The sequence below is a fragment of the Centroberyx affinis genome, unplaced genomic scaffold, assembly GCF_046629955.1.
Source record: "Centroberyx affinis isolate AG114_WGS23_722 - 3 ecotype Tasmania unplaced genomic scaffold, CSIRO-AGI_Caff_v1 ptg001338l_1, whole genome shotgun sequence".
NCBI lineage: Eukaryota > Metazoa > Chordata > Actinopteri > Beryciformes > Berycidae > Centroberyx > Centroberyx affinis.
The window spans coordinates 117,667-261,845 of NW_027279835.1; the positions used below are offsets into that span (position 1 = coordinate 117,667).

The following is a 144,179-nucleotide window of genomic DNA, read 5'->3' on the forward strand; positions in this document are numbered from 1 at the left end:
CACACCAAACCAGCGATATATAACCACAGGGAAACGGCCAACCTCTTTTTTTTATTTTTTTTTTATGAGGTGTTCCCCATTAACTGGGGCTTCCCTTCAGTAAACGAGTGCCGGGAGCAGTGTGGAAATACCATTCGGCTCTCCGCGTGGAGCCCCGAGGACCCCACAGCGATACTGGGATTCCATCAGCATCACACGCAGGGAGGAAGACACACACACACACACACACACACACGGGAGGTGCATGGACACAAACAATGGAAGAAACCCATACAGAGGCGGCCGATATGGGTTTTTGAAGGCTGATATTTTTGCTGCCCATAGCTGATATTTTGCCCTGATATTCTTTAAATTTGACTATTTTCATGCCTAAGAAATCCCAAACATTACAAGGATTCAGCATTTCCTTCTGGACTGTATTGTTGTCAGGGGTGGAAACGCCTCTGAAACAGCATTTAGACCAGTGGTTCTCAACGTGGGGTCCGGGGGCAACCAGGGGTCCTTGAGGTGGTTCCAGGGAGTCCCCAGCAAATGATGATGAATTGTTAAACTTCACTGTTATTTCATTTACAAGAAGTGAACGCAATTAGAGATTGTAGAAGAATGACTGTTTTGATCATAGTTTCACTGTTTTCTCTCTACCTACAATACAGATAGTCATGGAATTCTGGACAAAATCATTTCTAACAATAAAAAATATTCTCAGATTTGGGTCCGAGAGACAAAATCTCGTCAAATGGGGGTCTGTGGCTCTAATGTGGACTAGATTAGGGGTCCTTGATATAAAAAAGGTTGAGAATCACTGATTTAGACCATCATGGGACACTAAATCTCTCCACTGTACAAAAGGATCTAACTGCAAAAATAGATTTAAGTGGGATTTAGCTCTGAAAGCAGGATGAAGCGGGTTTCACTGCAGGTTTTACAGACTGATGAGTAAAATGGAATGATTTCTCTGACATAAAAATAATAAAAACATACTGACTAGCTGTGATCAGAAAGGAACCTCCATCAAATCAGAGGTGGACCACACTGACTGGACCATATCTGATATTTAAAAAAAGGCCAATATCGGCCCCATATATCGCCAAACTGGTATATCGGTGTAACCCCTAGTGCACACACACATTAATGAGTCAATTACCCCGTCATAGTGTGTTGTTTTTATTTGTGAAACAGTAAGCCGAGCGCTCAGCAGGGAGCTTACTGGGATATTCCTCTTCCTGGTGTGGGTGGACCACCAGAGCATCGGCTCCAGCCAGATCTGGACCAACTGACTTCATTAACGCTCTATTTTTAGGACCTACACCTCGCAGATGTATTTACGAATCGCAGCGGAAAAGGAAAAGCGCTTTAGAGACGAGGGCTTTCGGGCCCCCGGCCATTTATCCAAGAGGGTATATGGGGAGGGGGGGGGGGGGGGGGGGAGATGCAGTCAATTGGGCCAAACACGGAGAATGCTATTGGCTTCTCAGGACACCTCATTACCTCCGGCTCCATCAGATCGTAAGTGAAGAGGTGTAATGGGCAGGAATGAACCTGACTCTCGTCTCTAAATCAGAGAGGTAAAAAAAAACTCTCAGCTGCGAAGCCTCATTAGGCCAGAGACACAGTGCCATAAAAACCCAGAGAGAGAGAGAGAGAGAGAGAGAGAGAGAGAGAGAGTGTATGTATGTGTGTGTTTGTGTGAATGCATATGCGTTTTTTTTTTTTTTTTTAGAAAGTCTCGTTAACGCCACGGGACGCTCCGACGCAATGCGGGGCCCCCCCTTGTGCCAGGCCGACGGCCCCCGAAAGGAGGAGGGCTTTCTTCAGAGTTTCCGACGACGTCATGCTCCCCGGGCGAGGAAACTGGTCGGTGCCCCCCCCACCCCCCCCACCCCCTCATCTCACCCCCACCCCCCCGCCTGCCTGCGAGAGATATGTTTGTGGTTACTTTAATGGAGGAGTCCATAAAAATGTTGTTGTTTCGCAGCTACCGGTGAGAATTATGGCCGGGGTTCCCTGGAAATTACAATGCCTGCCCCCCCACCCCCCCCCACCTCCCCTCGCCCCGCCACCCCCCCCCCCCTCCACCCTCCACCCTCCACCACCGCCGAAGTTGGCAGCGCTGAGGAGAAAACACTCTCGCTCCCTGGAAGAGGTTCCACCTGTGTGTGTTAAACATCACAAATTTCACCAGCCTCAATGTTTCCCCTACATTAATAGAGCAGCAAGAGGTGCCTAACCCCCCCCCCACACACACACACACACACACACACACACACACCCACACACACCCTCCCATAGCTGGAAACTCTTGTACACAAGTCTGACAGCTATTGAAGAATCAACATCTGGCCTTATTGCTTACTCTCAGGCAAAAGATTCATTCAAATGTATCCATAACCGCTGGAAAGATGCCATTAGTCTTGAGTCATGAGGCTTGTTCTTGAGCAAAGGCTACATTAACTATTGTAAGGTTGTTATGGGCAATAATATTGGAGAGAAATTGAATAATATAATGATTATGCTAGCTATTCCTGAAATAATTACAGGGGTGTTCAAGTTCTTTATTGTCACATGCACAGAGAAAACAAGTTGCCCTGAACCATGGATGTTTGCTGTCCTCTCTGATGCCAAAAAGAAAAAAAAAGAGAATAAATATATAATGCATGTTCACTAGTATAGCATGAATGTAACATGTGCCACCATTTAGCACTAAAACTTCTAAACCTGCTTATAAATATCGACTACATTTCTGGGGACAAAGTGGAGCAATGACTGGCAAGATATTAGTATTGGCTTCCAAATGAATTAATGTTGAACTTGCTCACCATTATAATGCTAAGATTAAAATTTGGATTCATTTAGGTTAAAGATAAGTTGAGACCAACACCAAATGTATTATTCACCTCTGGAAAGATGCCAGCGGTTTTGAATCACTTGTCTTGTTCATAAGCAAATGCTGCAAGATCTATTATAAGGTTGTTATGGGCAACAGTGTTGATGACAAATGGAAAGATGGGATGATTATGTCCATCATCCCTGAACTATATGACATGTGAGAGTGTGAAAGATCTGGATTATACACATCTACATCTCCTCCTTTGTGACTGGTATAGATCTCATAAGGGAAATCAATAAGGGATAATGGCTTTTACCTGGATTCACCTCATCAGTGGAAGAAAGTAACACAAATATTAGACACAGATATGTTAGAAATCACACATCCTCTTTGTATGACAATGTGAAACCTTTGTCTAAGTGAGTCCAAATGTGAGTCTTTATCATTATAATGGAGAGCAAAATCAAGCAAAAATGTATTGGGTATTGATTTGGAAGCCATATCCAAAAAGAAAGCGTTCAGGACCAATGTTTCCTCTAAGTTGGTGGTTCTCAACGTGGGGTCCGGGGACCACCAGGGGTCCTTGAGTGGGTTCCAGGGGGTCCCCAGCAAAATGACGAGTTGTTAAACTTCAGCATTATTTCATTTCCAAGAAGTTGACACAATTAGAGAATGTAGAAGAATGACTGTTATCTCTCTACCTACAATACAGATAGTCATGGAATTCTGGACAAAATCATATCTAACAATAAAAAATATTCTCAGATTTTGGGTCTCATCAAATGGGGGTCCGTGGCCCTAATGTGGACCAAATTAGGGGTCCTTGATGTGAAAAAGGTTGAGAATCACTGCTCTAAGCTGATAGTTCGGTGACCTAAATCTTACTTCTCTCATAAGTAACTGCTCCACTTTGTCCTCAGACTCTTCTTCTATTTATATAAGCAGGTTTGGAAGTTTTGGATGCATGGGACTTTGCCATAGCGTGAACTGACACCCACCCACTCCAACTGGGAAGACCTGAGCACAAGTGATTGCCTCCCAGCATCCTGACCCTAATAGTGTACGCCTAGATCCTATAGCTCCTCCCTTGGATATACACAAGCTTAGGTTGAACTTCCATCAGATTGCTCAACCGCTCATTGCAATCCTCTTGGTTTTTCCGCCCCACACAGCCGCCGCCGCCGCCGCTTCTTCGAGTCCCTTTATCCACGGAGGAGGAGGAGAGGAGGATGCTGGCCAAACGCCGCGCCGTGTTGACGAGCCTGTCCCTGTGGACTATTTTCCTCTGCGGCGCCGACGTCCGCGCCAAGAAGCACCAGAACCACAGCGACGACGACGACGAGTCCTGGTCCGGGGAGAGCGTCTCCAGGGCGAGATGCGCGTCGCGGTGCCTCGGTTTGCACAGCGTCGCGGCGCTCTCCACACCGCTGCAGGTAAGCGCGGGGCGGGAGGGGGCGGGGGAGGGGATGGGGGACCCGAACGAGCGGCACCGGAGCGCGTCGGCATCCACATGGGGTTTCAAACTGTATAATAAAAGTTAACAGTAATGAAGTTCTTTAGTGATATGATGGGTGTCTGTGGGGTTTGGCAAGGTGCGCGCACTTGCCATGTCTTTGCCTAACTGAGTTTTTATTAAAGATGAAGCAGAAATGAGTGGGAACTTATTTGAAAGCCATATAAAAAAATTAATAAAATAAAAGATAAACTGATAGTTTGGTGACCAAATTATAATATTGGAAGCACTTTCTGACTACCATTTCTATAGTAGAATTAGACCGATATACTGTATAGGTTTGCCAATAGCCTATTGCAGTTATTCTCAACCTTTTTGATATCAAGGACCCTAATTTAGTCCACATTAGAGCCACGGACCCCCATTTGATGAGATTTTGTCTCTCGGATTCAAATCTGAGAATATTTTTATTGTTCGGTATGATTTTGTCCAGAATTCCATGACTATCTGTATTGTAGGTAGAGAGATAACAGAGAAACTATGATCAAAATAGTAATTCCTTCACATTCTCTAATTGTGTTAACTTCTTGTAAATTAAATAATGGTGAAGTTGAATAATTTGTTAATTTGCTGGGGACCCCCTGGAACCCTCTCAAGGACCACTGGTGGTCCCCGGACCCCATGCTGAGAACCACTGGCCTATTGGATATTGGCCAGTGTTTTCTACCTGATATAATTGAGGTTTCTCCCTGACCACAGCCTCATAAAAACAGTCTGTGAAACCTCACATGACATGTTATTTTCTTTGAGCGTTATATTTATCCATTTAATTGTTGCATTATGTTTTTTGTCAATTAACTGATCATTTAAAGGCAGTAATGTATCCCAGAGTTTCCCTACTATTGAATCATTTCAGTGGTCTGTGTTTCAGTGGAGAGTTTTATTGTCCCATGATGGTCTAAATGCTGTTTCAGAAGCTTTTTAAGATATTGAATATTGGTTATTGATATCGATAGTGCACTATAGATCTACAATGCACTCATAAGGAATTACAATGCACTCATAATTCCTTATGCTTATGGGAACACATAATACTGACACTATATCAGCACCCATGAAACATTATAGATGTAACTTGGATGGATTAAGTACAAGCATGAATGTTTATGACTATCAGAGGTTGTCCCATTGAGATTAATAGGCTGTCTGGCAACCTTTAGAGTGTCCTTACAATGCACTATAGACATGGCAGACATAGAAAGTGTTTCCATGATAATATCTTGTCAGTCATCAGTCATTCCTCCACTTTGTCCCCCAGAAATTTAGCCTATATTTATATAAGCAGGTTTGGATGTTTTTGTGGCAAATGATATTAGATGCAGGAACTTTGCTATATCTTAGAGTTTAGTGAATTGATATCAATTGCAACTTAGTTACTGAAAATATGTTGAAAAGTGGAAAGTATGTAGAGTGTGTATGCTCTACTTTACAAAATGTTTTTTTTATTGCAATAGGAAAAATCTGATGGCCTGTAGTGTCAACATAGTATATACTACTACTACTACTAACTGCTACTACCATCACTACTACTACCACTATTACTACTACTGCTACTACTACTACTACTACTACTAGTACTACTACTACCGCTACTACTACTACTACTACTAGTACTACTACTACCACTTACTACTACTACTACTACTGCTACTACTACTACTACTAGTACTACTACTACTACTACTAGTACTATTACTACTACTACTGTACTGCTACTGCTACTACTATTACTACTACTACTACTAGTACTACTACTACTACTACTACTACTTGTACCACTACTACTGCTACTACTGCTGCTACTACTACTACTACTACTACTAGTACTACTACCACTACTACTACTACTATTAGCCTACTACTACTGCTACTACTACTGTACTGCTACTGCTACTACTACTAGTACTACTACTACTACTGCTTGTACCACTACTACTGCTACTACTACTACTAGTACTATTAGCCTACTACTACTACTACTACTACTACTACTACTTGTGCCACTACTACTGCTACTACTACTAGTACTACTACTAAGAATGATAATAATAACAATAATAATAAGAAGAAGAAGAAGAAGAAGAGCTTACCTAATCAATTAACTGATCCCTCACGCACTTAATCAATCAATCAATCAATCAATCAATCAATCAATCAATCAATCAATAAATCACCCAGTCCATCAGTCACTCAGTGGATAGTCCTGGTTACTTTCTTTAAGTTATCAAATATGACAGTAAGCTTGTTATGCATTGTAATCAGCTTGACTCATCCACAATATGAGGACATGATATTCTGTAGACCCTCATTAAAAGTTTCCTGTGACTTTTGCTCAGCAGGGGCAAGGCCTGACCACAGGGCTTGTTATCCTGATTACATTATCCACACAGATCGCTCCTCTATCAGTAGCTATCCGCCCACACACACACACACACGCATAGACACAGATACTGCGGCCAAGTACCCCTTTTGCTCCAGCCAGACTTCATAGTGTATGCATACCCACTTAGAGCAATGATAACAGCGTAGGATGATGGTCCAAGGAGAAATGTGAGGAAATGCTGAATGCCTCTGTGATGTGTTGTCCTTTGAGGAACACTGAAGCTGCGTTCACACTACAGGCCTTCATGCCCTATTCTGAATTGCTGCTCATATCTGATTTTTCTGGATGACAGTTCTTATCTATTCTTGGATGTAACTCATATCCCGTAACAATGTGAACTGACAGCGATGTCGAAAACACAATAAGACAATAACAAAGATGTCACATCCGTTTTTTGTTTCCAACACGTTTCACTTAGGGTCTGTACCTTTGAGTTTTGAGTGAATTGAGGCGTCAAGTTGTTTGTCTTTCTTTCTGTTGTTGCGTCTCGTTGTCCTCAGATGAATAACATAACATTTACTTATTGTCATGGCAACGCTGACAAATTCTGATCTGACTGTTCAAATACAAGTTGCATATAGGTTGCATGCCTCGGGATCCAATTTTGTACCATGTGATCCAGATGGGAATTGCAAAAATACAACTTTGCAGCTTTCTGCTGTTCACAATGATTAGAAAACATCAGATCTGCGTCACATGTACAGGAAAAAAAATCATAATTGGGACACTTTGCTGCAGTGTGAACATAGCCTTAAGACATAGAGGTGCTATTGAAGAGCTTCATATTCGTTTGCATTGGATCTGGTTAACTTTACTGCCACCAAACCAAGCAGCACCTACTGCATCTTAAGCTTCAAATCCTGAAAAATGCAGGAATTCTGCCGTTTCTCTATTATGTCTTACAAGTCCTTTGGATGGGTGCTCACTACAAGATCTTTTCAGCTACAGTCGTGTGGGAGGATGTGATGTGAGACTCATTTTGGTGTGTCCATTGTGTGTGTGTCCATTCCTAGCCTCACAGTGCACGCCATTCAAGAGAAGTGAATCAGTGATAGTTCTGTGTTATCGGCAAAGGGGACGGCACGTCGTTTTTGCCTCTGAAGACTGACCTCATGGGACGGGGGGGCGGGGTTGGCCGAGGGGTCAGGGCGTGACCCGGATCGTCTCCCTCCAAACCCCATTGAATGATGGGACGGGGTCGGTCTAGACGGCACTGCCCCCTCTCCATCCTGTCGTAGATCATATCTGTCCGCAGCAATAGTGGCCATGGCTGAGTCACTTTTGGCCGGCAACAATAAGCTTCTGTTACCGCCAGACATAACAGCTTGGGTGCAATGTGAAAAAAAAAAAAAAAGCTGCGACTATTTCTGAGCAAATCGGTTAGGTATGGGGCGTGGGGGAACATTCTCAGGAAGTAGAGATGAGCCAAAAGTGGGCAACATCTCTGACAAAGAACATTTTATCTCCACTGATTTTGCCCCTTTACTTTCTACTGTTTGCTGAGCAGGCGGTTGGGGGTTAAACGCCTTGCTCCAGGGCAGCTAGGTGGTACTTGTGTGAGGGAGGAGAAAGCCGGGCCGGGGATTCACACCGGCAACCTTCACCTCGCGAATCGGCAAACCCCTAGAGGGAATAAATCTGAACTCGGAATCCATCATGGTACATAGTTATTGACGGAGCAAATGGAGATGGTTGAAAGGCTAGAAAAAAACAGACACATGCACACCAGACACTCACAACGTGCCATCCCACAACCAACCTCGTCAACCTCATCTTTTTTATTATTATTATGGTTATTCAGATGTTTCTATTGGCTTTCAAATGAATGATAAACACAGCGTTGTATTCACAGAGGGGAATTCCTGTCTGAAATCATGCCAAGCCAAATTTCTAGAAGAGTCTAGGTTTAGATGTGCCACGAACCCCTCTTGTCTTTCTGTGTAAATTCACTACCATTTTCACTTAACACTAGAAATGCAAATGCAGAATCTAACTGACATTGGATCTCAGAGGAACATTTTGAAAGCTTAGATGTTTCATTTCTAAAATTCAAAACAGCAGCCAAATGACGGCGGCTTGGCCTTTCTACTGTTAAAACTGAACAGAAATCAGAAAAACAATGACCCTTTTGCTTTAGAAGTGGATGATCTAAAGTTTTTCATGGCTTGGATGCTCCTTGTTCACAGTAAAAAAAAAAGTGAAAATTGTACTAATAGTTGTTTTGTATTTAGAGAACATGGCTCCTCTGAAACGAGCCAGTCAAACATGGTTGGTTTGTGATGTAGAAAACTGCCACCAATCATCTTATGTTTGGGGGTGGGGTTGGGGGGGCGGGGCCTCTAGTACTGCTAGCCAATCGGAGCAGTGGCTCTTTCTGGCTGCTAGAAACGCCCCCAAAACAGCCTGTAGCTCTTGAGGTGGGAGAGGGGCTTTCTAAAAACATTTGAGATTACTTTTACATGAAAAATGTTTACAGGTTTGTTTTATAGACTCAAGGTAATGATATAAAATAAAAATAAAAAGGAAAAGGACCCACCCTTTAAGTTAGGATGCCACTATCCAGGAACTGCCTTCTTATTATTATTATTCTTAGATTAGATTCGATGAAACTTTAAAGTAATAATCCGCAACTTTTTCATATAAATAAATGTCCATTTTGCTACTTTCTATCACTGATTGATGCCGTCCAATAGTGATTCAGCCTATACCCAGTTCATGAATGCTTTTACAGACAGGAGGTGATGCATTTTACATTTACAGAAGCAACAACAGCAGTTTGTTTGGAATAAATATGAGAAGGTTGATGAAATATAAGAAGCCACAGTCTACACTATTACTTTAACATTACAGTAAGTTGGGTCAGTGGCTACATTGAATGGAAAATGCCAAAAAACAATGACCACTTCTCACCAAAATCAAGCAAAACAAGAATTTTTCGGATTATTGCTTTGACATATAACACGCCTAAGAAATCAGACGACTGGGGTGCTGACGAGAAAACCAATTTGCCTCTTGAGTCACATTGAAAAGAACATACTGTATACGATCCTGACCAGTGCGACCTGACCAGTGATCCTGGATCTGCACTCATAATTCATAGAGGCTTGCAGCGTTCCGGCCCTGGCTCGTACTGGGAAACAATGAGAGACATTAAGTCCCACAAACTGGAGAAGAAAAACAGTCATTTGTCATCATACAGAAAAATAACAGTTATGGTGCACAGAGTGTGAACCCTGGAGCTCTATGATGTTCTCCTGACAAACTATAATTATGTTGCCTTGCTTTGAGCTGTGACAGGGCTGTAACCTGTAATTAGGACATTAACATGTATTCTTCTCCACTTAATTCAATTAGACTAGCTCATTCATTTCTGCCTCTCTTTCTCCCCTGCCTTTTCTTCTTCTCTTCAGAATAACGGATCCTTGGGCTGGTGTCACAACCACAAACAATGTGCAAAGGTAGGTATCACATATACTGCTGTATATACACATCTATACATGCATGCACAAAATGGGGAAATCTGAATTAAACCGCTTCAATTAGGTGATCAGTCTTCAGATAGGAAGTCATATGGGAATGCCGGTGCTTTCTAGTGCAATAAATCATTCTAGATCCAAGTGTGTGCACAGTGTGTGTGTGTGTGTGTGTATGCATGACTGCAGGTACACGTGTGCACCTGGGTGTGTTGTGTTGTGTGTGTGTGTTCATTTATGTGCTGCTTGCTTTCCGGTGCAATAAATCACTCCACATACAAACAGATGACAGTGTGCGCTCATATATGTGTGTGTGCACACGTGTGTAAAGCATGTGTAAACCCGGGTCGCAGCGTGTGTGTGTGTGTGTGTTTACGTGCGTGCTGGTAGTGGTTATTACCCATTTCTTCGTTGCACCATTCATCACCAAACTAGGCATTTTATTTCCCGACGCTCTATACATCACAGGAGCTAGCAGTTCGCGGCTAATACATCAATGCTAGTGAAAGACCCAGGCAGTAATAGATGGAATACACACTTGGCAAAGCTTCCCCCCTGTGATATTATGCTAATATAATAAAGCTTCCCTCGGTAACGTTCATGACATTATGCTGAGATAATTTTATTTCACATCCAATATGCGACTACTTAGCCTCACTCTGGCATTTTTTGATATTTAACGGTCCCCACGAGTAATATTGTCTTCTTGTTGAGCAATGGAGATATTAACGCGCTTGAGCAGCCTCTCACTTTGGTAACCGTGCGATCCTAGTGATGGGTAATTGTGGTGACATGTTGGCGCATTAGACTTTCCCCAAGCTGCATTATTAAGAGCTCCCAACGCGCGATGTGCGGGCCCTTTAATGAACGATCACAGGGAGAAAATGGTTTGATAGCGGCGTGAATTAGTTCATGATACCGAGCGCTGCCTCATCCCATTATGCGCCGAAGACAACAGTGTTTTCATCGGTCCGACAATATCTCTGTGCTTTGGTGTTGTGGTGGAGAAGCTCACATACTGTATAGACACATACACTGACTGTACATCTTCCTGATATTGCACAATCCACATCTCAACTATCTCAAAGCTTAGAACTCCTCTAACTCGTCTGCTTCTCTTTATCTCCATCTCCTCCTTTGTGATTGGTACAGATTCAATAAGGGAAATCAATAAGGGATAGTGGCTTTTACCTGGATTCCCCTCATCAGTGGACTTCATGAAAAGAGGACATGTCCCTGATATTTTGTACATTCAGTGTAAGTCCCGTCACCGGCCCGCGGAGACAAAAGTCACGATCCGACTCCATTTCAGATTCCACTGGAACATTTTGACAACTGCCAACTTAGCAAATTAAAAAAACCCCTCGGATGAGTTTCTCCAAAGGTCAAATCCTCCAGTATACTCAGAGTGAAGCTTTTATAGCGCCTTTTTTTTACCTCGGGTAGAGCAGCATTCCCCTTTTAGTGGCTTTTAGTTGCGAGAGCGCTCCAGATTACACTCCTCTTTAATGGTGGTTAATTGTGAAATGAGAGGCTCTTACGGCGCGATGGGAAATCGATGCATTCCCCCCCAAAGGATACCTCAATAAGTGCAATTTGTTCCACGGCACCCTTACCCCCCCCCCCCCCCCCCCCCCGTGCTCTTAGTTTTTCATCAGCGCACACCACCAGAACTTTAAATTTAGATGTGGTAAAAGCTGTCACAGTTGCTCTGCGATGACAGGTGTTCTCTGAAGTATTGCCACTGAGCGCCAAAGTCTTTCATCTTGTTTGCAGCATCTTGATCAAAGGCAATTTTTCATTTGCGGAAGCCATAGCTTGTCTACGTCAAGGCTGCGGTTTGCTTTGTTGTGCCGCATTGTTTATTTTGGAGGGTTCGTGAGTCGACGTTGGAATGGCTCTTTCTGTGTAAATAAGGCCTGCTATGGATTCTCCTGATTGGCTGCATATGTCTGCTGCGTAAACATAAACTGCTATTAAAACCCTTGATCTGTTTGCAGCGTTAAGCATTGGCTGGTATTCATAAAGGATCACAGAGATTTGGTTCTTAGTCGGGGGATTTCACCTTTTTAGGGTTTTGTGTATGATGTTGTCAAGGAGGGCCCTAAGCCTGGTGCTTGATAGGGAAGCAGTGATAGCACTTTTTCACTGCTGATGCAAAATTTTGAACATTAAAATTTGAGTATCTGTACTTCACTAGTAGTCATTAGACAAAGATGATGGGATAACACTTTACAATAAGGGTCACTAAGTTAAGGGTTAGTTAATGCATAATAAGGGTTAGTTAATGCTTAATAAGCATTAACTAATCCTTAATTAACAGTTAACTAATGTGTAATTTACTAATGGTGTTCATGTTAACTAAGGTATTAATTTATACATTATTTAATAGTTTATAAAGATGACTATTAAATAATGTATAAATGAATACCTTAGTTAACATGAACACCATTAGTAAATGATTACCAGACACATTAGTTAACTGTTAATTAACTTAGTGACCCTTATTGTAAAGTGTTAAAGTGTTAATGATGGAGATATAAGACTTTTTTTTCTCTATTCAAGAGATCTAACATCCTTCCAGGGGTAAAAAAAGGCAGAAAATCAAACCACTTTGCTTTGATTTCTGACACTACTCTTGGCATTGGGGTTTATTATTGGGGAAATTGCTGCAACCCTATTTTAGGCTGGTAATGGACCACTAGCAGGGCCAATACCAGTATCGATAGATCCTTAGCCCAGCTCTTCTGCTCAGAGAAGCTTGATGAGAAGCTTGTTGAAGCCTGTTGAAGCCTGTTGAAGCTTGTTGCTGCGAGACAGTCCATTACTTTGGCTCGTGACCATTTGGCCCCGCGTCGTCCTCGTGGACCCTGGCGGTAATGAGTGCTTGTTAATCCTTCTGTCACTATCTCCTCCAGGCAGACGGCCATTTGCAAGTGCCAGAGTTGATTAGCGACACGCGCTCCCACACAGTCCAGTCCAGTCCGGCCCTCGTTTAGAAAGAGCTTTAAGATGGCACTACTGTAGCGTTTGAGCCGTGGTGGGACGTCGTGTGTGTGCGCGTCCACGCTGGCCTGGACGATCGGTATCGAGCTGGGGTGACGCGACCTTCTCCGAGCCCCATTTCAATAGCCTTTGGCGGTCTTTAGTGGACTCCCAGTACTCCCTGTAGCCTTGTTGGGATGTGTGACTAAGAGCCAGACGTCCTTTACTTTCGCCCTCCCTCGCCTCGAACTCGCACTTTCGAGCGCATAAAAATACGTGTGAAATAATTTGCCGTAATTCGCTCCGTGGAAAAAGCTGAGGTCTTGTCCGTGTGGACGTTTAAAGGTCTGGAACACCCTCAAAGATGTCGCAAGTTGCTTGAAACAGGAAGCCAGAATCGAAAACAGGGCCTATTTCCTCTCTGAGGGAGTTTGCCTGGGCAGGGAATCAAACGGCGGCGCGCACCGAAAGAACAGCATTATGCACGGTCAGCAGAGAAGTCGCTCGGTCCATTATCTCCGGTCAGTCATGGAGGACTGGACTGCACTCGCCTCCCAATACACACACACACACACACAATGGAATGACCAGCTGCACACTGCAGCCCTTGCATTGTTTCCCCAACTAAAAACAAGTCATGTCCCGTGCGCCAAAAGAACAGCTTGGATCCCGAACGACCTCAAACCTGGATCTAAATTCTGCAACCGAGACAAAAATACCTCCCGCCACCGGTGGGACTTTAGGTGTTTTCTCTAATCTCTCTCGACCACATCACAAAGTTCCCCCTAAGTCAGCTTTATTTGCGGTATAGTGGAAAGGAATGCTTGATTTGAGCTTGAAATGGGGCGGAAAACTAACTGACGCCGAGGTACAATGGGAATGGCACGAGAGTGGGAACGTCAGCCCGGATTAGTGGGCGAATCTTCTTCTGGAGACCAGGGAGGGTAGATGGGAGATGGCAGGGCTGGCACAAGGCTATCAGACATGCTTCAAGGACCCTCTCCGCCCCTTACCAGCAAGAGCTGTGTATGGGGTGTGTAGAGCATAGTCCATTTGGCAGCAACTTTTCTTCCCTGTCTACTCTTACCCTGTACTGGTACACAGCACTGGTGCTCACTCTGAGGCAACCTAGACCCTCCTCTGTTAGAGCCTGTACCTATAAATGTGTACACACTACCACACTCAGTACACAGTGCATATAGTGGAGAGTATATATTCAATGTAGGGTTCGGCTAATATGAGTTTTTGAAGGTTGATTCTGATACTGGAATTTGCCAATATTTCCAATATTTCTTGCTGATATTCAATACGTTTAAATCTGACCATTTTGGTGCCAAAACATTCCTAAAAATTCCAAGAATTTGGTGTTTCCTCCAGAATTGTAATTCTTATCAGGGTTGAAACACCTCTGAAACAACATTTAGACCATGGGACACTAAAACTTGTCATTGGAACCCAGCATAATAATATATGATGATGATAATAAGTCATATACAACCAGTGTAGTATTGATCAGTTCTACAGTAAAATGTAATAAATCAAACTGCATCCTATCCATCATATCAGAGGTGGACCACACTGACCGGACCAGATCTGATGCTGAAAGGCCTGATATATGAAAGGCCTGATATATCAGCAAATACATCCGTCTATAACCCTAAATATTTTTTCTTTGTGGTAATTATTAATCATTATTGTGAAATAATGATGCAGGCTTACAGAGTTGATGGAGTTTTGCGGTTTAAAGCTCATGACAATTCAACATTTAACAGGACTGAAATTCAGAGTTGGATTCTGCACACATGGGGAGTAGGGGAGGAGGAGGTGGTGGAGGAGGGGGTTTGGGGTGTGTGTGTGTGTGTGTGTGTGTGTGTGTATGTCGGGGGGGGGGTTGAGCAGGATGGAATGGAGCTTTTCGCAGTTCCAGGATTGTTGCAGTGCAGCGCCCGGGGGCGAACTCAGTAGGATCTCCTGCATTTTGTGTGTAAAGCGAGTGCCTCAGCTGTATTTAAAGGTGGGCCTCCTTCCTACAAATTTATTCATAGTTTCCAACAACTATTACATCCCTCACACACAATACACACACACACACACACACACAAATACACATACCCTTCACAGCTGTTAAAAATAATCGCATTCCCCTTGTTCGCTGTGAGACGATGCCCCAGGAAGATGAGAAATCCCAATCCCTTCCAGAGCTTTTTCGGAAAGCCGCCACTCCCTCAGCCTCTGAGAAAAACAAAGTTCTTCTAGCCTGTATGCTGTGCAAAATCTCAAAAGTCGGAGTGTGCTGATCGAGACGTTTTCTTTCTCCGTAACAGAATGAATGTCGGAAAACCGCTCATTCCCTGAAAACTCTCCGTAATTTCGAGTTCGTTCAGAGTTTACAGTAATTCCCGAACTTTCCAGACAACCCGCCTCGTCCTTGCGATGCCACTGTATGTTGCTCTCCTCCCCACCATGGCCTCCGCTGTTTCTCACTACAGCATGAAATTACAATCGGTACACACTCCCCTGGGCTGCCTCTGCTTACTGGTGCAGGATTCGGCTTTATGGTAGAGGGGCAACGACGCTAATTGGTGACATGCTCCAGAAACGGCGTGCTAAAGCAGCAGAAAACATTCATTAGCTTTCCACTGGAGCTTCCCGCCAGACTTTTAGTCCGGTGAAAGCTCGAGTAATGGGGTTGCTCATGTCATATTCATGCCAACGTTAGAGTATTTGTTAGGAAATTAAAGCCTGTACTTACATATAGCACCAAGCATCTCATATTGTTGTTATAACTCGCTTAGGATTGACCAGCTAAACCATTTAAAGGTGCAATAAGTACGATTTTTCCTGCCCCATAGCACAAAATGACCATAATATATCTGTGGGGGTTGATCGGGTGGTTGATTAGGGCTGAACGATTTTGAAAAAATATCTATATTGCGATTATTTTGACTGATATTGCAATTGCGATATGATTTGCGATATTAGAGGGAATGCTAATTTTTACATCATTATTCTCATTTTCATTGAAAAACGTATTAAAATGATTATGGTGTGATTTTTGCGGGGATCTATACCAAACAAAGATGTTTTCTTAAGTCTGTAGGATATGATGTGTAGGCCAGGACATCTCTGCAGCACCACAATATTTCATTTAAAATGGTATTTTGACACACATTTCACCTTTAACAAATATTGCGCCTACTGCAATTTCAAAATTGCAGTAGGCCATATTGTGTTTTCGATAAAATTTCGATTAATTGTTCAACCCTATTGTTGATCAATAAAAACGCAAATGCAAAAGCAGTATTATTATTCCAGTATTTAGCATGGTGATATATTCGCTCTTCACTAGACGTTTCTGTTGGATCTCTGCTCTAGTTAGCTAGCTTACTCTTCTACATTGGGAAAATGTGACTTTATTGTCAATTACAGGCCACCGTAGCTCAAGGGGTTGGGAGAGGTGGGGAGATAAGTTTTATATATGTTGTTGCAATTCCTATTGGTTGCCAATAGAGGTCGATAAAGGTAAAAATATTACTTGTCACTGTTATCACATGAAAACCTTGCAGCTCCAGGTAGATTCTTGAGTGTGCTTCATTTTCTTAATCAAATTGCGTACATGTTTGTTTATTTTATTTACTGAGACGGTTTCATGATGCCAAAGGCCCATGAGATCCATTCAAAACCAATTGAATATTTCTTCTTAATTCCTGAAATGTTGACATATTGGAAATGCAAAGTTCTCATCTGGCATCAGGATCATAGATTTTGATCTGAAGGGCAAAGCTGATCTTCGGTCAGCGCTGCTTGATAAATCCCAGGCCTGGTTAGAGCTTCAGGCACTAATGATAAAAGTCCCATTCTGAATGATTCATATTAGCATGCAGGAGGAGCTGGCGTTACCTGTAATGGAGCTGTGTCACTAAATGAAATTATCTAACACCCCGACTCTATCTCGATTTGGGATTCTGCGAAAAGCTGTCCGCCAGCGAAACATTTTACTCATAGCCTATCTAGTAAGATAGATTCCCCTCACATCTCCGGGTAAGATGAATTGCTATTACACCATATTCATATCTCGCAGTAATCTTTGTCATTACTCACGCTAGTTTCTTTCACTTCCACAGTGCCTGGAGCCCTGCAAAGACTCCTGGGACATGAAGAGGAAAAGCCAGTGCAGAGAGCTGTGTGAGGTACACTGTGACACTCTGGACAGTTTCTATGTAGTGAGGCTTCATGAGGTTTTATGGGGTCACCATCCTTCAGCCAGTTGATTCAAAACACTCTCTCATGCATTTTTTAACATAGACTCCATGTTAAAAAATGTATCAGTCAAATGTCAGCCTTCAAAAATCTATCAATCAGTCAAATCCTACTACATAGCTCTAGTAGCATTTGACCAATATGGATTTTTGAAGGCTGATACATATATATTTGGATTGAATCTCTCAATAGCTGAAATTTTGTGTTGTTTATTGTTTATGGGAAGACATTAACCTGAGAATGTGACATTTTGATTGGATTCCACACAAGTATGCATGAATTAACATGGATTTCAATGGAGAATTTTAGTGTCCTATGATGGTCTAAATCAGTGGTTCTCAACGTGGGGTCCGGTGACCACCAGGGGTCCTTGAGGGCATCCCAGGGGGTCCCCAGCAAACTGATGAATCGTTAAACTTCAATTATTTCATTTACAATAACAATTATAGAATATAGGAGACTGACTATTTTGATCATAGTTTCTCTGTTATCTCTCTCCCTACAATACAGATAGTCATGGAGTTCTGGACAAAATCATATCTAACAATAAAAATATTCTCAGATTTGGGTCCGAGGGACAAAATCGCATCAAATGGGGGTCCGTGGCTCTAATGTGGACTAAATTAGGAGTCCTTGATATGAAAAAGGTTGAGAACCACTGATCTGAATGTTGTTTCAGAGGCTTCTCCACCCTGACAAGAATACAATTCAGCGGGAAACACTGAATAATTTTGGGTTGGAGCTGAAATCCTTTTCAGCTCCAACCCAAAAATATCGGCATCAGCCTTTAGCAAACTCTCTTACCGGGGTAACCCTAACTATGACCCTTGTCCTCCTCAATCCCACGTAGCGATCCTTTCCCAAGAAGCACTGGGAGTGCGTGACCAGCTGCGAGTTCCTCCGCTCGGTGCTGGCGGTGAAGCAGGGCGACTGTCCGCCCCCGGAGAGAGCCAGCGGCTTCGCGGCGGCCTGCGTGGAGAGCTGCGACCACGACCGCGAATGCCCCGCCCAGAAGAAATGCTGCTCCAACGGATGCGGACACACTTGCCAGCCTCCCAAAAACCTTTACAAGGGTATGCAGAGCCATGAATATTAGCCTAACATGAAAGAAACAACACAGCTTTCCTGTTCAACTGACGCTAAGAAATTAGCCCGCTTGCCTTGGGTGGTGATGGAGTTGTAAATTAAAATTTGGGTAAACAACCTCTTGTTAGTGATTATATTAAGGAAAACAACCACCAATACAAAAATGACAAATATTCGTGACACATTAATTTTTGCTGATTTCCCCTTTAAAGACCCCTTTTGATACAAGTTACTATGCTGTATGAATTTCCCTCATAAAGATTTATGTCAGCCTAAAAAAAAACATGGGTAGCCATAAAAGGTTTAAGTATCCTCACATAGATTCTTGTAGAGTAAAAAAAAAACATGAACATTTATAATTAATGCAGATGTAAAAAGACATTTTACCGCCTCAAGACTCATGTTTAACTCACATACTGGCAATTGTTGGCAGTGATGTACAGGTAAATAAAAAGAAGGGTAAACTGCAATATTACTTCCAGTTAGTGATCACCATAAGGGAAATAACCACCAATATAAGCAAAAATCTATTATATTTTCATAAATTAGAGGTGAATGCAATGCGTTTCTCCCTTAAAACACCCTATCCTCATATAACATACATCAGGTTTATGTCACTTACGGTGATATACACTTGTCATGACATTCATGCCAATCTAAAAAGGTGACATCCCGGGTCTAGGGCCTTTAGTGAGATAAATGAGGTATTTTCCAGGTGGAAAATCGCTTGTTTAACAAGCAGTCTGTGACTAAAAGCTCCTGTATCGCTCTGCTGAGTCAGGTGGAGCTTGCCCTAGTTAGGCCTCCATTGTTAGAAGCGAGATCAAAGAGACCTGAGGAAAAATAGATCCTGTGAGTTTGCGGCATTAGGTTCAGACTGCACTGCCGGTAACAAACATGATGGGAGAAAAATGATCTGGGGAAACTAATTTGTCCTTTTCACACTGTGGCACTGAGTGAGCCATTGAATCCCGGCTGCCCCGGGGGAGGCTGGCTGCAGCCGGCCACGTGTCTGTCTGCCCTCTCTGATGGGACACGTCCAATATGGGCAGAGAATTCGAAGAGGGATATGGGACAAGACAAATTATAATCACAATAGGGGTTAGAATCATATCGGTTTGCTGATATATGGGGCCGATATTGGCATTTTATTAAAAATCAGATCTGGTCCAGTCATCCACCTGATATGATGCAGTTTGATTGATTACATATTTATTGTAGAATTCATCAGTACTACACTGGTTGCCTATGGGAAGCCCTTAACTGATTCTAATGAGACATTTTGATCAGATTCCACATGAGTATTCATGAATATATTTCAGTATTTTAATAAAGGAATTTTTGGCATGTAAATGGTCATGTTTAAAGATACTGAATATCAGCACCAGCATCACTGAAATGTGACATATTTACTACTACAAGCCTAATTTATTTGAAAACAGAAATGTTAACTGATTCATTTGTCAACTATGTTACAAGCTCATTTCATTGTTTTTTAGTTGTAATTAAAATCAGAGGAAAAAACATTATTCTCAGTGATCTCCAGCTTATTTTTTTAAAGAAATTCCAATTTCAGTCCAAAACATTATGATTGTGTTTGCTCACTTTGATCATGTATGAAAATAAAAAAAGCATTTACAAATGCAAAACACAAAATGTCTTACAACTGTAGAATTACCCAAAAAATATTGGCTATCAGTGGCTTTTATTCAGGATTTTGTATATTATTTGCCTTTAAAAAACTGTATAGATCAAACCATAATAATCACCATGTATACAGTTTCTACTGGACTTTTCAATTCCAGACACCAAGGCAAGGCAAGGCAGCTTTATTTGTATAGCACGTTTCTTACATAGCAGCAATTCAAGGTGCTTTACATTGACATAGGCAGATAAAATACATTAAAATACATTAAAATACACAGACATTACATTGCATTTGAATACATAAAAAAATACATAAAAACATTCTTCTTCTTCTTCAATTCTGTTAATTCTACCATCCACTTTGGAAGGTAGCCAAGCAGCATCTTTACAATTTATTCTATTTAAAAGAAACAGATCAGTTCAGTTGCACAATAAGACCGCGTTCCTCTCCCAGGTTCTCCTCTGAAGCCGAGGAAGGAGCTGGGCTTCGAGGAGCTTCCCTCCGGCCAGCTGGAGGTCCGCTGGTCCTCCCGCTTCAACATATCGGCCGAGCCCGTGGTCTACGTGCTGCAGAGGAGGTGGAACTTCGGCATCCAGCCCAGCGAGGACACCGCCACCTCCTGGCAGGTGGTGGCACAGGTTAGTCGACAAGGCAAAATGGGATAAAATGTGAAGCACAAAAATCTGAGGCCTAAAATGTAGCTGAACGTTGGAGACGAAAGTCCAGGACAAGTGCACATCACTGAGGTACACCGCTGTCTCCATGCACATCAACTTTAAATGTAGCTGTTGTCATGTGAAAACCTCATAAAACCAATTTTGGGGATTTTCATGTTTTAACTTCAATTGAAGGATTAGTTGGTCTTCTGTGGGTTGAGAAAATTCTCCAGCCCTTCAGCTCATAAAACCATTTCAAAATCCATTGGATAACCTCAAATATATGGTGGTCAAGTTGAAAATAAGGCTATTTTTCTGAAGCTTAAGCTTCTGAAAAGTTGACATTATGGAGTCGCAGAGTTTTCGCTGTGCAAAGTGTGTATCTGAATCTGTATTCAAATACAGCGCCACCTACATGAGGACTTCCTTAACAACCATACATCATCTTTAGACATACTATTTAGGTTTTTTGAAATATCAGAGTACTCATGTCTGGTCTTGCTGCCTTTCTTATTCAACCCACCACCCATCCTAACTCATCCTAGACCACAGAGCAGGGAGCCAGACTGGCCGACACCCGGCCGGGCCGCTGGTACCAGTTCAGAGTGGCGGCGGTCAACACCCATGGGACCAGAGGTTTCACCACGCCCAGCCGACACATCCACTCCAGCAGAGGTCAGACAGCATGACTTGCCTGTGTGTTTGTGTGTGTGTGTGTGTGTGTGTGTATTACTATTGCTATGAAGAGCAAATGTCCTCACAAGGAGAGAAATTTGAAGAAAGTCCTCTCTAAGGTCTTTTTGGCCAGTCCCCACTTCTACAAGGGGCTAGTTTAGGGTTAAGATTAGATTTATGATTAAGTTTAGGTTAGGGTAATGGTTAAGATTAAAGGAATAAACCAAATTTTTGGTACATTGCCCTATTGGTCAAAACCAAAATCATCTGTGTGTCCCTGGTAGATAATTGGCTCTGGTTCTCGATGCTAACACTTTAGCATACACTATGTTGAGTTATAGTAGGCTCCATGCTAACACTTTAGCATACACTATGTTGAGTGATAGTGGGCTCCATGCTAACACTTTAGCATACACTATGTTGAGTGATAGTAGGCGACTAGCATTATCTTAAAAGTGAGAAAATGGGAACTTGTAGCAGCCCTATAGCTAAATCTTAAATGTTATGCAGCTAAGTCTGGTAGTTTTGTGTTGGAGAATTTACATAAAATATGGTACAAATATGGTACAAAAACAGCTACTGTTTTGATCTACCGGGGACCTCGCGCCCTGTTTCCATAGGAAGTGAAAGTGGTGGGCAACGCAAGACCTCATACAACTAACACTGCACAGCAGATGAATATGTGGTTGCTCACTGAAAGTAGTTCCAAAAATATGACTGGCTACATCAGCTATATTCAGTTAATGATATTTCATTTTTTTATTCAGCAGTTAAAAACTAGGAACACCTTTGTTTATTACCAAAAGGTCAGTCTCACTATCACTCAACCCTAGTGTATGCTAAAGTGTTAGCATGAAGCCTAGTACCACTTCTCATAAGTATAGTCATACAAACCTGTGTGTGTGTGTGTGTGTGTGTGCGTCTATGTCTGTGAGTGACAGAATGGGAGTGAGCGAGATTGGCAGTGTCATCCCGAGGAATCATTGTATTGACTCTAATGAAGTAGAATCTGAATTAATTGCATTGGCTGCTGGCCATCGGTTCTCCCCTGTGTAGCTGTAATGGACATTTGTTATTTCATTTCATGCTATAACAAAATCAAGCGTGCCTCCCCCTCCATAACAATAATAATAATAATGGGAAAATAATACGGACATCTCTGTCATTCTGGCATATAATATCCTAGAGGGAAGTCTTTACTGTGATTATGGGGATAATAAAAGCAATTATAGTAATATTCACATATGTCATCTAGATCTAAAAAGGTCATTCTATGTATTTTTTTACACTGAGGCCAACCATATGAAAAATGTTTGCACTTTTAGTTTTGTAAGGCACTTTGGATAAAAGTGACCGCCAAACGTCTTCAAACCAGTTCAAAGGTGTGAACACTTCCAATTTGTTGCTCTGACGGTTATTCCCATATGACCTGAAAGCAGCATCAGTATATAATATTATAATGTTGCTCTCTGTCAGTGACTGTGCATGGATGAATATTTCCAACATCTCCTTCCCCCCCCCCCCCGCAGACCCCTCCAGTCCCCCGGCTCCCAGCGAGCTGAGGGTGGCCAACATGACCTTTGGCCCCGGCAGGGCGGTGTCTGCCAGGCTCCAGTGGAGCGTGCCTGCCGACCTGGATGTTCCCGTCCACCACTACAAGGTTTCCTGGAGCTGGACCGCCGCCGGAGAGCCCTCGGCTTCATCCTCCACCAAGAGGAGGAAGACGGTCAGAGCGGTAAGGACAGCCAAACGCTACAGCCCTCTGCAAATGTCTGGGGAGTCTTGTTCCTGTTAGTGTTTGAAGGATATATGAGCTAACGGCTACACCTCATGTGACACGCCATGTAGTGCAGTGATTCTCAACCTTTTTCATATCAAGGACCCCTAATTTAGTCCACATTGGGGCCACGGACCCCCATTTAATGACATTTTGTGTCTCAGACCCAAATCTGAGAATTTGTCCAGAATTACATGACTGTCAGGTATTGTAGAGAGATAACAGTGAAACTATCACCAAAACAGTCATTCTTCTACATTCTCTAATTGTTTTAACTTCTTTTCAATTAAATAATGGTGAAGTTTAACAATTCATCAATTAGCTGGGGACCCCCTGGAACTCCCTCAAGGACCCCTGGTGGTCCCCGGACCCCACGTTGAGAACCACTGATGTAGTGTATGGTATGTGCGAGGCAGGTCTTGTAGAGTGAAATAATAGTATAGACTATGTTAATTCTCCTCCTGTTACTGATCTGTAACAGTGGCATTGCAAATAAGAGCATTACATTCAGACTTTTCAGTTTATGTTAGGTCTGACATCTGAATGAAATAATTGACATTCACATGGTGGCCATTTTGAACACTCAGGGTGAGAAACTAACTGGAAGAGCAAGTGTAGCCCAGCTACGTCCCTTCACACATCATAAACATTTATCATTTCACAGATTCCCTTAGAAAGACATATTCAAAACAAATGGATCTCAAGAATCTGGAGGTATATAGGTTCATATTTTAATATATATTTCCCATTATCGCTAGCTATCAGAATCTACAGCCTAGCTAGCTAGTAGCTTACTTAGTAGTAAGCTAGCTAACTAACTTCCCTGCTAAATTCAAGCAGTTGTTGTGGTTGTTTCTGAGATTGCTAACTAATTTGATAACTGTCAAGTCTATCTGAAGTCCTCACTTACGTGTTGAAGTAACTCTAGTTTTATAGCCTACATACAGTATGCCAATCTTCTGGGTAGACTTTCCCACCCAAGTGTTCAAAATGGCCGCCGTGAATAAGGTCAATTCAGCTACTCTTGGAGAAAAATAGACTACGCTTTAATATTAAAACTAACAGGTTTCAGCTTTAATTGCCTTCATCAGGATGAAACGGACCATGAATACAGTTCATGACATTCAAAATGGCCACCTCAGGGCCCACAGACCAATTACACCAATATTTTATAAAACTCCTTTCACCTGTATGAGGCCCACAGGAGTTCAGTCCTTTTAAGGATGTAGAGTCCCACCTTACTGACAAGAACATTACAACATTTAAAGGAACGTTTAAAATTACATTCCTCATTTATTCCATTTGGGTAAAGACTTTTGAAATGAAAGATCCAAAAAGCCTCCTCTTGGGCTAAAAGAGTTCTTCTCGATGCCTATAAAAGAAAAGGCAGACGCACAGCAGGACGCCCAGGCTCTGAGATCTGACATAAAGGAAAATTTATGTCAGATCAAACTGGCCCATAGCCTTTCCCTGCCCTGACATGTAGGCCAATCGCATTTCCTGACTGGCTGTTGTTTTTGGGGCTTCTCCCAGTGGATAAGCCACAAACCATTAAGCTGCAAGTGGCAGACAATGAAGTTGTCAGTGAGGTTCTTAATGCCGCCACCTGAGGCAATTTTATATCTTTGAATGGCCAAAATGACAGGTGAGAAAAGGAAATTTCATGAACACACACCTCGACTTTCCCTTCACTTTGATCTCAATCATTTTCAGGTTCTTTCTAGTTGTTTTTTTAATTTAGCAAATGATACACTCTGGTTCACAGAAAGTGAATAAGAGTTGCACGCTAAATGCTGTATTCCTACTTCACATGTTCACTTGTGTATTGGTTCCTCTGTATGTGTGTGTGTGTGGGGGTATGTGTGTGTGCAGAGCCAAGTGGAGCTGGACAGTATGCGGTCTAATAGGAGCTACAGTGTGGAGGTCCAGGCCGTTTCCTACTGGGGACAAACTCAACTCAAGGGGCCCAGAGCCGTCCTTCACTTCACCACACAGCGCAGTAAGCTAGCAGACATTAGCCATAACAAAAACAGGAGACCTTGACATTTTGAACTTCAGTTAGCTATTTTCCCTCTTGTCACATTGTAAAGGAAACTTTCTCCATTTCTACTACAAGGTTTTATTATTTTTCCTCCATTTCAGTTTCCCTAAAATGGCATGTTGGTGTGGTCAGCATTCCTGCATCGACTGCCCCTTGGTTTCAATCAGGAATGCTAACAATGACTGCTAGCAAGCCATTTTACGTCCACAACAACAACATTGTGAACTTGGAATATCAAAATCAAATTATCCACATTCACAATGTTTAAATGTTACTTTTATGCTTCAGTGGTGTTATTATTTTTTTTATGAACCCTCTGGGGATAAGTTGAAAGACAGAAAGTACATAACAGTTTTGCCAGCTGGTATGTCAAATCTTTGATGATGAATATCTCAGAGTTGCACTCCACCCAGATAGATTAATTCCAAGCTCACACATTTCCCACAGTATGAATGGAGAATAAAAATCCCCAACTATGATTCAAAATGTCAAGGTATTCCTTTAAAAACCTCCCGACATTAGTAATAATAACAGCCTGACAATAGCCTGACATTATGAAAAAGATAATAGATGTTTTATAACAAATATAAAAATTAATGGTAACACTTTACAATAAGGGTCACTAAGTTACTTAATAAGCATTAACTAACCCTTAATTAACAGTTAACTAATGTGTCTGGTAATCATTTACTAATGGTGTTCAAGTTAACTAAGGTATTAATTTATACATTCTTTAATAGTCATCTTTATAAACTATTAAATAATGTATAAATTAATACCTTAGTTAACATGAACACCATTAGTAAATTACACATTAGTTAACTGTTAATTAAGGGTTAGTTAATGCTTATTATGCATTAACTAACCCTTAACTTAGTGACCCTTATTGTAAAGTGTTACCAAATTAATCTTGTGATTTCAATGAATGCATCATTACAAAGTGATGGAAACTGCTTTTACTGCTTTTGAACGATAACATGAATAGTTGAAGGGAGTTGTATAACAGTAGCTGATAAGGTGAATAGTTTTTAAAATTTCTGTGCATATATGGCCTTTTGTAGACTTGTGAATGCAAATATGATGCATATTTTGCACACGTACATGAGCTGTAAATTCACATATTCATTTCCATATCGTACATATTTTTCATTCATTTCTTTGGCTCTGTATGCCTCGCTGCTGTTTTTTTGCCCTCTTTACATGCATCCTGGAACTTATTTGTTTCATTCTTTTCATTCTTATATTTCTACTTAACATGGTGTTGTAAATGTCAGTTTAATTATGTTTAATACCCTTCAATTGGTCCATTCTTGTGTATATCATGTTTTTTTAATGTATCCTATTACTGTTACAATGCTGCTACAATGACCCAATTTCCCCACGGGGACCATTAAAGGTCCCATATTATAGGAATTCAAAATTTCATCAATTGATATATTTATATATGATCACAGTCATTTTATGAAGATATTGTTAACATTTTGTTTGAGTGGTTACATTCAAAGTTAATGCATTTTCAAAAATCCATCAATTTTTCCAGGCAGTTGCAAACTAATTCCAGGAAACTGGACTTGGTCCTGATTGGCTCCCTCAGTAAAGACTTACTGAAATTCTTCCAGTCAGGCCAGTTTGTAGCATTTGAATTAGAAAGGCTCCACTTGGCAGGTTTACCTCATTTAGAAGTATTCTAATTAAGGAGCTGCTGTTGTCGGCCAATGTGAGGACTTAGTCTTCAAATTCATTTAATTGAACTAATTCAATCAACTTTTAACTAAACAGCATTTATTTGCAAAACATCATGAAGAACATTATTCTTATCCTGAGCCATAGTAGATTTGAAAACATATAATGAAAACTGAATAATATGGGACCTTTAAAGTTTCATCTTATCTTGTTTTAAAGCCACCAGTGCCACGCCAGTAAACCTTCCAGCAGACATACTGGACGTCGGCACGCCATTTTACCAGGACGGGCAGCTCCATGTCCGTGTTTACTGGCAGAGCAGCACAGGTATGTATGTACAGTAGGTGGTGTGTGAGTGTTTTGTGGGAGTGACAACATCAATGAGGGAGAAAATCCCTCTTCCCCTGACATGTAAACCACCTCCCTGTCAGTTATATAAACAACACAAAGCTTATCGTGCGTTTCAAAGGCCAATCATCTATAATTACACCACGATACAAAGAAGATGAAATGAAGATGATACAGTGTGATGTACAGTATTTGTAAACCGCCCACACATGTATGAACATGAATTGCGCTGGTTAGACAGCATCTGTGATGCTGTGGTTTTTATTCTGGCTCTTCACTGAGGTACAGTATGCCACAACATGTAATCTTGCTTGGTAGCACACTGTGCATTGACTCAGGTAATTATTTATTGCTTCCCTTTTTGTCTATATTTATTTCATTTAACCTTTTATTTAAACAGTTCAGCACAGTTCAGTACCTTTTTTAATACCGCCACAGAAATCATTCAAGTTTCATCTAATGTAATGTAGTCTAATCCCGTGGTTCTCAGCATAGGGTCTGGGGACCACCAGGGGTCCTTGAGGGGGTTCCAAGGGGTCCCCAGCAAATTGATGAATTGTTAAACTTCAGCATTATTTAATTTCCAAGAAGTTAACACAATTAGAGAATGAAGAAGAATGACTGTTCTGATCATAGTTTCACTGTTATCTCTCTACCTACAATACAGGTAGTCATGGAATTCTGGACAAAATCATCTAACAATAAAAGATTTGGGTTGAAGAGACAAAATCTTATCAAATGGGGGTCCGTGGCCCTAATGTGGAGTAAATTAGGGGTCCTTGATATGAAAAAGGTTGAGAATCAGTGGTCTAATCTAATCAGTTACTTTTATTAAGCAGGCATCTGGCTGGAATGTTGCCAGTTCTAATCTCTGAACTGTATGGACAAAGTGACCCTAACCCCTCCCTCAACAACTACTGTTGTACGGATGTGCCTCTGAGCAAAGTATTTAATCCTCAACTGCTCCAGTGGAGCTGCTCAGTGGCCACCAGCAGAAGACTGTGTTTGTACTGGGCAGCTCCCAGTGTGAATTGGTGTAACTGTATGAATGTGAAGCAGGGTGTTAATGGAAAAGAACACAGAGCTCAGTAAACCTAGCCCGTATAATCAAAGGCTTAAAAAAAAATGAGAGGGATCAAGGATCTCTTCTGTTTCCAGCCAAGACATAAACAGCACATTCAGCTACAGAGAGAACAAGTGTATACACATGCTTGGGTCATATTAGTGTCAACTAATAGGTTGCCAAGTCAAGTAAATCCCTTCAACGTTGGGTAACTGCTGCTGCAGGAGGGTAATTGTACGAACCTCTTGTCGTTTGCTCAGACCCTTCTGTTGAACGATACCGAGTCCAGTGGGGACCGGAGTACTGTGCACACAACCGCACCAGACCCGTGGAGAAGATCATCACACAGGTAACAACCACTACATGGTTACTGTATGAAAGAACGATGGACCTGTACTCTGCTCTCACTCTTGGCATTAGTCCGCATCCTAGGTAGGGCTGGGTATCTAGAACTGGTTCCAATTTCGTCCTGGTTCCTGAGGCAAAAGTAACTCCACACAGCAATGTCTGTCTTGTGTAATAAAACAAAGTTAACTCCACTAATATGTAGTCGTTTACCCCTGAAAATGATACAGCAGGAATCGATAAAGAATCGGATTGATAAGAAGAATTGGCAACTGGCACCGGAATCGGTAAAATCCTAACAATACCCAACCTTAGTGCTGGGTGATCAGATTGTTTTCAAAAACGCATCAAATCCAGGTGAAAATGCACCCAAGATGCACTGAAGATCAAATCATCCAAACCAGAGGTGGTCAGAGACGCATTTGGCCTCATGAACAACAAAGTGTAAATGCAATTCATCTCCAATCCACATATAGAGACTACGTAAATGGAACTTTTGCACGCAGATCCAACTAGAAGATGCATGCAACTCCAGCAGGCAGCAAAGATAACATGTCAGGTGTAAATGTAATCCAGCTAAATCATATCTAGACACAACTTATGATATATTAAAAGCACATTAATGGCAGCTATAAAGGGGGGTCTTTTGATATTTTTGTCCCCCATAATGAAATTGGGGGAACTCTGAATTGTCCTCCCTCCATTTGTTTGCTGATTTGTTCATCTGTCACCATGTCTCAGACACTGCAGATTGGATGTTGACAAAATTGGCGGAAATGACGCGGAGATTTCACTGATTGGCCAAGTGGGGGCGCTACAATTCCGGGTCAAAATTAAACATTTTAATAACCAGACATATATCTCACTCAGACGTTAAAGTTAAATTTAATTTGGTGTGTATATCCAACTATCTTTGCTTTACAAATTTGTCTCCAGGACTGTCAATGTACGCCAAGGCTTTTTCATTTATTTACTGATTGGCAATGGGTGACTGCATGATTAGTATAACCAACCACAAATTCCAAAAAGAAAACATGAGCATACGATGCAAAGAACCTTACAAAATGTATTTGCATTGATACATAACAGACTTGAAACTTGGTTGTAAGGCGAGGTAGCAACAGCTTTGTTTTTCTTGGCGAGGGAAACAGAAACCTGATTTCAGTGCGTGTATACAGGAGGTGCATTTTAACGGCAGGTGTAAATGCAATCCAGGTAGATTAGATCTAGACACAATCCAGACAGGAGACGGATATTAACGGCAGGTGGAAAGGAGGCCCTCTAGTAATTGTCTTTGTCGCTGTCTGGTCCCAGGAGAGCTTCGCCAGCCTGCAGGGCCTGCTCTTCTCCTGTAAGTATAAAGTCGTCCTGCAGCCCATCGGCAGGAAGAGCCGCCCTCTGGCAGAAAGCACCAGCTTCTTCACGCCTTCCTGTGCCGCCATCCAGGCCAAGAGTCTGAAACACATCACTTGTTCTGGAGAAGTGGGTGAGACACCTACAGCCGTACATCTTGAGAATATACAGTATAGTGTGGTGATTTTAGTGTACAACACAAAATCCTAATGGAGTTACAAATGATTCATTCATTCATTCATTCATTCATTCATTTCATCTAATGCATGTCAACACACCTAGTTACTTGGTAACTCTTTACATTAAGTGTTCATTAACTAATGCATTTACTAACATCAATTAAACATGAATAACAACATTAACAAAGATTATTTAAGGTTAAATGTGCATGCATTACTTAAACAAACAATACGTATTACTTAGTTAATGCCAGGATATGTTTAAGTAATACATGAAGAGTTTACATTTTACAAGTGTGAAGTGTACCAAACTACATTTGGTATAACACACAAAACACTATTCATGTTAGGTAATGTTTGTTGTGATTTAAATGACTTTAGTTAATGCCAGGATATGTTTAATACATGAAGAGTTAGGGTTTCTATTTACATTAGAATACATTGGCATTAATAAACAAGTATAACAACATTACTTAATGCAGTTGTTTATTGTGCATTTAATATGAACTCATCTTTGTTAATGTCTGTTCATGCTTAATTCATGTTAGTAAATGCATTAGTTAACATTGGTTAATGAACACTTATTGTAAAGTGTTACCAGTTACTTTATGTACATATGTATGGCCTTCTGTAGGCATCCTGCTAACATACTCCCATACTCTCTCTCATTTGTATTTGTGTATTTGTATTTTTGGTATATTTGGTATAGTTTGGTATATCATACATGTTTCATTCATTTTTTTGTCTTAATCTCAGTTTATTCTACTGTTATTTTACACACCCTCATAATGCTGTAACTCATATTTTTTCCTACTTTCATCCATGCATTTCGATTTAATATGTTCTTGACTCTTTGCTTGCGTTGAACGTTTAATACCACCCGATTCTCTCTGTTCTTACTCCTTTTCTTTGCCCGTTCCTCCAGCCGAGGCTCCTCAGAAGGTCCTGGCCAAGGCGGAGAACCTGACGGCGTCCTTCGAGGTCCGGGGCGGCAACGTGACGGCCGTCTTCAGCTGGGATCTGTCCGCGGCCCGGCCCGACCGGCAGCTCACCGGCTACCAGGTGACTTGGGCGGAGGTCCCTACCGCCGACCGCCACAGCAAGGACGACAACAACAAGCTGCCCCACAGCCTCATCTCCCAGTCCCAGATCCTATCCCCAGTAAGTTGAACTAATACGGAACAAACTGTAGTGTATGCTAATCCGATTTGAGGTAAAGTTCTCTGTGTGATCGATAAAGCGTTGGCATATTTTGTAAAAAGTTTTACTCTTATTTCTCAGCCAATAGATTAATCTCTCCAAGGGTATACAACTGTTATTTCAGAGATCCACAATCGATTTGGGGGCATTTGACTTTCATTTTAATGCAATACATTTTTTTTTTTTTTGCAGTAGCAAGCAATATTTCAGTGAGCTTTTTGCCATGGCTATTTTGTAGATTAGAATTTGTGGAATTTCCCAGTAGGCAAATCTCAGCAGTTTTGCTTCTTGTTTAGCTGGCAGTTTCCCTACGATTTCAGACACCCTGCTGTATTTCGTAAGCCTTGTCTTCTGCTTCTTCCTCTCATTTCGCCGCTTCTCCTCTTTCAGGATCATAATATTCTGGTGGTGCCAGGCCTGCATCCGGCCAGCCTCTACAGGCTGGAGGTCCAGGTGATCACGGCAGAGGGCGACGGCCCCGCGACCAGCCGATCCTTCCAGACCCCTGGGTCCCAAACCAGCCTGAAGCACAGTAAGGACAGACTCACTGGGAAGCTCAAATATAAAAGGATTAGGATGTGACTTTGAGGAATCTACAGTGAATTATAGTATCTGTATCTTTAGTGCTGATCTTTGATGGCATACAGTGGCTATAAAAAGTACTTTTCTCTCATTTTACTTTGGAAGTCAGTGAAGAAATTGGAGGAAAAAAGTGAAAAGTGCTCCCTATACAGTGATGGAAGGATGATTTATTTTTTCTTTGAGAAGTTGAATCAAATACTGTCCTTACCTTTCACCCTAAAGTCCCATTAAGATGTACTGAAGGGACCTGCTATACGACTTCCTAGCAAGAATGGTAAAATCAGAGCAATACTAAAACAAGAATATATTCAAAATGTACCTAAAGTTAAAGAATAAATTCTATATTTTATAAAGTATTTGTGACAACACCAAGTACTTTTACAAACTAGCTTTTTGTGTTTTTAGAATGTTGTGCTTTCACATAATGCACAATAGATACATACATGATAAAAAGTACTGAAATCCCAAATAAATGTATTTCAAACTAATTTTGTAGTGCAAAAAGTCAACAGTGGTGAACACTTTCTTTAGCCACTATCATATTGTATCATATGCATCACTTGATAGATTGTTTTTTTTATTGATGAATTTCTAATCTCCCCTCATGCAGGAACCAGACTGAGGAAGCATCACCATAAACAGCCAATGATTGAGAGGCACTGAGCCCAGGTAGCCAATCAGACTGCATGAACCGATTCGCCCCAAACTCAGGATAACGGAGAATCCACAGAACAGTAATCCGCAATGCAAAGAGCAGCCTCACCAGCTTCATGACGACGACGGATTCTCCTTCACAACTGACAACCATTTCAATGTCCTTCCTATGATGGATTGGGCTAGTAATTGAAGACACGATTACTATTGAAGGTGCTACATGTAGCATTTAACATCAATAAATCATTACTATTCATTTTTAGACATTAGTATAATTCCTGTAAACAAACAAGACCATCACCAAGAAGATCAGCAGCCTCTAGTGGCCTCTGTACTGCATTTTACATTGTGAGCCACCAGCTCGGATTTGGCGGGAAATCTGCTGGATTGCTTTACGGCACAAAACAGGAAGAGGGCAAACAGAGCTAAAGCTTTCAGAGCTTCTGGCAACGGCAGATGGTGGAAGGAGAGAAATGTTGATGGAAAAATCACTTCTAATATGTTTATCCTCTTCAGTAAAGACAAAGACGCAAGGGAGGGGGATGGGGGACAGGAAGCAACGAGGTTTATTGGGAAATGTAGTAATTTTGAGAAATGCTAACGCTAACAATACCACTGGTGTGAGATAGAGGCGACCAATCGTCTCCGCCATGGTCTCATTTGTTTACGGTAATTATACCAAGGAATCACAATTAATTTGACAATGATATATATTGATGTGTACAAATGATGCACGTAGCACCTTTAAATACAACAAATATATAAAATCAAAAATGCTCATGTTAGGACAAATGCCATATTCAGTACACTAATAAGCAGCAATAAGGTTTGATGCAAGTTGTGCCAGTTAAAGAAATGGTACTTTACCTTTCGCTCCCTTCTGTTGTGTAAGTAAGCTCACTACTAGTTTGTATTATGTGGGTGTCCATCTGAATAGCATGTAGATACAGTAGCTAACTAAGTTCATTACCTGCTGTAGCCCTTAATAAGTCAGTTTAATGGGATTGCATGCAAACACCCTTAGCATTGTCAGTGTCATTGCCTGGTTCCTTTCAAAACATTTTAAAAACTGTCAAATGGATTCAAGGATGAGATTTGTTGTTTTTGTAAGTTAATTTGCCCGTTTGGTAAGAACATGTAGCTCCCTATAGCCTCTATTCTGTAAATGCTGTATATACTGTTTGTCTGTATTTATTAGTTGTGGCATATTTGTGTCTGAACGAGTGTCTACTGTAAACCCAATCCCTCTCTACTGTATGTGTGCTCAGCCTTTTCTAAACCTCTAGAGACCCTGTAAAAAGATGTTTTTTAAAGTAAAGATAAATTCCATGTCAATGTGTGCGTAGCCTACTTTGCAACACCCGCCGCTTTTAATCTACTTATTATTTGATCTTCCTCTTTCTGCTCCTCTCATCAGCGTCTTTTTTTTTCTGTATCCAGCGGTGACCTTTGTGCGCTGTGAGAATTTATAATGATGGCGTAACCATGACTGTATTCCTATGGGGAGAAGCAAAGCCATGAGAAAACAAAGATCTGTACTCTAATTCTACCTCCATTATTCTTTGGTTGGTGTGCAAACAAAAGGTTTGGAGAGCCCCGGGGGATATGCGGTAATGTGGATGTGCACACACACACACACACACACACACACACACATACACACACCGCTAAGAAGCTCTCACAGTGCTCAGTAACCATTGCATCATGCCTCATTCCCATGCACCGCCACGTACTGATCTTCGCTTGTCTGGTTTGTGTGTGTGTGTGTGCATGCTTCCTATACAAGACATTTTCAATAATCTTCACATAGATTTAAAAAAAACTAAAATAGTTGGTTCCGCACATCAGCCTGCCCTGAAAGTCCATAGTTTGACTTCTTAATGCTCTGCTTATGCTAATGCAGCTCAGACCCACTGTAGCTCCATGATGGAGTATCATCTAAAACACTTGCATGCAACATGAAAAAGGATGAATGTAGGGGAGAATGCTGTACACTGGCGCTGTGCTGGGAAGTCCATTTGGATAAGGAATAGCTTGGCCCGGAGCATAAAAAACATCTTTACGTAGGATTTATGAACATTTCAAGGTCCGGGCTTTTTCCTCTACCAGCCTAAATACGTTTAACACAGTAAAAGGATGAACTGAGAGAGGAGGCTGAGAGCCGCAGGGCTGGGGAGAACAGATAGAATAGGATAGAATAGAATAGAACTTGGTTGTTCAACTAGGTCAGAAAATGATTCCGTAACCCTTCCTTTTTCAGTCACCATAAGTACTAGGTATTTGCAAGATAATGACTAGGTATTTACCAGGTAAATACATTGTAAGAATAGTAAGTTACCATGTAATTACAGCTGTAAATCCTCAGAAACTGAATTACTTGTGATTTGCGAGGTCATTATCAACATAATTCCCATAACACAGATACAATATCATAGTTTAGTAACAGAGAAGGTGTTTCTAATAAAGTGTAGCCTAATACCTTTGGGCTCTTACTATCCTAAACCTGTTATTATAGTGAGTGATTTTAGTAATTCAGCTGTTTCTAAGTATTAACCTGCTTAGTCACAGATGTAATTACTTGGTAACTGACTATTCTGGTCAATACCTAGTACTTAGAGTGACTGTAGAAGACAGACTGGCCAATTATTCACTGTGTAGAATAATTGGATGAAATGTAAATGTAATTTTTCTTCTTCCTCAGCATCTAGGGTTTGACTGCTGATATTTTGTGCTGATATTCACCATCTTTAAATTTGCCCATTGTCATGCCAGACAAAGTATTCAGTGTTTGTATTCTTGTCAGGGTGGAAAAGCCTCAGCATGTAGACCATCATGGGACACTAAAACTCTCATTGAAATCCAGGATAATAATAATAAAACATATTCATGCATACTTGCGGAATCCGAAATCTTCGGATTGAAATAAGTTGACCCCCACTGACCCCAATATGTGACCGATGGATATGAATTCCACAAGCTGTCATCAGTCTTACACGTGATACATGGGGTATTTTGCATTGTTTACAAGAACTATACGGGTCACCTACTTGGGAAATGTGCACTTCGTTACTGCACGCTTTAACGATTTTGCACCAAAAGGGCGGTGATCCCACTGGATGTTTTCGAAATATTGCACAACATCTCATGCGTGGTGTGTGTTCAAACCCCCCCCCCCCCCCCCCCCTCCCGAAACACACAGAAAAACTTGGCCCCGGTCGAGAGGACTCGTTTCAGAAAAAAAAAAAAAAAGAAGAAAAATCGGGACTCTTGATGTGTTAAACATCAAAGCCGATCTGGTGTTTTCTTCTTGAAATGGACCGTGTGAAATGTGCATTTAAAGGAATGGGAATGAGCCGGCAGCCCCGCTGCGCCGGCATGGGGCCGTCGCGGGAAACGTTTTATGTCTATATGTTTGTTAGAAATGCATTCTTTTGATTATGACTATGCACTTTAATCTGATCGTACACATCTGTGGGAGACGCTCAAGCTGCGAGTGTCTCCCTTTTCTCTCCACGGCATTCCTTTCGTCTTTGATGATCCTCTGGACGACCGTAATTAATGATAACAATATCCCAAATGGAATTGCCGATCTTGTAATACTTGAAGGAATGTTTTAACGCTCCGCACATGATGATTTTATTGACTATATGACATGCAGGCATTGCTTTGGCAGCAGCGTCCTGTGTCTGTACTTACTTGCTTAGTAGTGGCGGTGCGAACAGTTTACAAGGACAAAGCAGGACAAGGAGATTTGATAATGAATTCTTGGCTCCTAATGAGTAAAAAGACCTTGAAATGGAAATGTAATTTCCAGTGTAATTTAATGGGATGTGCCCCGCGCTGCGAAGTCCTTCCCCATCCTCTCTGTTCTCCCCCTCTATTTATCTGTCTGTTTCTTTGTCTGCCTCTCTCTCTGTGCACGTAATATCCTCCAGACACTGAGTTACTATGATGTCTGGCCAGCCACTTAGAAAATCAGAGCTTGTCACAGCCCAGACCCGCACTAGCCTTTTAATAAAACCACAGATGATTTGTTCGGTGTGTGGTTATCTAAGGGCCAAAAGGAGAAAAATCCCAGGTAGGGTTTATAGAGTATTTTATATTTGTCGTTGTTTTCGGGTACAGCAGAACACGCAAGATGATTTATCGCAAATGCCACGCACATGAAATACATGAGCGCATACGTTTATGGCAGCAGGGTGCAGACGATCTACCGTAGCGTTATGTCGAAACAGCGTTATAACTCATTTTTTATAGTATGGTCATGTTCAAAGATATGTAGTACCGCAGTATACACTGCACAGGCTTAACAAGTAGAGCTCTACATTACCAGCATCTCTTGGACAGTCACAAAACTCTTTCAGAAACCCTTAAATCTTTTTACTGTACATACAAGAGAACCTTTACGGTGCTATAAAGAACCATTTTAGTAATGTACTTTACAACCATTGCCCGAATGACTCTGCACAAAGAAAAAAGGAGGGTTCTTTAAGGGTTCTTTGGCTCTATATGGAACCCTCTGATTTGTTAAAATAAAAAAGAAGGCAAACCAGAATTAAGACCCCATTGTGGTTCTTAAAAAGTTCCTTTAATCCTGCTGATTTGGAGCATTTTATGCAGTCTAAAAGGGTTCCTCATAGCACCTTAGAACCATTTCCTGATCCTATAAAGAACCCTATTTGTTAGAGTGTGTATAAAACCTTTATGAGAGTGTATGAAATCTTCCAAAGCATCCACATTCTAGCTAGATCTATTAAAGGTCCATAAAAAGATAAAGCTGCACTAGGCAAGATTTTTATGTAAAACTCCAGCCGTCAATCACAAAGTGGGGCTGCAGCAGAGTAGAGCGTCCCTTCCTTCCCCACTAACTGAGATGCGGTAGATTTCGCCCACATAGAATTCTGGTGTCGGGTATGGACACATCTCCGCCCACAGAAAGTGACAAATCAAAACTTAAGAGTGAAATCCAAACTGTCTCCTAAACAGCAGTGAGCAGCGAGGAAGCTGGACTCACCAGCGTTAGATCTTTTCCTCTCTCGTCTCTTTGGTTTCCTTTGGTACAAAGCATCACACAGCCGCTGGGTTGGTTAACATGAGCATGCTGTTTACTGACGTCACCTTAAAGGATTTTGGGGTATTGAAGTTCAAATTTTTAAAGCAGTTGCCTCTCACTGCCATTTGGGGTCGCCAACGTGCGAAGTTGCCGAGTCTAGCTTTACTACTTCTGGTTTGGAGCGTTTCATGCATTCTTAAATGCTTCTATACAGTACCATGAAGAATTAATTTTGGACAATTTGAGCATCATGCTATAGAGAACTTTTCCATAAGGTTCTTCTTTACAGCACCAAAAAGGTTTCTGCTATTGCACAAGCCTAAACCATTTTTCTACTACTTTAAAGAGCCCTTTTTCTTAAGAATGTACCATGTGTAGAGTGCTTTTACCTTGTAGCTGGTTCGAGCAGTTTCTGAAGGTTCTATCCATTATTCCTTCTTAGAAACTATATGTTATGGTGTTTGCAAACCGTTGGTGAATCCCATGCAGGGGGGGGGAGCAAATCAATGAAGCCCAATCAGATACTGGAGAAGGACAACGAAATGTCAACTTCCAGTCGTTCCTTCCCGGTGTTTCGAAATACAGTGTCGAAGGTGATTAACTCAGTTGTCAGCGGGGAAAAGAGACAGAGATCTGAAGTGAGAGACAGAAATGACTCATCCTCTGAAAGAGCGAGAGAGAAGGGTGCATACACTGGCTTAATAATAAGGCATACACGGATATTTAATAGGAACCAGAGGCATTGGCAGCAGCAGCAGCCGTTGCACCCAAGGTAAGGCAGTTAGAATGGATGTAGAGGTCCGTCAGTCGGAGTTCACCTCCTATCAATATATCACGGCCGTGGAAAACCCACAGAGAGCAGAACGGGCACGGAGACAACCTCGTTTCATCATTTGCATGTCCTCGAGGGGACATGGAGGGGAAAAACATCTTTTGTTCGAGGCTAGAGCGGCGGAGACGAACCGTTCATTCGCGCGTTCCCCTGGTCTCGGCGCCCGGCGGCCTAATTGGGTTGAGTTTATTCGCGGCCGGTCATTGTCGAGAATCATTGGTCAGCGAAGTGAGCCACAGAGCTGAGAACAACCTTGGATTCATTGATCTCTGTGTTACTATCCACATAAATGCAGTCCAGTAGGTGTTCCAGCCTATTCATTAGATGATGGGTATTGATTCAAGCGCAGGATTGGGTCGCCTTGTCGGGGAGACGGCATTCTCCCGAGACGCAGATTTAGTAATAACCCCTGTTTTGTCACCATGGAAATAATAAAAAAGATGTGAAATGATGGAACGCGAGCTGACTTTTCCATTGGTTTGTACCACCAGGCTATGCTTGGGACATTATGTTCATGGTCGTTCAACATATTTCACATGGAAAAAACGATAAGTGCAGAAAATTAAAGCTTCACGCCCTTGTTGGCTCTAAGCCTTTGCCATCATTGTAGATATTAAACCGGAGCTCTGAAGAGACGCTAAGTTAAATAAAGTGTGACACTCAATCCTTCATTTCCCATCCTCCTCATCAGCCGCTTCCTCCACATTGGCTGAAGTGTTAAAGCAGATGGACTGTGAAAAATAGCTGGGAGTGTGTGGAGTAGATACAAGGGGGAGTGCAATCACATGCGTGTGCAAGCGTGCGCGTACGTACGCATGCACGCACGCACACAAACACACACACACACAAAAAAAAAACACAGTTGCGTGCGATAATCCCCCCAAGATCTGAGCGATGCTGTCTTTGAAGAAGTACTGTCTGGCAGTTTTCGTAATGCTGATTTGTGTTCCATGGCTGATCCAACACTTCAGATCCTTGGGGGATCCATCGAATCACTATCCAGCACTGAGGAAGCTGGAAGAGGCCTTACAAAGGATACTCCTACTGTAATCGATCCTTCTCCGGCTGATCTCCACTGTAGTTGCAGCCCTTTGAAAATGCTCAAAGTAAACTACACTGTGCAAAAAAACATAGGAGTGCTTGCTCCTTTCATAAAATACTGACCACATGAATCCAGGTGAAAGCTATAGTTCCATATTGATTTCACTTATCAAATCCACTTCATCCATGATGGTGAGACGTAGATGGAGAATGGAGAAGACAGGTTAACTACATTATGAACTTTTAGCTTTGAGGCAGGAGCTGTATTGTTAGTCCCGCCCTCAGTTGGTCAACTTCGGCTCCAACACGTCACTCACCTTGATGAGCTGTTTGATGAACTGGGATAATCTAGCATCACTACTAGGGCTGAACGATTTTGAAAAAATATCAATATAAATTGCAATTATTTTGACTGATATTGCAATTGCGATATAATTTGCGATATTAGAGGAAATGATAATTTTGACATCATTATTCTCATTTTCATTGAAAAACGTATTCAAATGATTATGGTGTGATTTTTGTGGGGATCTGTACCAAACAAAGATGTTTTCTTAAGTCTGTAGAATATGATGTGTAGGCCAGGACATCTCTGCAGCACCATAATATTTCATTTAAAATGCTATTTTGACACACATTTCGCCTTTAACAAATATTGCGCCTCCTGCGATTTGAAAATTGCAGTAGGCCATATTGCGATTTCGATAAAATTTCGATTAATTGTTCAGGCCTAAACCTAAACCTAACTAGTTAGTTAGCTAGGTTTCTAGCCTGTAAACAAGCAGTATGCAAGCTAGCTCTGTGTTGCTCTTTTGTCTCTTCCAAACGGTGGCAGCGTGGAAAAATAATGCTAATGTTCACCATTCGTTTCTTACTGCTTTCCTCCGTTGTTGTTGTTGCTGTGACTGCTCTGTGGCCACTATAGCCTCACCTTGATAGCCACAACGGGAGCGTGTCTATGTTCCCTCAGATCAGTACCTCCTCCAATGAGGTAATGTTTTCGCCCCTTTCGCCCCCTAACCCTAACCCCTAACCCCTAATCCTTACTCCTAACCCTAACCCTCTGATGCTGAGGGAGCATGAGGCTGAGGGAACATAGGGATGTCGCCACAACCAGCTCACTGCTAGCCACGGCCATAATGGTGTACTCCCCAAAGCCAATTTCAGGCAAACACACAGACTGATGTGTTTACTCATTGTTAATTTAAAGTCGAAAAAGTTGAAAAAGTTGCGTATTGCAGCTTTAAAGAAGGGTTTCAAAGCCTTGAGAAAACTGAGATGTTGATTGCACAAAAGGGCGCACAGCATAACACTGGGTAGAGTCCTAATAATTTGTGAAGTGAAAAAACCTGTCCAGTCAGTTCTGTGCCATGCTGAGTTGTGCCACGCTACACCAAACCATCTACTGCCTGAAAAACAGACAGCTGACCCTATACGTACTGCATCAAATGTGAGGATTTCATTACCCGTGCCTATAATGTGGCGTATGTTTTTTTTCTTTTTAATCAATTATGAATAATCAGTCAAACCCTCATCCGAATGCATCTATGGAATATCATTTCCATTCATGCAAATAAACCCATAACTTGTCATTCTGTCCCACTAAGCCGAATCCATGCATCTACGTCTGTTTGCACACAGGCATCCGCGCGCCGATAAGGAAAAAAGAAAGCCTCCTCTCGGTTTTTGCAAATACATCAGAGCTGTCAAGATAGTAGAGGAGGCTGCCCTCATTTCCCACTTCCCCTCTCCCAAAATGCTAATGCCGTGTTTTCCTGTACGTCTCCGAATTAGAAACTGTCCGCTTCATTTAGCCTTACGCGGCTGCCGCTAGTGGGACCGGGCGCCTCGGAGCTAGCTCGCATCGCGGTTGTATAGATTTCATCTGCTCTCATCATGACTAATGCAATTTCCATCAAATATTAAAAGCCAAACACGTCAAGGGATGTTATTGTTGTCTCTTAGTCATTGATTGAAAGCGCTGCGGCTCCTCTGCATGCCGCCGATGGCAGTTGATTATGAATTTTTGATATTTATGCCACCCTGCAAACACCATACGTCAGCACCGCATGCAGGTGTAGGGTTTATCGATGCAGGAGTGACTTGTCTCCAGTGCTCAAAGATCAGCTGCAGACATTATTGGCAAAGCCTTAACTCACTTCCAGGCATGGCGTGTTTAGACTGATGGTTCCAATTAAACGCCGCCGCCATTCAGGCATTTGCCAATCAACAACTTGGGCAACCCACTGTCATATTCAATGCTTACTGATCATATTTGACAGAAAGAGTAATGATGTTCCTAATGCTCGAAACACTGATTGAACGGGATGTTACCTCCACCTGTCCTGACCTTTTGATGATCTACACATGTACCAAATCTAAATATCTCTCTGATATCAGTTCAAAACAGTTGCCAAAGCTGGAATTTTTACTGTACCATTATATCATAGTGCAGTGATTCTCAACCTTTTTCATATCAAGGACCCCTAATTTAGTCCACATAAGAGCTACGGACCCCCATTTGATGCGATTTTGTCTCTCGGACCCAAATCTGACAATATTTTTATTGTTAGATATGATTTTGTCCAGAATTCCATGACTGTCTGTATTGTAGGTAGAGAGATAACAGAGAAACTATGATCAAAACAGTCATTCTTCTACATTCTCTAATTGTGTTAACTTCATGTAAATTAAATAATGCTGAAGTTTAACAATTCATCATTTTTCTGGGGACCCCCTGGAACCCCCTCAAGGACCCCTTGTGGTCCCCGGATCCCACGTTGAGAACCACTGATATAGTGGACATTTTTTGCTTGTTTGGGGTGACGTATGGTATTTTAAGGAGGCTTTTCTGAAAATAGAATTGTTTTTTGTTGATATTGGTGGATCACCAACTGGATATAGTTTACCACCCTTTTGATTTACCACTCCATCACTCGCAAACCAGCCTTCAAGGTAACATCATGGGATTGATTGTGCAAATATGAGTACAGTAAATGTTTATTTAACACCCACTGTACACACACACTGTGCATAATATGGAAGCGGCTGGGTAGACACCTCATATCATTACTTTTTAAAGCCGCGGTTCACAGGTGTAGCGTAAATGCGTTCGCAGCCTCCTGTCTGAGGTTTTTCTGGGGCCTGATAACCTGAAATCACCGGTGGCTGACGTGTTGAAAGCTTAATGGCATCCAACGGAAGAGAAAAAAAAAAAGCACTGTTTTTGCAAGTCGAAATCGACGGTGTCATAATCGTGTTTAGGCACAACATGAATTATTTACAGTATACATGGGGCATATTGAAGCTGCGAAATAATGGACGCGGCAGCTCCAGAGCCATCAATTCACACCCGCAGTGCTGAAGTGAAATGATGAAGTTGTTTGTTCCACCATGAGGTGTTGATATGTTCTGATCTCCTCCTCGGGGTGTGTTTTCCTCACACACACACACACACACACACACACATCCCCGCTCACTCATACACACACTTCTCCTTCTTCTCCCCCCCCCCTCCCATTTCGGTGCTCCCCTCCATGAGGTACCGAGTCAAACGTGTCTCGCCGAGTGCGGCTGAATGAGAGCTGAAGGAATTTTTTTTTTTTCTCAGAGCGCTTAAGCATCCATTTACACCTCCGTGCACGCCGGGGGGCGGGGGCGGGGGCGGGGGCCGGTGGGCAAGGCGAACACCGAGCTCAACGGGGGCCCGCCCGTCTTCGAGGGGGGGGGGCCCGGAACGAATTCGGAAAAAAAAAAAAAAAAAACGACGCAGTGGTTGATGCGTGAGGAGGCCCGGGATTTATTTTGCGTACAATACACGCTTCTTTAGTGGTTCGGTGTGTGGACTAGTAGAATCAGGATGGAGAGAAAATGTAGTGTGTCTGGCACTGTGGGCTTCAGAGCGAGCCATTTTTACTGTTGACAGTTGCTGGGCTGAAATTAAATGACGCCGCATAACACAATAGATAAAGAGATATTCTGCAGCTCATATGTCACAGGCAAATTAAAGTAACAACCCATGACATTTTCATATTAATAAATGTCCCTTTTGCTCCGGTCTATCTAATTGCTGTAACACAACAGTGATTCAATACAGCCAGGTCGTGAAAGCTTTTCCATTGTCTGTTCTAAACAGCCGGTGTCTGGTAGCTCTTTACCTGGGAAAAAAACCTCTGGCACACAGGAAGTGATGCGTTTTACCTGAACCCTAACCCGGTTTGTTTGGAATAAACAGATGAAGAAGAACTGGGTAGTTAGCATGAGCAGCGATAGCCACCTGAACAGAGAGAGAAAAGAGAAACTCAAACGGCATCCACAAGGAAAAGCAAGCCCCGCCCACACCGTTTGATTGACAGGTGACATCTCTGGGAAGTGCAGTGCAGAAACACCACAGCAGTGAGCGCTGAGCAACAGAAAATGAAGACAAATTTTGGAAAAAAAAAAAAAAACACCACAGCAATGAGCGTTTCACCCCAAAGATGGAGACTAAATAAAAAACAAGATTTCGGGGATTACCACTTTAAGTATGAAACTAGAACTTGGAGTCTGGAAATTGACTGCAGCCGCAAAGCTCCCTCGGTCTTGGCCAGGACCCGAGCCAAAACAACTGGCCTCTAAGTGAACGCTCATAACCTTTGCACGTCCTTCCCATAGCCAAATGAAATCAACATGAGCGCACAGTCAAAATGTCAGTATGGATCATCCTTCTAATTAGCCCCCGATTCTCGTAGTCTGCTGTGAACAATCAACCAACAAACACACGCAGATATAAAACATCGTTCAATGCGAATCACGCCACAAGCGAAATCAAAGAGACGTGGGCAAAAGTTACGCCTAAGATTCCTTATCTTTCGAAAAAAAAAAACCCACAAACATCACATGGGTCTATTTTCAATCTCACAAGATATTGAGAATGCAGTACGAGTCTCTTTGAGGGGGTGTAAAAAAAAAAAAAAAGAATTCACGCTGTTTCTTTCCGCACGACAGAAAGCCCACAGGGTCCTCACGTTCTGCGTTTTGATCAGGCCCTGTGCTTCTTTTCCTTCTTTTTTTTTTTTTTTTTTTTCTTTTTTTTTTGGGGGGGGATTGCATGCAGCACAGCATGCGGCGTATTGACTATCTCGCCGCACGTGCATCTGTATCTCCCCGCTGTCACGTGCGCGCCCTGCCCTAATTCTGTTGACAGAAGCCCCCCCCCCCCTCGTACGTGCGAGCTCTCCCTCCTCCCCTCCCCCCCCACCCAAAAAAAAAAAAAAAAAAAACGGCTTGGGGCTGCGGATGCCTTTCATGGCTTCGACCTGCAGTGTGGGGAAGCGGCGAGGTCTGGCGAAAAAAAAGCAAAAAAAAAAAAAAAAAAAAACACAAAATAGCCTCGGATATATATCGCTCTGAGAACAAGCGTTTCTCATGAAATATACATCCGTATAGCTTCACACAGGCCCGCCCCCGACTACGCGCTCGCACCGCAGCCTCAACCGGAATGCAGTCTCATAATTTCAATTAGGTTTTATAGAGCGTTTGATATAGCTGTGAGGGAAATCAAAGCCATCGGCCATCTGTTGTGGTTCAGCCTCTACTACAAAGCAAAAAAAAAAAAAAAAAAAGGCAAATTCATGCATCGAGTTCATAGCTTCTCCCTGGGCTGAAGCATCAAATAAAGGGAAAAATGATGCATGATGATTTGCTAGTAACTCAATGCATTTCTCAGAGAGCGCTTCCATGCTGGGGGTCAGAGTGAAAAGATCACAACCTGTTTTTTTAAACCTGACTTTCCCTACGTCGAGCCTGTCCTTCGCTATCCGCCGAACGCGGGGTAAAAAGAAGCAGTGATAGCTGTAGCTCTCGCTGTTTGGCTGTTATCGGACTCAAATTTGCATCATAATGCGCCTGAAAAGGTTATCTGCAACATTCCTGCTGTAAAGGTGTTCAACGTCAACCCGCGCCCAAAATGTTCACAATGTGATGTTATGGCACAGTGAAGGCTCCGGCTTTGGATACTGTTTTGTGCTGAAACCAGAAAGATAATTTAGGTTCCGATGTCACAAAATGACGCAGGTAGCAGCTATGGGCGTCTCAACTTTCATTTTGGTTCTATGTTTGCATGGGCAAAATGTCAAAATGTTCGCTGGCTACCTGCATCGCTATGAAATCGGGAGCCACATATCAGTCAGAAGCTGTTTTACTACAAATTTGTGCCATACCGGAATATCAGATTTTGAAGATTTTGTGCTTGGAAATGGGAAAGAGACAGCAAGACAGACAGTGAACAACACATGGGGAGGGAGGTTGGGAGGGGTGGTGAGTGTGTGTGTGTGTGTGTGTGATGTGGGCGTGTGTTGGGGGGGGTCGAACAAATGATGGGTGCCCTATATGTGTGGAAGCCGCTCAATTTGGTCAACATCTAATCTCGCTCATCTAGAAGCCTGAATTGGATTTCTGCGGCACCGAGGACAGTCAATAGCTTATGCCGTTGTTCTCCCATTGATTAGATGTATAGAACTCACCGTTCTTTAGTGGGACAATGCATTGTATGTACAGTTGGTTCAGCTCATGAAAGGAAAGCAAATCCAAGGTAAATCCAAAGTGAGAAAGCCTTGAATCCATTGGCGTATTCGAAGAATTGGGTGAAAAACTCCCCAACGCGTTTCGGCCTTGGCCTTCAACAGGGAGCAGAACATCCAGTGTGTTCAACCTGTTCACCCAACAAGCCACAGCATTAAAGGTATATTCACTTTTTCATGGACACTGCCATGGATTTACTTTCCTTTCTGATGTACATACCCCACACCTAAGAGCACCCTCTACTTCAGATTTCCACTGGAATTTAACCCAAATAAAGCACCCATTACCCTGTTTTCCTGTTATCTTATGTTTTACATTTGTGTCATTATAGCCACCCTTGCCAGATATATGGTTATTTCATCATGACCTTTTGACTGATGACCAAATTGACCAAAATGCCCTTGCTTGGATTGCTTAACAACACTGCTCCCTGCTGGTGAAGCTGCAGCACCCTGAGATTTACCTCTCATGACCATAGAAGTGCATTTGGTTTGCATTTGGAAGGGACCAGCAGCAGGTTTCCCCAAAGCACCTTTGTATTGTAAAAGAAACTGGGGTCTAGTAGCTCAAAGCAGGGGTTCCCCACCGTTTTCATGTGATGGACCCCCAAATAGACTCCCATTAAACCCCACAGACACCCATCTGCCCCAGGGAACAGTATACATCATAGTAGGTATCAAATGAATGTAGGTTATATGAAAATAGGGTGTTTCAAGGAAAAAATGCAAATGAATTTTCTGAAAATATAATTATTTTTCTTTCTATTTTATTGTTTTCCCCTTATGAAGATCAAAGACTCAAGGTCAAACTTTATCCTCTTGTTTTATTTCCCACTTCATCACTGCACATGTGGGGAATTTTGCTGTTGTTCATTTTAATTATAAAACTGTCTACACTGTATATGGGAAGATAATAGTGGGTGGAGAGAAACCTATGATGAGAATAGTCATCCTTGTACATTCTATAATTGGGATATTTTTTCAAGTGGATTGAATTATAGTGAAATTAGAGTATTCCTTATTTTGCTGAGGGCCCATTGGAACCCCCTAAAGAACCCCTGGAGCCCCTCAAGGATCCCTGGAACCCCCTTAAAAACCACTGGAACCTCCCAAGGACCACTAGAACCCCCTCAAGAATCCCTGGAACCCCCACAAAGACCCCTGGAACCTCTTCAATGACCCCTGGAACCTCCCCAAGAACCCTTGGAACCTCTTCAAGAACCCCTGGAACACCAAAAAGGACTCTTGAAACCCCCTAAAGAACCACTCGAACCTCATCATGGACCCCTGGAACCCCCTAAAGAATCCCTGGAACCCCCTCAAGAACCCCTGGAATCCCCTCAAAGCCTCAGCTAGTTAGTGTTTGAATGACATTTTGGCACATAGAATGACACATTGAGGAGTACAGGGCAGGATAGTAACTTACACATTCTTAATACAGAAAAATATAACAGTATTCCACTGTGTTACCAAAAAAAATAATGTATTCTATTTACAGATACCATGAATAGTTTGAGGATTATTTCTTGGAATGCTTTTAAAGTAGTGAGAAAGGCCATTTAAATAGTGTCAGGTGTTCTAAATCTTTATAAAAATGTGGCACAAAGAAAGATATTATTATTAGTAGTAGTAGTAGCAGCAGTAGTATGAGTATTAGTATTATTAGTATCAGTATCATAATCAGAATACATTACTGAGTTTGGGTAATGCCTTAGATTACATTACTGATTACAATTTTGATGAAGTAATAGTAGTAGAATACATTTTCAAAGTAACCTACTGAACCCTGTTGGAGCTGAAGAAGCGAGTGTGGATTGATTGGTTCGGGTTTCCGGTAAGAAGGAGAAACTAGGAAGTGCTGAGGCTGAATCTGGAAAACAAGATCCATGCAAAAACATCAAGGGCTACCTCGATAATTTGGATTTCCTTCTTAAACCAAAGGCATTGATTACAAGTGCAAATGCAATTGCAGACACAGAAGCACAGAGAGGCACATTTTGAACCAGGAAATTTGGGATTAGAGGGATGAAAGCAAGGCCACAAGGGCTTTAAACCTGATACACAAAGATACTAACCAGGCTACTGGAAAATACAATCAGCAAATTTGAATATTGCTCACATTGAGAACTCATATATGTTATTCCTCCAGTCTAAAGTCCAATCAATATTTGTGAACACAAGCTTGGGGCATTCCATAACAGATTAGTGATTATCTTGGTAAAACTGTAATCATAATTTATCAAACCAGGTTACTTTCAGTTACTTTTGCCTCCTAAATCTATTAACAATGTATTCTAATTTGCATACTGTAATTTGTTCATAATCATCATCCACAATCAGTATTAGCAATTATTTCAAGGCAAGTAAAATAGTGTTAGTGTGTCTTTTTTCTTTTTTCTGTGTCTGTTTTTCCAAAAAATATTTATAATTTGAATACTATATTTTTGCAGTAATTGTAATGGATTACAGTTAGCAGTTTTGTAATCCCATTCAGTGTAATCTGCTTCTCTCCAACTCTGTGTCAATTCGAAGAACTCTCTTCCTAAACCAGAAACCAGAGAACCAAGATGTGTTCTGGCAACGTCATCAAGCCTTAAAATCTGAAGCTGTTCCAGAGAGAATGACTGGGAGGACGATTTGGTGCACCAACTGTCTGTGATAATTTCATATATCCAACTTTATCCTGGAGGTCTATGGAGCAGCTCCTGACTTCCCATCTTGTTATAACCCATCACAGGTCTTATTTTTCTGCTTTTCTGGCTTCGGAAGCAAATTGCTCGAGCTCAGAAGAACTGATTGCATGTAGGGTTCAAGTGATAATTTTTGACACTATTCGGTATCTTTAAATGCGACTCGATTTGATTTTCATGTCAAAACAACCCCCCAAATTAAAAGTAATCAGTGTTTCAGTGAGATTTATTCATGTCAGGGTGGAAGAGCCTCTGAAACAGCATTTAGACCATCATGGGACACTAAAACGCTCCACTGAAACCTGGGATGATGATAATAATATTCCTGCATACTTGTGTATCTGATCAAAATGTTGCATTACAGGCCTTTCCATAGACGACCAGTGTAGTATTGATCAATTCTACAATAAATATGTAATCAATCAAACTGCATTATATCTATCATATCAGAGGTGGGCGACACTGATTGCACCAAATCTGATTTTTAATAAAAGGCCTATAATTATATGGTCCTAGGGTATTTCTTTTTCAGTCCCGCTGCCTTCAGGTGGTGATTGGCAGCAGCTGCTCCTGTGCAGGGTTTTCAACCCTCAACCCGTGACACTTCCCGCCTCGGCTCCACGCGGAGCGACACCGCCGAGATGAACCTTTGCCCGCCGACTTTGGCGAGAGCGGAGATAATCTTATCGCCGGGTCTGCTTTTGTCAAACCCGGCCCGGTTTTAAAGTCTCACGAGGTAAAATGTGTCAGCCTGGGTCACGAGGGAGCCTATAGAGCTGGGTCTCTCTCTCTCTCTGTGTGTGTGTGTGTGTGTATGTGTGTCAGACTCCATTGTAACTGAGCCGCTTTCGAGTGTGTGTGGCTGTGCAGTAGCATCGGAGGGGCAGATCTCATATAACCGAAGCATCTCCGAAACCATCAGAGAATTTAAAGCTAGGTGAGATATTAATGTGAAAATACAGCTGTCTTATCAGCTTCAATCACAAAGTGGGGCTGCAACAGAGAAGGGCGTCCCACCCCTGCTAATTGAAACACTGTAGATTCACTCTATTTGCCCTGGTGTCAAGTATGGACTCTTCTCTGCACACAGAAACTCACGACAAAATCCAAAACTATGACTCTGACCCAGATAAGCAGTCAGAAAATGTAATCGCAGACCGCCAGTGTGCAGTTTACTGATTTCTGGGTAATGAAGTCCTCCAAATTCGAACAGTTACCTCTCGCTGCCATGTGGGGCCGCCAACGTGCAAAATCGCCTACTGCAGCTTTAAATTGACAGTGCTTCACATGAACAAACGCCCCCTCTTCTCTCGACCCGCTGTACGCAGTAGTCTCAGTGCCTTTGTGATGGAGAAGGCTCGTCAGTGAAGCTGTCTCTGAAGAGGCCTCGAAGGAGAAAAAGGCTTTAATGCATCAGACGCTATACAGACTGGAGAGCGGTGGGGTTTTTTTTAAGTTGTAGCCTTGGATGCAGTGCAATACACGCATCATTCAGGTTATATCACAGAAATCACTGTTTCACACACCTATATGCACACAAACATGCATTTACTCTATGCCAAACATGTAACATGTCACACTACATGATCTGTCTAGCAAGGGACCCACATTAGGGGCCACAAACCCCCATTTAATAAGATTTTGGTTGCTGATTTAGTATTGAATTTTAGAACTGTCTGCACTAGGGCTGGGAGATAATTCAGTATTATCGTTTATCGTCTTTCAGTGGAATCATATGGTGATGATATGAAGATATTTTGATATCGTGACACATTTCTGCTGTCTAAATTGATGATGACAAGCAAATTTTACTTAAAAGCTCTCATAAAATGAGGTATGGTAGGAATATTATTTGAATATTTCTGTTTTGTTTGACATCACACCTAACATTACCATTTGGTTCAATGAGATGAAAATTAATTTGATTATTTAACATGATTTTGCATACATGAACCATATCGTGATATATATTGATATTGAGAAAAATCCTTATGATTATCATGATATTGATTTCAACCATATCGTCCAGCCCTAGTCTGCACTGTATGTAAGGAGATAACAGTGGGGAGAGTGAAACCTATTATTAAAATAGTCATTCTCATACATTCTCTCACTGGGATCATTTCTAGTGAATTCAATTCTAGTGAAATGAAACTATTTTGCTGGAACCCCCTCAAGGACCCCCTGGAAAACCCTCAAGGACCCCTGGGGGACCCCAAACCCCCACTTTGAGAACCACTGATGTTAAGGGCTAGATTCTGCAATTTTGGACTCAGACAACAGATGCCAGTATTTCTCCATACATGCATTGAGTTCTAAATACAAGCAAGACACATCAGGTGCAGTACATAAAAAAAGCATGAAAAGTATTTAGACAGGGATTTGAATAGCAAGGACACTTTGCATTTCTGTGGATTGAAAACATGCTGATGCTGTCTGTGGCTGTGACCATGAAGTAGCAAGTTAGTTCTGAAAGGCAGCTTTAGAGGTAATGGCTCTGTAATATGAGCTGGAATGAAAATTATCTAACATACTTTAAGAGACGATGTGATGAAAAGATTAGATAAGATTTAAATGATCCCACTAGGGAAATTGGGTCGTTGCAGTAGCAAAGACATTCTTAGGATACAGTAATGTAAAGTGGAATACAGCAAATGAGGGTTTTATGAAGATGTGAACCTGACAATTTCAACACTTTGACATGTTGAGTTGAAATATATTAATGAAAAGGAGAAGAAAAGGTAGTTTAAAGATTACAATATTATGGGGATGTGTAGAAAAACTGCAGTAGAACTTAGTAAGACAAGAAAAAAATGAATGCAGAATATGTACAATATTCAAATATACCAAAAATATGAAATATATGCGGCATGAAATACTGTAGGTGGTAAAGTTCTATTCTATTCTATTCTATTCTATTATACTGTTGAATGTGTTAATTGTTAAGATTTGTATGTGTATATTTTACAAAATATTCACTATTACCAGATAGTCATAGTACTACATATTTATTACCAGATATTTATATTCCCCAATGAAATGCTTGCTTGCTAATCACATGACAGTTGTAAACAAAGTAGAAACTTCAACTGCGTCAAGCTACCAGAGTTAGCTACAGTAAAACGGGAAAATAGTCGGTTGGGCCTTCAAAATAAAAGCATCCGTTTTGAAAATATAAACGAAATATAAAGTATTGGGATGCACGGAACCACAACTTTTCAGAAAAAAAAAATTGGCTTTGGGTTTCGCTTTTCTATTTTGCATAGACCGTAAAAAATACAACACGTTTGTCATAAGGGCTTTCTTTCGAAAGTTATGACCGGAAACCATACTTTTTTTTCTGGCTAGCTTGACAGTAGTAGAAACGTCCGCATTTGTATTTCAGAAAATATGAATTGCTGCAGGTCGGTTTTTATCGTAGCATAGTCACATTGACAGTCAGGGTTTTCTAGAATGAATCATTGTCAAAAAAGCTAAAGGTAAGTAAATAAACTATGAACTTGGCTGAACAGGCTGAAACTCAAAATGGGAACCAACTAGCTAGGCTACAAGGTTTTCCTGCATATATATTAACTTCAAAATGTGTGACAGGAGCTTTAGTTCACTAAACCATAAACTATGGCAAAGTCTCTGATCTTTTACCGCCAAAACTTCCAAATCCGATGATATTAATTACATTTCACGTGGAGTAACAACCGATGATGACTGACAAAATATATTATTTGGTCAATGTGATAAATTATTAGATGTAGGTCACCAAACTATCAGCATAGAGGGAACATTGGTCCTGCATGCTCCCTGATATGATTTTATTTTGATATATAGCTTCCAAATACTTTGCTGGAGATTCTTGCTTCGTCTTTGCTCTCCATTATAATGATAAAAACTAGATTAAAAACAAATTTGGACTCAATTAGACTAAGGTATGGTAAGTGTAAGGCATGGTGTAGGCAAAAGGCATCTCTTTTGTCCAATATTGACCAAAGTTTATTGAAATATACAGCCCTAAAATCCTAAATTCTTTCATTGTCTAGGCAGGCTAGGTCCTCTGACACAATAGCCTACTTCCCATCCAAAGGTTGTGTGCAAGGAAACTCAGGGGGAGAGAGTGGCAGTTTGACAGGTTTATTCAATCTGCAGGCTGGGAGCTCAAAAATACTCAAAATATGGACGATTACACTGTTTTATAGTGTTGAATATTCATGAATATGTAAATGCAGATAGAATATAATAAAGCTATTGGACAAAAGGTATAAGGTCATATGATCAAGACTGAACAACCAATGATAATTATAGTTGTAGCACTGTAAGGAGATGCATAGTAAGAGGTGACAACAAGTTATTATTTTGTCAAGGACACTTGGTCAGTGTTTTCTATGAGGTCTGGGCCTTTGCACATTCCAGACTCACAGTTCTATGAGAAACACACAAGATGTTACTTGAGAGTTTACTCTTATAATGGTGAAGCAGATTCAGTATCTTGAGTTTCAGGCACTTAAGGTGTAAATATGGGTCAAAGGTTCGATATTAAGTGAGCATATAGGTACTTTTCCTTTTCTTCCTGGACAGCTGCAAACTAAAAACCTAAAAGTTATCAGTTTACTCTGTCTGGTTTATCCTGCAGTGTTTCCCCTCCCTGACAAAATGAAGTCCGCATGGCTCCCGTCCTGTTTGCTGCTGCTGTTCTCGGAGGCAAGCTGTGTCTCTCCTCTGGAAAACAGCAAGCCCAATTTTGTCCTGATGATGGTGGATGACCTGGGAATTGGGGACCTGGGCTGCTACGGCAACACAACCTTGAGGTAAAAAACTAGTTCACACTCCACAGTGTTTTCATGTGGCCTTGTGGAGCATATTTTGCAACACTGCTGTGGGTTACGGGGTTTATTCATTCAATTAAATGGAAAAAAAAACAACTAATTCTGGCATTGCAGCCTGCAGGCTATTAGATCCATAAAACTGGGAAGCAGTTGATTTCCATTGTTAGTGAATTCACATACAAGGCAACATTAAACACATTGTCCCCCACAAATGATGCAGTCCCCCTCTGGGCCAATCAGTAACTAACATGTAGTTTTGTGGTTGTTTATTGTGTGGGACAGGAATACTTGTAGGTGTATCCACAGGATAACTGTGGAGCTGTCATTCACTAGACTGGACCTGTTGCTGTGTATTTGATTTTACATTGTTTATTTAATCGTTCGCAGATTACAAGAAAGCATATAAAGAAGCACTGATTGTAGAAAAGTGTGCAGGGAAGGCCAAGGAAACCGTCAACACAGCTTATCATGTGGTTTTACAGCAGTCTTCCAATAAATCAGATAATGAAAACGCCTTTTGGGGGGAAAGCTGTTTTGTCAAGAAAGTAGAAATGGCTGAAAATCTAATACGACATACATAGGTGGTCCTGGAGGCAAATTTGTAGAGCAATGATAGCTGGATATGCGCACCAAATTTCATGTCATTCAGACTTGCAGTGTGGGAGAGATGACTGGTCATTAAAATTGGAATTTGTCCTCCATAGTCCTCTGATTTCACTGTGGGAGACAAAAAGACATCTCTCTATTGTTGGGTGGTGATATTGCTCATATTAGTTGTGTGTGCAGGATCTCGAACTTTGACGGTTTCTGGTGCTATTCACAAGTGTTTCCCTCAGAATTGTGTTCTTCTCAGGGAGGAAAAGCCTCTGAAACAGCATTAAGACCATCATAGGACACTAAAACAGTGGTAGGGGGAAGTTTACTATGCACCATATAAGCAGAATACACTACAAAGCACTTTGAAATTAGAATTTATTGTCCTGCTCAATGATTTTAAAGCAACGATATCTCACATTTTCTATGTTGTTTGTGATTGCTTTGTATAATGTATGTCCTTGTGTGCTGGAATATGTGAATTGTATTGTGTACTTTCTCTGTCATTTCTATGAATGTTTTTTGTTCTCAGGTGTCTGTTGAAAAAGAGATTTCAGTGAGGCTACCTGATTACATGATTGATTGATTGATTGATTGATTGATTGATTGATTGACTGATTCATGACATCCCTACGTTATTGAGTTGTGATGTTACAGAGTATCTGCAGGTCCTTAAAAAGTCTGAAAGGATCTAAATTTAAGGCCTTAAAATGTATTCAAATGTCTTAAATAGTTATTAGAGGTTTTACTTTTTTCACCATACAACAGAGTTTCATAGAGTTTAATCTTATAATAGTGAAGCGGCCTCAGTATTCTTGAGTTTTAGCCACTTGAGGTGTAAATATGGGTCAAAGGTTCCATATTAAGTGAGCATAGAGAAATGTTGCTTAGTATAGGTACTTTTCCATTTCTTCCTCAACAATACAATATGCCAGACATGCTGGAGATCATGTCCTTAAACATTTAATTTCCTGGTGTCCTTCTTCTTATTCTGCTCATTTATAGTTTCAGAACTTTCATTAGCTCTGTTAAATTGAAAGTGGGCTGCTTTTGACAGATTTTTGTTTCTTTATTTTGGATGATGAATTGGTCTTAGATTGAATTCCCGACAGCATTAAAAAGGCCTTAAAAAGTCTTAAATTTGGCTTTCTGAAAACCTGCAGATACCCCTGTGTTAGAGCGGTGCCCGTGATTAATTGTGTTTGCAGGACCCCCAATATCGACCGCCTGGCCCAGGGAGGGGTGAGGCTGACGCACCACATCGCCGCGGCGCCCCTCTGCACTCCCAGCAGGGCGGCCTTCCTCACCGGACGATACCCGATACGATCAGGCCAGTTCGGACCCGCCGACTTAACTCTGCCCTCGGGAGCGTCGCACAAAAAAAAAAAAAAAAGAGCTTTACTGAGTGACACGGCGCTTAATGGTTTGACTGCGGTCGAGGTCAGCGGAGAGAAAAAAAAAAAAAGCGCTGAGTCCTCATCCTGCGATCGAACCGTTAAGCAGCCTCACGTGGGGCAAATGATTGCGTCCGTCCCCAAGGGTAGCTTACTTATTCGGTTTGTTATTTATTGAACGGAAGGTGTTTTGATGAGTGTTGCTTACGAACTACAGTGCCCTGCTTTTACCATTTAGAATGAACATCTACCCTCTGTCCGGATGCTGTATAGTCACAGATAAACTCAACAGACTGTCAGTTCATGCCAATGCCATTTGATAATAAGACACTTCAACTGCATTCTCACTACAAACTCCTACACAGCAAAAAAATCTCCATCTTAACAAGTCATTTAGTCTATTATCGAGTCCTAAAATTGTCATTTTCTTGAAGTAAGTGAAAAAAACTGCCAGTGGAGTTAGATAATTTCATTTGTTTCCAATGCAAATCAACTTGTTTCAAGCATTTTATAGAATCAAGTGTCATTTTCTTGATAGTAGTGCAGTGATTTTGCCTTATTCTGACTTGTTTGAAGATACTAACACTCATTTCTACAAAATTCCTCAAACAAATGAAACTGCATTGGAAACAAGTGGAGTTATCTCACCCCACTGGCAGAATTGTTCTCCTGGTTTAAGAAAAATAAGATTTGGAGGCTGAATATGAGACTAAGTGACTTGTTAAGATGGCTGTTTTTTGTAGTGTAGTCCCTCTATGGACAGTTGCTACACTGGAAACAATGTTTTTGTCTTTGTATATTGTGAATTCATGTACATCCACCTGTCCACTTCTTGTACTGCATGTGAGGTACCATCCAATGACTATTGCACTGTTCACATGACCGTGTCACAAGACTTTCTACTTTTTCCTGCTGAACAGGTATGGCTGGTCATGGTGGACTTGGCGTCTATATATTCTCTGCGGCGTCTGGAGGTCTTCCCAGTCAAGAGGTTACCTTTGCCAAGATTGCCAAACAACAAGGCTATGAGACTGCTCTGATAGGTGCACTCCAATTATCCTTCATCATAGAAGTCATAGAGTGCGGGTCTCACGCTGATGGCAGTACATGATTGCCTGCATGAAGGCCTTCATTTCACATATTTTCACATATTCTGTGCTTAACTCCAATTTTCATCTGTATTTATAGACTGAGTGGACAAAATGTTAGACCTGCTCTTTCCGTGAAATAGGTTGAGCAGGTGAAGCCATGTAAAAGCAGTCAGGGGAGATGTAGATGATGCTGAGGAGACGGGTTAAAGAGGGGTGTTAGTCTCTTGACAAGCAAGACATGGATGGTGCAAAAATGGGGTGTAACTCAACAGTAGGAAGGAATTAGGGCTGGACAATAATTCAATATTATTGTTTATCGTCTTTCAGTGGGATTATATTGTGATGATATGGTGATTTTGGGATATCAAGACAGAATTTTGCTGTCTAAACTGATGAGAACAAGCACATTTTATTTAGAAACTCAGACAGGAATGGTAAGAATATTATGTGAAAATTTCAGTTTAGTTTGACATCACACCAAACATTACCATTTGGTTCAATATGATGAACATTAATTTGATTATTTAACATGATTTCGCTTATGTGAGCCATACCGTCATATATATCGATATCGAAAAAAATCCTTATGATTCTCGTGATATTGATTTCAACCATATCGTCCAGCCCAGCTAGAAGGAATTCCATTTTGTACACTAAGTGTATTTTTAAAATCTTTTCTGCACTGTCATCAATGGCATTTAATTGCTATAGCTGCATTAGACAGCTTCGCATTTGGCGACCCCAAATGGCAGATATGTTTGTTTTTTTGAATGTTTGTTTGTTTGTTAGAATATTTAAATTAGCCCTCTCTCACACCTGCACTCTGGGTTGCCAGGTTTCTGACATTGGTACGTTTTGGCGCTCTCTCAGCAGGCTAGTTACATTCCCTTTAAGAGAAGCACTTGCCTTTAATCAAGAGATTTTAAATTGTACAGGTCTAAAGAGAAACATAGCACAGTTCAAGTAGACCTAAAAGCCTATTTCCAATTATATGATAGCCTTTTGTTAATTAGCATATTATATGGTCTTGCATCATTGCATTGTTCATTCATTAATCTGTTTTTATTTAATTTGATGTCAATATCAGGTGCTATAATTTCAAAGTAGCTTGAGGCCTAAGAGGTTCCCTTCATTGAAATACATTAACAGGCTAATGAAGCTGTTGTCTTTATAGTGGGTATTAAATCAAATAATACGCACTATAAGCCTAATCAAAAACTCCCAGTGGCCGCCACCTTTTCTCCAGCACAGACATCATAGTAGAAAAGATCCTGCGTCGCAAGTCAGAATCCTGATGGAGATGTTGGGGAACACTTTTGAGGGAACTCTGCCCCGGGACGCGTAGCTGCTCCAGAGGCGCCTAGCAAGAGCTCCGGTCCGACCCGGACAATTTTGCGGATAAATCCCCACTACCTCAACTCTGAATACCAGCCCTAGAGCGAATCTACAGCATTTTGATTAGTAGGGATGGGACGCTCTTCTCCGTTGCAGCCCCAATTTCTTCTTTAGACTGATAAGACAAGTGTATTTTTACATCAAACTCTTGCCTTGTACAGCTTTAAACAAAGGGAACACAATAATGCATTCAGCTCTCAAGGGGTTTTTGTCACTCTGTTTTCAAGGCTTTGATTTTCTTTTTTCGTATCAAATAATTATTCTTTTGGGCGGGTTTTTTTCAGGAAAATGGCACCTGGGACTTAATTGTGAGAGCAGCGATGATCACTGCCACCACCCCAGCACGCACGGCTTCGACCACTTCTACGGCATCTCGCTGACCAACGTGCGGGACTGCCAGCCGGGCCACGGCACCGTGTTTCAGGTCCACAAGTACATACCGTACAGTACGGTGGGCGTGGGCCTGGTCACCGCGGCCTTACTGCATTACAAGGGCGTGGTCACCGTTCGCAAAGGGCCGGTTCTGAGCGTGGCGCTGCTGGCCGCGGGTGTTTTTGCGGCGTTGGTCACGACTTACCCTAACTTCAATTGCGTGCTCATGAGGAACCACAGCGTTGTGGAGCAGCCGTTCGTTTCCGAGAACCTGACGCAGAGGATGACCCGCGAAGCCGTGGACTTCTTAGAAAGGTGCGTTTTGTTCTTCCTGACCCCGCATATTGTCAAATGAATTGTGTATAGTGATGATTTATGAGAATGCTTTATAGGGAAGGCATTTTTAGACACATGAACAAAAGGTTTATCTGAATCATAGGGCCATTTCGACCTCCAAGGTCTTGTCAGTGAATCACTCTCCTTTATTATTTTTTATTTGACCTGAAATGTCAATTTACAAAAAGTCATCGTGCACCGGACGTATTTTTGCACTGTTCATTTAACAGTGTTTTATATTTCTCCAGGAACTCAGCGAGGCCTTTCCTGCTCTTCTTCTCCTTCCTCCAAGTGCATACAGCCATGTTCGCATCGGCGCCTTTTAGAGGGTCGAGCCGTCACGGTATCTATGGAGACGCTGTCCATGAGGTGGACTGGAGCGTAGGTAAGTGGAAGCTGCTTTATTTAATTAATTTGTTTTATTCTCAAAGGAGACAAGGGAGCCTGCCTTCTTTCATTTATTTCCACACTGCTTTACTGTAGCAAATGCATACACTGTGACTCGTGTGACCTAAGATTAGCTTGTTGTCGCAGTGTCAGTTAAGAGGATCCTAATATCAAGCAATAAATAGACATAGATTGATTGCAGTGCATAAACTGCCACATTCAGGAATTGAATCCGTATACAGAGGAAATGATCATGCTGTGGACTGCAGCAGGTGGTCTTGCTCCAGGTCAGTAGAACATTTCCATTTTTTTACTGCATATAGCGCTATAGGAGTTGATGAATGGCCAGTCCAGCAAAAATGGCTTCCATAGGGACGCAGTTACCACCACTTTCTTACTTTGATTTTAAATCTGCACTCGGCAGTTTCGCACATTGGCGGCCCCAAATGGCAGCGAGAGGTAACTGTTAGAATTTTGAGGACTTCATTACCCCAAAATCTAAATGTCCTCTTCTTAGTGAGTGGTGGGGCGGAGATGGTGAAGAGGTTCAGCCATCTTTGGTGAGTCCAGCTTTCTCTGGACAGAGCGCTCACTCACTGCTGTTTAGGAGTTTAGGAGTGTTTCCCGCCATACCCTAACCTGCCGCGCCAGATGGTTTGTTACAAAGAGCCATCTGGGAAGTCGTCCTTGGAAACTGTTTGGAAAAGGGCAGGCACTTTCAAAAAATACTTGGCAGGTGACTGGATGTCTATCACCGTCTATCACGGGCTAACTTCAACCAATCAGATCAACGAACCATATTGACGTAGTAGGACAGCGCCAAAGAGCGAAAGAGCGAAAACATCTTTTCCATCCAGAAAAGCCTTCAGTGCCGTTCTTTGCTCTTCTTTCAATGAAGAAATACTCTTCAGTTCAGAAATAACTGATGTTATAGCAGCATCTACGCTAGCCTCTTTAGGAGCCGCCATTGTTGTGAACGAACAGTCGCTTCTTGCTGTCGTCACACCTAAACCACGCCCCCAGCTGCCCTCATAGGGCGCTGATTGGTCCGAACTACTGTGGTTCGGCCACAAACGCATAACTTGAAGCCTGGCAAGATGGATTCTCGCGTGATCGTGACCTTGCGAATCCAGCTGCCTCCCAAGGTAAGCCATACCCAACACCAGAATTTCATTTGGGCAAATAGAGTGAATCTACAGCATGTCTTTTACAGGATGTCTTTTACTTCTCTGCTGCAGCCCCACTATGATTTGGCTGATAAGATGGCTGTATTTCCACATAAAAATCGAGTGCAGCTTTGAGAACCCAGTCTAGTAATCAATCTTCAAACGTATTTTATAAAGACAAAATACATCCAGGTAAGATTATTTCATTCTGTGTCCTGGCTTCACCTCTTCAAGTAGTCATTTTGCCCACGGGGCTGAAGTTGAATCCTGAATGCCGGTGGTGACAGCTGATTCCAAGAGGCTGACAGCTCCGGAATCTCTATGGAGGTGTATCAGCCAAATTGCAAAAAAGGTTCTACTGAAGTGAAATATCACTTTAAATCTCATTTTTTCTTCTTTGTTTTTTTTTTTTAAGCACATCAGGCAGTCCTTATTACAGGCATTTGAAAAAAAAACGACCACATCGCTGCACAGTCTCAAGGACGGCCGCAGCACGACATGAAACCACAGTGGACTGAATGCGGGGGGCTGTTTTCCTAATGAACGTGTAATTACCCCAATTATTTTTGCTTGAGGAGCACTGTGTCAGCACGAAGGGGGAGGGGGAGGGGGAATCATTGTGTTGTGTTTTCACTCACCGGATGGGAAATTCTTCTTCCTTTCCTTCCCGGCTCTTCTTTCTTTTCTCAGCAGCTCTCAGTCAGACATGGGGAGTCGTGTCTTTGACCCCCCTCTGCGCTCCTTACTCTTGGCTGCCTGAATGTCATCTAGGAATTGAAGCTCATTCTGCTGTCGCACTTATTCTAAGACAATTAAACACAGATAAGAGCATTGGCCCAATGGCGAAACTGTAAAAGTAAATGACATTTCACTGTGGCCCTGGGGGACACGAGAGACTCATCATGTCTGGAATATTATGTATTGTTCAAAGCTTTGCAATTATAGTGTCCAACCGTCCTTGTTTTTGGCCTTCACAATCCTAATTTGTGAAGTTGTATGGGTTTGAAAATGGAGTTTTTGTTCTGAAACAGAGTACAGGGCAGAAAGTGACTTTTGAAAGCCAGAAATCTCAGCAGTTTTGTGCTTTAGAGACAAATATGATGGAAGTTGTTATTACTAAATCACAGGGATGGGACGATATATCAAAATTCAATATATCGCGATACAATAATGTGACGATACTTATCGTGGGGCAGAAAAATGAATCGCGATATTAGCTCCATTTTATTCTGCTGTAGTAATCACAAATGAGACGGCTTGACCATCACAATTTCACAAGCTCTCCATCCAAATTATATTATTTGCACTTTGTACTGACATTTTTAAATTGTTTAGGCCCACATTCTAGCAGCCAAGTATCGTGATTGTATTGAATCGTGAATCCTGTATCGCGTATCGAACCGTATCGTGAGATAAGCGTATCGTCCCATCCCTACTTAATAGTAATTAATTTGAAAATCAGTTTTAATCACTCTCTTCAAACCTGAAGGCATTATTCATCCTTCCAAATTCGGCAATACAAGGTGAACCCCAGGCCCTGTGCAGCTCAGTGGGCGACAAGTGCCTGCGATCCTGCCGCCCACACTGTCTGTGGTTAAAAAAAAACATCTGCTGTACCGTTCATTATTTATAGGTCACCTCAGCTCTATCCTCTCTGATCTCAGGTCGGATCATGCAGACGTTGGACAGGCTGAGGCTGAGAGAAAACACGCTGGTGTACCTGACCTCAGACCAGGGCGCCCACCTGGAGGAAATCTCTGCCAAAGGGGAGGTCCACGGGGGATGGAACGGCATATATAAAGGTACGGCGTGACAAGACGTCGCCCGGGACCCTCTGCTGAAATTCACTTTTACATCTCAGGCTGGCATTCGCAATGGTGATGCAGAGATCTCGGAATGGAAAGGTTTATCCCGAAGAAAAGCAGCAGCAAACTCCTAGTCTATGTTTTAAGACTGGCTGCCAGACAAAGGTTCATACAGCCCTGTCAATACACACTCAGATTTCATGTAATCCTCCTGTATGGACAGAGCAGATCTGATTGAAAGCCAGTGCTGAGAGCTTTGTAAGCCAGCCACTATTTGCTATGCTCTTTTATCTCAGCATGTGGCAAGTCATTCCTTTAGTTACCAACCCACCAACCTTTCAAGACAACACTGAGTTATGAATGCTATATGAAAACTGTTTTTCTGCCTTTGTGTGGGTTTTTTGTACTTTATACACTCTCTTGTTTGAGCAGCAGGGAAGTCCACAAACTGGGAGGGAGGGATCCGGGTCCCGGGGATTCTCAGCTGGCCCGGGAAATTCCCCGGCGGCGGGCAGGTAGACGAGCCCACCAGCAACATGGACCTGTTTCCTACTGTGGTGCAGCTAACCGGAGCAGAACTCCCAGAGGACAGGTGAGCCGGCACCGCAGCTTCCACACGTGTCAGTCAAAACAACTGCGGTTTGAAATCTAGGTCAAGGCAAAGAAAGCCAAACGGATTCTCTGGATGTTTTTTAATCACACAATGCGCTCGCAGTGAGTGTGAACCGGGGTCGTGTGCGCATATGAAGAAAGGTTTTTCGAGATGGTATTAAGATTATCCAACGCCTTTGATCACCCGCTTTGATCAGCCAGTGCGATTCAGTGTAATGAGCAGTTGTTTCCAAGCGTGTGTGTCGGAGAGTTTAATTTACTGTTGACTTTGTGTCTCCTGTTCTTTAGAGAGATAGATGGCCATGACCTCACAGCTTTGCTGCAGGGAAGAGTGGAGAGGTCAAACCATGAGTTTCTCTTTCATTACTGCAATGCCTACTTGAACGCTGTCAGATGGCACCCGCAAAATAGTAAGTCTTAGCAATCGTCCTAATTAGTTTCACACTCATCCTAATTAGTTTCACACAAGATCAACAAGATCTATTGTATGAACTGTGTAAATATCAGCTAATAACTTGCCAGAGTTTTAATTGTTGAAGCTACAATATACAATTGTTTGACATTACAGTAACAGGATATATTCTACATTATCAGTCTGTGTCTGTCTGTGTTCTTGTGTGCTCCCTGTTTGCCTGAAATTGGCTTTTCAATGGTTTGGGGTATATACCATTTGCTGTGGGTGTGGCCAGCATTGAGCTGGTTGTGGCTATCAAGGTGAGGCTAGCGGCCACAGAGCAGAGAAGTCACAGCAACAGCAACAGCAACAACAACAATGGAGGAAAGCAGGAAGAAACGAGAGAACAGTGAAGCTATGTTTGGCAGACAAGAAGCATTCAAAAACACAGTAAACATCAGCATCGCTTTTTTTTTAAATTGACGATTACCTGCGTTCACTGTCTGCTTCTTCAATGCCTATGGTGGCTTTACGTCTCCTGAGTGACAAGTGTTTTAGAACGGGAACTTGACCAACTGAGGGGGAGAAGGGCGGGACTAACGATACACTTCCCGCCTCAAGGCAACAAGCTGCATATTGTAGCTTTACAGGCAGTTTTCTATGCATTTCACCAGGTAGCAGTGTGTGGAAAGCCTTTTACTTCACGCCCAACTTCTACCCGGAGAATGCGACGGCCTGCTTCCACACGCACGTCTGCTTCTGCACGCCGGACGCCGTGACCTACCACGACCCGCCGCTGCTCTTTGAGCTCTCCAGCGACCCTTCAGAGACCACGCCGCTGACCCCCGCCACCGAGCCGGCCTTTCACTCCGTCCTGGCGGCGATGCGAGAGGCCGCGGAGCAGCACCGGAGCTCGGTGAAGCCCGTGGAGAACCAGATGTCCGTATGGAACGTGCTGTGGAAGCCCTGGCTGCAGCCCTGCTGCTCCTCGCTGGCCCAGCTCTGCAGATGCCAGCAGGACGACCAGGGCAACCTTGGGGCCACTACAGAGGAAGAGCTCAGTGGTTAACCATTGTTGACTGTAACCACATGGTCACACTGCGGGCAACTCAGTTGATGGGTCACTTTTCTGACTGATTGTGGGCGGGGTGAGAGGCTCTGATTGAATCTATGTATGTAGTGATAGATATGACCAAGGAAAATAAGCTATGTATATATACAAATTATGTCTTTTCTGCTGTTTCAGTATTGCCTATCATAGAGTTACATCGTTTTGATGAGTTGACATAGCTAGCTAGCAAACGCTAATTAGGTAGCATCGAAAACAAACAGAAAAAAAACTCAATAAAATAACTTAAGAGCTTACCATCGACCCCAACAATATTATAGGGCAGTGGTTCCCAACCCAGTCCTCAAGGACCCCCTGTCCTGCAAGTTTTTATTCCATCTTTACTCTTGCACACCTGATCCCAATGGGGCCTACACACTTTCATGCTGCTCTGTTCAGGTAGATCTGTCTCTACCAATCAGCATTAAGACCTTAACTGGATCAGGTGCGCAAGAGTAGAGCTGGAACCAATACTTGCAGGAAAAGGGGTCCTTGAGGACTGGGTTGGGAAACACTGTTATAGGGAAACAAGGACATGCAGGAATCTGATTGGTTGTTGACTGGGAAAATTCCAGCTGTGGTTTTTTTTTTTTTAGGCTTTTCTCAGTCTACAAGTTTGTTGTCCATCCATGCATTGGCCAAGTTTCCCTGGTCGCTCAGCTCTATAGGAAATGAATGGACTTCCAGTGACTTGTTGATCGTGTTGCTCGCAGTCTGAACGCACGGTAAGCGAGATCGAGCTGCCTTCTGACCTCATTGTGTGATTGTTTGTATGATTAAGAAGTGTTTCGTCTGGGATTCTCAGTAGTACATACAGTATGTTTAACTTGAGCTGACCACAAAACAATGGGAACATAAACCTAAAATGACATGAAGGGTTTATAACACGGTGTACGCATATATTTGTAATTTTTTGAATTGGTATGCTTTGTTGTCTTTTGGTGTGCTCAGTTAGAAGGTATAACTGTCTGAAATACCTAAGATGAACATTAGGTGCATTGAGCATTTATGGTTTACTGCAGAATCTAGTGGCTGGTACAAAGAGAAAGACAAGATCCTTTGCTTTCATTCAATCACGGCCACTTGCATATTGTGTTACACTGCACTACTAATTCAAAATTCAAGTATGCAAATCAGTATATTTGGAAATTGTTGAATTGAATGTCAGTTGAAGGGGTTAAATAGATGGAAGGCACATATACTTTATCTGCTGTCTGTGAAGTTAGTCCTTGGGTTTTTCTTGTTCAATAAAAAAACCCACTTTTATACTAATAGCTTTTCGCTACAGTAAACTGACTTGAAAAGTTTCCTGTTTACTGTATGACTCAGATGATGTGCAGAAACTACTCATAAGAACAACAAATCTTGTTGACAACAAATCTCGCTGAAAGTGTCTTGACAACTGTCAAACACCGTCAGTTCTGTTGGAACTGCCGTGTTCAAATAGAGCGCATTTCTAAATGTAATTCTTTCATCCGTCTCATTAGAAGTAACAGAGCTATATTCACTCCATGGATAGGCTTACATGTGTTTTCTTTTGGCAGTGCAACGTGTGCCCTGTCAAGTGGGCTACATTTTCCTCTGTTTTATTGCTTTCACCGTCCCTTTCTTTTGTTGTCACACAGCGTTCTGCTACAGAGGTGAACAATTTCTTTTGTACCTTTTGTAAGTGCATAGCAGGATGCTGGAGAGCAGACTCCCTCAATAGCCTTGTTGCAATAAGAGGTTTCATTTTGGAACATTGCTACACTCGTAAATGAAAAACACTCTGACCCAGTACAGCGTCTTAGAGGACACTCTGTAAAACTTTGTTTCCACTGTAGTTCCTGATTCAGTCAGTCAGATGACCTATCTTCGCAAAGCCAGCTCAACATTTCATCTTTTTGATTGTGAGGCAAGTACTGCAGTACTGTCCACACATTTATCACCATTATTCTTGAATACTGTACTACTTTCAGCTCCATTGGTTCTAAAGCATGATGCAAGATCAATCTGGCACGTACCTTACTGTGGCTTTCTGAGCAGATTTAAAAGTCTAGACTACTGTACAGCATCTACGCCTAATCCTGTCACAGCGGTGGTGATTTGTGAGCGATATCCTCCGAGTGGTTGTTATAAATCAAATTTGCAGTGGCACTGCATTTAATCGCAGCAGCGCCGTGGCTGTAATCATATCAGATGATCAGCGGTAGTGAATTGGCTGCTGACTCGGTGCTGATAGAGACCAGCTGTTTATCTCCCTCCCCCCGACCTGAGTGTTTAGGTTTGGCTCGCGGTGCACAGCGCTGACCTCTCCACCAGCAACCCAGATGCTGGCGAGAAGAGGAACACCGGCCGTATATCACAGCCATGCCAACGTACTACACATGCACCTCACCGATCCAAAGCAGGGCAGAGCTGTCAGAGTTTGAAGCTGCACTAGGCGATCAGCCTTAAACGCAACGTGGTGCTGGAACAGAGAAGGGTGTCCAATCCCCACTGATTGAGACGTAGATTCGCACTGTTTGCCCAAAAGGAATTCTGGTGTCGGGTATGGACACATCTCCACACACAGGAACTGACGAATCACAACTTAAGAGTGAAATCCAAACTGCCCTAAACAGCAGTGAGTGATTGCTCTGTCCAAAGAAAGCTGTTAGATCTTTTGTCTCTTTGGTTTCCTTTGGTATAAAGCATCACAGAGCGGCTGGGTTGCAGTTTACTGATGCCACATTACAGGAATTCTGGGTATTGGAAGTTCAAAGCTCCCACTGCCGAGATAGGTGGAGGTGATTTTTCAACACCATGTTTTACATCATGTCCAATTCATTGTTGAAAAGCTTCAATCAACTCAAGATGTCAACCTACACTAACTGGGTGCAGCAAATTTGCCCGACATGTAAATTGAACTCAAGAACACGAATACAAATTAACGTTCGTTAATAAATGTTTACCTTCACCGCATTTTCCGTGGATTTGCACATGCTTGAAGGAAGAGGTAACACATTGCAGGTGTGTGCACTTCTGCGGTACGGTATAGTGAAGTCAGCAGCTGAATAATTACAGAAACAAATGGGCTCCTTTAGCTGGCCCGCTTCCAGAGAGTAGTCCCCTCTGGTGTGCCATTATTGAGACAGAATTTTCCAAGAAGAGGAGCCTAAACAATGTATAAAACCACCGGCTGGGGAATGTCTAGCCCCAGGTGGAAGCTGTAAATTAAGGGGAGGCCTTAATTGAGCCTCATTATTAGAAACAGCAGGTGGGCTTGCGTAATACCAGTGGGGGAATAGTAGTGCGTACATTTGGAGGTGTATATGTATGCTGAAGTGATTTAGCATGTACATATCAGACACTTTCTCTACTTTACATAATATAAACAGTTTTGAAATCCATCCATCTTTGAATTCCAGAAATATGTTCAAAGTCTTATATACTGTAAGACTATACGAGCTAATGTACCGTAGTGAAGCATGCACAAAGGCCTTTTTTTTATGTTGTAATTGGTGCCATTCGAGCACTGAGAGCTCGACTATATGTGGGGATAGTGCAACATAATCAGTTTGCCTTTGCCTCTTTCCTGGCACCACCGTCTCGGTGAAGGAGCGGGCCTGTACTGTATCCTCAGAAGATCCTCAGACTTTTTTTTCTCCCCGGGGAGGTGTAGCTCACACGGCGGTTCAGCCACCCCCCCCCCCCCCCGAAAAAAAACCGATCGGCAACCCCGCTCACGTCTCCCCGACGCCGGCGGAAAATCAAACGGTAACCCGGCAGCGAAAGGAACTGTCGAGGTTGAAACTTCAAAGGCGGGCCCCGCTCCGTCCGTGTCCTGGAGGAACCTTCCGACACCCATGACGGCTGTATGTACTTCCTGTGAAGTGCTGGTGTTTTTTTTTCTTTTTTCTTCTCTCTCTCTCTCTCTCTCTCTTCCCACCACCGCTTCCAGCTGAGGGAAATTAAATGTCTACCTTGGAAAATTGATGGAGAGTCCGTGTTCACACATGACTGCTTTTCATCATGTACGGCCGCTGTCACGTACAGGGAAGGAAAATGCCCAGAGTCTGTGTTGGGATGGTAGTCCGCTTATCTGATTGAAGCCCACCGCTTGCGCTTTCATGCTTTTTTTTTTTTTCATAAAGTCCTTAATCCTCTTAATAAAAGGAATCTTAAGGATGTGGGTAAACTGAAACGTAACACAGGTGATGTTCACATATGAGTGAATCAACAAAGTTTTTCAACAAAATCACTGCGTGAGAACACTTTAAATCAGTGATTCTCAACCTTTTTCATATCAAGGACCCCTAATTTAGTCCACATTAGAGCCACAGACCCCCATTTGATGAGATTTTGTCTCTCGAACCCAAATCTGAGAATATTTTAATTGTTGGATATGATTTTGTCCAGAATCCTATGACTATCTGTATTGTAGGTAGAGAGATAACAGAGAAACTATGATCAAAACAGTAATTCTTCTACATTCTCTAATTGCGTTAACTTCTTGTAAATGAAATAATGGTGAAGTTTAATAGTTCATCAATTTGCTGGGGACCCCCTGGAACCCCCTCAAGGACCTCTGGTGGTCCCTGGACCCCACATTGAGAACCACTGCTTTAAATCATGTCAATATTTGTATGACCACTTCAATAATTTTACCACACTGCTGCCCCTCACCATTTTGATGATGCGGTTATATGTCTTGTTACAGTACAACTTGTATTGAGAACATTTTGAGCAATTGGGTTAAATTTTATTTAGCTAATTAAGAAACAAAAACTAAAATCAGATGCATAAATACTGTAAAATCCACAAAATTCATAGTCTGTACATGCTTTTTGGCATTTAAATCACACTTTTTCTTTAAGTCCCAAGAATTTTTTTTTACGTTGGGAAACCAATCCTCAATGCATCCAGGCCTCTTTCTTCAGAAACCTCACTGTGTCATCGAAACCCTCTTGACATAACCACTGCATACGAGTAGCCGACGGAGGGAACAAGGCCTGGTTCAGCCGTATGATGTTCTCCATGGAAAACTAAGCAAATGAGAGAAAAGACAAAAAGGGGAAAGACACTGAAGATTTCCAATGATTGAGAGAGCGATGAACTGGGAAAAGCTGTTATTTGCACAGAGAGTAACATAAGCTAAGCCAAGGGGCAATGATTAACAGACATGTACATGTGCTGCAGAGGTTTTCATGTCACAGGCCCCCAAATAGACACACATTACAGCCAGGGTTAGTAGTACTTTTTTGATTTTGATACTTTTGTCATTTAGGGCTTTTTCACACCTATAGTTTGTTTGCTCTGGTCCGAATCAGTTGATGAGTTTGTAAACTTGTAGCGTTTTCCCCTTGGTTCGGTTTCTTTTCACACGGAGAAAAATCCAAGCGAATCAAAATGCATCACTACAAACCACGTGAGAACGTTCACTCCGCTTGTTGGTCAGATGTGTCTGGGGCGGGAGCAAGAAAGTAAATACAGGAAGAAGGTCCTGTGTTCTGGACTAGTGCACAAAACTGTACTGCCGAATGCACTTTGAGGAAACGTCTTGAAAATGCTATACCTGGCTATACCTGCTATACCTGCTATACCTGGCTATACCTGCTATACCTGCTATATCTGCTATACCTGCTATACCTGCTATACCTGCTATATCTGCTATACCTGCTATACCTGGCTATACCTGGCTATACCTGCTATACCTGCTATACCTGCTATACCTGCTATATCTGCTATACCTGCTATACCTGGCTATACCTGGCTATACCTGCTATACCTGCTATACCTGCTATACCTGCTATACCTGGCTATACCTGCTATACCTGCTATACCTGCTATACCTGCTATACCTGGCTATACCTGCTATACCTGCTATACCTGCTATACCTGCTATACCTGGCTATACCTGCTACACCTGCTATACCTGCTATATCTGCTATACCTGCTATATCTGCTGTATCTGCTATACCTGCTATACTTGCTATACCTGCTATACCTGCTGTATCTGCTATACCTGCTATACCTGCTATATCTGCTATACCTGCTATACCTGCTATACCAGATATTTTCCGCAATATCAAATATAATGTAATTATATTACAGTGAATGGTGATAATATCGCATAGTGCAATATTTTGGCAGGACAGAATCACGATATTGAATTTTGGATATCGCCCGAGCCTACCTCTGGTACCCCTTTAAGGAAACCTGAAAGACGCCGGACCCCACTTTGAGAACCACTGACATACTGTCTGGTAATTCTACTGATCCAGCTCTCACCATTACGTTCATCTTGGCCAGTCTGAGGTGGCTGCTGAAGCGCCCCCTGTGGACGGGGCACACGTCCTGCGGCCCGGCGAAGGGCGATACTGTAATGGTACGTCCGACCGGCAGGATAGGCAGGCAGTCGGTGAACCCTCCGTCGATCCATTTCTAATGAAACAAGAGCAGGTCCACAGAGGATTCTCATGGTTTAAAATGAGTCAGGTAGGGAAAAACGGAAAAGAAGTCCATGTTTACTCTATAGTACCTTAAGGGAGCACTCACTAGGGTGATTTGGGGGCTAAAATGCATTTGGGGAATTCAGCGAAAACCCAGAACAGAGCAGAACAGAACCTTCCCAAAAACATGAGTCAATGGAAAAGGACGATCTCAAAGGATTCGTGATCTGAGTGAATGCTGAATCCCTTTCTTTTCCTTCCAAAGAATGATTTCACCTCAGCCAGAAACATTTTGTAAGACGCTATGTGCATTCATCGTGCCACTGACAAAAGAAAAATGTTTGGACAGAAATAACACAAGGGTCATCGTAGGGCCAGTGCATCTTTCCAGCAGAGTGAATTAGCCCATTACCTGTCCTTGGAACTCCACCGGTCGAATTCCAGCGTAAACGGGCACGAAACTACTGGCCAGGAGCGCCTCGGGAAATAGCAAGAGAAGCAAAATGAGTCATGTCAGTAAACGGTCTTTGACCCGGAGCCCTACAGGACGATGTTTCTATAGCGTGAGGCAGCTTGATATCTCAAGGTTTCACCTCTTGCAACATCTATGAAAAAATCCTTCAACATATCAAGCAAAAGGAGACTCAGATATCACCATGGGGGCCTACAAACCGTACTTCTGGCGTTGCTTAGAGACATGTACAGATTTATAATACATGGATTCGCTTTCCGAGTGTCGTTTTTGAGTCAGACCAGTAAAAGCCCGACCCAGGCTGTAGACCCGAGGAAAACAAGGACGTAAACATTTAATGACCGTGTTTTTTACACTGAGAAGACAAGCTTTATGGGAAAGAAACTCGGATGTGGCGTGGCGTCGCGCTCGGCCGCGTACCTTTATGAGCTCGTCCCTCGAGGCGAACCTGGACACGATGCGGTTCTCGCCGCTTTTGGAGTGCGTTATTGAGACGTGGAGGCGGTCGTCGGCGAGGCTGTGGGCGTCGCTGGGCAGAATCTCCTCTATCCCCTCCCTAGAGAGTAGCCAGCCACAGATGCTCATTTGTCAATTTTTTTTAATAACGGCCCCGCTGGGTGCCATAAACGCGGGGCTTTTTACGGCGACATGTAATTATTACACAATCTGTTGGCCGGGCACCAAGGCGCGGCCGTGCAAATCGGATATTTTGCTATTACTACGATATAACGCGTGCTCAGTTCCCTCGCAGTTGTGTCCGGACGGTACTTACCGGAGGGTGAGCATGAAGTCGTAGCCCGGTGTCACGGCTCCAAACCGCTGCCGCCTCACGCTGTCTGCAAACTTGTAGGTGAATTCTTTGCAGTGCTGTCAGGGAACAAAACAACCTCATTGCAATTCCCCCTCGGCCCGTGACGGTTTATTGAATCACTGAGACTGCATTCTCACCTCAGGCTCACACCCAAATTGCTGCTCCTATTTCTTGGATGACTGTTCCATCTATTCTAGGATGTGTAACCCGTATCTGATAGGAATGTGAACTGACGGTGATGTTGGAAAGACGCATGAGTAAGTAGAAGGGGGTTCCAATAATCAATATTCATTTCCCTCCAAATTGTTTCCAACACATTTCCGTTACAGTATGTGCCTTCAAGTTTTGACTGTCTCCCCAAATACCAATGTCGTCCGTCTTTCTTTCCATTGTTGTATCTCTTTGGCCTCCATGCTAACGCTGCTCAGCCAAACTGCCGTGGCGCCAAAATGATGACTCATCACAAGAAATGACGTACGATTTACTTAGTGTCATGGCAACGCTGCCAAATTTCAATTTGAGCCTACATACATGGAGGTTGTGTGCCTCGGGATCTGATTTTGTACCAAAATGTGGTCTGGATCAGAATTGAAAAAATGTGACTCAATGCAGCTTTTTGCTGGTTATAAAACATCAGATCTGTGTCACATGTGAGGGGAAATAACAGAATTCATGTCAATGTACATTTCATGTGCATGGAATTCTAAGGTTCTATCTGACTTTTTTTTTTTTATTAAAATTGAGTTATCCACATATTCATGATCTTTGAATGTTACTGTATGCTTGTGTGGTGTTATTTAAAAAAAACAACAACATTTGGGTGTTAAATATTGCAAAAAATATAACATTTTTCCATCTGGCATGTCAAATCTTTGATGCTCAACATCTCAGAACCGCACTCCAGATAGAACCTTATAATTCCGAGCTCACGGTTTATAGAACTGTCAACACTATCAGAAGGAAATAATAGTGGTGAGAGTAAAACCTGTGATTACAATAGTCATTCTTACACATTCTCCATTTCCACTGATTTAAATTACAGTGAAATTAAACTATTCCTCATTTTGCTGGGGGAACCTCTTGAAACACCCTCGAGGACCCCCCCTGGGTGTTCCCCGGACCCCACGTTGAGAACCGCCGGTCTACTCTACGTAGTCACGCTCTACCTCTAATTTGTCTGGAGCCGTGATCATTACGGCAGCCACCAGGGCCCCAGCGGAGGCCCCGGCACAGGCCCTGAGGGACCCCAGCAGCCTCTCCCCGTGGCGGAGGAAGGCCCCTACGGCACCCAGTTGGTAGATGCCCAGGAAGCCGCACGCAGCGAAGGACAAGTTCAACACCACCATGCTCACCACCTGCACAGATAGAGCTGATTAACTGGGACCCATGGCACGACATTCATTAGTCAAATGTTATTAATTAGGGTTTGACTGATACAGGTTTTTCAAGACTAATACCAGTATTTTTGGGTTGAAGCTGATATTCAATATTTCTATATTTGACAATTGCAAGATTTCCCATATAATTTTATTCTTGTCAGGGTGGAAAAGCCTTTGAAACAGCATTTAGACAAACTAAAACTTTCCATTGAAACCCAGAATGATACTACTACTGTTCATACTACTACTAATGATAAAACATATTCATGCACACTCAATTCCACCATAAATGTGTAATCAAATAAACTGCATTATATCCATCATATCAGAGGAGGCAAACTTCAATAGCCTATATGTGATTTTTAATAAAAGGACGATGTATTGTCAAACCAGTATATGGGTCTAACTCTACTATCAGTGTCAATACACAAACATCTGTTTTGCAGAGAAGAAGTAATTGGAATTGCAGAACAAAAACTAACAAGACATCCTAAATATTGTATATCAGTTATTAAACATAGCCTAATGTACTAACCCACAGAAAAACAGAAATATGGCCATAAGAAGCTGTATACATCTGACATTTCAATATAAATAAATAGGAAAATCTATCCTGGCAAGCTATTTCAAAACTCAAGTTACTATATTTATGTATGATGTATCCTTGTATGAGCCCATATTTAAAATACTGGATAATATATCGTTAGAGAAAATTCCATGTCAAATGTATGTCTGTAAATACATGGGAAAGCATATAAAACATAGGTATATCCACGAGGGCATTTTTGTAATGTTTACATACTCGATACGCATATTTACATATATTGTTATACGCTACGATATGTTCATGTAGGCTATGTTATGCTATGTGGTTTCTACACATCAGGCTACATGTCAACACGTAACAAAGCCTTTATTACTTCGCGTGTGGGAACGTTGTGAAGGAATAGTGAGCTGAATAGGTTTTCTATGAACCTCAGGTATATGAACCTAACTTCATCATTTCAGACTTTCGTCAAAGCAAGGCTTGCTATGTGAAAATACAGGAAAACCTAGGCTAATAAAGTTGACCAAGAAGAGGACATACCGTGTTTAGAGGCTCAAAAGAGAAAACCTTAACGTGAATTCATTTTTTGACTGGTTGTGTAGTTAGAATAGGTACAGAGAATATATAGGAAAGAGGTAATTGGTTACTGCAAGCAAAACCTTCCTAAAAAAATGTATCGTTTTTGCTACAAAACCACAATACATCTCAGCACCATTCTTTGAGCACCGTTGTCAAGCCAGACATAGTAAACACTCCAACTTCCGCTTAATTTTTTCAAAATAAAAACTTCGACCTTCAGAAACTGCTGTTAGTTAAAATCACGGATGTCGCGGAGAGTAAGCACACCTAAACTCAATTTACCCACCTTTTTGTGTGCAGGATAAAGTTTACTTATACAGCTATTCTTTTTACTTTCCGAAAGTGTCCCATTGTACGCTTTTATTTTGATGGCAAAGTCACCATGCTTCCGCTATTATTCGCAATGTCACGTTACTCCCCGTCCCATGCTACCTTTTTGGATTTCAAAATAAAAGCTCTTTGGTGATAATTATTGTCACAAAAGCACGTTTTTGATGGCTTTTGTCAGAAGTAAGCCATTACCAGGGATGGACACCAAAATACCAAAATCTCCTAGTCCAATAATAGTAGCCTACTGTTACTTTGCTGAGAATGTAAAAACTGCTGTAAAGTATCTAGTTTAGTACTCATTTAAAATGTATTATATGATTTTTCACATGAAATGCAAAAAAAAGACAATAGGACAGAGTTCAGTATATGATACTGCACATGTTTTTGTTGACTATGTGGCATAAATTCATGTCATTATTTTACCTGAGATTTTTTAAAAAAAAGAAAGAAAATACCCTTCCCTGTAATGTTTCTGTTACTGATATTTCTCTTGCTACTAGCTAGCTATCAACTAGCAAACTAGCTAAACCAGGCTAACACAAACCAATAATTCTGTAGCTGCGTGTACGTTAACTGCTACTATCATGGATAAATTGGAGTATTAACATTTCCTCTACATGCTTTAGCAGGGTTGATTTGTATGCATTTTATGACAGGCCAGTTTCTCTTTTAGGTAGAGTTTGGAGTAGATTTTTTTTTAGTAGCTTCAATTTCCACTGAGTGGGCAGTTTTGGTTTCACTTGGGAGCTTTTGAAACATGCACAAAATCTTAAAGCATTGAGCCTTTGAACTCCTAGTGCTGTTACTTGAATATAATTTGGCTAAAAGCGGTTATATTTGAGTAAAACATTTCAGAATTCTTCTTCTATTTGTCATTCAACTACTGAGAACAGGTGGTCTTCTCCTATATGGTTATTGTACAGCATGACAACAGTATTTTTTTATACTGTTACTTACTCCTTATCTTTTTGTCACCACCAGTCCCTGAGTTTGTATTTGAAAAGCTGCCCACCGGTAGCCTATTAATGTCTATTTCAGCCATTGCAGGGACACATTGGAGTACAATTCTGTATCTGTGAATAATGATTCCCGCGTCCTCTGATGGATAGGACCCATGAGGTTTAATTGCGGTGTCCTCTTGACAATAGATTAGACTACAACTTGATCAGTCCAGGACCTCCGAGCCGCCAGACGGCCACGCAAAAACACACGGGGCCCAATTAATCGTCTGATGCTGTGCCAGCTTTCATTGCAGCGCTTCCAGCAAGGTAACGCAAGGTAAGACCTCACATCCACCGCCACTTGTCAGGCATTAATGAGAGGAATCACTTCTATGAGCGTGCCACCTTGAATTAATCGCATCTTTTCTCACGCGCCGGATAGTTCCGCGTACAAAACGAAGATCACACCGGCCGTTAGATGCGTGTACGAACAAAAGGGAGAAAACTCGAGCCTCCCCCGAAGACTTTTCCCGATCGCCCCGTCATAAAATAGCCCAAATAATAAACTAGTGTGCACTTTTTGTTATTAGCGATACCCTGTCGCTCTCCTGCCTTAAGCGGCGTCCCCGGAGTGCAATTCTTTCCCCCCATGCTCCCACTTCAGTCAGCGTTTATTTCCCGAGGACCCTCCGGCGTAGGAATTCTCAGCACAGATTTCCCGCTTCTTTAGCGTTGCTCGCGATTATGTGTGTCGCCTCAAGTGGATTTAGGTTGGGTTACGGAGGGAAAACAGAGCTTCTCTATCAGCAAGAGGTGTGGGGAGGGGGGAAAGCCGGAGATGGCGGTTGATAGCCAGTTTGGAGGCAGCCGACGTTTCCCAGTGTCAAAACAGAAGTGAGTCACAGCCTGACTAGCCGCAGTTAATGCTTTTAACATTGAGTCCGTGTGATTATGGTCTACAGGCTGAGCCGAAATCCGAAAATAAATCTTCTGTTTCAATGGTGATCTCCATTGAGAAATCAATTTGGGTCCAGGGGCAGCCTTAAGGAGTCCCTCGTCCCTCAGATTATTGGCCATTCAGGAAGATGCAGTAGTGAGCAAGTCACTCATTCATGACATCATGCTGAACATCAGATTTGCCAGTGGTGGAAAGAGTACTAAAACATCCTATTCAAGCACAAGTATTGTTACTTTGCTGATATTTTACTTAAGCAGAGGTGGAAAGTAACTAAGTACATTTACTCAAATACTGTACTTAAGTACAATTTTGAGGTACTTGTACTTTACTTGAGTATTTCCATTTGATGCTACTTTATACTTCTACTCCACTACATTTCAGAGGGAAATCTTGTACTTTTTCCTCCACTACATTTATCTGCCGGCTGTAATTTATTTGATAACTTAAGTCACTAGTAACTTTGCAGATTCAGATTATTAATACAAAATATAATAACTAATAAATTGTGATGTATTATTATAGATTACTGTAAGCCAGTGGTCCTCAAACTTTTTCACGTCAAGGACCCCTAAACTGACACAAATTAGACCACGGACCCCCATTTGATAAGATTTTGTCCCAGGGTCCCCCCATCTGGTAAGATTTTTGCTTTTAGATGATTTATTACAGAAACCCATGACCAAAATAGTCATACATTCTGTCATTGTGTTACTTATGGATGGAATTATAGTGAAAATAAATTATTCCCCTTTTCGCTGGTGACCCCCTGGAACCCCCTCAAGGACCCCTGGAGGTCCCCGGACCCCACTTTGAGAACCACTGCTGTAAGCTACCCAGCAGTATATAAAGTAGTCAAAATCAGCCCCACCTTTTCCAGCTGCAACATTAAAGTGATGCTGACACATTAATGCATCAATAATTATAATTCAATAATATAATATATACTGTATTATTCTGAAATGGGCCATTCTGCATAATGAGTACTTTTACTTTTGTTGCTTTAAGTACATTTTGATGCTAATACTTTTGTACTTTTACTTAAGTAACATTTTGAATGCTGTCCTCTGGTTAGTGGTAATGGATGTGATTTAAAATGTAGTGAAGTACAATACTTTAGTAAAAACACTTAAAGGATACGGCTGGTGTTTTTTAATGCATTTCTTACCGTCAACAAATCCTATGAAAATAACAAAATCAACAATGCGTTTGCTCTACTCCCGTTACTTTCTGACTTCCCACAAACCTTTTTAGCCTTCAACCCGGAAGTCATTGGCTCCAATTGTAAGCTAAAAACCTTGAAATACAGCTCACAAAGACATAGTTTCAGTTTAAAAAAATTGCTAACTGTTACCATTAAAAGTCAGGCTGTTGTAGTTATTACCAAATCACATTCAAATGGGAACAAATTCTTCATTACGCCGGGGACTTTCTGTGCTACGGAACTACTTTCGTGAGATGGAAAACGTGTTTACAGTCGGCTTATTAAGTTGCTCTGACATGTTTTTAATATTTATGGCTGCTGGGACATGGCTTTATTGGGCATCGGCTACATGGACGAGACTTGTTGGCAAAATAAATTCATTGCTGATTTTGTTATTTTCACAGGATTTGTTGACCGTAAGAAATGCATTAAAACACACCAGCCTTATCCTTTAAGTAAAAGAGTTACTGACTTTAAAAAATACTCAAAAAAGTGCAAGTAAACAAAAAAAACCTACTACCTAGTTACAGTAACGTGAGTAAATGTAATTAGTTTCTTCCACTGATGAAATTTGCAAAGGGAAAAATAACCCTAGTGAACCCTATAGTGTGTAGTACTCCTTTGATCTGGGCTTTTTGCGATACTGGGCATTTCCTACCTTCACAGCAACATCTTCATTAAGAGGATTATGCCTATGAGTTGTAAGCCTATCAGTATGGAGTGTTATTAGATAATGACACATCATTGAGGCTATAGATGTGGGGAGCAGCGCTGTTTCAGTCAGCTGTTCGCTCAGCGTTAGTGGAGCGGAACAGTGAACACACATTTAGTCCATAAATAAGTCCATAAGGGGCAGCAGCATCAGGTTTAGAGGCAGAGAGATTGATTTCATTGTTCATCTGTAAAAACGAATGGGGATTTGGTCGTTACATTAGCAGACATATTGCATTTGTTCTTATATATTAGGCTGCATTACAGGGAATAGAGAATAATTCCAGATGTTCTTGTATTTTCAAAAATTGCCAAAAGGAGTGGAGTAATACATTCTGTTCTACTAGACATTTTGAGCAGCGCTTTAAAAAAAAACCAAAAAAAACATTTGATTGAAAATGGAGAGTAATGTCGTTTTCACATAAATATTCATTAGGAGACAAGAAGAAGAAATGTTTAAATACATTTAATTAAAAAGCTTAATTTCCAACTCCCTAAAGGAGAGGAAAATGAAAATGAGGTAGAAGACATTCTTCTTAATAGAAATACCTAACATCTTACTGGAAAAGTATATAGAATTTTGTGTAATCGGAAAGATGAAAAAAGGCATTTTGAAAAATTATATGATAAATGGAATAGAGATTTGGACAGGAAGGATGTAGTATTGTCTTAATCTTAGCCAAGAGATCACTGTAAATGAAAATCTTTAATCCGATATAAATTGATGAATAGAATGTATTATAGCAGGGATATCGTTTATAATGCTTATAATGAAATTTTGAAGAGCAGAAGGCAGTTTGCCTCCATTTACAAGAAGCACATGGCAATGGGAAGGCTTGCAATGCAATGAGAAAAGTTGAAAAAGTTTCATATTTTAATTACATTCGGGCAAAAATCTGGTTCTCTAATTCTCCTAGTCATTCCATTTTTGTTCTTTGTTTTACTTTGTCTTTAAATGGAAGATGAAAGAAAAAAAAAATCATAAATGTTCAACAAATAATTAAACAAAAAACAAAACTTTATGGCTTGTTTGGCTGCTTGTTAAAGGTATATAATATAGGTATAGGTATATAATAAAGTATCTATCCAACTAATATTTTCACATACGAAGATACAAACAAAATACAAAATGATATACAAAAATACAAAAAAATACAAATGTTAAAAAGTTATGTATTTACGGTTAACGTTTCATATCATTGTAAGCTGCATGAGCTTCTGAATGTCATTAATAAGTATTGTGGCATTTTATTCCTCTGCTGAATAAACTTTTGGGCTGGAGTCAGTTTCCAACTGCAACTCACTGATCAGGAGCGGAACTGTAGAATAAACAACATACAGTGATTTCATAAATTTTCATGTGTTTTCATGCATAACCCAATAATAACCCAGACATTTCAGTCTCCTGGACATTCACAATATTAATATAGTCTACATTTGAATTCACGTTGGCTGCTATGGAGAAATATCCTCGACATTGAGAGCCTTGGAGAGTGACAAGACTGTCAAGTGACACACACACACACACACACACACACACTTGTCACACCGACACACAAACGCACACGGCAGGTAAATTAAAACAGAAACATGTATTTTTATCCAAACCGGTCTCATAGCTTCCTCCCCCAAGGTTTTGGATCTTGGCACCTCGCTCAAAAGTTTTGGTCTGGCAACAGCCCTTGCTTGGCCTGAATTTCCACAAAATAATGGAGTCACTTTCCATCAGCCATGGAGTCACACTGAGCGAGAGACACTTGATTCGCCCTCTTGAAAAATGGGCTCAATCGCCGCAGAGAGCATGTGGACCTGAGGGGGTTCGATAATGCCGCATGTGTACTCTCGCCTGTTGTGCTGAGAACACGCTCGCTAAAACCTGCACACTTAGGCTACGCTTCACCTAAACCCTTCCCACGCTTTGGTAACTCGCGCACGCACTTCACTCGATCACGGCCGCGCATTAAAAAAATCATTTTTCCAATGTCACTTGGCAAGGCTCCATAGCTTACAAAGATCTTGACAGACGAAATCAATCCGTGGAGGACAGGGGCAGAGATTCTAGGTCTTCCTGGTTTGTAGCCTCAAATATTTTAGCTGCTAACTTTAGCTCTGGTGGGCTACACCAGTGATTCTCAACCTTTTTCATATCAAGGACCCTAATTTAGTCCACATTAGATGAGATTTTGTCTCTCTGACCCAAAATCTAACAATATTTTTATTGTCAGATATGATTTTGTCCAGAATTCCGTATCTGTATTGTAGGTAGAGAGATAACAGAGAAACTATGATCAAAACAGTCATTCTTCTACATTCTCTAGTCCACATTAGGGCCACGGACCCCCATTTAATGAGATTTTGTCTCTCTGACCCAAAATCTGACAATATTTTTATTGTCAGATATGATTTTGTCCAGAATTCCGTATCTGTATTGTAGGTAGAGAAATAACAGAGAAACTATGATCAAAACAGTCATTCTTCTACATTCTCTAATTGTGTTAACTTGTAAATGAAATAATGGAGTGAAGTTTAACAATTCATCAATTTGCTGGGGACCCCCCTGGAAACCCCTCAAGGACCCCTGGTGGTCCCCGGAGCCCACGTTGAGAACCACTGGGCTAAACAAGTAATGTTAGCTTGCTAGCGTACCTATGCCCAGAGATGGAAAGTACATTTACTCAAGTACTGTACTTAAGTACAATTTTAAGGTACTGGCTCTTTACTTGATTATTTCCATTTTGTGAGACTTTCTACTTTTTCCTCCACTACATTTATTTGCCGGCTGGAGTCACTAGTTACTTTGCAGAATAAGGTTTTACATGCAAAACATACAATGAGCTCAGAAAATATGTTGCATTGTTGCAATTCCAACAGTATATGGAGCAGTTAGACCGACAACATTAAAATACTTCTGACAGGTTAATGCTTCAATAATTTAACTCTCTGAAAGAATGAGGACTTTTACTTTTGATACTTCAGTACATTTTACTGCAAATACTTCTGTACTTTTACTTCAGTCTTCTTTTAATGGAGTATTTTTCCATTATGGATTTGAGTACCTCTTCCACCACTGCCTATCCCAACCAATAGCCTAATGCAGGGCTATTCAATTACAAATTCAATTGGGCCAGATTTTAAAACCAGGAAATGTAGATGGGCCAGACATTTTCAGCAGCCTATTTAAAACCTTTTTTTTTATCGGTTGACAGAGACATATTTTCAGAAAAAGTGGGGGTCGTCTTATATTCGAGGACTAGACAAACGTGTTCACAACATCAGATATTCTTTTTGAATGGATAAAGTACCGGTGTAAAACCGACTCCTACACGGAGTGTTGCATTATGGGTTATTTGTAGCCTTAATTTTGCTAGGCTAGTGAGTGTCTTAAAGGAATAGTTCACCCAAAAATGAAAATTCTGTCATCATCTACTCACCCTCATGCCAAATGAAACACAGGTGAAATTTGTTAGTCCATATAACACACAGGGAGGTTGCCAGCACAACTTGGTAGCAGCCTTCTCCAAAACAACTGAAGTCAATGGGGACCTGTTCTTTAGAGTTCCAAAACAAAAACAGCCAAACAATCACACTGTGAATAGAAAGACCTATACACCATTATTTGTTGCAAATCAATCAGCTGTAGTTCAGATTTGCACTAAATGATGGTGTAAATAAACTGTAGGTCTTTTTGGAACTCTGAAGAACTGGTCCCCACTGACCCACTGAGAAGGCTGCTATGGAGTTGTGCTGGCAACCTCCCTGTGTGTTATATGGACAAACTTCACCTGTGTTTCAACTGGCATGAGGGTGAGGAGATGATGACAGAATTTTCATTTTTGGGTGAACTATTCCTTTAAAGTCTGTTTATAGTGAGTCTGTTAGAGTCAGTCAGCCCTAAAAGTGTTTCATTAGTCCCGTTTAACCTGCAGGAGTTTCTGAAGGCTTGTGTAACGTGTTTTTCTGCCACGGAGGAAATAAAGTCATGATGAGTGAAAATGAGTCCAAATTTTTATAAAATAATATTACAATTAAAATATTAAAATCGCTATTAAAATAGCTTATAATTCAAGCTCGCTGGCCTAATGCTGAACAAACAGAGAATCTGCGTCGATGCTTTAGCCAAGAACGACTTTTAATAGACTGAAGTGGCAGAAAGCAAGGTTTTTGTGACTCTCTTTTCAGTCTCAAACTCTGTCACTTGACTGAGACAAGGATAGCACTTCTAACCACAGGAACGTTGAACTGGCTCCTTGTTGTTACACTGAGCACGATTACATTACATTGATTACATTGACTGCAATATTCCGATATTAACCCGATTAAGGCAATACTCTTAATAAGACACTGCCATGTAAACAGCATTTTCTGATTACCTTAACCCGAATAAGGTCATAGTCGGAGTAAGCAATAGTCGAATTAAGACATGTGGAGTATTCCGATCTTAGTCGCATTATTGAAGTGCATTGTAGACATGTGTACACCTTAATCGCACTGTGACGTCCCATCTGAGTTTTCGCAGCATTTTGTGACACGTCCGACATTCCGACTGCTTGACGACGCACGCTCTAGCTTCCAGCGAGTGTTGCGCAACTTGTTTACAGACGAAAAGATGACTGCCACCGGTAAAAAGGAAGTTCCAACATTTTGTCCCGACCACGGCAGCAACATGACAGAAAGGGTTCCAGGTTAAATTCCGGAGGGAGACTCGGACGTAGGAGGTAGGGACGTAATGTGGGCGTGCGTCTTCAGTAGTATGAATGGAATATTCTATAAGCAGCTCATGTAAACACCTTAATCGAAATATTGTCTTATTTAGAGTAAGGTCAATAGTCGAATTATTGCAGTCCATGTTAAACGTACTCATTGATGCGGAGTACAGAAGCTCCGCCGGCGAAGGGCACGCTCACGATGTTTAGCGTCGAGTTGTGATTTAATTACTTCCCCGCATGAAAAAAAAAAACCCAGCGCTCATTGACTGTAAAGCCAGTGGTTTTGAAGCATGGCTGTGAGAGCGAGAGAGAGAGAGAGAGAGAGCGTACGTGCGGGATACACACTCGCTTCCCAGAGTCCATGAAATTCACGGATAAAAGGAACGGAGAAGTCCAATTTCAGATATCAGGCTCATTATCCGAAGCGGAGTTATAATTAAGAGGCGCTTTTTTTCCGAAAAATGATGTAGGAAACATTATCTAAAGCCACATCCATTGCTGTGGAGGAGAGTGACGGCTGGCGTGCCTCTGTGTTCGCTCTGAAACAAGGGGGGTAATTACACTTCTCAAGACTTGGGCCGGCAGATAAAGGCCCGGAGGCTTTTTTTTTTTATGGACAAGAGGATTGAGAGGGAAACAGCCCTCTCTCTCCCCCCCCCCCCCCCCCCCCCCTCGTACCCGCACACACACACACACGCATAGGCACACTCATGAGTGTAAGTGCTGTTGGAAAAGACATCGCCAAGGTCATACAGATAAAGTAAATCTGTTAAAAGATCAAATAGTTCCTGTAGATCGAAAAAAAGGAAATGCGATTCACGGAGCCCGGGCGAGGAGGGAGAAATCAAAGCGAAATTGAAAGCAGAGTGGAGGGGCCGAGGGCGCGATGGAAGGACAGCATGTGGGGGGGGGGGGGGGGGGGAAGAAGAAAAAGACTGGATGTGACAGATGAGAGAGGATAGGTGACGCCTCGCTGAAAGGCCATTAGGACAATCACATCAAAACAGGGCAAATATGTACCTGTCATATCACTGGGCATCTGCATAACAGCGTATGGGAGGACGAGGGGATTATTCAGCTCACTTGAACATGATTCATCATAATGTAAACTTAGCGTTTGAGGCGTTTCATTGCAAAGCTCGGACCCTGTGAGACTAATTAAAGATTACTTGACAGACAACAAAGACGTTGTATTTCACAGAGATACACAACTCAACGTGCCACCTTGACTGAATTATGTCCCATCATAGAGATTGAGTTTACCCAAAGTCTAAAGTGACAGCAGAAGTTTGCGGAAGTTAACATTCTGAAGCAGATGCGCCAAAAAAAAAAAGTACAATTGCATCGATCAGAGGAATAAGCAGCAGCCCGTCGTCGCCGGCAATTTCTGAAATCTTACTGTGTCTCCTGAGGAAAACGGAGGACAAACTATTTAAGGGAGGAAAATTGGATATCCTTCTGGAGGAGGAAGGAGGAAAAACAGTAATTGTGATTCTTAGAACGGATGCTCAGCCGGGGAAGAAAAAAAGAAAAAGAAAAAGGTGTTCCGTATCACATTTAGGCCCCGGCCCAGTCGAAACTCAATCACTTTCGGGAATGGGAGAAGTTTCCTTGAAAGAAAAAAAGGGCTAAAAGTTTTGGGGTCTTGCTGTAATTGGACGACTTCGCATCCAACCGACAAGGCGGCGGCGTCCCAAATCAAAGCCAGTCAAGTCAAGTGCACAATCTTGCCCTCCATTTCAACTTACCAAACAAACAGGAAGAATACCCAGCACTCCCCAAGGTTTGTTGGTAAGAATCAATGTGAGCTGCGTTCCTTCTTATGATCAAGATGCTCTTTGTTCTTGAAAGACTGTAATGATAGTGTCCTGATAAACTAAGTAGCCCATTAACATCAGCTCATAACATACTAGCATTCTTATTCAAACCTAATGTGTGTCTACTGTGTCTAATCGGATCTTATTATGAGGACAATCAAGGCAAACCATCTCAGCAGTAGTGAATACCAATTGGAAGACCTGAATTGCGAAACATGATTTTTTGTAAGAAGCCAGACATGTACACACTCTTTTCATCTGATCCACTTTTCATTTGTTTCACCCTAATATTCCCCCGCATTACGACTCCGAATGTCCCTTCTCTTCTGATGAAATTATAAACATCAAATAGAAATGGTTATGAATTATTGCTACTTGCCAAACCATGAAGCTAGTTACAAGACTGTGTCCTCACACTGTGGGTTTTTTCAGTCTGATTAAATATTTATCTTTTGTTCCAAAAATAAAGCTGAAAATCCATCTTTGAATTCTGAGGAAAAGACAAGCGGGGCTTTTGTATCATTAGCCCCGAAACACATTCTCATCTTGCCTTTGTTCCTTGTCGATATGACGTTACATTCAAATACAGCAGTACTCCAAGGCTCTCCTTACAGATGTAATCAATAACTAAACTCAAGCTGATACGGGCGCTGTTTTCATGCGAGCTCTTTCTGTTTTTCATCTTGAGCGCTGCAAAGGGACACGCTGTGGAGTCTGATACTGTAGGTGTACATATATTCCCATGCTAAATAAGTATTCCATCAAAACCTAACTCTGGTGTGAGTTCTTGAGTTATTTTGATGCTGCTCTATTCATATCTTTCCCTGTCTCTGGTGGTTAGCTCCGTCTGGTGCGCATGCTAACGCTTTAGCATACAGTATGTTAAGTAATCTTAGGGGATCAGCGTTAGGGCTATGCAAAGTTTGAAGATAAACCTTTTAGTAAACCAAAGTGGTATGTTTTTTACTCTATGGCCTGTGAATTCATGACTTCTGAAAACAAAATCTCAGTCTACATCATTAGTGAAGTCCATCAACAGTGCAAAAGCTTTAGCTGTCTGGCTAACTTCACTCACTCCATGCATAAACAAAAGAGAGATCTTCTGCTATTGAAAGTGCATTCTTTTTGTCAAATGTTATGCCCCTTTAACCAATCCATTAAAATTAACTAACCATCAGCCTTAGAGCTGCTACAAGTTCTCATTTTCTCACCTTTAGCATAATGCTACTCGCCTACAATTGCTTAACATACTGTATGCTAAAGTGTTAGCATGCGCACCGGACAGAGCTATCTACCAGAGACAGAGATAATTTGGTGCCAATCCCTTGTGACATTGTTAGGTCAGTGGTTCTCAACGTGGGGTCCGGGGACCACCAGCAGTCCTTGAAGGGGTTCCAGTGGGTCCCCAGAAAATTGATCTATGTTAAACTTCACCATTATTTCATTTACAAGAAGTTCACACAATTAGAGAGTGTATTAGAATGACTGTTTTGATCATAGTTTCACTGTTATATCTCTACCTACAATACAGATTGCCATGGGATTCTGGACAAAATCATATCTGGCAATAAAAGTATTCTCAGATTCGAGACAAAATCTCACCAAATGGGGGTCTATAGCTCTAATGTGGACCAAATTAGGGGTCTATGATATGAAAAAGGTTGAGAATCACTGTGTTAGGTGACCAATGGGCCAAGCTCCCAAAAAGTCGAAGTCCTCATGTTTGTGGCTCCTTTGAGACCTTCATAGGATGTAGCATTACTGTTTTGGCATTCACATAACACTTCCATGATGCGGGATTTGCCTTCCAAATATTGCCCAACGTCGGCTTCAAATCCACATCTTGATCCCTCAAATCCAATAGCTATTTCAGAGACAAGAATCAAACGCATCTCCTGAAAAAAATCTCACAACCTTGTTTGTCAGTTTGCAGATTGCCTCGCTACAGGTGGGATTCTTATGATTGCCGACTGCCAATATTTGCACTCTGTCGAGACTGTAACTACTGTTGGACTGAGTAAAATCTTATTTTGGAATGAAGTAGGGGGAATAAAGAATGTTTTGTTTCCAATCTGCTCCTGTCACAGTTCTCGTTGGATGAGAAATTTTCACTGGGGAGCCTTTTTTTTTTTTTCCCCCCTCACACATAACACATAACACACATAACAGCATTTCATGGTTGTGCGCTGCAGGGCAAGCGAGTCTCTAAGGAGAGACAGATGCCATGTCCTGACTAATTTGAACAACATACAAATTGATTATAAACAGGCGGCCGGGAGGCATTTTGTGTTTTTCAATTTCAATGCTCAATCACATGATGAAAGCGAGTAACGGAGGCCCCTCGGAGCGGCGTTTGTAAAGGGTGATCAATAGGGAGGGAGATCCAGAAATTGACATTAGCCATTCCAGGGTTTTGTTTAGGCCCCTAGTCAAAGCGGGATGTTCTCTTGATAATTCCATTGATCACGGTCGGGCTGGAAATGCTGAGCAGGGAAACCGGCATAATTAGCCACTACATTCATTAAAACACAAAGCGCATATTACAGTGCTTATAGAGCTCTTATTGAAACGTATACGCTGGATCGTTTGCCCACATTTTCTCCAGAGGGAAAATACTTCAGGCTACCTGCTGTACGGCTGTTTCCTCTAATCCGACTCATTCTATTCATTTTAATGATTTTGATTTAAATGTAATAGACAGATTTTATTCAGTCAATCTAGATTTATGGGGAGACAAGGAGATATGAATAGGAGAAGAGTGAATTGTCCCACCCCAATTATTTCTGCCTCATAATACATATGCCGTATTTTTACTCACTCTGCATTTTTAGAGGCACAGGCACAGCAAATATTGTGGTGAGCTTTGGTCGCAAGCACAAGCACCCCTTCCTCTTTCCTCTGCTAGAAACTCCTTTTAATGCCTTCACCGACAAATTAGACCGCTATTTTTCATATTTTGAGTCATGTTTGCCCTTCAGATAAGGGGAGCAGTTTAGTCGTACTGTATTTCACTCTCATAGTTTTCTCATGTAATTTGATTGAGCGTGTCACCCAAAAAAAGTGGAAATCCAACCTACGCCCTTGAGCCTAAATACCTGATAGCACACTGGACTCCCGCATTACCCAAGACTCACTGCATTTCCCCAATAATACCACACGCGAACGCTGTTATGGTATTGAATTCACAATAACAGCCGGTGAATAGATGTTGATACGACGGCCTGTACCAACATTGAAAGCCCGTGTAAATATAGCTCCGAAAGGAAAGTTGAGACGGCGTCTGCAGGCGCGCATCGCTGCTACCTGCATCAGTTTGTGAGACCGAGACCTAAATATGTCTCGTATCAGTTCACAGCAGTTTCCAAAGCTGTTTTAATAGGAGTTTTTACTGTGCCATAATACCATAATTAGACAATTTTGTGCTTGTTTGGGGTGGAAACTTAAATTAAACTTGGCCATGTTGTCGCTTGTGAAATTGTCCATCCATGAGAAAAAAAGGTGCATTTTCCGAAAATACTAACAATAACTTTAATTACTTTTTTTGTATAGCAATTTTCTAAAAACAATGTTTACAAAGTGCTTTATATAAAACACAAAGAGGCAGCGATATAAAGTACCGCAATTAAATAAAATGAAGTTGAAGAAAAAGTATGGATTCAAAGTATGATTCAAAGTCTGAAACTGATTTTGCTAGTCTAACCTCGTCTGACAAGTTGTTCCAAAGTCTTGGGGGCTCTGATAGAAAAGCTTGTGCTCCAGCTTAAAATCCTAGCTGCAGCATTTTGAATAATGTGAGAAATGTGTGAGTGCTTTTTTCTGTTTGTTTCTCATGATCAGGCCTGTAGTTTTAAAGAAACTGCCATAGCTACAACCATAAAACCTCACCATGGTCTATGTATGCATTTACAGTTTTCCTATATTGACTGTAACATTTATACTGCATGTGTAGAGTGTCTTTTGTACTTTTGCACTGCCCCTTTACACTGTATATGAGATCCTGTTGGCAGAGGTGTGACCAAGTCAACTTTGCTCAAGTCCCAAGTGAGTCTTAAGTCTCGAGGCACAAGTCTCAAGTCAAGTCCCAAGTCTAAATGTAGAAGACCAAGTCAAGTCCAAGTCAAGTCCATGTCATTAATGTCAAGTTTTAAGTCTAAATGTAGAACACCAAGTAAAGTCAGAACAAATCAAGAGTAAAAAGTAAAAACTAGAGGTGTGACCAAGTCCGCTTTGCTCGAGTCCCAAGTCAGTCCAAGTCAAGTCCATGTCATTAATGTCAAGTCTCAAGTCTAAATGTAGAACAGCAAGTCAAGTCAGAACACATCAAGAGTCCAGTATCAATTTAATATCTTAAAGAAAACTAAATATCTAGGAATTTCCAATGCAATATGGTTTTAATAGGATAAAAACTTGGTAAGAGCATCATGAGTTTGATTTCTATAATCAGTTTCAACTTCAATAAATTCAATCATTCCATACAAATTCAGAACACAGAATTGAAATTCTGTTGTGAAAATCAAGACAAATTAGTGTCCATTTATTGCAGCTTACCCAGTTACACTGAAATTAAATGAAAATATGTGAGAAATGGTGTGCACCCAACTTCACATGAACTATTCCATGATCACACAGGTAAAATAAACCTCTTCCTCTACTAAAATACGGTGTATTTTAGCAAATCCCCGTTGCGAAATCACACAGTGAGCTTAAAGGATTCCGTTTTTTTTGAACAACTGTACTAAGTAGTTAAGAGTTTGTTCCAGTCGGTGGTACTAAAGCGATCCGGCAATTGGAAGCCGCATGTGCAGCCCCCCCCGGCAACCTCCTCAGGCAACGCCTTGTTTGAAACAGCTCAGCCTGTTGTTATTTGGTAACTTATAAAAGTTAATATTGAGTTGCACAAGTTTACAACGTGTATATATATCTCATTTCCACTACAGAATGAGCTCCCCTTTGAACAGAGAGAAGAAGAAATAGAGAGAATTCTCAGGAGCGCACTGCATTACACGTCAATATGATCTCATTGCTGGTTTGTTTTCCACTGGCAATACACATGGAAGCAGTTATTCTACAAAATTGGTTTTTGCTGTTTTTTGACACTCCCCAACTAATCTCTGTTACAAAGTTAAGGGGGGAAAAATGAAGGCGGTTTGAGTAATTTCTAAGGTTGCAACGTTTTAGTAGCATAAACCCTGCGGTCATATGATATAACATATAGCCTCTGCCATTCAGTGGACACTTTTATCCAAAGTGGCTTACAGTACCATCAGTACATTTTTAGCGTGGGCGGCCCCAGTGGGAAATGAGCGCCGGTGTGCAGAGGAGGGCTAGACTGACATAACAGTTTGCTGATGCTGACTATTGGCCTGATTTTGGCCTTTTATTAAAGATCCGATATTGACCGCTTCATTTCGTCCACCTCTGGTCTGATGGAGGGTGAGTATTTGACTCAACGGCTTCAGGGGCGTCAGTCTGTAAAACCTGCAATGAAACCTGCTAACCCACCGAAAGGAATTTCATTAGTATGGATTTCAATGGAGAGTTTTAGTGTCCCATGATGGTCTAAATGCTGTTTCAGAGGCTTTTCCACCCGGACAAGAATACAATTCTGGTGAAAACACTGAATACTTGGAATTGTACGGATATTTTTTAGAATGAAAATAATCCAATTTAAAGATAATAAATATTGGCACAAAAATATCAGCTGTCAGCAGCTTCAGTCCAAAAATATCGGTATTGGCCCTCAAAAACCCATATTAGTTTAACACAGAATTTGAATGGATAGAACGGTCTTTCCCATTCCAATCAACGCTCCTGGATGGTCGGAGCGGCGGCCATTTTTATGTGTACCGTTCCTACATAAAACTTCCTTGGTACCGTTGGCCTAGCTTCAGTATAAACCGACTTACGGCAAGTCGCAGCGAGGATCAAGCAGTGGAAAACTGGCGTTGCGCTATCTCCATGGCTTTGCTGTCAGCGGGGGGGCTACTCAAGGATTTTTGTCATACAGTTAAAGTTATCATACAATGTGGGGGACAATGAATGGGGACTCAGTGGTAAAGCAGGTCATACAGTTAAAGTTATCATACAATGTGGGGGACAATGAATGGGGACTCAGTGGTAAAGCAGGTCATACAGTTAAAGTTATCATACAATGTGGGGGACAATGAATGGGGACTCAGTGGTAAAGCAGGTCATACAGTTAAAGTTATCATACAATGTGGGGTACAATGAATGAGGACTCAGTGGTAAAGCAGGTCATACAGTTAAAATTATCATACAATGTGGGGGACAATGAATGGGGAGTCAGTGGTAAAGCAATACAGTTAAAGTTATCATAGGTAACATAATAGTCTACACACGCTACACACATGGAGACATCAGACTGGGTTGATGTGTTGAAGTGAGAGTCAATGGAGAATTTTTGGGCAAACCTCTAACCACAAGACACTGTAGTTATTGTCCAGTTGTTGGACTGTTGTACTGTTATTGCATCATCACTGCACTACCACTGTGCCTCAGTGTTGACTACTTATATCATATTACCACTTACCTACTGTGCAATACCATATATCACATCATTTAGCATTTATATTATTCATAACACTCACGCTCCTGGTGTTGTATGTTATATTGTATTATAAATTGTATTGTAGTGTATATTGTGTAATGTACGGATTGTATTTATTGCGTATTGTAGTTCTTATATTTTGTACTGTACTGAGTAAAAACAGGACAATTACAGTTACTACATTTCAAGATATAACTTGTAAGCCTAATTCTGAGGAGAGTAGGCAACAGAAATATATGGTCAATCTGTCCTTTCATTGTCCCATACCAAAATGCTTATACAATTTCACTCATATTTCAAGCACACTCAGCAATCACTGACTGACCCAAGGGTGGAACTACATCACTGGTGGGGGACAACATGTTTACTATTTGCTTGTTAAAAGTTTGTCTTATAACATTACAAAGCTAACCCACTCACGCTGTGTGGCAGCCAGTGTGACACTCTTTACAGCCTTAATAGCCAAACTTCCGTTGTCACCATAGAAACCAACCGACCATAGAAATGGGTCTCTTATGTGCAGCCCTTAGGGCCAGATTTTGTGGAAGTGACAAATTAATAATCTGTTTTTGTTGTTTTATTTTTTATTAACAAAACCATCTCTTTTCTGGTCTCCTACCTCCCTCTTTTGTCTCTCCCCATATTTGATGTGTCGAAACATCTCCCAATTCTATATAGACACACCTACCTTTCTCAGCCTGTACAAAGTTCTGGAAACCTACAATTGTTGTCATAAATAAGGAAGGAAAGAGGAAAATTGTATATGTGCATAATGATACAATTCAATTGTGTAAAAACCTCTGCTTATCAATATCTCTATTGTACTGAAGTCTGGCAGTGGTGGAAGAAGTACTGAGATCTTTTACTTAAGTAAAAGTAGCAATACAACAATGTAAAGATACTCCATTACAAGTAAAAGTCCTGTATTCAAAATCTTACTTAAGTAAAAGTACATAAGTATTGGCAGCAAAATGTACTTAGAGTATCAAAGTAAACGTACTCATTATGCAAACTGTCCCCATTTAGGGAGTTATATTTTTTCATAAATTATTGGAATATTAATACTGATTTATTGACATACATGTACATGTAAGCAGCATTTTAAAGTTGTCAACGTGAAGCTAATCTACAATAGCTTCACGTAAAACAATTTAGCTATACTTTTGGGTAGTCTAATCTATAACAATGCTATTTTATAGTTATTTTATAAAGATGATCAAATGTTTTAAATATAAAATATTGATCTGAAAAGTAACTAGTAACTATAGCTGTGAAATAAATGTAATGGAGTAAAAAGTACAATATTTCCCTCTAAAATGTAGTGGAGTATAAGTACAAAGTAGCATAAAATGGAAATACTCAAGTAAAGTACAAGTACCTCAAAATTGTACTTAAGTACAGTACTTGAGTAAATGTACTTAGTTACTTTCCACCACTGGTCTCTGGTAATTTAAATCCCTGTTATCCCTAAATAAAGAATTGAAAAAAAAGAAAGAAAGAAACCAACCATAGACGCCATTTTTTGGTGTACCAGCCAAAAGTACCATAGAAAACAGTGGGAAGACCGTTCTACCCATTCAAGTTCTGTGGTTTAACACTATAGTGCAGACTCATCCATGAAAACACCTATTCCTGCCCAAAGAGAATGAGTGTGCATATCTGAATGTGAATTATGGCCTTAATGTCAAAAATTGCATTAGAATTCAAAGCAGCATTGTAGAAGTTTACCGACTCTTTTTTTTGTGTTTTATTCCTCAGTCAAGGTCCGATCTAATGAGTCTGTTGTGTGGAGGAAATTCAAGAGTCGTCTCTGAGTTTTTGACATTGCTCAGTCAGAGCGGAACAACCCCCTATCTGGCACACTGAGCAGAATGCAGATGCCCTTTTCTCACTTATTTCGATTCCCCTGTGGATTTGACCTGAAAAGGTTAGGCCACTATTCCGTAAAAGCCCCGGCTCAGCGTTGTAGTTTTCTTTTTAAAAAATGACATTTGGCTCGACACAATTTTTCTTTTTTTCAGGCCCCGGCAGTTCATATAGTGCCTTTTCTTCTCGGCAAAAAATGTGTGTGTGTGTGTGTGTGTGTAGAGCACAATGTACAGCATTTGAATCCAACAAAGGGATTGGCGAGAAGGTAAAGCACTTTGCTCTCTCTTCTACCCTTAACAGTAGAACAATTTATGACATATTGTGTGACACCAGAGGACGATTTGCTCTTATAAGTGTGTATGAAGCTGTGTGTGTGTGTGTGTGTACTTTGCTGTCAAATCACACGAACACTTAGCAATGAATACACCAACACAGTATTGTTAAATATAGCCACTTCAATAATTGTCAGTGAGGATACAAAAAAGCTGCTCAACACAATAGCGGCTGTGTTTCTGTATTATAACCTGGAATAGGCCTTGGTCACTATGTTGCTGAAGTACCAGGGAGGTTTCACAGCAAAATGAGCGATACTTCATTTCACCATTGTCTCATTCACTAGAGGTTAAAATGCATTGAGAGGAACTAAGCAACAAAGCTGTTTCTGTGATCTGAGCGGTTTATTTGAGCGTTTCTTCCTTTATCGAGACACCTGAAAACGTGAGTCTCGGCCCTCTAACAAGAGAACTGTGATGCAGTTCATTAGGAATTGAGAATGGAATCCGAACCGACTACAGGAAACGACTTCAAAACACAAGGGATTATGGGTAGAAGGAGGCAGATGTTGACATCTGACAGCCAGCAGGTCCTCGTGCTTGGAAAGCCTAGCAGAACAAAATGAAGTCTGGGCTGATGCTCATATACAGCTATTTCTTCATGTGTTCTTAAAGGAATAGTTCACCCAAAAATGAAAGTTCTGTCATCATCTACTCACCCTCATGCCAAATGAAACACAGGTGAAATTTGTCCATATAACACACAGGGAGGTTGCCAGCACAACTTGGTAGCAGCCTTCTCCAAAACAACTGAAGTCAATGGGGACCTGTTCTTTAGCGTTTTCATTTTTGGGTGAACTATTCCTTTAACTGGTATGAACTCATGCTGCCAAAATCTCTAACCTGGCAGGATGACAGGTTACCAAAACATCTGTCCAGTAAACAGTCTTCTTGTGACTCCATGTGACTTTTGTTCACAAGGCCTGGTTCACTTGTAATTGGGCAGTTTGAACCCAAACGAACCAAATACAAAAAATGCAACAAAGCGAACTTTCCCACAATGGTTCAGACTAAAGAAAACAAACTGCAGGTGTGATCGCACCCCTAAGACTGTTTGGATCAAAGGGTTCACTCTCTCCATCTGCAGAATAGACTGTTTTTCACTTCTAAACCATATCTAACAACAAAAAGTCTTCAGAGATAAAGCTCCCTGGGGGGAAAAATGATGTACTAGAGGTCTGTAGCCTATTTGCCTTGGCATGAAAAAAGCACAGGGGGAACCCAGCAAGCATTTTGACGTATTTTGTCACATATTATGGCACAGTAAAAAAAAAAAAAAAAAAATCACTGTTTTGTTTCTGCTGATATCAGAAAGATATTTAGGTTCTGATCAGGTATCAGCTCCGGAGCCGTATTTACATTTGTTTTCAGCGTCGGTGCCATCGTATCAACATCTATTCAACATCAGAACGCTTGCTGGGAATGTCTAGCACTTTGTCTCTGTCTGCCAAGAACGAGGGCCAAATAACGGCCGACAAGATATATTGCTCAGCCTCAGCCTTTATTAGAAATCAGATAGTGGGGAGGAGAATAACTGCTTTCTGCATGCTTAAATAGCTCGGTCTGCGGCCTTTATTCTCTATTATTATGTGTTTTTTTTTAGTATTGCTATGGATGTTAATAACGTGCATATTTGTGTGGGGGGGGGGGCGGGGGGGGGGGGCGTTTGCGTGCAGGTGTGTGTGCGCAAAGGGGGGGGGGGCAATGCGGGTTGTTTTGTGTGTGAGAGTGTGTGTGTGTGTGTGTGTGTGTGTGTGTGTGTGTGAGGGGGCATGCAGCGTGCATCTGTGTGCATGCTGAATTACATCTGATGCGTAGGTGTGTATCCTCTGAGACATCTACCAGTTCTTTAGGGGGGGTGGGGGGGGGGGAATGCGCAGTACCCAAGTCAGTCAAGTGGGGGAGCAGTTGCTCTGCAGCACTTTGGGGGGCTGCTTGCTTGCTTGCTTCTGGCACTGGTTTGTTATTCAGCTCCCTAACATAATCCAAAGAACCTTGCTCTGAAATAGATGTGCTTTACTCCCGTCAGCCGCTGTAATATAATCACTTACCTGAGAGATGTTACCGATATCCATCCACGCTGTTGGTTAGAGAGGGGGGGGTGGGGGGGCTGATTTCCCTGCGAAACATAAAACATCCCGTCGCCGTTGCTATAGCGATCCGGGGGGGGGGGGGGGAAGGGGGGCCTGCTGTCTTTTTTTTTTTTTTTTTTTCGCCCAAGAACACGGTTTTGTCAAAAGCGATAGGTTCGGATAGATTTTTTGGTAAAACGAGATGTTGTGACCGCCAAAAAAAAAAAGGCCCCCCAAGTCGGTGGAAAGCAAAGGTTGTGGGAGGGGGGTGGGGGGGGGGGTGGTTATCAGTGTGAGAGAATTCTGGGAGGAAGGACTGCCGCGCAAAAAAAAAAAAACACTGCAAAAGAGGTCATCTTTCTTTTTTTTTCTTTTTTTTTTCCACCAGAACTGATTCTATTTTCAGCCCGTTCAAATTCCACCCCCCCCCCCCCCCCCCCCACCACCACCACCCTCCTCGTTCCACGCCGATCGGGGGGGGGTGGGGGTAGTTATTTGCCCAGGGATTATACAGCGCTTGATGCATTATTCATGACTCAGCAAAAAAAAAAAAAAAAATAACAGTTCCTCCCGGGGCAAAGCAACCAGATCCTCTCTTTTTTTTTTTTTTATTTATTTTTTTTTTTTTTTGGGTGTTTGTGTTCCCAGAGGTTCCCGTAATGTACCCGTTCGAGGTCCGAAGGTGTGGAAGTGATAAAGCGTGAACTCCGGGCGGTCCGTACGCCATAGGGCCCGGGCCGCTCTGGTTAGCAATCAGTTCAGGCGCCCGATACTCGCCGGCTCCGGAGTGCCTATTTGTTGTGCACTCTGGTGTGAAACAAGCTTTTACACCTTCAGAAGTGATGCCCTCCTCGATTTTTAAGTGTCCCACTGGAATTTGCCATATGAGAGAGAGAGAGAGAGAGAGAGAGAGAGAGAGACTCGGGACAGGCTGAAGAGGAAATGTTTTGGCAAGGTTTGGCCTCGTAGATGTAAGACTCAGGTCCATATTATTGGCTTTTCATTAAAAATTTGGGTCACATTTTATTTGGATAGTCCAACTTCCTATCAAGTGACTATAATGTGTCACTACTCATAATTATGTGATAAACAGTGTATAGATATTCAATTTCTGGGCTACGGTTCATGTTGGCAAGTGACTCTTTATTGTACATCTACTTTTTGTCACCTGATAGTTGAGTATCAACACTGGACGATCCAAATAAAGTGTTACCAAGATTTTATATCGGGTTGTCTCTGATATGATGGATATGATGCAGTTTGATTGATTACATATTTATTGTAGAATCGATCAATACTACACTGCTTGTCTAAGGGAAGACCTTGACCTGAACTGATTCTAATGAGACATTTAGATTCTGGACAAGTATGTATGAATATGTTATTAGTATTAGCATTAGTATTAGTATCCAGAGTTTTAGTGTCCCATGATGGTCTAAATGCCGTTTCAGAGGCTTTTCCACCCTGACAAGAAGGAAATTCTGGGGGAAACATTGGATAATTGTAATTTTTGGCATTTTTTTGGCATGACAATGGCCAAATTGAAACATATTGAATATCAGCAGAAAATATCATCAATCAGCAGCATCTAAAAATATGGGTAGCAGTTATCAGCCTTGTAACAAGGCATTATGTAATAACACCGCATTATGTAATAACTCGACAAAATGTATTATGGTTATTACAAAATACGGAAGTTGCACTTTTTTTTATGAAAATGTAATAATATGGTGCATTATGTAATAACCAACCAAAATGGATGTCTTCATTCATAAAAATTGTTATAACATTATAAAAATGTTTATTTTATGCATTCTAGCATGAATCATACTGACTCAAAATTCATTTTAAAAAGATACTATTGGTTCAGTAGATTAGTATCTTTCACTGGTCAAAACTACATTAAGTGTCACTGTATTCCTTAGCTTAATAGAAACTGTATTTGAGAGTTCATAGAATTGAAGTAATGAAGTGAAAAACAGCCACAGCATAAAGCCTAACAACTCACTGACCTGCAGTGGATTTCTAATATACAAACAGTTCAGTTTTAACTTGCAAAAACTACTTATCAAGTAGCCATGATAGAAAGAACCATAGATGGTTATTACATAATGCACTGTATTATTACATTTTCATCATAAAAAAAGTGCAACTCCCGCATTTTCTAATAACCACCGCAATATGTAATAATTTATTACAAAATGCGGGGAAATTTATTACATATTGCGTTCAGGCCGTGTATTACAAAATGTGTCAGATTATTACAAAATGCGGGTGTTATTACATAATGAAGTGAAAATGTATTACATTTTGTCGAGTTATTACATAATGCGGTGTTATTACATAATGCATTGTTGCAAGGCCTTCAAAACCCACATCAGTTAAACCCTACTTTGTACTGTACTTCAGTACTGCAGCACTTATCTTTCTCTCTTCTTTGCCTCAACTTGAGCCTCTTCTCTCAAAGGCTTCTGAGGACCCACAAGGCGACTTGTTAGAAACACCCGAGATGAGAGAACTCACGAGAGAACGCTAACAAGAAACTGTGATCAGATGAAACAGATTCTGTGGCTGCTTGTGTGACGCTCTCTTGTCCCTCAGCGACCACCACCGACATGCCCTTGAGCAAGGCACTGAGCCGGAGCTGCTCATTGGCCAACTGTAGAATACTCTGGTTGTGCTGGGAAGCTCCAGTGGTGGAAGAAGTACTCTGATCCTTTACTTAAGTAAAAGTACCAATACAGCAATGTAAAAATACTCCATTACAAGTAAAAGTCCTGCATGAAAAATCCTACTTAAGTAAAAGTACATAAGTATTAGCAGCAAAATGTAGTTAAAGTATTAAAGTAAAAGTAGTGCTTTGGTCCCTCTGACTGATATTTTATTATATATGACATCATTAGATTATTAATACTGAAGCATCAGTGTGTAAGCAGCATGTTACTGTTGTAGCTGCTGGAGGTGGAGCTAGTTTGAACTACTTTATATACAGTTAGCTAGTTTAGTCCACTGGTTCCCAACCTAGGGGTCGGGCCCCTCCAAAGGGTCCCCAGATAAATCTGAGGGGTCGTGAGATGATTAATGGGAGAGGAAATAAGAAAAAACAAAGTTCTGATACACAAATCTGTTTTCAGTTTTTGGACTTTTTCTCTAATCTTTGATTTTTGCTGAAATATTGGATCATTTGAACATTTATTGAAATGAAACCATGTGAGGTTTAGAGGGAAAAATCACTATTTGGTGGAGCTGTTAACAACTCATAGACATCTGAAATGTGACCCGACTACACACTGCTTTTTGTAAGACGTCAAAAGCCAAAAAGGTTGGAAACCACTGGTTTCATCTTTAACAATGTGTTGTATTTTAAAAGCTTGTTATATTATCCATTGTATCAAATCTCCATCTGAAAAGTAACTAAAGCTGTCAAATAAATGTAGTGGAGTAGAAAGTACAATATTTCCCTCTGAAATGTAGTGGAGTGGAAGTATAAAGTAGCATCAAATGGAAATACTTCAAATGGAGATACAAAATTGTACTTAAGTACAGTACTTGAGTAAATGTACTTAGTTACTTTCCACCTCTGGGACGCTCCCAGTGTGCATGTGAAGCAGCTGGAAAAACAACCACCTTCCCTGGATAAATAACGGTTCCCCCCCCCAAAAAAAAAAACCACACACCTTCTCTGACGTTTTCCAAATGAGGAAGTGTGGCTGTGCGCTGGGGGAGTCTGAAGGTGTCCTCCATCTCCCCCCCCCCCCGGCTAAAAGCCAGACCGCGGGAGTAATGAGCCACATTAACAGCCGTCGCAGATAAAAACAGACGGCGAGGAGGAGGAGGAGGAGGAGCGTTTTAGATCCCTATCTCATCGAGGAGGTCCGGGAGGAGTGTTTGGAGCCGCTGATCTGAGATCCCAGATAAAGCTCCGGGGGCCCTCTCTCTCTCTCTGATTGGGAGGTGGGAGAGACGTACGTGTGTGTGTGTGTGTGTGTGTGTGTGTGGTGGGGCGATCTCTAATCTCGGGAAGAAGTTAGAGAAGCTCCTCGGCCGAAGACTCTGACGTTCTTCCCCCTCGGCGTCTCCGAGGCCCCGGGGACCGAATTCCGGATCGTTCGATACGGACAAACACTATTTCTGCGCTTAGGGCTAGAGGAATACTCGATAGTACATATTTACTCATTAACCTTATTCAATTAACTTCACACTAACCCCCCATACGCCGCCTGGCTGGTCGACAAGGTCACTCTCGGTGGCATATGTGCTCTATAATGACACATCGCATGGCTTTTAATCAGCCGTTGGACGGTGTGTGTGGGGGGGGGGGGGTATGATAATATACAATTACATACGGACCAGGCTTATGCCAGATCCCGGACTTTTTTTTTTCTTTTTTTTTTAATTGCTAATGTCGAATGCTTCTCTTTTAGCAGAAAGAGCCTCACACACACACACACACACCCACGTGGGGACTGACACCATGCATGCTAATTAGCGGAGGGGAACGCGCTCTTTAAACTATTATTGATGTTTTTCGGAATCGTTGAGCCAGGGGTGGGGGGGGGGGGGTGGCTTTGATTTTTTTTTGGGGGGGCCTCGTCAAAAAAAAAAAAAAAAAAAAAAAACGCTGCCGAGGAAGTTTTTTTCCACCCCCACCCCCAGAAGCCGCTAATTTATGCAAATAAGCGGCCTTAATTACCGCGATTTCTACCCCGGTCAGCGAACTCCTCCTCGTCGCCGTCGCCAATCTCAGAAGACCCAGCCCCCCCCCCCCCCTCCCCCCCCCCCAGCGTGTCATGCAAACAAGCAGACGTAAAGAAAAAAAACCCCGACGGTGAAAACATCACAGGGTCGGTGTGACTATAGAGAAGGCCTAGAAGGGCCTTATACATATCAATGCTGAGGGATGAGCTGCGTGATTTTTTTTCTCTCTCGGGGCGTCTCGGGGGTGGGGGGATTCATTCGGAGGAGGGGGGGTTGGATGCCAGGTGCCCTCAGCAGGCCTCGCACAAAGCCCCCGGGTCTCCGAGGCTTTACGATCGGCGTTTGACAAAAGGCTCACAGGCGGCGCGGGCTGATAAAAAAAAAATGAAAAGAAGGAGTAGATCAAGGTTTTTTTTCGTGTTCACATCCAGGGAACCCACCTTTTTTTTTTTTTTCCAGCCTTTTATTTGTGGAGTTTAGCTACCTTTTTTTTTTTAGGGCTGACGTAGTAAATCTGTAGCAGATATCACGCATTGTAGCGTGAGACTGGTGGAAGTCATATGAAGATAAGGGGGGGGGGGGGGGGGGGAGCATAAATGTGTGTGTGCAGGGAAATCTTTGTGATGTAAATTCATGGTAAGTAGTGTCAAACTAATGTAAGTTATATGAGGATAAGGTATTCCCTAGCAAAAAATCCCTAAAAGATTACTATAATATTCCTACAGTGTGTCTGTATTAGCAAATAGTGAGTTTAGAGTTTATAGTGACTTCATCACACTTAATGAGATTGATATCTCCTATGGTATCAATACATATGATGTTTGATATTTGTATTGTATCCTAAAATTTCTTATGGGATTCTGGATTCTGGAGAGATTTTAGTTCTATTTCCTAAGGATTCAAAGCAAAAAAAAGCATAAATTAATGTTTATTTTCTATAATTCTAACTGATTTATGTTTATATTGGTGGTTGTTTGCCTTATGATGATCACTGACTGGAGCAGTGATTCTCAACCTTTTTCATATCAAGGACCATAATTTAGTCCACATTAGCCCCCCCTTTGATGAGATTTTGTCTCTTGGACCCAAATCTTTTTTTATTGTCAGATATGATTTTGTCCAGAATCCCATGACTATCTGTATTGTAGGTAGAGAGATAACAGAGAAACTATGATCAGAACAGCCATTCTTCTACATTCTCTAATTGCGTTAACTTCTTGTAAACGAAATAATGCTGAAGTTTAATAATTCATCAATTTCCTGGAACCCCCTCAAGGACCCCTGGTGGTCCTCGGACCCCACGTTGAGAACCGCTGGACTGGAGGGACTAGTTTTTATTTACCATTACATCACTGATTATGTCATGAAAAAGTGGAAAAAAGTGGGCTAACTTTACATTTCAAAAACATTTTGTGTCCATATGCTACAACTACAATACGGGCTATTTGCATTTTCATGCGTCCATGTGCCGAATTGAAAGTTCTTTTATGATTCACAGAGAGAAATAGGCAAATCATACCCATTATCTTTTATGCACAAAACGTCTCTGTGTTTGGCTTATCTGTTTGTCCGACACGGAGCACTTGCTGTTTGGCCCTCAATGGGGACGATTCTCACTTTTCCCACTCTCTCTCTCTCTCTCTATTGACACCGAAAGCCAGAGCTGACATGTGACATGATGCGCCGAAACCGAAAAACATGGATTGTTTGTGTAAATATGATGGCATCAGTCTCTGGGCGGGCTTGGCAGGACAAAGGCTTTTTTTTTTTTTCTTTCCTTGCAGTAAACAAGGTGAAATAGTGCAGGCGGAGTGAGCTTGTCAGGGGGGATCAGATGCCACTGGGCTGGCAACAAAACGGCCCAGAGACATTGGGCCCATTTTCTGCAACACACTGCTGACTCCATCACTTCTGCCTCACAAGAGCCTTTTATTCATTCAAGTGTCTGCACCTGTGCCTGTGTGAACTTGATTTGCTCCGTTAGAGAAAAAAATAAAAAAAAGGCTCGAGGAACCTGAGAAAAGAACACAACTGCGGTCGTGTCCTTTTATTTATGCATCGCTTTCCTCTGTCCTCCTCCGCACGCCGCATTCACATATTGTACATAACGGTGGGAAAAAAAGAAATGTTCACATCAGTCTCCGATAGCGGTAATTCTGTCTTCCAGAGATGTTGGGAAAGTCAGAAATTCGGACTTCCTACAAGGACAAATGCAATGGGAACGGACCTTCGAGTTGGAATTCCTAGGAAACTCAAGATTTCTCAACCCTGGGTTTTCAGTTATCTGACGTCGTGTCAGTTTCTCATTGTCATTATTAGTCATTATTTTGAGAAAGTTTCTCACTATTTTGTGATACTAAGTCAAAATATTGAGAAGGTTTCTCATTATTTTGAGATATATAGTCATTATTTTGAGAAAGTTTCTCATTATTTTGAGATATTAAGTTATTATTTTGAGATACTAAGTCATTATTTTGAGAAAGTTTCTCATTATTTTGAGATATTAAGTCATTATTTTGAGAAAGTTTCTCATTATTTTGAGATATATAGTCATTATTTTGAGATACTAAGTCATTATTTTGAGATACTAAGTCATTATTTTGAGATATTAAGTCATTATTTTAAGATACTAAGTCATTATTTTGAGATACTAAGTCATTATTTTGAGATACTAAGTCATTATTTTGAGAAAGTTTCTCATTGTTTTGAGATACTAAGTCATTATTTTGAGAAAGTTTCTCATTATTTTGAGATATTAAGTTATTATTTTGAGATACTAAGTCATTATTTTGAGAAAGTTTCTCATTATTTTGAGATATTAAGTCATTATTTTGAGATACTAAGTCATTATTTTGAGATACTAAGTCATTATTTTGAGATATTAAGTCAGTGTTTTGAGATACTAAGACATAGTTTCTCAGTATTTTGAGATACTAACTCATTATTTTGAGAAAGTTTCTGATTATTTTGAGATATTAAGTCATTATTTTGAGATACTAAGTCATTATTTTGAGATACTAAGTCATTATTTTGAGATATTAAGTCATTATTTTGAGAAAGGTTCTCATTATTTTGAGATACTAAGGCATTATTTTGAGATACTAAGTCATTATTTTGAGAAAGTTTCTCATTATAAAGACTTACAGGACCGTTTTTTTCATCACACTGGTGGAAATGGGCTTCCATGCTTTAGACAAAAGGTCTGCTAAACATAAATACATAACTGACATAATGTAATGTAAAAATGACAATGTAATTAGCCAACATTATTTAATTTTGGACAAAGAAAATCTCATCCATTTTTCTTCCCACAGTTTTTCTGAGCTGGACCACTGGAACAGAGGTTGTAATTACGACCTACCAGCTGGGAATTTCTGACCTCCAATTTTGAACGGAATGCAGCATAATTAGTGACGTGTGGATTCCCACATGTCCTACTTTTAATTGTTCAAACTTGTGTGGGCTCCGAAATCTCCCACTTGGTGTTGCGTCGGCAGTCCAAGGTTAAAAAAATCTAAATAATCAGTTAGAGAGCAAATATCTGCTGCAGTTTGTTTATGGTTGATTTTAAAGTAGTCTTGGACGTTAAACATGTGAATGCTGCCAAGTTAGCAACAAGATGTGATCTTGTATGTCAGCTATGACGCGAACGTGGAATCACCTTGCTGTTGGAGATAGGCCATAGGTCGTCAGCAGCATTTCCAGACTCTGTGTGGTGTATATATGTGTGTGTGTGTGTGTGTGGGAGGGGAAGGTGAGGGGTTTTTAGTATATTTTTGAAAGTATAAGCTTTTCTAGGGGAGCTGAAGTTTTCTCCTTTATCAACCGTTATTGAATACTGAAATTCCATAGAATGTCTGAAACTAAAAGCTTTCCTGCACTGAATGTGTGTATAGACTGTAGCAGAGTGAGCTCTTCCCTAAACCCTAGGTCAGACCTCATGCATCTGAGTAAAATGTCCCCTCCAGGCTGCCTTCCATTGGACCCTCAGGGAACAACAGAATTAAGAAAACCGACGCAGGAAACCACATTTGAAATGACAAAACATTTAAATTCACAAATATCGACATTCAATTTCGAGCCAATTTCGACAAATTCATGTTTTTTTAAATTCAACGGTTCAGTATGATCATGACAAATTCAAGTTTATACAATCCACATCTCTGCTGGCACTAATTTCCGTCCAAAACTCGGAAGGAATTCGCATTTAAAGGCTGTTTAAAGGCTCTATCAGGCAATAGAGAGCGTAAAAAGAACATGTCAGACACAGTCAAAGGCCAATGGGGAAAAAAAAGAGATTTTAAAGGAAAAATCCACCTTCAGATACTTTCACACTGTTTGATATCAATCTGTGATGTTCAGTGCGTTCCAGGAGTTATTTAGTGGTGAAGTGATGCAATTTAGTTTTTTGGTGCACCCACTTTCTCTCAACCCGCCTCGTCTGCTTCTGCTACTCCTCAAAATGCAACATGTCTTGTGGCTGTATTGCATTATGGACTATTGAGGTCGATGGAGAAATTGTTCTCTGCCTCTTCTACGACGGATTTGGAAAACGGCAGCTCTAGAAAGAAGCCGTCGCTCTTTGATTCTGAGGGACTGACACCAAAAACCTGGCCGTTTACCGTTGATCTTTTATGTTATGTCACCTATGTTTGGCCAGTTATTCCAGGGAGTATGAAAAATACATCACCAAACGACAAAATGGAACTAGAAGATACATCACGATAGCTGTTTTTAACAGTGTTAAAGAGCAACTAAACCCCAAACCCAAATCTGTGGTGAAGCCTGACATCTAATAGTGAAAAGTAGGGTACTGAACTGGCCATCTGCTATTGGCTGATCTTTGGTGCCAGGTGTTGTCACCACCTGTTGTACTCTATAGAAGGTGACAACACCTGGCACCAAAGATCAGCCAATAGCAGATGGCCAGTTCAGGACCCTAGTTTTCACTATTAGATGTCAGGCTCCACCCAGTGGTGGAAGAAGTACTCTGATCCTTTACTTAAGTAAAAGTACCAACACAGCAATGTAAAAATACTCCATTACAAGTAAAAGTCCTGCATGAAAAATCCTACTTAAGCAAATGTACATAAGTATTAGCAACAAAATGTAGTTAAAGTATTAAAGTAAAAGTAGTGGTTTGGTCCCTCTGACTGATATTTTATTATATATGACATCATTAGATTATTAATACTGAAGCATCAGTGTGTAAGCAGCATGTTACTGTTGTAGCTGCTGGAGGTGGAGCTAGTTTGAACTACTTTATATACAGTTAGCTAGTTTAGTCCACTGGTTCCCAACCTAGGGGTCGGGCCCCTCCAAAGGGTCCCCAGATAAATCTGAGGGGTCGTGAGATGATTAATGGGAGAGGAAATAAGAAAAAACAAAGTTCTGATACACAAATCTGTTTTCAGTTTTTGGACTTTTTCTCTAATCTTTGATTTTTGCTGAAATATTGGATCATTTGAACATTTATTGAAATGAAACCATGTGAGGTTTAGTGGGAAAAATCACTATTTGGTGGAGCTGTTAACAACTCATAGACATCTGAAATGTGACCCGACTACACACTGCTTTTTGTAAGACGTCAAAAGCCAAAAAGGTTGGAAACCACTGGCTTCATCCTCAACAATGTGTTGTATTTTAAAAGCTTGTTATATTATCCATTGTGTCAAATCTCCATCTGAAAAGTAACTAAAGCTGTCAAATAAAGCTGTCAAATAAATAAAGTACAATATTTCCCTCTGAAATGTAGTGGAGTGGAAGTATAAAGTAGCATCAAATGGAAATACTCAAGTAAAGTACAAGTATCTCAAAATTGTACTTAAGCACAGTACTTGAGTAAATGTACTTAGTTACTTTCCACCACTGGCTCCACCACAGATTTGGGTGGGATTTAGCTACTCTTTAAAGTGTTTAAGGGTGGATTCTTCCTCTATAAAACGAGTATGATTTGGATGGACTGAATTGCGGAAGGCTTTTAGACCGTCTCAGCAGTCTCAGCAGCCCTATCAATCATGGTTGTGGGAACAATCAAGAGTAGTACGGTGCTATCAAAAGCATGTATATCATAGGTTTGAAGGTACAGTAACGTACAATCAAAACCACGTATATCATTCTGGAGTATTTGGCGAACTCTTGATGCATTCTGCAGTGCCACTTAGACAGCCACAATTTGAAATGTCATCACTTGGACTGCATATATTATGATTATTGTCATAAGCCTCGCTGATAAATGAGATCCACGAGTCTACCCCGCAATATGATGAGCATTATTGCGGCTCATCAGTCATAGTCCACCGCTACTTCGGATAACGGGGAGCCAAAGCGAGCGATGTAATGTGACTCACTGTTATTAGTGTCTTTGATGATGATGATGGGGACAAATTCGTGGCGTCTAATCCCCCGAAGAGAGCGGCTGGGAGCGGAGGGTTAAATGTTGAAAATGGGGGGGAAAACGAGGGCAAAAAAAAAAATCATCTGCTGCTGTTCCTTGGCAAACTCTGCGTATATACAAGCTCGTCAATTCTTATCACAAATTCTCTCTCAAAAATATTTCTGCAGGCTCTCCCGGGGAACTTTCTCTCTCTTTCTCTTTTCTCCCTCCCCCCGCCCTTCCCTGTCTCTGACTCTCTCTTGCTCTCTCTCTATGTGTTTTATCAGAAATCCAGTTTCTTGTATGTAATATATGGAAATTGTAAGTCATGCACCAGAAACTTGTTTAACTGGTGGATTCTTGTAATAAATGTCATATCTGCTCGGAGTATAAATAGAATGTTGGGGGGTAAAGGGAGAGAGAATATAGTATTTCATTTAAAACAACAGCAATGAAGTGTTGATGTAAAACATATTCAGACTCTCTTCTCTTCTCCCTGTTATCAGTTGTGGTATTAGTATCGATTAAATACATGCACTGTAAACCATTTAATTGAATGTCTCGCCTAACCCATTATTATACAGAATATTATTATGTTCCAGATTGATTTGTAAGCACTGTGTTCCTTCCCGGCATACCTTACATGCATTAATGAGAGCTCTTCCTGCTGCTTTGGATGTCTAAACTCTCCATGAAAATGAGAAATTCGGAGATATGAAATCCATAACTCATCCGCAGCTGTTAATTACAATATGTGTAATGACTCCAGCCTCTGTGAGTTTATCCCTGCCATTTCCACAGCGGTTTCTAGGGATGTTTTGTCCTAGATTCTCCAAATCAAACTCAATGACCACTGCAATGCAAAGACAGCCAGAACTCTGTGGTGGGCCCATATTAATTACATATTAATACAAGTGATGTGGTGTTACATAAAAAGGTGACCCCCACTCAGTGATTCTCATAACTATCACCAATATAAACAAGAAAATCCATTATATTTTCATTTCGTTTTTTCCCCCACTTAAACCTTCCACAAAAAAGAACTATAGTAATGCTATAATACATTTTAGGATACTTTCCAAATATCACAGCAAAACTGAACTGTATAGATAATGTAAAATAGATGATGTAAAGTCCTTTAGGAATATTATAGCCATACCAGGAGATTGAAAATACCATAAGTTCACTATAAACTCACTATTGACCACAGGCAAGTCCTTATGAATACAGTTATATAATTAGAATATTATAATATAAAAATGATGTTGTTTTTTTGTCAGGGAAGACCCTATCTTCATAACTTACATCAGTATACATTATACTTACTATGATGTATACTTTGAATTTTTCTTAGAATTTTTTGTAGAGAACCCATGTAAATACAGCACAGAAATGAAAACCGTCTTCCATAGCTGCTACCTGCATCGTTTTGTGAAATCAGAACCTAAATATCTTTCTGATGTCAGCGTTTCAATATGAATCTTTCAGTTTGCCATAACATCATATTGTGAAAATGTTCATTTGGGTTGACGCTGAACTTGGCCACCTCTTGTACATTGCCATCCTAGAAAGAAAATGTCGCCCTAGAAAGGTGGGTAAGATGAGTTTAGGTAGGTTTACCCTCCACTAAATCCCTGAGCAAAGCTCTATTCGGACGTGACTAATATCACCTGAGGACGTCTAATGATTTGGAATAACTGCAGAGATTGCTGATGATTTTAATCCTGTGTGAATCTCCCATGTCTGTAATTTCTAAAGCAAAAATTTTCAGCACAAATTACCTCCCGTAGATTGGTCCCCTTACAACACCTTGTGCAAATCAAACTCTCGGTAATTTCCGATTTCTTTTTCACGCGCAATTTATTTTTCTTCTAAATGTGTGATTTCAGTCTTTCAGTCTCCTGTCGTGATGAATGGAGGCAGGGGTGGAATCCATAGAGGAGGGTTTTGAGTGCATTTTCAGTGCATACTTCCAAGTTTTGCTTTGCTAGATCAGAAAGCGACGAATTGTAAAATCATTGTATTGTATGCTTGTACAGCTGTATCTGGGGCAACGGTGATTTCGGCGAATTTCATTATCCTGTGCAATTGCGTTTCATGAAAAACACAGAGGTTGGGGGTAATTAATTGATTATATGAGGTCTCCACTTAGTCCCGTACGAATTCAGGGTTCACGACTTACATCCATCTTGCATCCACTCACAATATTTTCAATCCGTTGGGGTCCTGGACGTATCTCTGACGTACAATGGTGTATCTTTGGCCTTGCGGTTCCAGTCACGCGGGAGGACGGCTGAAATCAATACAATCGCCTCTCCCAGGAGTCCTCGATGACGGACTTGGCTCCCTCTCTCTCCCTGCCTGTCCGGGCATTCAATCTGTGTTCCACTTTAGCAAAAGAGCTCTCATGCTCTCCTACCCTTGGAAGTGCTGAATGTCAGGACCCTTTATTACCCGGGCTGGGGAGATCTCCGCGCCGCCTCTCCCCCTGCTAACTTGTAAGTGACATATCAGAGTGTGCTGCCCGTGAGGCTGCCTGTGGGAAGAGGAGGTAATTTTGCAATGTGCTACATCGACCTTAACTTTAAACTCGCCCACTTAAACTTGACACCGGGTTCTCGTTTCATTTGAGGGGGTCTGGGTCCTTTCGAGAATGCCCCCGCTTCCATTGAACCACTTGCAGCGTTAGTGTACTCCAGATGAAATGACCTGTCTCTAGTTGCTCTTACCACGCCAATTTCGACTCCAGCGCATGGGATATTAGGTGGCGCGAGTTTGCTATGTTTAACACACACCAAACCATTCTAGGGCAATGGTGAATGACATGTGAATATCAAACCTAAATGGCTTCGCCCCATAAACAAACTTTCATCAAATATTTACCCTGAAGTGCAATATTCTCATCAAACGTCCTCATCAATTTCAGTAAACAGCATTCCCTACTTGTGTACGGTCTTGAGCTTTAATGGAATCATAGCAGATACTGTATGAAGGCGTACACAGCTTGTTGCAAACATGATTTATCAGAAGTGAATGCGGCACAGAAACCTTCAACAGCCCAGAATTATCCCTTGAGGTACCAGCACTGTAATCACACTGCTTTTGGTACTTGCTCTAGTGGGCAACACTCTAAGCACTTCATGCATTCCAATTTTTCCAGAGCACATTAATATTATCCTCTAGTTCTCCCATGGTGACAGTGGAAATTATACATTTTTATGAGGAGATCACAGGAGAAGCACATCATGGAACATGCAATATTACAGTGCAATGAATTTTCACACCATTTTAGATTAAAACTTAATGGCAAGAGCTGAAGATTGAATGTGACTAGCCCATGCTCGCCTGCAGAACTTCCCACCACCGAGGCTACTCTGACTTATGGGAGACAGGAAATTTACACTTCAAATCTGTGATTCATAGATTATGACTGTTCCCTCCAGTGGTCCTTTGATCATCAGAAAGCAGAACCCAACACTGATAGAGCTAATCAGAGACCTTTTCCTGGGAACAACTGTCCACATAACAAGAACATGGCTGATTTAAACTGGCATTCCGGGGCTGTAGCTGCACTAAGTGTTGGAGTACTGATCTGGGATCACTGGTCAGGTCACATGGCCTTAGTAACACAGATTTAAAGAGGAAGAGCAATCTATTTCAAAATTCATATTGTTATTTCTGTACAGTCCAATCATTATTTGTGAACATGAACAGAAAACCAGAAAGCTAAGACTAGAACATGTGATATTATCAAGATGCTGAATTAGGTTCAAAGGTTGATACATGTAGCATAACATCAATACATCTTTACTACATTCATTTTGAGACATTAGTATTACTGTAAATAAACGACACCATCGCAAGATTGGCAGCCTCTACCGGTTTCTACACTGCATTTTACATTGTGTGCCACTGGGTCAGATTTGGAGGGAAATCTACTGGATTGCTTTACGGCACAAAACAGGAAGAGGGTGCTGTTCTTCCAGAGCAAACAGAGCTAAAACTTTCGGTGTTTCTGGCAACAGCAGATGGTGGAAGGGGTGAAAGGCCGATGGAAAAATCACTTCCAACATGTTGATCCTCTTCAGTAAAGACAGAGGGAAAACTCTGAAGGAGCAAAGATCTTTCTTGTGACAGGAAACAATGGGGTTTACGGGAAATGTGATCTTAATGTTGAGAAACACTAACAATACCACTGGTGTGAAATAGAGGCTAGCAATCATCTCAACCATGGTCTCATTTGTTTATGGTACTCATCAAAATGAGTGACAAGGAGGAGGGCGGGACTAACAATAGACTTCCTGCCTCAAGACAAAATGTTGCATATTGTAGCTTCAAATGCATTTCTGTTTCCTTACATCAGCATCACAATGCAAAATGACCAAAGGATAATGTAAAGGCAATGAACCAGATAGTGAAACATACCAGTGTTTTTTCTTTGATTCTGTTTGGCCTTTGCACTTTGATTGACGCGGTGGTGAAAAACAACATTTTAGAGGCAAATTATATTCACAGTCTGGGCACTGTGGCATAAAAGACACAAGACGCATGTAGAACAAATTAATAATTACAAGACTCCACAGTGTAAAGGCTCAACAATTTTCACAAACAACTCTGAGATCAAAGTTGCTCATGTGCAGACGAAGGGGGAGTTTCGCAACTGAGTAAAACCCAAAATGCAGAGGCCGAATTGGGCGTCATTTCACTGATATCTCTTACACAATGATTAACGTGTAGTAAACAGTTTTAACTGCTGGAATTAAGGGCGGCTTCCCTTAGAAGTTACATTTACACTTCAATTTTGCCTTTTGCCTCAGGTCTAATATCTAGTCTGCTCTCTTGATCTCATATTCCGTCCGAGCTCCGCAGTTCTATTCCCTCTGTCCTCATTTAAAGTTACCTCTTTGCATATTTCACGAGCCCCGGGAAGAAAAATGATTTCATACAAATAAAATGATTTGATATTCAATGCTCAATAATCTAAGCCTGCATTGGTTATGTCGCGTCACTCAGTCGTTTTGATTTGACTTGATTTGATTTGGAAAAGAAGAATAAAAATGATGCTAAGACTTATTTCTGTTACGGTCCATGATGGAAATAAACACAAGATAACTTTAGTCTCAAAGTCTTATATCGGTAAGGTTGGAAAAGACTATCGGCGGATTAATGTTTTTTTTTAAATTTCATCACTCTCTTTTCCTTCCTGTGTTAACTGCTGCTGACAAGCTCATATAAACAGCAGTACTGGTAAAATGAACATTGTGCACTTCTTTTGACCTTTACCAGGCAGGGCTACGTTCAGCTGAATTCATGAAAATGTATTTTCTTTAAAGTGCAAAATCCAGAAGTCTGTTGCTGTAACAAGTCACTAAAATGCAATCTATCAAGAAAGGTAATTGAGTTTATTTAGCTACACATAAGGATGACAAAAAAACAAGGAGGGAAGAGAAATATAATTTGCAGTTAATGCATAAAAATATTTTGAAGTGAGTGAATTGAAAGTGCATTGACTCCAGCCAAGGTACAGAATGTACATATTCACACACTTCAGCCTCATATCTATTAATGCATATTAGGTCTACAGTCCTGACCAGCCTCATCACTCCCACTTGCCTGGTGCTTTACTGATGACTAAGACACCACTTTATAAAAGGTCCTTTGTCCCTATGGCAATGAGTCTCCTGAGTCGGTCTGCATGCTGCTAAGTGTTGACTGTGTGTCTGTTCCTGTGTACTGATGGATGGTGTGAATACAGTCATAGTGTGGTAGTGTGAATGGATTATTTTGGTTTCCACTGTGGCTGAGGGAAAGCCTGAGAAAATCTTTTGAGGTTTATTATTGTACTGTACTGTATAGTACTCCACTGTATTGTGTATTGTGCACTGCACTGTGTTGCAATGTACAGTACTGCACTGTATTGTAATGTACTGCACTGCACTGTATTGTACTATATTAAATTGTACTAGACTGCACTGTATTATGTTGTACTGTACTGCACTGTATTGTATTGTAGTGTACTGTACTGTATTGTATTGTACTGTGCTGTACTGAGCTGTGTTGTATTGTACTACACTGTACAATTCTATATTGTACTATATTGTACGGCACTGTATTGTATTGTATTGTATTGTACTGTTTTGTACTGCACTGTATTATATTGTATTGTATTGTATTGTATTGTACTGTTTTGTACTGCACTGTATTGTGTTGAACTGCACTGTATTGTATTGTACCACACTGCACTGTGTTATTGTTATGTTCTATTCTACTCTATTCAATTCTATTTGTGGCACATGTTGCTATGGCTCCCTATATACCTGGTGCAATTCAAGATGTTATGGAATGTCTGGAATAATTCCAGACAGTTTAATTGCTTCAAGATCACAAACACACATGCACACACACGCACATACACATGCAATAGTGCATAGACATAGGATAGACAGACTGAAAGAATTATATAGGGATGAGGTTGCCTTTGAAAAAAAACACAATACCAGTTGAAGTTTTAAAGTATTTGGGGATTTGATTTGATTTACTGAAATTCCAGTTTCAGAGTTGTCTGATGATTTTGGTCTGTCTCTGTCTGATACTCAACAGACACATACATCTGAGTGATTCATTTATATCCACACCAAACACAAAGACATTAATACATAGGGACGACTGTATGTAGACACTCTGGGAGACTTGCTGGTTACAGTACGTGTCCTCAGTGCACACTTAATGGCATATGAGGATAAAAACAAACAGGATCATGAAATATAGAATTCAACCAGCACTTCAAAAGGCATGGCCTGCTCACTGCATGGTTGTCAATACGTCCCCGACACAGAAAAGTATGTTGTCAAGCAAGCCTTATGTCAACTGGGGAGGCAATGATTACAATGTAGATCCAAACTAAGCCCAACGTGATTTAGTTGAGAAATGACGTGACCTAGTTGTTGATAGTTCAGCATCTTGGTGAGAAAAGCCTGTAATAAAAATCACAACCTATCTCTACAATAAAAGCCTCTCAAGCAGCATTGGAGCATTAGCTGCAATATGAGAAAACATATTGCAGCAATTACTATTGTGTGTGGAGATAATGCTAAAGTAAAACAGAATTTACAAAGTCCTTCACAGAATAAGAGGAATTAACAGAACATAATAAATAAAGGTAAATAAAACAAGGGGCCGAAAGAAAAAAAAATAGCAGATAAAGATATAGCATTACATAAAACAAGAAATGACTATAGAAATAAAAATCTTAAGACATTTAAGACAGTGGTTCTCAACGTGGGGTCCGGGCACCACCAGGGGTCCTTGAGGGCATCCCAGGGGGTCCCCAACAAATTAATGAATCATTAAACTTCATTATTTCATTTACAAGAACAATTATAGAATGTCATAGTTTCACTCTTATCTCTCTCCCTACAATACAGATAGTCATGGAGTTCTGGACAAAATCATATCTAACAATAAAAATATTCTCAGATTTGGGTCCGAGGGAAAACATTGCATCAAATGGGGGTCCGTGGCCCTAATGTGGACTAAATTAGGGGTCCTTGATATGAAAAAGGTTGTGAACCACTGATTTAAGAGATGCATTGTTTGACAGAGGATCACCAGGAATGAAAAGCTGTTAATAATCAACTGCAGAGGCTTTGCAGTTGTGATACATATCTCCTAGCAAACCACAACTGGCGTCATCATAGATATCCACTGGAAAATTGGCGGTGTGCAAATAATACATAGAAATGAAATACATAAAAAAAAGGATTGTTGTATTGTGGGTGTAGATCCATTCAATATTGTTAAGTGGATAGTCTGACAAGGTGGATTTGTTTCCAAATGTAGGTTACTGTGACACAATAAACTGTCTTGTCTTTAGCTCTAGTCTCTACTCCAATCCAAAACACTCTGAGTTGTAGCTTGAGAAGAGTCAGCTAACGTGAACAAACTGTTGGTTTTTGGCTTTGTTAGCTAGCTAACTAGCCAGCAGTTTAATGTTTACATGCAAGTATTAGCTACTAACGGTAGCTTCTGCTAAATTCAAGAGCTAGACATAAGACATAAGACACTGAAATTATGTTTGGTAACTCTCAGTGACCAGCAACAATAGAGAACAAGATAAAAACAAGATAATAAAAAGGTATTGCACAATAGATAACAAGATAACAAGATAAAAACAAGATAATAAAAAGGTATTGCACAACAAGTTAGATGTATGTTATAAAGTGTTGGAGTGCATTAGCAGCAGTTGGGGGGTGGGGGTTGTGGATGGGTTGGCAAACAAGCTATTTTAATACTTGGTTACAGGTTCAAGTTCATTTATTTATGAACCATGTCTCAAAGGACTTTACAGAGAATGAGTCTATGTAGATCTAACTAATCAATCATAGAACAGATCCTGTAACACGAGAAAGCAAAAAAAAGGCATAAGACACACAACAGCAAGTTCTCCAGCAACCTTAGACTCTCTGCATACAAGGAAAAACTCCCTAGAAAACCTTATAAAAAAAAAAATGGAAGAAACCTTGGGTAGGCCAAGTCAAAGCGACATCCCCACCTGGACAGCTGAGCGTGGAATAGGTGCCGGGACAAACAGTGGAATGGACAGTATAACATGGACAATGACAGTGACATAAGAAAACATGAGGCAAAGAGAAACACAGCCAGGTAGAAACAAAGTGTCAAAGTTGGGACTTTGGCCGGCACTAATGACCATAGATGCCGGGGCAGTACCCGCCTCCACAGCCAGGTAGGAACACTGTGCAGCTGTCTGAGAATAGAGAGTAAAGACAGATAGACAGCCGCCCACACACACACACACACACAGCCGTGCAAGGTGCGACCCACACACTCAGGTAGACATGTTCAGCCATGTACACACTCATAGAGACAGCAGACAGAGAGTGAGTCTAGACATGCAGCAACCAGGAAGCAGCCCTATGCCGGGTTCCCAATGGCAGATTTCTATGCTAATACTGTCTAAGCTAAGGTAGGAGAAGAGACTGTGTCAGTCCTGAGCTAGATGATGCTAGGGTTGGTTGTATGACAGTGAGAATAAGTAGGTTTTGAGTTTGGATTTGATTAGCTTCCCTAGTCGTAAGAGGGAGTTGGATCTAGCGATAGGGAGCTCAGTAGGACACTGCTCTGCTGCCGATATTGTCTTGATTCTGGGGACAGTAAGGTAACCATCGTCCACAAGGGATATCCATGATGTGGGTGTCAAATGAGACAGCTGGGTCAAATGCAATCTCGGAACCTATCGTCTATCGGTCTGACGGCAATTAGACTCTGGGGGCGACGGCCAATATTTCGGGGTTAGCCAGTGGACATTAGGGGTGGGACAAAATATCGATACTGGAATATATCGTCATACTTCCTCTTGCGATACGTTATCGATACACTGGCGCCAAATATCGATATTTCTATTAAAACATGCAGGCGCTCTGAACGGATTCCCCCGCATTAAGCCTGTTACCATTTTGACTTACCAGAGTCACTACTTAATGACTCCTCGTGGTGGTGCTTATCAAATGAATGAGGGTAAAGTGAACGGAAGTTAACTAACTTGCGGTGAAGAAGACGAATAGCTCACTCAAGGGGAAAACGGCGGACAGCGGAGGAAAGCAAATCAGAGAGGCACCGTGCCCAAGGGGTTCCCCAAGCGCCGGCTGCCGGCTATTTAGCCGTCTACTCACCTCTGTCTGGCCGGCTACTTTTATAACTGAATGTCACTAAACGTACACACTATCAGAATTTGGTAGTGACAACCGAATTTATGAATGAGAGTAACAGGAGTCACTCCATTCCTCCGATCTCGCGATGGCTGGAAATAATGTCTGTAACCATAGTAACGTTTACTTCAGACCAGTATGGCGGCTACCACTGCCTGTATTTTCAGTTTGTTTGACACCAGTAACACCAGTAACCAGAGGCGTCAATTTATCCATAAGATCTTAATAAACCGCCACTGACAGCGGCGTCACTTTCTCTTTTTCCACCGCAGGAACTTGATACTTTTAACCGCAACATCTGGGCCGCAACATTTGAGAATGTCCCACAACACTTACCTCCGTCTCTTTCAAATTAAGGATGATAATGTTACGTAACATAACGAGTGTTGCGCCACGTAACAACCAGTTGTCCAGTCCTGTTCTGGTTCACACTACTAACCGAAACCGCTGTCAAATTGGGTAGTCAGTACCTGATTTTTTCAGGTAGTGAGTTTGGTTATAGAATGCGGTTGTCACTCTCCTTAATAACCGAACTGCGTGTGAAATTGCAAGGAGAGTTGTGAGTTTCATAGAGGTTTCAAAATAATAGCGATCTCTGCTGAACCTCGGATCGCGCAGCGAACGGTTGCCATGGTAACAACGGACTCAACTGAAGCGTTACAGCTGAAACTACTGTATGACGCTAAATACAAGGCCTTAGCTGAGGAGATCATTTTAGGGGCTTCATGTAACGCTCCTAAAGAAATTCCTGGCCTTTGATGTTACCACCCAAGTTTAACCAAGTCCCACTGACTCCATTTTGCCAATGTTCAAAATATAAATGGGAGAAGTAAAGGGAGGAAAAGGGAAAGATAAGAGGGACTTCTGTTTTAGGAGGTTTGTTAAAGCCAGTATGCAGGTGTTATGACCATGTAAAATTGGGGGCATTTTCTCATTATTTAAACTGATTTATGTTTCTAACATTATTGGATCTCAGTTCTGTGAGTGCAGTAGTACTAAGGAGAGAGATCCAGTCTTGCTTTGAGAAGGCTAAAATATGCACTTTGGTATTATATTTATTACAATTTGTAATAATATTTTTCTATTTCCTACAATTTAAAAAATTGCACTGGACTCAAGAAAGTACATTAAACATTCACAGTTCACAATTGAGCATTGGTCCAATAAAATTTTATATTCATGTTATTTTAATTGTCATGCTTTCATAAAGTTTGTTTATTAATTTGGTAAAAATGCCATCACCGGAAAAATGGTTCTTGCCACTGCAAACATCCCTTAGCTGGCTACTTTTCCCATCTGGCTGGCTACTCAAAAATTTGGGGAACCCCCTGGGCACCACAGCCATTTTTTCTTTTTTTCTTCAGTTACACAGATATCGTGATGTATCGTAGATGAATTGTCTTGCAATGTATCGAGTATCGCAGAATCGCTGTATCATGATACCATCGTTATCGTGGGCACGAGAGTCGAACGTTCCTCCACACAATACAAAAACATTGATACTTTTTGTAGGTGTTTTAGGTCCAGACGGCATTTCGGCTAATCTCTATGAACAGATATCTGCATATGAGACGTCGTCTCTCAACTCCAACTCCATTCCCGCGTCTCAAGTTGCTAATCGGACTGTAAACAATGACCGGCGCACGGAAGAGGAAGTCTTGGCCCGGATGTCCGCTGGCTACTCCGGAAACCCCGAAAAATATTGGCCGTCGCCCCCAGAGTCTAATCGTCGTCAGAACGATAGACCATGGGTTCCGAGATTGGGTCGAATGTAACGTGAACTCTGGGTAATTAGGTAATCCCCGAAATTGTGACTTCAGGCTTAATGGTTAGGTAGATTTGGGTATCGTCGACATAGCAATGGAATTAATTAATTAATTTTGCTAAGAGGCAGCATGTAAACAGAGAATAGCAACGGGCCTAGCACTGAACCTTGCGGTATACCGAAGTTAAATTTAGGGCATTCAGAGTTGATGGGAAACATTATGTATTTAATCATGAAAGCGCTGGGCCGCGATGTGGCTCGCTATATAGGCGATTTAGAAGTATATTATGATTGACTATCAAATGTCGCGCTCAAATCGAGTAGCGGTAGAACAAGACAGTGATGGTTAGCTGACCAGATACTATGGTTAGCTAACAAGCTGACATTATCTATACACAGAATCAATCATGCATGCATGAGTGTTGAAATGATCAGTTCCCAGTCAAAAACAGCACAGAAATTAACAAATCTGCTGAGACAGCCAAGTCGTACGTTTAGAAACACAAGCAGCTGTTCACAGCCAATGCTGACCAAGAGATGAATACCTCTAATATGGCCACCAGATGGGTGTGTTATGTCACCTAAAAGCCCTATCCATTACTCCAGTGCATTGCTCAATATTAAAAAACTCCAAGTGATTATATCTGCTAAAATGGCACTGTTTTGTAAGCAAAAGCCTCAAGATAGCGCATATCTTCAATAATATTCACCAGTGTCTTTTATATTTATTTTTATGACAGCAATCATTTTGTCAGAGTAGGCATCACATTTTTCAAATGCTGGATATCTCATTTATAAGCATGACAGCCATCAGCTATTCTAAAAATATGAGGAGGCATGGTTGCAGTTATCTGTTCTTGATCATTCTGGTTGGAGTGAGAAACCCAGTTTTCAGGAAGCCAGATGAAGGATCGAGCTGGCTTGATAAGAACTACAAATTTGGTTTCACAGTCAAGATTGTCAAGACTGAATGGGAGACAGACTGGAGAGCAGAGGGGCAGTAGTGCTGGCTTTAGTATTGGTGTTAGTGTTGCTGTATCTCCCTGAGGTGTCTCAGACATTTTTATATAACAGATACACCTGTATAAATAGACACTCGTGGGTTCTCTTTCCTATTTCCTGATCATCCATTGCTGAACCATGACCTAAGACCCATGATGTAGTGGTAAATAAAAAGATGGGTAAACTATAATCTCCAGTCTATGATCATAAGGCATACAACCACCAATAGAAAAACAATTTATGCTGTGTATTATTTGTTTTTATGTGTGTTTATGCTCGTTTTATAACTTACATCTATTTCATACTACTTTACTTTGATGAGAGTGGTGAACAGCTCAACCAAAGAATTTCTCTTTTCAGAGGTTGCTTCGTTTGATCTGATTCATAAAAGAAAAAAGAAAAAAAAATGTAGAAAAATCGAATAAAATGGACATGGTAATAAATGTGTATAGTAGAAATATGTTTCCTTCTTATCCCATAAATCATCTCATGACCTGCCAAAATGATCCCGCGACCCCCTGAGGGGTCCCGAGCCCCAGGTTGAGAACCACAGATGTATACTGTGAATTTCAGTGTTAAAGATTACTCTCGCTCTACTCCAGAAAACACTATCCCAGAAAATAAAAGGGTGGGCAAGTGGGTAAGTTGAGTGCATCCCTGCCTAAGTCCAGACATTCGTATTATCAGGAGCTGAAATTGAAAATTTCGAATGGCAGAAGTGATGCTGTAACTCGCTTGTTATTATGGTAAGTGCTTAAGTTACATCATATGAGCATGGTCAGAAGTGATGTTCTTGACAGATGGATAGGGGAAATAGTAATAAAATAAGGTGATGAAAATCCAAACTAAGTCCCCTCACACTGGAGCTGCATTTCAGTTGCAAGACAACTACATTGGCTAATTCTAAATTTAAGAAGGAAACAAGGTCCATACACAAGGCTTGAGACAAATGACCTTGTGTATTTTATCATCACAACTTTTGAATGATGTGGTTATCCTCATAGAGAATAACCACATCAAGGGAGTCTAAAAAATGACACACAATTAACAAGCAATCAAGCTTAATTCAATTTTTTTTCACCACATATTTTTGTTCATTATACCCTTAGTAATTCAGTTCCCATGATTGAGATTTGGATAAACCTAATTCCAAAATTACTAAGGCTGTCAGTATTTGAATTTCAGTCGGATTTGACTAATTTCAGTCACCTCATAGTCTAATTAGATGTTTAGGTGAAATTGACAGCCCTAATAATTACAATTAATGCATTTTACTGACACTCTTATTCAGAGCGACTAACAATTAGTTAGCAACTAGGGGCTCAGGGAGCTAGATTTGCAGGGATCAGACCTGGGAACTTGCAGTTACAGTCTCTCTAACCACAAGGCCACGCTGCCAACCAGAACACTGAAGCATCTCTGGGTGGATTTCAACAACCAGCCAACAATCAACCTCTCCTGTCACACAGAGGATGTTGCTACTTGTCTCGCCTCCCCCTCCCTCGTGTCGCTCCATTTGTTTTGAAGAGGCAGATAAGAGCTGATAACAGCCTTTGATGACAGCCAATATGCATTCTGATTAGGTAAGCTAACAAGTTGGAGTTGAAACTGTGCAGTTAGAACAGTAGAATTGGAATAAAGTTGTGTATTACTTACAAAATGAAAAGGATTCCTGTCTTGTGCCGTAAAACAGTCTCCCTTTGTACCATAAAGCAATCCAGAAGTTTCCCGCCAAATCTGACCTGGTGGGACCCAATGTAAAATGCAGTGTTGATGCCGCTAGAAGCTGCCAATCTTCTTGGCGATGGTCTCTTTTGTTTACCGTAATTATGCTAATTCTAATGTGGTAATGTACAATATATTACTTGAAAAGGATTCCTGTCTTGTGCCGTAAAACAGTATCCTTTTGTACCATAAAGCAATCCAGCAGTTTCCCGCCAAATCTGACCTGGTGGGACCCAATGTAAAATGCAGTGTTGGGGCCGCTAGAAGCTGCCAATCTTCTTGGCGATGGTCTCTTTTGTTTACCGTAATTATGCTAATGCTAATGTGGTAATGGTTTACTCATGTTAAAATGCTACTTGCAGCACCTTTAACAGTCCACATCGACCTACAAACATGTTTGCACCATTGTAAGAGTGTGATACATACATCTCATAAAATTTAAAAAAAGTAAAACTCTGGGAACTAATTCTTTGAATTACTTTGGGAACTGTGGAATATTATTGAAACAGTTATCTAACAAAAGGCATTTGGTTATTTTTTTAAAAAAGTAACATTTTATAGGATATACAACATTTTTGAAATATTGAAAAACAAATGTCATGGTAACATTTTTCAGATAGGCTGTGGAACCCTCTGCAGTATCCTCCACTTGACTGCATCTGTCATACAACATAAAGGATCAACCTGCTGGCTGTTGCCCGCCTGTATTTGTTATTGTATGGCAATTTTCACACAGAAGCCGCCACCACATCACTCAACACGACCCTTGAATTTATTGTCGATAATCTATTGGACTACGACTCGGTTTCCGTCAATCCTTTCCTGATACCTCGGACACCGCTGCTCAGATTTGGACAAAACTTCCGGAAACGATGCATCTCACCACTGGGTTCCAGCATTGACGAAATGACACGGACAACGCAATCCCAGGTGAAGGCAAGGTGACGTATTTGCTACTGAATGTCCCAGAGTAAAAGTCCCAACAGGTGGCATGAACTTCACCTGCTGGGATTTTGACGAAGACAGGTGCTACAGTGCATATTGCCACTAAAGATATTATGCCGTAATGACAGCCGCTCTATATTTAATATTACTGCTGTGTGTTCACAGCGTGTGCTCTGACAGCCCACCAACGCACAGGCTTTGTTTTACACCGTGAGACTAGTTTATACCTGTGCTGTGCTCCTGCAGGTTCATTCCTGTTTACATTCAGTAGTGTAGAACTAGAACAAGGCACAAGGCAGCACTAAAGCGTTACATTTACTGACCACTTCTCACATCTTACCTAACTGTATGGTCACATTTTGAATAAACCGTTAAGTATTTATTTTAGAATCACTTCATATTGTAGCCATGAGGGGGTTACGCAATGGAATAAATAACTACTTTGGCTACATATGCTTTAAAAAATGTGTTGTTCTCGAATGTCTGATTCACAGTTTCAATGCAGCATGTGTGAACAAGGATCTTAAGCAAATCCTATACATTATGAATAGAATCATTTTTCGCATTTGTTGCTCATTGTGTAGAGGTGGGGTAATGGTCCTCTTAAAGTAATTATTATTATACCATATTATGTAGCACAGGATTCCATGTACTTGTGCATGTTTAATATGTTTTGCGCCCTATTTTACCCATTTTTCCATTAAATAATTGATTCTAATGATTGAAATGCTCTGTGCGATTCAGACGACTACAATGGCGTAATTTAATTGCCTTTTTCGCCTCTTTTATTTCCCATCCTCATGGCCCTCCCCACTTAGCCAATGAAATTATGCACTTATGACAAGACAATTAATCTCGCTGATAAAAGATGCAGCGATGAAGATCTGACTTTGTAATTTCTAATTACTGGAGTGTAAATATGTGAAGTAATGTTACAAGACTGATCCATTTCTCTATGGGAGGCGTAATGAGGCAGATGTAGATCAGGCTGACTTTGATGGTTAATCACGCTACAGTATCCCGGTATGCTGTGGGAATCAAAGACAATGGCGGCAGTCCCTCATCAACATGCCCGGAGATAAACAGTATCATTTTCTGATCGGTAAATTGACATAAACTGGCAAACAGAGAGCAGAGTCACCCCCCGAAATGTTCTATTTGTTTGGCAATGTGTGACTCTAGATTACCTTACATAACGCAAACTGTTAACACCGAGGCAGACTTCACATACAGTAAGTTATTGCAAAGGCGTTGGACAGTAGAAAGTGTAATTTGTGAATATCAACAAGTCTCCTCCAAGGCCAAAAAAAAAAAAAAAGCGAGAGAGGCAAGACTCTATGATGCCACCAAACAACACTTTCTGGAGCCGATCCCCTGGCAACGAATGAGCTGGCAGTGACAGTATCCAAGGTGATTTTCTGGGGATATGTACACATTTTCTGCTTCAGAACTACTAAGTACAGTGAAATGAAGCTCAGTTGGATATGAAAACATAGACAAACACTCTGACTTTACAAAGTAAGCCCCCCCGTTTATTGCAGTGGAGCCGCTCCAGAAAGGGTCTCTTGGTAGCAACACAGATTAGAGTCTCGGTTGTCTGGATCCTAGTTTTGGGTAGAGACCGATTGACTGACTGCTCAAGATCATACAGCAGGAGTAACATTCTGATTTAGGGTGGATTACGCCTTTAAATGGTAATATCTATTTACTCTCCTAGTGGACCCTCTTGACTTTTAACGGGGTTATTCTGATTTCTTGCTGTAAACACAATGCATAGCACTGCCTTGAGGCCTTGTTAGTCACGCCCAATTAGGCTCACATTATTTCCAGCTTTCCACAGGGTTCAATTTACACAAATGATTATAGTGTGTCCAAAAGCCCGGGGCAATAGCGATTCTCAACCACTTTATAGGACGCCGCATAATATTTACTTTTAACCAATCGAGAAGGCGACATTTTTTTTTCGGGGGCCGTAAATAGCCGGGACCATCTGAAGGGCTTGTGGTGTGTCCCTCAAAGATATGAATATTTTATTGGGCTGCTTAGGGGTCACTGCACGTCAGCCGTGACAGCCACATAAATCACCCGGCATATCAAGCAGGAAGATGTTCCTGAGGTGCAGCAGACTGTTAATGCGGGGCAACAGTGACCCTTTCTCTTGGTGACACACGAAACACACAACGGGAATGCAGATAATGTGCGCACACAACACACGCACACACACACACACACACACACACACACACACACACACACACACATAGTTTTGCTAATCTGCTTTTCTTTTTTTCTGCTTTTGCTAGTAATTTAACCTATACTGCTGCCTGGTAGCTCTTTCCAGGGAAAAATCCTATGGTCCACAGTAAATGATTCGTTTTAGGTTTCTGGTTTGTTTGGAATAAACAGAAGAAGAACTGGGTAGTTAGCATGAGCAGTAGGGCTGAACAATTAATCAAAATTTTATCAAAATCGCAATATGGCCTTCTGCAATTTTCAAATCGCAGGAAGTGCAATATTTGTTAAAGGTGAAATGTGTGTCAAAATACCATTTTAAATGAAATATTGTGGTGCTGCAGAGATGTCCTGGCCTACACATCATATTCTACAGACTTAAGAAAACATCTTTGTTTGGTACAGATCCCCGCAAAAATCAAACCATAATCATTGTAATAAGTTTTTCAATGAAAATGAGAATAATGATGTAAAAATGATCATTCCCTCCACTATCGCAAATCATATCACAATTGCAATATCAGTCAAAATAATCGCAATTAGATATTTTTTCAAAATCGTTCAGCCCTAATGAGCAGTGATAGCCACCATGGCTGAACAGACAAAGAAAAGAGAAACTCAAACTGCATCAACAGAAAAGTCAAGCTCCGCCCACACTGTTTGATTGACAGGTGATCTCTGGGATGAGCAGTGCAGAAACGCCACAGCAATGAGAGCTTACCAAGATGGAGACACATAATAAAAAAAAAAAAAAACAAGGATCTTGTGGATTACCACTTTAATAACCTCAAGACTAAAATTAATTTGATAAGATTAAGAAAATGGTTGAGTTATACCTCCAGCTTGATTATAGTTCTGAACATCTCAGACTTGGTGTGAGTCCCATTGAGAGTAACCTTAGTTACATTTTAGGTTAACAGAAACGGTCAACTGAACTAAACACAGCCTCTTAACAATGCAACTTTTTCCTTTGAGGCAGTGAAGTGTGTTAGTCCCGCCTTCCTCCCCGTCAATTGGTCAAATTCCCGCCCCAACATTTGTCACTGCAAGCTAGCTACATAGAAAACCTAGCTAACTAGCTAGCATCCTACCTATAGCTGTATACAAGCTAGCTCTGTGTCAGTTCTCGGCTGTTTTGTCTCCTTCAGATGGCGACAACACTGCTGATGTTCATTGTGTTTTTCGAACGCTTTGTCCACATCACGTTTATGTTTGTTGCTCTTTTCTTTTCATCCCGCTTTCCTCCATTGTTGGTGTTGCTGTGACTTCCCTTCTCTGTGCCCGCTAGCCAGGGCTGGGCGATAATTCAATATTATCGCTTATCGTCTTTCAGTGGAATCATATCGTGATAATATGAAGATATTTTGATATCGTGACACACATTTCTGCTGTCTGAATTGATAATGACAAGCAATTTTTACTTAAAAACTCTCATAAAATGAGGTATGGTAGGAATATTATTTGAAAATTTCAGTTTTGTTTGACATCACACCTAACATTACCATTCGGTTCAATGACATGAACATTAATTTGATTATTTAACGTGATTTTGCATACATGAACCATATCGTGATATATATTGACATCGAGAAAAATCCTTTTGATTATCATGATATTGATTTCAACCATATGGCCCAGCCCTACCGCTAGCCTCACTTTGATAGCCACAACCAGCTTACTGCTAGCCACGCCCACAGCGAATGGCATATAACCTAAAATGTTCCCAATATCACTGAAAAACCAATTTCAGGCAAACAGGGGGTTTTGGCCCAAACATACAGGGTCACAGATAGAACCAGACTGATAATATTAGAATATATCCTGTTTATTTATTGTTATTCTAATGTGAAAAAAGTTGCATATTGCAGCTTTAAAGCAACACTAACAATTTTTTTTTTTTGCAGCATACTGTATCTAATATTCATTGGTTCCATTTGGAGGGTGGGTAACTTAAGATTTAAATGCCTTGACTGAGGCAGAGGGGTCAACTGACCACACACACACACACACTATTTGAATAGGTACATCAGATCTAGATCCAAATTACTGTTTTTTTTCCTTTTAACTGCTCAACAATGGAACAAACCTGTCAAAGTCCGTCTTCAAAGAGCCCACAGTGAGCATGCCAGGCCTTTGTGCAGAGTTACACATCTCTGACTGGATCTTTGAATTCAAATGAATCACATTTGATGGTGGTGAAAACTAGGTCTTCTCAGGCAATGTCTGAATATATTAGATTAAAATATCATTTAGCGAGTCTTAAGAGACAATCTCACAGACTCGCAGCGCTCTAATTATGTGAAGCATAGTGCAAATAACAACAGATTAAGAGAGAGTTTGTGATGATGCTCGTGCAAAGATGAGGACGGCGAGGGTGGTGGTAATGATGATGATGACGACGATGATGATGATGATGATGATGTGTAATACCACTGGCACAACTCTCCACTAAGAGCCCGAAGCTAGAATCTAGGGCAGTGGTAGACTTGCCCAGACCGCATTATCTCTAACTTTCACATTTCACAGCATACTTAAAATTCTGAAGGCAGAAATGAATCAGTATTTTATTTAACCCTCAAAAAATGAAGGGCTGGAAGAAAAGAAAGCCATTACAACAGGTAATTGTACAATGGATATGAGACAGAAACAAATGTGAAGGTTACCTTACTGTAGATAAGATGTAAATACACATATTTGTATCCCTATGCATTCTCATTTTCTCCTAATTTGTTATATATTTACTTGCTTCATACTGCATATATTGCTTTTTTTGTTTTAATATTTCATATCATACATATTTTCATTCACATTCTCTTTGTCTCAGCATGTTCTTCATGGCTGTAGTTCATGGTCTGTTGTATCTTTAAATCCTCTATTCCCATTTATATTCTATTTTTCTTTGCTGTATCCTATTACAATTTTCTGCAAAGACTTCAATAAAGTTTCATCTTATCATGATCCGGCAAGATATCTGTTTTATCATCACAAAATAATTTAATGTGTAGCCACTGCATGCACTGCAATTCATTTTTGCCAACTATTCCACCGGTAATTATGCTACTTATAAAGATCAAAATACTAAACTCCTTCACATAAACTCACTCATCCTGTAATCAACCTTATAATTGAAAATCGAGATGCCTCCAAATGAGTGCCATAATTACCATTATCGCCAATGAGGGGAAGCCACTTCATAACCACTTCAGTTTCAAGTGCTTACAGCTTCTCTACGAGGATTTGGTCCATCACAGGGAAAGGAGGGGCATATTAGTTTCACTCATCGCCATCGCTATCCTCAAAACCATCACCATCATCATCGTCGACATTATCATCATGTTGTTGTGGCTGTCACATTTTCTCGGGTTTAATAATTTATTACTGTAATTTTTGTGAAATCAACATCTAAATATCTTTCTGATATCAGCTCAAAACACTTTCCAAAGCTGTTTTCATATGATTTTTTTTTTTACCGTGTGACAATTTGGTGCTCATTTGGGTTGCTGTTGGCCACTTACTGCATGTCAGCATCCATCAAATGGCTGACTTGCTGAACAGGTATGATAATAAGCTGAGAGCCTCCCTGAAACCGACAGCCCAGCCTCCCATGTCTCCTCCTCGCAGCCCCCCCCCCCCCAACCAGGTCTTTGGGGTTCCACTCACACTGTAAGTCTCTACCAGTCTACTGACCTGTCTGTCTGTCAGCTGCTGCCTTCCACAGACTCTATATGTTAAAGGAATACATCAAGTTTTGGTAGAATGTTCCATTGATTAGTAAAATATACATGAAATATGATAGAACTAGAAATAACCGCCTCACGGTTGTATGCCTCCGCCAATAAACTTTGTTTTATCATTGCAAGGACAGTCTTTAATAATAATAATAATAATAATAATAATACATGACATTTATATAGCGCTTTTCTCGGTGCTCAAAGACGCTTTACAAACACAGGATAAAACAAATTTAATAGAGATATATATAAAAGATAGAAATAGATGAGAAAAGGACGTATACATAGGGAGGAACGGGGGAGGAGAAGAAGATTAGAGGTCAAAAGCAAGAGTGAATAGGTGGGTTTTGAGGGCTTTTTTGAAAGATGATGTGTTGGCCTGTCGGATGTGGCTGGGGGGGGCGTTCCGGGGGGGGGGGGGGGGGGGCTGCAGCGAAGGCCCTGTCGCCCCCAGGCCCGGTGCTTTGTCCTGATGGTTTGGAGCAGGTTAGCGTCTGCGGACCTGAGGCGACGGGTAGGGGGTGTGGTGGTGGAGGAGGTCAGAGAGGTAGGGGGGGGGGGCAGGTTGTTGATGGCTTTGAAGGTGGTGAGTAATATTTTGAAGTGAATCCTGTATTTGATCGGGAGCCAGTGGAGGTCATGGAGGACAGGGGTGATGTGAGCAAGCGGGCAGCAGAGTTTTGGACATATTGGAGTTTATTGAGGACATTGTTAGATGAGCCATATAAGATGCTGTTGCAGTAGTCGAGCCTGGATGTAATGATGAAAAAAAAAATTTTATTTATTGAACATATATAATTCATGTGATTATTAGGTCAACTTAAAGGATTTTGGTGTCTGCAAAAGTAAGTGACAGCACTTCCACCGTTTTTGTAGAATGACCCAAGATGGTTTTCTCAGCTACAGTGGTAAGCAAAACATTATGATGTCACAGTGAAGTTGACCTTTGAACTTTTGGATATAAAATGTCATCACTTCATCATTTTATCCTATTAGGCATTTGTGTGAAATTTTGTCATAATTAGCGTATGAATTCTTGAGTTATGGCCAAAAAGGTCTTTTGTGAGGTCACAGTGACCTTTGACCTTTGACCACCAAAATCTAATCAGTTCATCCTTGAGTGCAAGTGGACGTTTGATCCAAATTTGAAGAAATTCCCTCACTCCCTCATTGTGTACAGCACTGTGAATGAGCGGATGAATACAATGTTGTTCACCTTAAATATAAACATGGCTATATCAGCTATATTGACTTAATTATATTTCAATTTAAAATGTATGAATCTACAGGCCATATCATAAAAACTACTAACAACTTTTTAATACTAAAAGGTCAGTCTTCTTACTTTAGACAATGCTAGTGGCTGAGATGGTGTATGCTAAAGTGTTAGCATGCTAAAGTGTATGCTAAAGTGTTAGCATGGAGCACTGGAGCCAACTAGACAATTCCCCAAAAAACTTGGTGTATTCCTTTAATGGTGGTGACAAGATATTTCTAAAAAGGGGGATTATCTGCACACTGGAGTAAAGCTCTTTTCTTAATACTTTATTCAGTGCAATGCAACGTTTCAACCCTAAGGTCTTCGTCTGATACAGTCAAGGCTAGCCTGGCTAAACAAGCAAGCTTAGACTCCAAATCCAGGTGATCGATTGAAGAAATATGCGGATAACCCCCTTTTTAAAATCACTTTTCATGACTTTTATATGCAGCACTTGGCCTAAATATAGGTTGGATGTGCACACACCTCTACTCACCTTTTTGACATCATATTTTTGCAATCAATTACCCGGATTTGGAACTTAAGGTGCAAAGTATGGTATGCTTTGGAAAATGGTTAGTAGTAATGTAAAGTATGTGCAGTGTAGTAAATGGGCTAAAACATGAAAAACACCTTTAAACCAGTGATTCTCAACCTTTTTCATATCAAGGACCCCTAATTTAGTCCACATTAGGGCCACGGACCCCCATTTGATGATCCAAATCTGAGAATATTTTTATTTTTAGATCTGATTTTGTCCAGAATCCTATGACTATCTGTATTGTAGGCAGAGAGAGAACAGTGAAAGTGATCAAAACAGTCATTCTTCTACATTCTCTAATGGTGTTAACTTCTTGTAAATGAAATAATGGTTTAAAAAAAAGTTTAACAATTCATCAATTTGCTGGGGACCCCTGGAACCCCCTCAAGGACCCCTTGTGGTCCCCGAACCCCACGTTGAGAACCACTGCTTTAAAAGAGTACTTTTTTTTTTTTTAAATCACAATATATTTTAGACCTTTAACCAACATGGCCACAACAATGAATCTGTCAACTTACTGTAAATGTCAGAGCAGAATCGCTCATTATGTTTCTTTTATAGCCAAAGCTAGCCTTATATATCTAAAAAGTAATAAACGACAAAAAAAAAACACAATCCAAATTTTGAAAAGTCAAAAATCTACCACCGAGCTACGGAAGCGTAATGCATTCACTTGAGAAAAAGAAATTTGCCCTGTTTTTCTGAATTAATGAGATAATTATCTAACATGTCCTGCCTGTTTAGCTGAATCCAGTTTTGTTTGTAAAAAAGCAAAATCAAACTAAAAAACACAGCAGAATCATTTTTTTTCCATGAAAACTTTTCTCAGAATTCTGATAATTATCTCGTTAATACAGAAAAACAGCGCAATTTTTTTTTTTATCTCAAGTGAATGCATTATGCTTCCGTACCGAGCTACTCCAAAATGTAGTTTAATTAACCATATATTTGTAGTGAACATTAGACATTAACTAAACATGAATTAATCATGCATGACGGCTAGTTACCCATACATAAGATTCCTGTTGGAGTACTGTAAATGCATTAAAACCAATATTATTATATTATTTACTTCGTATTTATCTACAGTTGCAGGTAATGGGAATGCCTCTCTCTTTTCTAGTTAAGTGTCATGCCTTTCACTGAGCGCTCAAGGACGCCCGTTTCTACTAGGTGCTCTGCTCTCCTTTCCCCCCCCCTGGGGTGAACAACAGTATTGATCCTCGCTGCCCGAATTTGCATTTCATATCACTTTTCCTCATTTAAAATGGTGATTGCAGATATCTCACCCAGGACAAATGGGCGGCCGGGGAATTGCTGCTGAGGGCGATACTGATCAGCCACAGAGAGTTAACGAGCTTATCATCACAGTGTAAATAGGGGTGTGTGTGTGTGTGTGTGTGTGTGTGTGTGTGTGTTGATTGCTTTAGGGCCCCGTCCCTCTTGCGGAAGTGTCATGGTTAGTAATCAAAGGATAAACTGGAGGAGAATTACAAATGACTGTATCAACTCCGGACGTGACAGCGGGGGGGACGTGGAAGGATGCGTCGGCCCCTGCTTGTCTGTCACACTGTAAGTAGATGGGATTTATCAACTGAGCTTGAAGTGGTCCAGTAATGACAGAGAATGGAACTATTGATCCCCTCCTACCAAATCAAAGTGGATTGATTTACCGAGGAGGCCCGCTGGTCAATGAGTCTATCAACGTTCTTGCTGTGAATCGTAATAAACACGGGCTTTAGGTTCATAGCTGGCTATAATTAGTAAGGTTTGACCGATATGGGAGTTGGAAGGCCGATACCGACTGTGAAAAATGACAAGTACTCAGTGTTTCCTCCAGAATTGGATTCTTGTCAGGGTGGAAAAGCCTCTGAAGCAGCATTTAGACCACAAAGGCTTTGTCCACACTAGTGCGGGTACATTTGAAAATTTTTCCGTCCACGCTAGCGTTTTCGGGAAAAAGTGCGCACTGAACTGCTGATCGTGAAGTCTGTTAGTGAGTGAAGTTTCTGGAAAAAAAATGCCTCACCACCGTTCCTTGAGGCGTCGTTTTCAAAAAGCCCGGTTTTCCGCGCTACAAGACCGCCGTTTTCAAACTGATCTGCTTTGGGAGAGCGTTTTTCCGGTAAGCTCTGTGTTCGGTGGTCAAAAACACCGTCTTAGTGTGGATGGAAGGCCAAAACTGAGAAATTGAAAATGTATCCAAATTAGTGTGGACTAGGCGTAAAAACACTCCATTGAAACATTAGGATACTAAGAATAATACTGCTACAATATAGAAGATAAGATAAGATAAGATAGCACTTTATTGATGAAATTCAGATGCCATAGCAGCAATTGATGGACAATACCAAAGAAGTAAAGTATGTCAAGTAGGGCTGGGCGATAAGGTTGAAATCAATATCATGATAATCATAAGGATTTTTCTCGATATCAATATATATCACGATATGGTTCATGTATGCAAAATCACTTTAAATAATCAAATTAATGTTCATCTCATTGAACCGAATGGTAATGTTAGGTGTGGTGTCAAACAAAACAGAAATTTTCAAATAATATTCCTACCATACCTCATTTTATGAGAGTTTTTAAGTAAAATTTGCTTGTCATCATCAATTTAGACAGCAGAAATGTGTCACGATATTAAAATATCTTCATATCATCACGATATTATTCCACTGAAAGACGATAAATGAAAATATTGAATTATCGCCCAGCCCTAATATCAAGTACAGGCAATAAAGAAATACAGGAAATAGCTACTAACTTAGAATAAAGGTAATGAACATAATATACAACAATAGACAATAGAGAAAAACGCAAATAATGCAATGCATTTATGTGTGTTGTGTGGAATGTGATCAAAATGTCTCATTAGAATCAGTTCAGGTTAAGGTCTTCCCATTGACAACATGTGTAGTATTGATCAATTCTACAATAAATATCAGACCGACTGCATTACATCCATCCAGACGCAGCCTTAAGCATCTGGGGGCCCGTTTTAAAAGCTAATGTGTGGAAAAAAAAAAAAAAAACATAAAAGAGAAAAGAGGGGAAAAAAGTGAGGATTCAAGTTGGTTTGCATCAATAATAGTATATTTTCGGACTTCAACTTAAATGCATTATGGGCACTTTCAGCATCATGGACAGCACAGCATAGAAATAATCCAAACAATTCAAACAAACAATTACAAACCAAACATACATTTTTGCTTTGGAATGAGGAGAAGCCTTCTCAGCAACTACTAGTCTACATTGAATAGCACCAGGCCTATGTGTTGTGTATCAGCTGACATAAAAAACAGCTTAAACGATTCCCTCCAATTAAATTAACAACAAAAGCAATGCCATATTTTGCTTGGGAATGAAAAGTGTCTGAAACTACTGGTCGTTTACAATTAATTTGTCCTTCGCGCTCTTTCAGCACCATGGACAGCTCAGTCAGACCTGGAGACCTTGTTATTCACGCACTGTTGGCCTGGTAGGATTATTTAACCCAAAATAATTGCTTATAGAGATTCTTTTAATTATGTGTATTTGCTTTAGTTTGAGAATTTACTAGTTCGTATTAGTTGACACCGTTAGTAATGTTCGTAGTGAAAGAAATGACCCGCCTACCGTTTTGCTGTGAATATTGAACTGCTAACTGCTTCTAACTGCAATTAAAGCTGGCCGTTATCTTTGACTGAAATAACCACAGCTCGCCACTATATTTATCTATATATGTACAGTACTGTGCAAAAGTCTGAGGCATATGTCAAAGAAATCCATAAAGTGAAGATGCTTTCTGAATATCAAAAATGTACAATAAACAGCAGTCTACTGACACACTAATGCACTAAAACAAATAAACATCTAAGACTTCTAAGAAATGTATATAAAAAATCTAGGGTGCCTAAGACTTTTGCACAGTACTGTATATGCATACTTGTGTGGAATGTGATCAAAATGTCTCATTAGAATCAGTTCAGGTGAAGGTCTTCCCATTGACAAGTCTACAATAAATATCAGACCGACTGCATTACATCCATCATATTGGAAGTGGAGAATCCTGACAATTCCGATATTTAAAGAAAAGGCCGATATCATACCGATATATCGGTCTACCCCGAATAACGAGGCACCGAGCTGACTTCTCCATCCCACCGGGCCCCTCCGATTAGAAGCGTCTCCCGGTCTAATTGTGAAGCTCTGCAGCGGTCCCGCTCCGGAGAGGGAAATGTGGAAAACCAAACTAACTAACTAACTCCGTTTCTGCCTTCTGATTATTTCACCACTCCGCTATTTATATCTGCAGACGCCCGCCGTTTCAGTCGAACAGCAAAGCGTGGCTCCGGGGCTAGCTTCATAGCGATCTCCCGCTACTTCTACCCCCCCCCCCCCTCTCTTTGACTGTCATCTTTTTTTTTTTTTTGGTTGCGTTGCGTCGATTTGTTGGGATTTGGAAGCATCATCAGGGCTTAAAAATACTTAACATCCCCCTCTCTCTGTCGGGAGTTGTTATATTTACACCGCAAAGCACCAATCTTTCATCAGGAAATTGTGACTTTTCCCCCTCTCTGCCGCTAAACTAAAGAAAGACACAGGGTTTTTTTTGTTTTTTTTTCCGCACTCCTACTTAGCGGCTTCCGAGAGCCTTCAGTCAGCCAGGAGCAATTCCCTAAACTATGCAATTTGGCACAAAGCACACTCGGCAGGACTCGGAGCCTCCGTCTCACTCTCGCCCGTCCCCCCAATTAGACCTGAAATCCATAGGCTCATTAGATCGTCCAGGTTAGAGGCTCCTCTCGGCCCCCCCCCTACCCCCTCCCCCACCCGACGTCTCTTTCACACTAACAAGACAATCTCTGTTAACACTGAGGTTCCAATTATGCCGAAAAAATGTGGCAGCGGCGGTAACAATGGTGTCTTTTGTCAGTAATTTGCGGCAGGCCCGTCTCTGTGACATGCTCTGGAGGAATGGAAACGGAGTGAGAAGTTTTAACATAATAAAAAAAAATAAAAAAAAAGGTTTTTGCGATTCAAAAATGATGAACAACGGGCGTCTGGGCCTATTTTGAGAACTTGTAGGGTCTGTGCGTGTAAGGGCGTTGGGAAAGTTGTGGGTATATAATAATAATAATATGAGTATTCTTGAAAAATAGACACAGAACCCCTCAGTGAGTCACAAAGCGTTCTGAAATTGTATTCAAATTCTTTGTTTTTATTTCCACAATTGAGAGCAGGTCACACACTTCAAATTATTTCATTAGCTCCAATTAAGTTGCGCTACTTGTGGACAAAACACATGATTTGATGTGGTATCACTTAATTAGAAATTCCTCGGCTAGTTTACATATTTACTGATAGAAAAAAAGAACAATATAGAGGCGTGTTTATGCGAGAATGGCCCATAATAAACAGCAGAGATATGACAGCAGACATTCTGATTAGTGTTCTGTGTAGTGCTGCTCTCGGGAGAAAACCTCGTATCTCCAAAAATGGCAACTTTTCAGGAACTAAGAAAAGCCGTTCTTTGTGGCGTGGGTGCTATGAGTTTTTTTTGAGAATTTCCTCAATCCACAGAAAAGCATAAAATCCCTCTGAAGTTAAAACATGAAAATGCCACATAAATGGAGTTGCGAGGTTTTTCAGCGCTGTAGAGGCGCGCGGACTTCATTTCCTACAAGCCATTGTGACAGGACGACTATGATGTTTCCCCGGGAAGGAAAAAAACAACTCAGGAGCTGTAGCTCAGTTTCAGACTAAGCCAGAGGCTATCTTTGTCTTTAGCTTCGTTTTTTCCACATAAAAATGCTGAAGAAATCCAGGCGCTTGCACTAACCTCTTTAAAGGGGGAAATTACTAGATTCATTTTGCCACGCGATAGATTTTCACTGGTGTTAGTTTTCACTTGTCCCTTTTCGCCCGTAATAGCATGCTAAACATGTCTCTGCCAAGCAAGACCTATACACCTGTGAGCCATGTACTATTCGACATGGATGGATTATTACTAGGTTGTGTAACACATTCTCTTTGACTTCTAACTGTTGTAGCAATTTTAAAAGCTTACTTATTCTCGGTTTAGTCGTAAACTGTCATTCAGTCACTAAGTTAGCCCGGACGTTCCCTTCTCTTGTACGGAGACGGTTGTTGACGCCGAACTCCATTTAAAAAGCGGGTAGTTTAAGGTGGCTTTGAATATTGGCAAACTATTACACCTCGTAGAATATGAATTCAGTTAGTTTCTGAACCATTAGGGTCTACAGGTAAATACGGCACACACCTTAAACACCAAGCAGCACGTACTTCAATAAAATACCAACTTTTCTTACTGGCTAGCATGGGAGTTAATCAAAATCTTCCTTCACGAAATACATTAACCGTGGAGGGCGGTAGCGAGCAGCGTGAACTACTTCTGAAAATAAAGATTTTATTGAAATAAAGAGCTCCTGGATGGATTAAATGTATGCCGAATTAAAGACAGGCTTCTAACCATTGGGAAAATGTTTTATTTCATGTTATAGGAGTAAGTTATCTCCCGGCAAGCATGGCCATATTAAATTGCCTGATTTTTGATTGGAGGTGGTCGTGCCACTCTCTCTCTCCATACAAAAGAGTAGGGAACGCCTCGGGGCTGTGCACTAAATTAGCTATCTAACTTTGACAGGTTAACTTTCAGATTAGGCTTATGCAATTTAAATCAACTGTCAGCTACAGGCAGGTACATCTTGTTAGTGTTTGTGTGTGCGTGTCTGTGTCCCATTAGAATGATAGAGAGAAAAAAGATGTTCACCTCATGTTGAGAGATGGACAAAAGTAATCTCATAACATGTTGAATGATGCATTCCTTAATAATATGGCACATAATTTGCTCTTTGTCTATGGCTGCCCTTTGTGATCACAGCCACCTGTTATTATGATTACAATCCCCTCTAGTTTGCCTGCTAAAATGAATGTGTGACAACATAATTGGAATACCGTTAATATTTAATCCTAAATGACGATTAACTGAGTGGAGAAGGCTATTAATTCTTGCTATATTTTCCCATTTTAGATACAGAGCGACTGTACACTGTGTCCTTCCAGGAAGTATGCGACCGCTTTGGAAAGCAATACACGTGGGACGTGAAGTCGTCAGTGATGGGTAAAAAGGCTCTGGACGCTGCCCAGATCATTCGGGACACCCTTGAACTCCCCATGACAGGAGAGGAACTCCTTGCTGAGACCAGACAAATACAAGAAAGGATCTTTCCCTCTGCCAAGCTGATGCCAGGTATGTCCAGTTCCTACTGGGCATGTAACACATTTCACATCCCACTGTTTACATAAGTATAACGTGTCCGATTTGCTCGGCTAATGAGTGTCCAAGCATTAATTCTTGTGTGGGTTGGTGTCCTCTTTCTGCTGTATGTGGGAGTGTTGCTCCTTCTGCCATTTGTGTGTGTGTGTGTGTGTGTGTGTGTACATGTGTGTATGCTGCGCCTATGTATGCATCCGTGGGAGTGTTTGTGCACAGGCATGAGTGTGTCATCCGCAAAAGGATTAGACCGATGTAGATTTTTCATGACTGATACTAATGTTTTGGGATGGAAGCCTCCGATAGCCAATATTTTGTGCTGATATTCAGCATCTTTAACTTTGACCATTTTCATGCCTAAAAAATAAAAGACAAGATTTCAGTGTTTGCCCCAGAATTTTATTCTTGGCAGGATGGAAACAGCCTTTAAACCACTAGGGGAGAAAGCGATTGAGCTTCACCAATAGATATCTTAATTAGGAGTGCTGGACTAACTTCCATAGAAGATCTCCAGAAAGGACTAAAAGGCGGCATTTCCCACAAGAGTAGTGAAATCTGTTCTGATTAGGCTCACTATCCGAAACCCATTAGCATTGTGGGTTGATTGTGTGCCCTTCAATAAACCTATTGCAGTGCAAGCAATCTATCATTTTGGCCCTTATTTGTGGGATGTGCTGCCATTTACTGCCTCGTGGACAGCATTTAAACCATCATGTGAAACTAAAAACCCTCCATTGAAACTAGGGCTGAACGATTTTGAAAAAATATCTAATTGCGATTATTTTGACTGATATTGCAATTGCGATACGATTTGCGATAGTAGAGGGAATGCTAATTTTTACGTCATTATTCTCATTTTCATTGAAAAACGTGTTAAAATGATTATGGTGTGATTTTTGCGGGGATCTGTACCAAACAAAGATGTTTTCTTAAGTCTGTAGAATATGATGTGTAGGCCAGGACATCTCTGCAGCACCACAATATTTCATTTAAAATGGTATTTTGACACATTTCACCTTTAACAAATATTGCGCCTCCTGTGATTTGAAAATGGCAGTAGGCCATATTGCGATTTCGATAAATTTTTGATTAATTGTTCAGCCCTAATTGAAACCCATGAAAATCTTTCAGATGGGTTAGCAGCTTCTTAAAGGAATACACTTGAGTTCTTGGGAAGTTGGAACTTAGTGTTCAGTGAGGACAACATGGACACCAAAATTATCCAAGTGTCCCTGGTAGATCATTGGCTCTGGTGCTCCATGATAAAAGTGTTAGCATGGAGCCTACTATCACTCAACATAGTGTATGCTAAAGTGTTAGCATGGAGCCTACTATCACTCAACATAGTGTATGCTAAAGTGTTAGCATGGAGCACAAGAGCAAATAATCTACTGGGGACACATGGATTTGATTGGACATGATTTTGGTGTCTGTGTTCCTATCACTTAATGGGAAAGATAAAAGGAGTGTGTTCCTTTAAGGCAGGCTTTGAGTCAGGTTTCATTACAGGTTTTACAGACATCCTTGAAGGTGCTGAGTAAAATCCACCCACGCCACAGTGGAATGAGTTCTCTGGTCAGCCATCTGAAATAAAACAAAAAAATAAAAACATATCCCCTAGCTGTGGTCAGGGAGGAAGTTCTATGTCAAGAGGTAGACGACACTAACTGGGTGATAGCTGTTTTTTAATGAAAGGCCTACCAGTCTAACCTTGTTCTGCAACACGTGTGCCACCAGGTGTGGAGAAACTGGTCCACCACCTGCGGAAGCACAATGTCCCCATGGCAGTGGCGACCAGCTCGGCGGGCGCGACGTACGAGATGAAGACGAGCCAGCACAAAGCCTTCTTTGATCTGTTCAATCACATCGTTCTCGGCGACGACCCCGAGGTGAAGAACAGCAAACCCCAGCCGGACTCCTTTCTAATCTGTGCCAGTAGATTCGACCCCCCAGCCTCCCCAGGGACGGTAAGAACTACAGATCAGAGATGCACCGGGTTTCAAGTCAAGATTCCTTCATTTAAAGCTGCTCTAGGCAAGATTTTTATGTTTAATATACGCCTGTCTTATCAGCCTAAATCACAAAGTGACAGTCCTTCCCAAATTAAATTATGGTGTCCGTATGGTCACTGGTGGGAAATCTTCTCCACCCACAGAGAATGACAAATCAAAACTTAAGAAGTGAAATCCAAACGTCTAGAGAAAGCTGGACGTTTTCCTCTCTCGTCCCTTTGGTATCTTTCGGTACAAAGCATCACAGACTGGCCAGGGGCCGGATTCACCAATATGTTCTTAAGATAGATCTTAAGAAATGACATAAGAGGAAATTTTAGGAAGTTCTTAAGAAGGCTCTTATGTGCAATTCCTCAATATTTTCTTTGTAACGGTCTCATTTCTTACGAATTTCTTTAATTTTCCTACTTAAGAACTTCTCAAAATAGGGCCTGAATTAATTCTGGTTAATAAACTTTAGGCTTACTGCCATTGAGGCTAGGAGACAAGGCTAGGAGGCTAGGAGACAAGGCTAGGAGGCTAGGAGACAAGGCTAGGAGGCTAGGAGACAAGGCTAGGAGGCAACCCAAAGTGCTTCCATCTACAAATAATTGGGGAAAAACCTATTTAGGGCAACTACAACTGATGAAGTATATGAAAAGATTTAAACATTGGTTGCTGTTGGTAACTGTAAAATTTGCAGCTTATTTTCAACAGACATGAGACAGAGGCCTACCTGGCCCTACACCAAATAAAGCTTTACAATAAATGTTCATCTTAATGTTAGGTGTAGGGGAACCTATGAAGACTTTGAACTATAACCTACTTGTCTAAAATGTGTTTAAATATATGATATTAGAGGCTTACCTTTTCACTGTAGGAGTTTTAAGACAGGTGAAGGGCCGTCTTAAAGTTAAGAAAAAAATCAAGAACAAATTTGAGAACTTTCATTTCAAGAATACCATAAGAAGTTTAGAAAATATATAAGAACTGTTTTTGAGAACAGCATTTTTTCCTATTTATTTTCTTAAGAGGGCATTGGCCTGATATCCGATACCAGAATCAGTAACGATGCTTCTTGGTAGGGATACTAGATTACTCAATCAGATTTTATTTTCACAAACTCAATTATTGTTTTCATCGTGTGGGCATTGTGAAGCCCTTTGAGACTGTAAGGGCTACACAAATACACTCGACTTGATATGAATTGACATAACACCCAGTAAATCCACACATATCACATGTTTTCTCAGCGTTGTAGAGGTATGGCGTTCTTTCCGGAAAAGGTGTTCCATTTGCAATAATTCAATGTCATCGGCTCTCAGTCCTCCTCCGATACTGCCAGACACAAACACACACAAGTCTAGTCCGGCATTTTGATCAAAAGTGGTGAGCTTTCAGGGTTCACAAGGTGTTTAAGATATATTTTCAGACACTCCGGAAGCCTATAGCAGTGATGAGTCAGCCCAAAATAGCTAACAAATATCTCACCAAATAACCGTCTGAGGCATGACCTACTTTCAACAGAAGACTGTCATAAAGTAGACCGACATGTGGGAAAATGGTGGTATTATGCCAATTTGGAGCCATCTACTGTACATCATTGTTCGGCACGCAACCCGACGTCAGATATGTAATTGAATGTCACATTACCTCTCGTGGCTCATAGGATTCAGTTTGAACTCCAGCGAAAATCCCATATATTCTCCACTTTTGAATTTGCCGTGCTAATTTTATGCAGGGAGTGGAGCCTTATTCTTTTCACGCAATCGCTCTCATAACTGAGAGCAAGTTCCCCGATGAGTAGTCTTCAGACTGCGTAAAGATTCCTGGGTTTTATGTGGATTAAGATATGTACGTTTGAGCTGTTCAGTTTATACTCAGGCTATTCAATGTGCGCACTAAGGATTGGGAGCTTCGCCTGTGCACGGGTTTATTTAAACTTTGTTTCTTTGTGCTTCCCATCGGTGTGGAGGCAAATCAGACTTTTCTCCTTTTCATTTCTCTTTACTGTGACATTACCTTGCCGTGCCTTTATTCAGTTTTGTTCAGGGCGATGGCACACAAAGATTGAATTGGCAACATGCCCATTCAACATTAATTGGATTAAAACCGAGTAAAAGTGACCTTACTGTACAAGTTCTGAAATTATTCATAGGCTATTGTGCACTTGTCCTTATGACAAATCACTGAAATACTTCTTTATGTCAAAAATCAGTTTTATATCAAATCATGAACAAGCTTCTCTCACAGTTGCATTGCTCACTGCATCGAAAGTTTTTTCAAACACTTGGCCCACGTCTGCATGATTTACCAATTGAGGGATGTGAGCTGGAGTAACATGTAACATGAAGTAACATAGAGGGATGTGAGCTGGAGTAACATGTTACCATGAGTAAGGCCCTGTGTTCTCCAAAGACCTGTGAAAACAGAGCTGGTGCTGTTCTCTCATTAATTCCAATGGAAAAGTGGCGCTTTCAGACGACCCAAAACAGGTACCTCACCTCTTTTTAGCACTGAGCGCCGTGAGCGCTGGACCTGTTCTCAACTTGAAACTAGTTCAACTTTTCAAGTTCAAGTTCAACTTTATTGTGATCCCAGAGGGCAATTGTTTCGCAGGCCAAAAACACAGCAATAGACAACACAAAGAACAATACAAACATTAAAAAAGACATAAACACACATCGCAGTGGGTTGTAGTCTAAGGTAAAGTGCATTACAGTAAGTATTACTACAGCAAAGTGCGAGTGCCTATCTATTTAACGAGCTAATAGCTGTTAAATAGATAACTTTTGTGAAGCGCACCGCTCGTCAATGTCACTTCAGAGTTCTACCAACCAATGAGGATGAAGCAGGGGAGGGATCCTGCCGTTTTGTAGCGAATGTTAGCTAGGCTAACGTTTAGCATAGCAACAACACCCGGAGACGTCAGCGCTCCCCGCTCCAGCGCTCACCCGGACTCTTCTCTTCTGTGGTTCCTCGGTAGTGGAACGAGTTACCAACCTCCATTCGATCCGCAGAGTCCCTCTCGATCTTTAAGAAAAGGCTAAAGACCCAGCTCTTTCACGAACACCTGCTTGCTTTATGGCACTTACTCTCATTGTTCTCTCCTGACTAGATCCTTGCTTGTGCTGTATTAAAATCTCATGTGTACGTCACTTTGGATAAAAGTGGAAATTGTAATTAAGTAACATAGAGGGATGTGGGCTGGAGTAACATGTAACATGAAGTAACACAGAGGAAAGTACGCCATACGATCTGGCTCAATCATTGAGGCCCTACCCATGCGTAAACCCTGTGTGCAGAAGGTGTCTGTTAAACTCTGCACATTTAAACGCTTTCGTTCCACCCTCCATGCACCCTGCTAGGGCCGTCTCCTTTGATCTTCCCTTCAAAACTCCAACACATGAATAGCAGGACCCATCTTATTTGCTTATTTGTGGAGAGTCGTCAAATTGCTTTAAATACCATTCCAGGTGTTCAGAGACTAATCAACAGAGTTGCACAGTCCAATTCATTTTGACGCACCAACTGATATTCTATTTGATGACTTTGGCATTTATTAGTATGCAGAGTCTTCGTTTTACATCAGGAAACCAATGGGAGTGCCAGATATCCTGGGGTTTTCGGTACAGAAGAAAGGTGCGTACAAAGGGACTTGAGTCAGAGGACGACTCCATGTACCGTAATGTGAGTGTGGACATGGTTCGATTTACATGTTCATCACGTCAAATTTGCATCATGGAGAGAGGAGGAGTGTTCCCCCATGTGCACCACTGCACGGCAAGTCAAGTAGTACGATATCAAGTAGTAAAAATACCGTTTTGTGTGGCAATAGCAGCTGTAAACACAATTTTTAATACATATCTATTATCAAATGTTCCCCATTCAGCAGGTCAGCTATCACTGCTGCTATTATAACCCCTAACCTTAATAAAAACTGAAAGGGACCATGCATCAACTTGTAAGCACAACACCATGCATTCGTAAATGGCCTCTGGATAATGTGAAAACCAAGGTGCAGTCAAAGAAAATGATCCCAAGAGTGAGCAATGATGGTATTTTCCTTTTTACTGCATTTGGACATTTACAGCCTAATTTAACAGGGAAATCAGAGGCGTCCAATAGATATATTCCCGCTAACTCCTCTCTTCTCCTCTCCCCTCGCCTCGCTTTAAAGGCCTTTTTTTTTTTTCTTTTCCCCCTCTCTCGCCGCAAATAGGTCTGCCTGTGGCACGGTGCACCTGATTTTTTAATCTGGAGCCAGCCGCGGTTAGGGCTGGCATTTTTCTTGATGAGATATGAAACTGCGGCTCAGAGGGGGAATCGACAGAGTGTTCAGTGGAATAACGAATGATGATGCGTCACTCCCCGGCTCCCACTCCGTGACAGAGAGCGGAAAGGAGGGGCGGGAGAGAGAGAGAGAGACACAGAGGCCGAGGCGAGGGAGAGAGAGAGAGAGAGCGAGAGCAGACAGCGGGGAAAAGCTGGAGGGGAGGAGGGTGGAAAGAAGGAGGTAAACAGAAGAAGCAGGCGTATGTTAATAACCCACATCCAATTGTCAGCACTCCCTACCCTATTCACAACTCGGGGTAAAAGATCCACCAGCTTGTTTTTAGTCACCAAGAGGCATGTCAGAAATAGGCAGAAAGACAGGCGCATGTCATACAGTTGAGTCCACACAGACAGGCTTATGCTAAATGAGCTGAATATTTTGTGTACAATTCACTCAACTGCTTGTGTTTGTTTTGTAGTCACAAGTGAGGCATTGTGTGGATGGACAGGAAGACAGAGACAGACAGGTTCAGGTCATCTAGTTAAGTT

At 41.2% G+C, this 144,179-nt stretch overlaps 4 protein-coding genes across 5 annotated transcripts in view; 3 read left to right on the plus strand and 1 right to left on the minus strand.

The window, feature by feature from the left end:
• The first annotated feature begins 1,755 nt into the window (after positions 1–1,755).
• On the plus strand, positions 1,756–32,740 carry LOC139649407 (anosmin-1-like). The gene is made up of 15 exons (XM_071525796.1): positions 1,756–1,854; positions 4,000–4,260; positions 10,134–10,181; positions 17,306–17,371; positions 18,292–18,514; positions 20,629–20,813; positions 21,377–21,506; positions 23,036–23,241; positions 25,156–25,282; positions 27,227–27,334; positions 28,679–28,767; positions 30,078–30,249; positions 31,221–31,456; positions 31,886–32,039; positions 32,691–32,740. The coding sequence occupies exons 1-15, from the start codon at positions 1,756–1,758 to the stop codon at positions 32,738–32,740; spliced, it is 2,154 nt and encodes a 717-aa protein (XP_071381897.1).
• A 19,520-nt stretch (positions 32,741–52,260) lies between these two features.
• Positions 52,261–65,606, plus strand: sts (steroid sulfatase (microsomal), isozyme S). Its single transcript, XM_071525797.1, has 10 exons — positions 52,261–52,386; positions 53,532–53,706; positions 55,527–55,648; positions 56,633–56,755; positions 58,483–58,885; positions 59,155–59,291; positions 62,124–62,261; positions 62,697–62,856; positions 63,165–63,286; positions 63,945–65,606. Exons 2-10 carry the CDS (start codon positions 53,552–53,554, stop codon positions 64,337–64,339), a joined length of 1,755 nt encoding a protein of 584 aa, XP_071381898.1. The 5' UTR covers positions 52,261–52,386; positions 53,532–53,551; the 3' UTR covers positions 64,340–65,606.
• Positions 65,607–69,097: 3,491 nt separating this feature from the next.
• On the minus strand, positions 69,098–74,715 carry pnpla4 (patatin-like phospholipase domain containing 4). 2 transcript variants are annotated; one of them, XM_071525801.1, is made up of 7 exons: positions 74,541–74,715; positions 73,241–73,429; positions 72,036–72,130; positions 71,684–71,819; positions 71,204–71,269; positions 70,631–70,783; positions 69,098–69,384 (listed from the first exon to the last, which is right to left on the minus strand). In XM_071525801.1, the coding sequence occupies exons 2-7, from the start codon at positions 73,418–73,420 to the stop codon at positions 69,253–69,255; spliced, it is 762 nt and encodes a 253-aa protein (XP_071381902.1). In that variant the 5' UTR covers positions 73,421–73,429; positions 74,541–74,715; the 3' UTR covers positions 69,098–69,252. The 2 variants fall into 2 exon arrangements, with proteins under 2 accessions (XP_071381902.1, XP_071381903.1); XM_071525802.1 differs by lacking the exons at positions 73,241–73,429; positions 74,541–74,715 and adding an exon at positions 72,212–73,232.
• A 61,295-nt stretch (positions 74,716–136,010) lies between these two features.
• The window catches only part of pudp (pseudouridine 5'-phosphatase), a 22,165-nt gene continuing 13,996 nt past the window's right edge, over positions 136,011–144,179 (plus strand). Inside the window, exons 1-3 of the mRNA XM_071525804.1 lie at positions 136,011–136,081; positions 137,122–137,340; positions 139,102–139,331. Coding sequence (XP_071381905.1) covers positions 136,012–136,081; positions 137,122–137,340; positions 139,102–139,331 — 519 coding nt within the window. The 5' untranslated portion in view covers position 136,011. The remainder of the gene's footprint in view (positions 136,082–137,121; positions 137,341–139,101; positions 139,332–144,179) is intronic.

Bases quoted from the DNA above. Each gene is read 5' to 3' on its own strand.
- LOC139649407 (XM_071525796.1), top strand. From the start codon at position 1,756: ATGCGGGGCCCCCCCTTGTGCCAGGCCGACGGCCCCCGAAAGGAGGAG. The intron at 17,372-18,291 runs GTACACTGTGAC...AATCCCACGTAG, and splicing joins AGTGCAGAGAGCTGTGTGAG to CGATCCTTTCCCAAGAAGCA. The intron at 20,814-21,376 runs GTTAGTCGACAA...AACTCATCCTAG, and splicing joins CCTGGCAGGTGGTGGCACAG to ACCACAGAGCAGGGAGCCAG.
- sts (XM_071525797.1), top strand. From the start codon at position 53,552: ATGAAGTCCGCATGGCTCCCGTCCTGTTTGCTGCTGCTGTTCTCGGAG. The intron at 56,756-58,482 runs GTGCACTCCAAT...GGTTTTTTTCAG, and splicing joins CTATGAGACTGCTCTGATAG to GAAAATGGCACCTGGGACTT. The intron at 58,886-59,154 runs GTGCGTTTTGTT...ATATTTCTCCAG, and splicing joins GCCGTGGACTTCTTAGAAAG to GAACTCAGCGAGGCCTTTCC.
- pnpla4 (XM_071525801.1), bottom strand. From the start codon at position 73,420: ATGGTGGTGTTGAACTTGTCCTTCGCTGCGTGCGGCTTCCTGGGCATC. The intron at 72,131-73,240 runs GTAGAGCGTGAC...GTTCCCTGACAG, and splicing joins CGGCTCCAGACAAATTAGAG to CACTGCAAAGAATTCACCTA. The intron at 69,385-70,630 runs GTGAGAGCTGGA...TCATTTGCTTAG, and splicing joins TGGCCAAGATGAACGTAATG to TTTTCCATGGAGAACATCAT.